At 39.9% G+C, this 109,429-nt stretch overlaps 2 protein-coding genes across 7 annotated transcripts; both read right to left on the bottom strand.

Moving 5' to 3' along the window:
* Window positions 1-11,574: 11,574 nt before the first annotated feature.
* On the bottom strand, window positions 11,575-48,923 carry BMAL2 (basic helix-loop-helix ARNT like 2). 6 transcript variants are annotated; one of them, XM_056339661.1, is made up of 17 exons: window positions 48,750-48,923; window positions 40,418-40,565; window positions 39,093-39,128; window positions 36,025-36,063; window positions 33,263-33,420; window positions 30,922-31,001; window positions 30,067-30,159; window positions 27,965-28,082; window positions 27,005-27,148; window positions 25,155-25,395; window positions 24,069-24,175; window positions 23,350-23,500; window positions 21,962-22,017; window positions 21,012-21,120; window positions 16,968-17,055; window positions 15,162-15,270; window positions 11,575-13,848 (listed from the first exon to the last, which is right to left on the bottom strand). In XM_056339661.1, the coding sequence occupies exons 1-17, from the start codon at window positions 48,808-48,810 to the stop codon at window positions 13,712-13,714; spliced, it is 1,875 nt and encodes a 624-aa protein (XP_056195636.1). In that variant the 5' UTR covers window positions 48,811-48,923; the 3' UTR covers window positions 11,575-13,711. The 6 variants fall into 6 exon arrangements, with proteins under 6 accessions (XP_056195636.1, XP_056195639.1, XP_056195638.1 ...); XM_056339664.1 differs by lacking the exon at window positions 48,750-48,923 and adding an exon at window positions 48,666-48,684; XM_056339663.1 differs by lacking the exon at window positions 48,750-48,923 and adding an exon at window positions 42,268-42,286.
* An 8,926-nt stretch (window positions 48,924-57,849) lies between these two features.
* Window positions 57,850-108,520, bottom strand: STK38L (serine/threonine kinase 38 like). Its single transcript, XM_056340483.1, has 14 exons — window positions 108,369-108,520; window positions 79,290-79,434; window positions 77,474-77,525; window positions 76,096-76,218; window positions 75,433-75,516; window positions 72,669-72,792; window positions 71,945-72,099; window positions 71,025-71,127; window positions 70,168-70,229; window positions 68,447-68,564; window positions 67,913-68,036; window positions 65,053-65,148; window positions 63,309-63,400; window positions 57,850-61,756 (listed from the first exon to the last, which is right to left on the bottom strand). Exons 2-14 carry the CDS (start codon window positions 79,421-79,423, stop codon window positions 61,629-61,631), a joined length of 1,395 nt encoding a protein of 464 aa, XP_056196458.1. The 5' UTR covers window positions 79,424-79,434; window positions 108,369-108,520; the 3' UTR covers window positions 57,850-61,628.
* Between the last annotated feature and the right edge of the window lie 909 nt (window positions 108,521-109,429).

The raw sequence follows: 109,429 nt of genomic DNA, 5'->3' as shown, positions 1-109,429 counted from the left end.
GCAATCTCCAGTTGTATTACCCTTGTCTTTCTCCTCCATCCCTTGCTGTAACCTGCTGTAGACACTTGCTTTCTGTGTGAAACTACATAAGGAGCTTCCAGAGGCAGAAACCTATAATACAACTGTAGGACACCACAGAGCTGTGCCTCCATCTTCATGAGGTATATACTCTGATGGCGCAGGAGGAGCAAGTGCATCATCTTTGACAGTTAAAATTTGCATCTGCACTATGTTCAGCGAGGGCCGCTATCATTTATTTTTTGGTGCCCCACAGCAGATCTGCCTATCTGCTTGAATAGATAGGCCCTTCCAGCTTTTTAGACGAGCTCTGTAGCTTGCAGAAGGGGGAAACGTCAAAGCAGCACAGAATGATATTTAAAGCAAAGCATTACCAGCCACAGTAGGCAGACCTGGAGTAGATGTTTCTGAACCTAGGTTAGCACAAATTTTACTTGGAATAACATTCTGCTGCACACGTGCTGCACATGTACCAGTGCACTCACTGGGGGCTTACCTGGCTCTGTGGCCATCCATATCTGTCCGTTAAATCAAACATTCCCCATGGTGATGTATTAGGCCAGATGCGGAGAAAGACAATGCTATTGCCGCAGTTTTGCGTGGTTAAGCATTCATAACAACGTCGCTTTTTGATCCTTCAGTGTCGGCTCTTCCTCTCATTGTGAAGCAGAATTCATCAAGCGTTGAATTGTTCACCCATTAATAGGGAACGTGAGCAGGGTTTAGACCATCGTGAGACAGACTAGTTTTACCCTACTGATGATGTGTTGTTGCAATAGTAGAGAGCAAAATACTGTTGCAAAAGCTGGGGAGCAGGTGTGGTACCCAGGGAGGATCCCCCCTTGAGACATTGGGGTTGCTTGCACATTCCCAGCTTCTGCTATGCACACAAGATGGTGAATCCTCCGTTCCCATCTGCTTTCTAGTAATCGGGACCAACATTTTGCAGAGTTTCAGAGAAACCCAAATGCTTTTTCTCGCCTCATCTAAGTGCTGTCTCTGTGATGGGAATGTTCCAGGTGACTCTTTCAGTGACAGCACTGCTCAGCTCAGTAACTGGCAGTAAACAGGGCACTGCGAGTCCTGACTCTGGGAACCTCATTTAACTAAAGGTGGAATCCCGTAATCCTAGATACATCTCAAAATAGCTGATTTGGCAGTAATATCTGATGATGAAGAATGGATCATCAAGGTCAGGTGCAAAATAGAGGTTAGCTATGTCCAACAGAGAGAAGCGTGTAGATTCAGGTACTTCACACAGCCTTCTCTTTGATATTTCAAATCCTTCTCAGTCTTGGGGAATAACATCAGTTTACACTCTGCACACTGCAGGGCACATGTGCTAAAATCACTTAAGGGAACAATTATGCGTACCATCCCAGCAGTCCCCCAGGTAGATCTGAAATTCCCAAGCAGCACATTTTGGCCACGCAATTCTTTTCAGTGAGACACTAAAGCTTCTGCAGTCTGTATTAACGTGGGGGATAGCAAATCTACAGCTGCCATTGGCACTGTGCTGCACTGCAGAATTACGTCTTCTGTGCATCATTACTTAGGGTTGAATATTCAGCTATAGAGAAGACAGCTGGGTTGGCTATTGTGAGACAGGAAATACTATAGATAGCAGCACAGCACCAGATTCACTTTTAGCACAAAGCTCATCTTTGCATGCCATTTTCTCCAAAACCTTAAAAAGTCAAGTCACGGTAAGAACTCAGACTTACTGTCAATCTGGTAAGATTTAAATATAAACAGCAATTGCTCTAACAGAAGCGTAGGGCTAATGTGCGCACAAGTTCTCATTTTCTTCAGACAATCACAGATCAGCTCCATATGCTGGTTTTCTAGTCAACAGCTGTGTCCCAGCTATTGATTAAATTTTAATTAATCAAGCTGAAAAATGGTGTCACCGCTTGCAAGTGCAGCTTCTCATATGCAACTCAAGTTTGGTTTGTCATGCTTATTCTGCCTGCCAAGAGCAGCTCCCAGCAAAACTGTTACTTTAAGGCTGCAGCAGCATTTCTGACCGGGCAAGGAGAGCCAACAGCAGGAGACAACAGACTTCACAGGTCTTGAAGGCCAGTCGCTGCAGCATTCTTTGCTATTCCTCTTCTTGGTTTTAACCTAATGGTACACTAATTCATTAACAAATTGGCAAGAACTTTTCAGCCCATACCTGAGGTGCAACACTGATTTCCTTACAATGGTACGGCATTAGCTTCTGCTCTATATGCTGTTCAGAAATGCAGCCTTAGCTTGACAATAATTACATTTGGCAATTATTAACTCTCCATATGCACTGCCTTCCCAGATACGCCAGCATCACTAATGTGTTGTGTTCCTCTGCCTTGTGCACTTTATAATTGTTCTTACTGTAGCAGTAAAGCAATTATCCTCAAAAAAAGGCCTTTGAAGCGTGCAGTACTTTGAACCTTGTTTTCACAGGCAGAAAACAGACACAACGGTATTCAGTGAAGTCCAAAGGTCACACAGGTTACCTGCAGCAAAGCAGCAGAACTGGACACAGACACTCCAAGTACCAGGATAGTTTAAAATGCACAATTGTTGAACTCTGTATCCTTGTATATGTGATGTAAGGTAGAATAAAAATAGCAATGGAAGAGCTCCCTCCTATTTTCCTTCTCTTTTATGGGTTTACAAAAACATCTGCACCAGCACACATCTTTGAAGGCAAAGTATGTCTAAAGAGGTTGAGGAAAAACTCTCGGTAGCCATCATGAGGGCAAATGGAAGTTGCAGGCACTGATGTTAAAGCACTGGAGCCCATCCATCTCCCCCGCCATTGCCAAGAAGCAAAGCTACTGCAGTCAGGATGGTTCACTCATCCCTTTACCCAAAAAGCATGGGATTTTATGAGCAATATAGTTTCACACGGCTGATGGGCTCAGCCTTATCATGCCAATGAAAATAGCAAGTATGTTTTCGACTTTGGCTGTAGGATCCTGACTGGTTTTGAAATAAAAAGCGGAAGAATCATGAGGAGTCTTCCTAGCTTGTTTTGTCTCAGCTCAGCATTTTCTCTTTCTTGCCTGCTCCCACAAGCCCCAGCTGCAGGGATCACCCTTCACCTGGAAGTTCTCAGAACCGAGATTTACAAACATCTCTCATCTGCATAGCACCCTTTGACTACAAACCTACTAAATTAACAAGGACCAAAACCTGTGAGTAGGGCTACCCCAGTATCAGAGGCATAAGCACTTACACACCACAAAACAAACACGATCACAATTGGTGCTGCACTACAACCCGGGTTTGCAAACTTGGCAAAGCAGGCAAGAAAACTGAAGGTGAATTTGATGCATCCTCTCAGCTGAGGAGGTATCTCTGCATCCATGTTGAGCTGTGTCAAGACACAGCAAAGCACGCAACATTCCACGGACCAGGTTCTCTCAGCACAGCCCTGGGACAAAGGCATTTGACGCCCATATCCAAGTTTCTACTTCTGTAAAAAGACTAACACATAGGTTCAGGGGGTGATTTGAAGTTGCACTGTGTACAAACATACACAAACCTACACCTATCAATACTTACACTAAGTATTATTTTTAGTCCCCACAGTAATAGGATTTGGTGAGGTCTAAACAGCAGTAACACCCATGATATCCTAGCAGGGCTTCAGATTTAATGGTCTAATTCCTCTTCTCAGCATTAAACTCATTTAAGCAATGTAATTCTGCCATAAATGAAATCCCAGATAATGAGGGTTTGTTGATTAAGTTAGTCTCACTCCAGGCTTCTCATTAGGAACACTAGGTAAAAACCTATTTGAATCCTCCTTACATCATCAGAAAGCAGATGAGGTGAGACACCGCTCTGAGTTACCTCTGTTAGAACATACGGTGAGATGGGGAGGGTGCACTCAGTCATGAAAAGTGTCAGTATTGTTGAGTATGCCTGGTTTAGTTTGCACTTGCCTTTGCACCAAGACATATTATATATGGGAAAACATGGGTATGCACAAGTGACTGAAGACAGGATATTTTTGAAGAAGCGTGAGAGGGTTAGGCCTTCACTGCTTATGGAAGTGCAGCCAGAGACAGCACCTCACTCCATTACACACCTTGGAAATCCAAGCGAGAGCACTAAACTCACTCATTTTCCACAGACGGGCTCGAGGAGAGGAGCATACGTAGTGAGACCAGCTGGGCGACTCAAATCCCAACCAACAATGAGTCTTAATTTTCCTTACGATTCCAGTGTATGTAAAGATCTCAACTATTTGGGGAGAAAAAACCCAACTTCAGCAGCGAATGATCAGTTTTCATCTTAAGCTAGATTACAAGTAACGCGGTCATTTCTCCAGGAGAGATTCATTCATCCTTGTGACCAGAAGCATGCTCCTTTCCTCAGCCTCCTGCTGGCCCCATGAATCTTCCCCTTATTCCTGTACAGTGGCGTGAATTCCAACAGGCAGGACCGGAAAACATTTTCATTTCTGTTTATAGGCTTTAGGAAAGTAAGTTACTTGCTAAAAATACACAGCAATTTGTAACAGCGGCTGTAACATTGGGAATTGATAGGCAAAGTTAAAAATCAGGATGTGGTATCCCAGGTTTAGGAAGGGGAAGTCACATCTGCTTAGTAAAGTTTGCAGCTATTTCAGTATGGCTGGCTTTGCTTAAGCTAAATGATGGCTGAATTCACATGTTTATCCTGGCTTTGCTCTTCAGCCAAGATTCCTATTTCCACAGCAGAAGCTCTGCTCAGCCCGTCCTTCACGTTTGTTCTGAAGCTTCAGCAAACAGCCCAAATGTTATCTCTGATGCAGAAAGAACTCCGTGATTTCTTAGTTTTTATTGAAAAATATTCTCAAGAGAATGCTATTAATACTTTTTTCTAATGTCAATGATCTTACGGGTTTCTTTAAGAAAAGATTTTTGACTAAAATCGGTGCACAAAAAGTCATATTAGGTTTAAATTTGAGGTGCAGGTCACTTCTATTTAATTTTTAACTACAGTTTTCCAAGTATCTCAATATAATTTTGATGCTGTCAAACTTTGCCAAAAGATGGTATTTTTTTTTCCCTGTGGCTCCACCTGTTTTTTCTTATTTTCTTATTTTTTTTAATTTTTTTTACTTCCAGTGCAGAATTACTGTGCTGCCACAAGCTTTCACTTGACCGCCAATCAAAGAAGCAATTTAATCTGCGGAGTTTAATTCTACCTTGTGCACTCTGAGTGCAAATATTCATTTAAACATGTGGCTAATTCTAAACGGAGCTTGGACTGTGAATAAAGCTACTCACATTCAAACATCTGCAAAATTAAGCTTTCAGGCTATGTTTACACCACAGTGAGTAGTGCCGTGTAGAGATACCCAAGTTGTATCTGGAGCTAGATGGTGGAAGACAAGCCAGTTAGGTTAGTCCTACAGGCTTTACTATCATAACTAGGTAATTTCTAGGATTCACTGGTGTGATGATTGTGCTGTACTGTGCTATGTACAAAACAGCCTGTTCAGAACTTGCCCTGGACCTTCTCAAGACAGTACTGCACAGTGTTATCCCATCATTAGTGGTATCAGTAAAGCAGGGATCCTTCTGCAGGAAAATGCTACCTAATTTAAAAAAAGCAACATCACCCTTTTATACACAGCAGATACCTTTGAAGCACTTGTTTAAAACCAGTTACTGGTTATACTGTTTCCACCTTGAAATCAAACACGTATAATCAATGTTAGGCCACTATTTCAAAACTACAGCTCTAAAATTGAACATCTTATTATGCAGAACTCCTCCTGAACAGCTACCAAGGACTGTCTTTTTTTAACCAAAGATTAAATTTAGCCATCATGAAAGGAAGCAATGATAATAAACATCATTAAAACTCTTACAATAATTTATGCCTTTTGCAAAACCTTTTATATTTATTTCAAAATGTGGACACCTGCATATCTGAGCTAGAATACAACTTGGTTTTCCACCAAGATGCTGAAACACAATTTAAACACTATTCAAAGACATAACTCCCAGATATCGCAGAAACGTACTGCATCCTCAGTAGAAATACTGAAAAACCTTTTTGCTGTTATTTTTACCTCTGAAATAGTTGTGAACTAATTTCATTGTTTTGACAAAAACATCTTGCCAAAATGCTGTTTTTGAATATAACTCGTACTGCACTCCAGGTTAGTGCCACAGTTAACGGAGAACATGAACATTGCTGCATGTTTGGTTTTTTCTTGTTGTTTTTGTTTTGTTTTGTTGCTTTTTTTTCTTCTTAGATATCAACAGCTATATATGACAAATTTATCAGTTCCTGAAAAGCTACAACATTTAGAAAGTTTAGTCTTATTAAAAGATGCATTACTGTATCTATAAGCGACAAAATAAGTTGTGCTATGATGATCTCCTCTGCAGCCGATGGGAATTGAATATATACCAGTTTGTGTATCTAAATGTCCATACATCTATCCTAGGTTAACTGCAGAGAAAGAAATACAGCCTAAATGTAGAGAGGATTTATACCCAGCCCATTTTTCTACTTTGAACTTCAGTTTTAACAGTGACCTTGCAATAATTCTTAGTATTGATCTTGGCCATGCTGAAGCCAGAGGCAAATAATCTTACAGATTGTTGTGGAGTCAAGTTTGCACTCAGTTTTTGCTAGTATAAATCAATTGCAATGTTAAAAGTTCACTTGGGACTTACCCTATACATTCTGGTCAGCATTCTCAGTGAAACAACTTTCAGAAGAAACAAAATTGCAAAGAGCTAAAAGCTCATTCTCCCTTACCGCTATTTAAAGAGCTGGAAGAAGTTTTCCAAGCTGTTCAAGGGCACGGAAGGGCTTAATCATCCACTGGCATATACAACATTAACTGGGCATTGCACTGAATTACAAATAAAAGTGCCAACACATTTCCTTGCACAAGTGACTCAAAATACCTATGAAGGTCTGATTGCTTAGAAGGAAAAGACAGTCTGGTCATCCCATACAGTATGTGCCCGGTTCCCAGATCAGTAACCAGTTATTTCTCAACATACAACCAACTGAATCAGGACTATCGGAACAAGGTAGAAGTTCTGTGTGTCCTACAAAAAGCTTCCTGCCATAAAAATGTAAATTACTGGACTCTAAGTTACATCTTCCAAATTTCTCATTCCAAAAAATACCTGAACAACTTTGACTCTGTATTTGAACTACAAAGACTGCAAATGTCTTAAATCCAGATTTTGAAAGTCTTATTCTCTATTACCCTCTCTTAATGCCTTCGCTTGATTAAAGCAAGGTACCAAAACCAGACTGAAAGCAGCGAGATGAGGAGTTAGAAATGGTAACTTGCAGCCCTTCTAAAGAGCATCATATTTACTAACACAAACAAGCCGTTCCAGCAGCGCAAGCTCCGCTCAGCACTGTGCCCAACTGCTTCCAGATTGATAAAGTGACGTTTCAAATTCTGCTTAGATAATCCACAGAACCCCAAATCAACAATTTTGAAATGGGTTTGATTATTCAGTACCTGCCTGAAAAGGCAGCAGTTGCACACTAGCCTGAGCAGGAAAATAATCCACTTGAAAATATTTTCCCCTCAGACTGCTACCAGTGATCCTCACCACCATTTTTAAAGTTACTAACCCTTATGCTTATCACCAAATCTGAAACACCATTACAGTAATGGTGATAGGAACACTTACCAGAATCGGTAAATAATTGGTTTAAATACAGCAAAGATGGAGATAAACAAACCACCCAGCCCCCTTTGCTTTATCACAAAGGAACTGACGGAGCACCACGCCACAGCCCCTCTCACAGGAGCAACTTTCTTGTAGCATGGCATAGAATTGCATTTTAGATTATTTATATAACACTTGTCCAACTTTTTTTTTTTTTTTTTTTTTTTTTAAATGTGTATTTTTCCTGCAACTGTATCTGGAGTTTCACTCCATTTGATCTTTCTGTTTATCTGCGAACTCCCACAACACTGGAGCATTTCCCATGGCTTCCCACCAAAGCGACTGTAAGAACTCTGCAGTGCTGACCTCTGAATCCCGAGACACACAGCACATGTTTTCGTGCTGGCAACACAGAGTTCCTTACAGAACTTGGACACAAAATACCCCCAAGAGTTAAAAGATACCACAGGAAACTTAAATACATAGTTCATTTTTGAAAAGACAATCTAGGAGCAGGCTGTAAGTTACCGTAATAAGCCACAAGCAAGACAGCTCTGAAAAACCGTACGATTTAAAAGTTTTAAAGCCGGGGGTTCATAAAGGGGGAACTGTCATAAAAACCTAAGTCGTCATGAGAGACAGAAGATAAGAAACAACTGTTTGCTGTCTGTCCCAGTACCAGAAGCAACAACCCACGAAGGAAGCGGTACTCTGCAAACGGAGCAGAGGCACGCGGGAAGGAAGACCCTGTCAGGATCCCTGGATACCAGCGCTTTCCGAGGGGTGCTCACACGCACTTGGGTTCCACATCTCTCAGGGTTTACCAAATGGACAAACCAGCCCAAGCTCAGGAAATCCCCCGAGCTGAAAGCAGCTGAACCAGCTCTGTGCTTCGACGCTGAACTTTTTTCTTCAGGAGCCGGCTCGTGCCCCTCGCTGCCCGCCGCGGAACGGGCAGCCTTGAACAGCCCAGCCGCCCTCATGCTCGGCGCAGAACGAAGCCCAGGGCTCTTCAGAAGAAGTGTTTAGCAGCTGATTGGATCTTGCTGAAACAACACCAAGATCACCTGGCTGTTGGTTTGTTTTGTTTTGTTTTGCACTGGTGGTGTTTTGTTTTGGTTTTGGTTTTTGTTTGTTTGTTTTGATTGTGTTTTTTTTAAAGAGCTCTACCATCTCTTCAGTGATAACAAAACCAGTATCTGGTATTACCACTATATTTGCGGGGCCAGGGGGGAAGGAGGTATTCTTAAAGACCTGGAAAATCAAACGTGCATGAAGAATTAAGAAATCAATTTGCTTATCCTGTTTTCACAAGATTAAGTCTAGGAACAGAACCACTCCTGTCAAAGAATTTTTAAACTCAAATTATTTTGTCTAAATACTAAAGCCCCAGTAGTATTGTCTTCTCCATAATATAGCCCTAGCTGTAAAAGAAAGTCTTTAAAGTCTGATTTATGGCTTAAAAGCATTGCACGTTACCTGAGATACTATATAGTTCAACGTTCTGCTGCTGACTATACAGTCCCTTCCAGAAACACACTGATGTGCTTCATTGTTACAGAACAGCCCATTAATTATGTTCCTTTCTCTAAGTTGTGCCAAAGTTCCCCGAGTTTTGCAGGAGATCCCTGATGTCAGGCCATGTAGGCTTAGGTTCTGCCCCAGCATCTGCAGATAAGCTACCACCCAGACAGGGCCAGAACCATGAGAGCACCAGCCAAGGAAGATCTTCCCCACAGAACTTTTTACGACTTCCAAAGATTGTGTGTTTATTTCTAGAGGTCTTGACATGAAACCAAATGGTGAATAAAAAGTTACGTGTAGCAACTGCCCACATACGTGAACTTACCCTTTAATAAATCAGCATGCTGAGGTACTTTATCCCCTTTTCTCTCCCATTTGACCTAAGGTAAAAGCACTTCACAGAAGCTGACACATAATACACACAGCTCTCGGGAGCCTTAATTGGGTTTTTTGTGTTTGTTTGTTGGGGTTTTTTGAATTCCCAAATGTAGTAGTCCAGTATAGCTCGGCAGCAGCTCCACAGGTCCCCAGGAGCTGCACCAGGATAACTAGCTACTTCCAAAGGACGTGAGAATTTTTGACATGTCTCAACGTCTGTCTTTTCCTCACTAGGAAGATATGAATTTTCCAAAAGCACATAAGCCAGGAACAACCCAGAAAATTTAGTCATGGCAGCCATCTGTCACAGTAAAGGGGAGCTATCGAGAACAATTTTCTAGAAGTGAGGTACACGCAGAATGTGCTACAGCAGCTGCGTTTCACCAGCTCACACATCGCTCCCCTTTTTTCCTGGATCCTCTAATTCTGCTGCTCTGAAACATGCCTTTCTATTTTTTAGCCTGCAAGAACCTAAAACCCCAGGTAGCTTCTTGACCTCCATATTTGCAAGAGCAAAGTAATTGTCCCCAGGAACGGCGAAAAAAAAATTAATAATCTTCAGAGAAGTCCTAAGCGGCACAAAGCTGTCCAGCTGACAATTCCTTCCTGGAATTCCAGGACATTTTATGAATTTACATTCTATGTGCCAACCCACAGAAAAGAAGAAAAAGACTAAGTGAGAAAGGACAGAAGTCAGGGTCTGCGGAGATGCAGCATCACTTAGGCAGCAATAAATTCTTCCTTTGGATCATGTTCAGGCATGGATCATGTTTAAATTCATGGATCATGAATAAATTCTTCAGTTTGGATCATGAACAGGAACAAACTGCTGTGACCAACCCTTCAGAGCACCAATAGCACTGCACTCAGCTGAACACTACAAGGGAATCCCAAGAAGCAGTTACACCCAACAGCACAGAAAGGACACACACCATCACCCCCCCGCTACCAACTGCCAAACATTGTTTACAGGAAATGCAAAAAAGTTAAGGTTTAATATATTGGCATCTTCATGATTCATCGCTGTGAGACATGATGCTGTTCTGAAGCGCTGTTTTAATCCTGTGTGCCACCCGGCAGCCCAGGCCACCTGGCAGTCTAGCTCCGATTAACCCAGGCTGGTGACAGCTAACTATTACCCTCCACCCAGCCAGATCACCTTCTCATTCCAGCAGTACCCGGATGGTATTTGTCTCTACCACACTCCCATTCCCTGCTCCTAATTCTGAGAAGAATTCCCATGTTTTCCTGTACACACAGGAAGCGGTTTCCCAAATAAGCTCCTGCTTGTAACAGAACTTCTCTCCCATCCAGATTTTGTCTTTAATTCTGTATGTGCCCTCTCTAACAAATCAGTTGACACATCTCCAAGTACAACCCTGATAACTAATCAGGCTTTTAAGAGCCTGTTGACACCTGCTTTATCACCCACCATACCTACCCACACAGGACTCTAAGAATCGTACCCATGTACACCGTTTAAAAAGCTTCTTCCAGGTACAGCCCCATTAAGCTGCAACAGCACCTGTTTTCAGAACGTAGAAAATGCGTGTTGGTTTAGATTACAAAGTTACCCTGGCTAGCAAATATCATCTTGAGCTACCAAAATCCACATTAATTCAATTCCCCCATTGATATTTTTAGGGAACAAGCCTGGGATCTGAAAGCTTGAGTACTTCCCTATTTAAATTCAGTATTAGATAGAATTGTCAGCAGACTCACAGCAGTGCACCAAAGTAGCATTTTATTGACCTGATTTAACCACATCCTTCCATACCCTGCACCATGCCAAGAAAAAAAATGTCCATATCTTACTAGAATTTTATTGTTATATGAACAGAAATAAGCACATACTATCTCAACTTTATTCAAAAATATGTATTAATTTCATTGTAAATATTTGCAAGTGACACGTCTTGTTGTAAAACTGCTTTAAGCCAGAAAAATTAACAAATAAGTAAAAGGAGACTAATAAATGAATTAAAAGTCACAATATTGATCATTGACTGCAAAAGACTCAAAGTTACATTTTTGTTTTTATTTTTTAGGGAAACCCAAGAAGAATCCAAAAATAGTGATTTGACTCTAGACAGTTATATAAATCTTGTAAAGAATTAATATTCTCCTTCAATAACAACATCCGCACCATTTTGAAACTAATCCAGTTAAAGAAGCTATGTTGAAGAAAGCCTGTATAATTTTAAGGTATTTATTTACTAATTTATCAATGTTAGCTACAGTACTTTTTGTTTTATTTAGAATTTATTTCTAGAATAAAATGGAAAAAATAAACTGCATTTTACAGTGGAAGAAATTGAAATTATCAGATTTCATTTATACAAATAGAATTCTATCAATTCTTAGAAAGCGCCTGTTTTTCTCACTTTGCTCCATGATATAGCCCAAAATTAATTTTCTGCAAAGAAACATAAAAGTTTATTCTAATAAAGCTAGAGAACAGATAATTTTGGCCCCATATCTGTAAAAAAAACCAAATCAAAACAAAAAAACTAAAAGCTGAATGCAGGAAGTCACATGCAAGCTGAATGCAAAAAATCTATAGACTTAAAAATCTTAACTCAATAAGCTGTTCTAGAAAATCTGGACAAGATGTCACCAAAAAATTCATCATTTGCAAAACGATTCATATCTATAAGATATAAAGCTGCTCTGTCAAAGCATAGGAAGCCAGTGCATGACACAGTGATGAATTTATTCAGGAAACAGTAGTTATCCAACAGTAAAGCATGACATCTAGTGGCTACCACATCTATTTGGTCACACACTTGGGCCTCCGTAAAAATATTTGAAGCACGCTGCCCATTGCTCACCTTTAGTGTTAAAGCGAACACCACCACGCTTACGCTAGTACCTATGTTTAAGTGTCTGTATTAAAAATATGCACATGTATCAAATATCTTCAAATGCTTTCCTTGCATTACCTGAATAAAAAAAACACAACAGAAAAACTATGCTTTTGTAATACATCAGCAATGCAAAAATTTGTCTGAACTTTTAATACCAGAGATTGAGATCCACTTTGTATATTAATGCTATATTCTTTTAATACAACCTATTAAGTGCCATGTTCTTGAGTAATTTGCTGTAACTGGGACAATTCTTGCAAAAGCTGTCCTCCAAAAGATCATCCTATATAGCATTTATTTACAGACAGCACTATATTACACAAATATTTTAAAAAGTCACAGACTCAAGCAATAGAAAAGTCACCCTAATCTCTCCAAAAACACAGAAACTATAAAATACTATAGAATTTTAACATTTTTTTCACTAGTAGACAGTACTAGCCTCATTCTGGAACCAAGACAATCTATCCAGACTTCTCTAGTTAGTAATTAACCTGTGATGAGATCGAAGTGCTTTGCAATAGGTATAGCATTATTTTTCTTAGGTTCTATGCACTGCCCCTCTAATAGCACATTACAAATAATTCAAGATAGTAATTAAGATTTTGTTGCATTTTTCTTACACTCGTTATGTTTGCAAACTGGGGAAATTACTATACATCTCCAGACACTCTCTTCTGATTGTTACGGTGATCCAATTCAAATTCTTGCTCCCAGAACTGCATGCTTTATTTACACTTTTGACTACAAAAAATCGCACTTCTGAAAAGGGCAAGGAACCACAAACTGCATCATTTGAGAATTACAGTCAGTTATTTTACAACTGTAGTGTGTGCAAATCATTTCACTGAGATTTCATAGTTACAAATATTCTTAAAACTGTGTGAAACAGTAGGTTCTACAGAAAGTAACATGGATGATCAATATTCTACCGTTTGAAAAAAAAACAATAAATAAAAGTAAGTATTAAAACTAAGAAAAAAAAATCCTGTACATTGTACAGTACCTTTTGGTTAAAGCTTTCTAGCAAAAATATAGTAATGTGTTTTAAGCATTCCAGTTATAGATGGTTCAGTATTAAAATTTCAATATTTCCCCTCATGAAAAAAATAGTGCATCTTTCCATAGGTGCAGCAGAAACTGTCTCTCTCTGAACAAGGCTTCAGTCTTTAAAAATATATAGACAGCAATTCAAATGAAACATTAAAAAACTATAATACAGTACTGAGGATGTACGGTTTTGTGCATTACAAATTTTACATTCCTTCTTATTTTGAAAAAGCAAAACTAGAGAGCCCATTGTATATCACTGAGTTCAGCTGGATCCCCAAGTCCTCCATCAGCCTCCAAGTAATTCATAAGAGCCGTCATAGCAGTGTCATCATTTTCACATATTGCATCAAAGTCCAGCTGAGAATTACCACCTATAGAATTATTAAAATATTAACGTAAGCAGTACAAAACATGAAGAACATGGTAACTTTCAAAACTTACTTGTTTGTAACCGGCACCTTTCTTTGAAGTCGAGGCAAACATTTACACATAAATGTTAAAAAAAAAGGTAAGTCAAGTAATAGAAATGATGGCTGTTTGCAGACAGTTACAAGGACATACATAACTTGATTTAAGACGATGACTTAAGTCTCGCCAAGCCATTGGACTTCCTCCAACTGCTAGCTAATAAAACTTGTATCCATGCAGTCAGGTTTGTCACTGAAGTAGAAAACTGCTTTCTACTTTATGTCACTTTATGGGAAAACACAATCATCTACCTGAATTCTCATCTTATGTACTATGCCAGATGAACTCCTGAAACCTTCCAAGTTACTATGTGTTACCTCTAGAAATCAACGCTATACCCTTGCCTTCAACAACAGGAAGGTAAAACGCTTTAGCTCACGTATCAATGAAAAACACTTCCTTGCCTATCTTGGATAAATGTTGTTGGCTTCCCTGCCCCCCCCGCCCCAAACCCTTATTCAAGGATTAGGTTTTAACTTTTTTTTCCCTTTGCCTGTTTTTACAGGAAGGGCTTATAGCTACACTGGAAGAAAGCTATAGGTTATAAACACATCAATAAATAAATAAATTTGTAGTAACTGAAATAAACAAGGGAGATGGAAAAGTTTTTAAGACCTGAAATATAGGATAAGCATAAACATTGCTTTTATATCACTTTGCCTTTTATGTTAAAAATAATACAGTGGTGTTCTCCTCTTATAGGGTCAGGGAATCCTATATCCAGCCAAACTGTTGCCTTGGTGCATGCTTGAATGAGGGGAAAGAAAAAAAAGAAAAACACGTGTTTTCCTTCTGAAACATTTTGACTAGCCCTTTGTATTGACTATTCACAGTTTGCAGTTCAGAAAGAGATACAGTGCTAAATTACAACTAGTTCCCTTACATTGCACTGAAATACTTTTTCTTACCAATCTCTCTTTTCTGAAGAGAGTGCGAGTAAGTACCTAACTAAAACTGTGGCATGCAAGAATGTAATGGTAAAGTTCTGTTACATGATGTTATTTTTGTCATAAGATTCAATCACTGATCAAATTTTGCTGTTTGTCTTCCAGTGATAATACATCTGGTTTAAGAGTCCTCTCATCTTCAGGCAGACAGACAAATCTCTCTACAATTTATACATGGTTGGTAAGTGCTGCACTGAAAATCTACACCATTTCTCAGAAATGTCTCCCCCTGCAATCCCCAAAATACCCACAAGAGAAATAAATCTTACTGAGGAGAGGTTCATTATTGGGAAACGGAATAGCACCCTGGTTTTGTTCTGAAGTCTCTAGAACTTCTGTTTCCGAAGGACATAACTGAATCGCCTCTTTATTTGGCACCTGAAAGAACAGAAGTAGTAAAAGGGACAGAACTAAATCTTAAATTTAGTCACAATTATTACATTACAGTAATATTATTTAGTTCTTAATACTTTGACAGCGATTTCTAGAGTAAATGAAAAATATGCACCAACAGGCAGATCTACTGCATTTTAAAACATTTTTTTTTAAAGAAACATACCACTGGACTTGGCTTAAATAAAAGGTGTTACACGAAGTCAGAGGTACTTCACAGGGATGGTGTCTGCTTTATTGAGGGTCTAATTCAATATTCAGCAAATAAATCCAGCACAAATTGTACTAGTATATACTTCCCATGTCTAGTACCATAAACTAGAAATCATGTTTGTTGATGTTGACACATTCTAGCTAAGAGATTAAGAAAAATGTTCTGCCATATGCATTAAAGTATATGAATTCTAAACTATAAATTCTATCTTTTCTATTATTTTTGCATCTTGTTACCATCATAATAAAAATCTAAGTAGTTTTAAATTAATTTTTGCACTTCAGAAAAATGAGGCTAGCAACAACAGAGATGGAAGTCATCCCCACCCAAACACACCAGGAAAAAACCTCTCCCCGCCCCTGCCTTTTGTTTCATGTAACACATACATGCAACTTAGCAGGATAGATTTCTTGGGTTGCCTGACTTGTGCATTTTCCACTATGAAATTATATAAAGTTGAAATGCTTTACAAAAGCATTTTATGAACAAATGTGATACCAAAGCACAGAATATTAAGAAAAACCCTTCAATGAACACAACGAAGTTATGCTTATGATGACATGCTGCATGATTTAGAAAGGTCAGTATACACAAGTCCACTAACTCTTAGGAAGAAAGACTTGCAGTAAGGCAAGGCACAGCTGATCATGAAAAGGGAGGAAGCCAAAACAATCTCTAGTCTGGAATAGTATTGTTGGGAAATAAAAATTGCAACAGGAAGATAAACTGTCTAAATGGAAGGAATTTACACCCAAAGAAGTACTGATGAAGTAGTAAATTTTTTGTTCGTACAGTGCACAATATACAACATACAATATACTTCGGTAAAAAAATATGTAATTATTCCATATTTATGGTCAATAACTATGATAGTTTGTGGTATTACCAGCACTACTAGATTATTAAAAAAGCATATTCTATCAAGTTTTAGACTACTGAAATACCTTCAAAGTAAAAATTTTAGACATTTCAAAACTGAGAACATACAACAAATTCTTAAAAGGATCTTTAAGAACATTAAGATTAAAAGGACAAGTGAGAGAAAACAAGAACTCGTATTTTATTGAGATTGTCAAACTGAACAGGTGGCAACACTTCTATTCTCTGACGAGTTACTTAGCAGAAGTTTTAAGGCAATTCCAAATCCAGAAGAGTCCTCATCACGTGAATCGCACTCATATTTAGCATATTTGTAGAGCTTTGGCAGAGATCATGATACCTGAGTGGGGACTGCAGTCCTCTTGGCCTCAGGAATAGCCCCTTAAGACTTGAACTAATGCCCCCATGAATGAGGTTGGAACAACTGCTGCTGTCACACCTCCCAGAAGAATTTCATAGCTGGCAGGCAGTTGGCAACACCTTACACATTCTCTCACAAACACACAAGTCAGGGTAATTTGGGTGAAACATAGGCTTTGAGCTGTTTGACATTAACCTTTTAGATTTTTACAGGCAGAGACATACTCACATTGCTGCAGTTTACAGTTAGAGCTGGAGAAGGCGCCTTTCTCAAGCGATGTGATGGACTTAACTCCCCAGATGGTGAAGAATGCAACCTAAAATTGTATATGTTTAGTTCATTTGCCAAGTCACATTAATCATAAACTGAAAAATAACCTGCAGACCTCCCCAGTCATGAAGCATGAGCCACCTAATCTGAGACAACATTCTTAAATTCTCCTGAAGATTCTAAATTCTTCTGCTCCAAGTTTTGATATCACAAAAAGCAGAAGAGATTAATAAAGGCCACGGGTCATAATTACTAGAGTACACTTATTTTTCTGTTTAATCACCAGCACTGACAGACCAAAGAGTAACAGATTTCAGAATTACGCACAGTGGGACAAACAGGTACATTTCAAATACATACAGAATACAGACAACATAAGGAAGTTCTGCTAAATGGTGGAGGGAAAACAACACATCATTCTAATACTCCCTCTACTATTATTTTGTTATACCCGTCTTTCCATATTTTCATAAAATTCCAACTAAAAAGAAAAAGCACTTGTTTGGTACCAGAATTATTTGAGATACTGCTCATCCTTCCTCACCAAACATGCCAGATACGAAACTAAGAGTGAAAATGTTGTACCAGCACCCTTTGGACAGCTTGCTCCCACCTCCCCTGCTCTTCCTGACTCCCAAAGGACAAGGCTATAGAAGAACTGGGGCACCCTGGATGCTTCCATTTTCATCACCTCCTCAGATCCGAAATGTGATAAGGGATTGGAAGAAAGACAGAAAATGGGTGGATAAACAGCCTATCTTAAGTAAGTTGAGTTATTTGTGTGGAATATTTGTTAGTTCCCTACATTCCAATATGCAATGCCACATTTCATAAGCAGTACTGCCATCTCCCTAAGCTGGGACAGAAACTCTAGGTTGAATAGCTGTATAGCATTGCTGTAACTGAAACGATCATTCATCACATGCTAATTCAGTTCAGGTATGCTTGTAAATAGAGCTGTAGGCATAGTCCTGAAATTTAAAAAAAAAAATGAACTTGGTGATGTCTGATGCACAGCTTGAGAACCATCTGTGTCTTACTGATATAAAAAAATAATGCAGAGAGCAGATTCAGATAGTAAATACAGTCATGCTATTTGATTATGTTTGTAGTCACAAAGGTATCTGATGAAAATCAGCTGGTGTTAGCCTCTGTTGATCACTCTTTTCTCTAGTTTTGATTGCCTCAGTGTGTGCAAGATAGTAACTTGATTTCATACAAAAGAAAAATGAAGAAATAGCACAAAGTTCTACTCTTCTTCTGCTGGAATGAAATACAGCATTGTTTTCAGCAACAATTCTGGAAAACTGAGCTACATCTGGATGCAAGCAGCTACTTCCAGACATCTCTAGAAACATTCAGTTCTTACTGATGAGGCCTTCAATGGCCAACTGCATTTGTGAACACCTTTAGCTTATTTTCCCCCCAAGATACAGGACTGTATGATGAATATCATGCCAGACGTCCCAGTTACACAGTGCAACTGCTCCCTTCCATACACAGCTGGCTTCTTTTCAGAACTGCCCTTCCTTTGGACACAGTTTACCTTATCCTGCATGACTTTGCTCTTAACCTTTTTTCTTTCACCTGCATAGCAACTTCTTGGGCTATTAATTTCAGCACCAGTTTATTTCTCAATTTCCAGTGTCCACAGACAACTAAGATCACTGAAACAAACATACCTGCACAAGACTAAAATGGCTCAGATCACTGGCCAACGAAGCTGGTAAGCAAAACATTTTTCTTTTCAAGAGCTTGTGACATTCAGTTATTAGTTGAGAAATAAGATGACTGTTCCCAAAGAAAGCAATGTAATGTTTCATTTACTAACCAGTGTTCAAGATGTGAACATAACCAGGCAAAACACCAAGTCCAATCAATGACTTGAAGAGCAAGAGTACCTGGTGCAGCTTATTGAGGCACGTGCTCATCACTGCCAGCACTTTCACAAGTATTTGTGTTGGAAAGTAGTTCTTTGAACTCCTAACTTGCAGGGGTTTTAATTTCTCTTAGCAGCCTCACTTTTTAAATTAGAAGCAAGTATAAACTATCACTGTGATCTTCCTGAAAAGATGTTCTGGTTAATCAGACAAACTATGGTAAACATCCTGCTGCCTTAAACTGCTGTTCCACAAAGGAGTGCAGCCCTGCAGAAAGAGATCTGGGGGGTTTGGTTGACAGTAAGCTCCAATGCAAGTCAACAATGTGCCCTGGTGGCCAAGCAAGACAATGGTATCCTGAGGTACATTAAGTACAGTACAGCTAACGAGTCAAAAGCAGCAACTGTCCCCCTAGACTCAGCATTGGTGTGGCCTCACCTCAAGTACCGTGCACAGCTTTGGGCTCCACAATATAAGAAGGATATAAAAATAATAGAACATGTCCAAAGAAGAGCAACAAAGATGGTGAAAGGACTGAAGGGCATGACTTATGAAGAACAGCTGAGGATACTAGGTTTGTTCAGCTTGGAGGAGAATAAGAGGTAACCTCATTGCTGTCTACAACCTCCTTGAAGGAGAGCTGAGAGGCAGGTGCTGATGTCTTCTCGCCGGCGTCCAAGGATAGGATGTGAGGAACAGCTTAAAGCTGTATCAGGGGAAGGTATTAGCAAAAAGATCTTTGCCGAGAGGATGGTCAAGCACTGGAACAAGCTCCCCAGGAAGTGATCATGATGCAAGCCTGTTGCTGTTCAAGAAGTGTTTGGAAAACACTCTTAGATATATGGTTTAACTTTTAGGTTACCCCATGTAGAGTCAGGAGTTGGACTTGGTGATCCTCACGGGTCCCTTTCAACTCAGGATATTCTATGATAGGAAACTATTCCTTATACCTTTACCATTGTTGCCAAAACTAATGCACTTTTTCCTGGAAGGTTTAATATTACTATTCTTTCAGGTCCGGGTTAAAAGCGTCAGTGGGAAAAACTACATGGAACCTCGCAACACGCTGTTCTGCAGACACAGAAGATTTCTGTCATTCATTTACCTGGAACTGGAAGTATAAGATCTGAAGTCTGAGGGATGGCTTCATTATCCAAAGCTAACACTTAGATAACTTGTCCCATGCCGATGAGATGATAGTACCATTATCCTAATTTTAACCTTAACAAAAGTGATTGGACCTTCTGATGAAGCCTTAATTCCTGAAATAGTTGAGACTCAAAACAGACATTTCTATGCATGTGCATCCCAAAGTCCTGGAACAAGGGGGCTCAGAGACTTTTTTTAAAAAAATGTTCTTAGACAACAAATGCTGATACAGTGCAAACTGACAGCGTAATAACCTCTCTCTATATATAAGTCAGGCAACACTGCGGGCACAACACAAAAACAATATATAAGGTTATCTTCACATTAAAATTGTGTTTCTTCCTTTTGAATTCCTTGGCTATACTAGGTATGTGGTAAAACTAGTTAGTTTTAAAAGGGTCAATCTTCAACAATTTTAATCTTGTACAGATTTGCATTTGGAATGACGCAGTGAGGGGTTTTTTTAATCTATGGCAGTACTGAGAGGGAATTGTGCTAGCACTTTAGTCTACATTCAGGATAATCAGGAAGGGCAATACAGGCTATGAAAGTGCTCCACTGGGGACTGTTTCAAGAAAAGTTTTCTTAGCAGAGCGATGCTATCAGAAAAATATAAATGCTACTCACAGACAACTGATTTTCTGTTCCCGAATAGCTTATCTACCCATTTCAACATCATGTGAAGAAGCTGCATCACAGTAACACTTTCAAAGTCACAGTTAAATAATACTTTCATTAACAAAGGGAACTGTATGCCCAGAACAAAACTGTTTCTCACCACCAGTAAAGTGTTCTGCCATGCATGAGACTAACATTAGGTTGTAATTGGTATCTCATAATGCCACTGCTCCATCTAAAAATACTTTATATGCATAACAATAAAAATTAAACTTGAACAACCCCCACATAAACACATATACCTCTCCTCTCTCTCAACTTCAAAGCCTAACGTATGATGTTAAGTGTTTGTTACCTTTGCAATTCTAGTATTTCATTTGCAATTTCGGTTCCTATACTTCCAGCACCAAGAACTGTTCCAGAGGACATTCCAGGTACACTTACTAAAGTCTGTTTTACAGCATCTACAGTTAAAAAACCAAAATAAAACCTTAAGTCTGTAGCAGTTTCATTACACAGCAAGGAACAACCACCTCAAGGATTAATTTTAAAGCAGGTTTTGTCCTGTATCTCTTATTTTCAGAAATTAAATTCCTTTAAACACTAACTCATGGGGGAGAGTGTTGTCACATTTGTAATATAACAGTAAGTAAACAACATATTTGTGAAAATTGCTGATCTCCAGTAGTGAAACTAGCTTTAATCATTACCACTTCCAGTCTCTCTGACAGACAATGAAACACACATGAGAAAAAGCCCTTGGACTTTTCACAAACTGAAATGAGTTATTAAAAAGAACAATTTAAAAAGAAAAAATAATAAACCTTAAAGCAAGATAAAATAGCACATAGAAATCAGAATCTATGCACAGCAGAAAAATATTACCAGAGTATTTATCAATACCAGTATCACTCCATATTCTATTGGTAAACTCAGATAGTACAAAATTGCATTTCTTCAGAAAACCAGGCAAAATATGAAAAACATCTGACAGAAGCATAATATCCTATCAACCAAAATCCTAGCTATAATAGAAGTTCCTAGAAGATACGCTTACAGCCCTTCTGATGGCAGTTATGTTGGACTACCTTGAGTCTTTTCCAGCCTAAATGATTCTATGTGAATGATATGAATTAGGATGCCCTGACTAATGTGAAATTGTCACCACAATTAGCTTTAAAAAACAAAATTAATCTTTCCTTGCACAACAACCTAGAATAAAAAAATGCCTGGATTGAATAAATCTAAAACTGTAAAGATTGACCAAGAGATGCACCTATGATAATTGTAAGAAGTGACACTTGCCTTCTGCAGGCTGGGAACCATAGAGGACCTGTTCTTCAGCTGACTCGTTATGACCTCTGAGATTTAAATAAAAAAAACCCAAAACACACACAAAGACAAAAAAAAAAATAAAAAAATCAGCAAATGTTTCAAATGCAAACCCCAGCATATTTATGTTTGATTTCAACAATACTTTACACAGAGTAAAAACAAATGTCCTCGAACTAGTAAAAAAATAAGATATTCCTCATGTTTCAGTGTTCAATCCTTTGTACTGTTTCTGAAGCACTGGGTGAGATATTCATTTCCACTTACTCTCCAAATAAAGAAGAAAAGCCAATGTAGTTGTCTGTGTTCCATGACAAGGGAAGGTGGCTGCCACCTTTACTACTAGGAGGGAGACCACTTAACCAGAAACAACTGCTACAAGGACAGGTCAGTGGCTACCTTCTGCCAGCAGCTACTGCCTACCTTCCCTCCTCTAGACAGCTGCAGACACCCACACCTCCAGGGCAGGCAAAAGTGCCCTTTGGCTGTTGGGCAGCACAGACTGTCTTAACTGCTCTTCTCTGTCTTCTTGAGGAAAAAGGACATGCATAAAACAGGAGGGTGATCTTGACTTAAGACACCAACCAGCTACAGAATGGTTAAAAGGCCCACTTGACAACTTCATTTAATGGAAATAAAATCCCCTCTGTCTCGCTCCCCAACCCCCTGACTTTGGCAAAGATTCTCAGTATCATCGGAACAATCCAAATTGTAGCTCCATTGCAAGGCACAGAAAATGAAAAAGAAGAATCAAACACACATTTACTGTCTGTCTCACAGGCTCCTCCCTTGCTATCAGTTTGTAGATCAGGTGTCCTCAAACTTTTGGGGGCTGGCGCACAGATGAAGTGGCAGGCAGTCACCTGCGGCTGCTTGGTTTACCCCGCAACCCCTGGCGGGGGGGGGGGGGGGGGGGGGGGGGGCGGGGGGTTCTGTAAATACCGGGCCACAGGCCATAGTTTGAGGACCCCTGTTGTAGAGTATCTTTTTGTCCTGCCTTGCATTTCTACAATCTACAAATTATGCTTCTCCACATTCTGACACATGGTAGGTAGGGCAGCACTTAAAATTAGGTCAACTGACCCATGCAGCCTTGTAAAGTTCAGAAGGAAAATCAGAAGTTCACATTTCCATTTATTCATCTAGTTTTCTTAAAAGACCCTTCCTTTCTTCCTTTAGTAAGAAACTCTTCCACTTCATATTTTCTACTGGGAAACAACACAGTTCCAGGCTACTCAACCACTTTTTGTGCAGTGTTGATATTTTCTAGTCTTGGTCTGCTTTTTAAGCAGGTTGCTTTCTGCTAATGCTAACTGTAATTAAGACAAAAAATAACATGGGGATGCACGTAAATTACTTACAATACCACAGTGTTGTTTGATACAATGTACTCCAGTTCTTTGGTCCATGGATTCATGAAACTAAACCACTGACTCTTTAAAGTAATAAAAGTCCCGTTTTTCGCTCTAAATTTGTAGGAATTTGTAAATACTTTTTCTTTATTCTGCAACACTAGATAAGAAAGGAAAGTTGTAATCACCATATTTATACTTAGAAAGAGAAAGTTAAGAAAATTAATCTGATTTATAGCATCATAAACCCAAAATGTTTTTGATGGCCAGAAATACAAATTAAATGCCAGAACAACTGACAAGACCCCTACTAAAATCCAACAATCTTTTCAGCAATATTATTAATCTTAAATTAAACACCAAGTACTGTGTTTCTGCAAACCACTAGTAGGGAGACTCCTGACTTGGTGAACATAATTGGTGTCTTTAATTACATGATTAGGTTCTTCAGCATTCCTTCTTCATTCTTATGAAGAACTGAAGCAGAGGGTTGAAAGAAGCATTAATATTATTCCCTTGCGACTGAAGCACTGCACCAAGATTCAAGACAACAGAAGCTTCTCCCTGCTTTTATTACAGGCTTTATGCAGGCATGTCTTAATGCAGATGCAGAAAGGGACAATGCTAAGATTGTTTAGTTTTATTAATTCTCAGCTGCTGCTTTTTTGATATTCATACAGCAGTTACATGCAGTTGTAAGTAGTCTGGGAGGACCAATTATTTTGTACCTTCTTTGTGTTTTTCAGCTAGATGATTGTGATCATCTTGATGGCAGTACTCATAACAAGAAGTTCCTAGAAGCTCTTGTGGCAGATACCCTAAAATTGCTGTTGCACTGTTAGAAATAAAAACCATGAACTACAGCGGATTCAAACAATTGCAAAGCTGTTCTCTTCAGTATCAGATAAAGCAGAAAATTAATATTCAAAGAAACAGATGCTTGTGTTCATGTTTGGGAAAAAGATATAGTATTAGTTTAGCTCTAAAACAACAGGAAATATCATTCACTGCAAATCACCCACTTGCAACGAATGGCAATTCAAAGACAAAGTAACAGTGTTTAAACATGCAAACCACATGTACACACAAAATACTTATGATCATTAGGTCTTCCCATTAGCCAGTCAGGGTACTGGTCACACATAAAGGAGTCATTAAAAAAAAAAATAAAAATCCAGTAGTTGAATTTTGCTCTGCCACTTAAAGGAATAGGTTTAAACTGACACTTGTAGATTCTTTAATATACATACAAGATGACTGAAAGCAATAAAAAGCTTCCAGTGACAATAATGAAATTCAAAATGCAAAGCAGTAACTCAGTCTCTACAACAAATTAGTCTGTTTTAGAAAGTTCAGAAAATAGGGACTTAGCTTTCAGGCCTAATAATTTGGTACCTAATTTAGATATAATGTATTTGTTCCAAATAGTAAGATCTTAAGAATTAATAATTTCTGTTTAAGTGATTATTACTTAAGTCATATGCATAGCTATGAAGCTCTAAGTTGAATTTTTTCTTTATTAATAAGTAAGTATGAGTGCATTTTGACATATTTTAATCTTGCTAGCTCACCTTTTCCTGTAGGACATTACAGGAATACATTTATATTACTTTTATACATTATATACATGACTTTTATGTCTGCCAAAAAACCCAAAGCCCAAGTATTCATAGATTCAGAATGAACTGCTTCCTGTGTATAGCACCTATAAATTCTATCCTGCTTGAGATATTACAGTTCTGACAAAAAGTATTAGACAATCTAACTAGCGGTGTCACTTTCATTTTCTCTTCATTAAAGAACGAAACGCTTACCGCTGATCTACATAAACAAATTTTCCATCCATGGCAAATCGTGTAACAAATTCTGTTGCTTTGACTTTTATCTCTCCACTCTTTTGTGGAACAACATAAGGGTGTAACCTCCCAATTGCAACAAGACAGTTAAAGTTACTACTGCCTTTTTCTACATCATTTTCCTCTTCTACTCCCACCTCATTAGGAGGCCAGTTCTTCATATACCCAGTACAGTGAATGGTACAGTATTTTCTGTGATCTAATAAAAAGAAATGAAATAAGAGGCAGTTATGGTTCAAAAAGTAAATTGAATTACTTTTTTCATTCCGTTCACTGTGAGACCAGCAACTATATTTTATGCTTACCTACAACAACTGTACAAGGCTACAGAAAATATTAGAGTATATTTTACTATATTGTACTAAAGTTTTGGCTTACCTGTAGACAGCACTTCTAACTCTATGTAAGATTTAGAAAGATAAAGTTATAGGTGCTGGCAGTTCAAACACTTTCACAGAGAAAGTAAACCAACAGTCTGGTAACTCACAGATCACTTTAATTTACAATACATATGAAACCATATTAAGAGAAAATGAACTGAAGAGGCTCTCTGCAGCTTCCATATCAATTACCTATTGTGAACATGATCTTATGCTTATTGCAATTGCTAAAAGAATCAGTAGAGAAAACAACCCAGCTTATTTTCTATTTATCTTAGGCTTCTTAATTCCTCAGTTTTTAGAAGCCTTAAACTACAGCATATGCTGTTTATTCACTCCTATGGCTGGTAGACTTTGCTGCCTATATAACATGCAAACACCCCCACATGCATCGAGGCAGAGAGATGACATTAAGTGTCCTAGAGTAACTAACCTTCAAAAAATTGCCAACATATTCTTGATACCTGTATTATGAACAAATTACACTTTGCGTAGATTTATTTCCTGTCTGTTACAGAAAACATACATCAACTCTGTAAAATGAAAAACTGAGTTATTCTACTGTGACTCTGTCGGTCTCTCAGATTGTCGAGGTGCCTTCCCTTAATACTGCTTTCCCGAGAAACATTTATACAAGTTAAGCTCTTATCTCACCAAGTTAGTTGGCACATCAAGGGCGACTGAATTCCATTTACTTACAATTACAGACCTATTTCAAAATCTTCTATTGTATGGTATATCTCAACAATAACAGGTTACATTGAAAAACAGAAATAGAAGGATTTCAGGGCCAAGCAACTTCACCACAGCTTTGCAAAAAACAATACTAAGGTATTAAAAGCTGGAAATTACATTTTAAAAAGATCCATTCACTGAAAGCTTGAAAAGGGTATACTGCTGTACAGGCATGGCAAAATATGAATTAAATCTAAATGACTGGAAAAATGAATGGAATGACACTGATAAATTAACTACTAAAAGAAAAAGGAAAAATCATACTTTAAAGTACACACAACACAAAGTAAATCAGAAAAAAAGTCTGTTTACTTGCTTTTTTTTTTCTTCAGAACAGTAGATTTTGCGGGCCTTATTCACAGTTAACTTCAAGACATATGTTATTTAGTCTCATTCTTCTCATCTGCTCCAGTGCTTTCAAAAATTTCCCTGAGACTTCTAAAATTTGACTACAACAGACCTAAACAACCACTGTACCTCTGGTTCCTCTCTCCCTCTTTTCCAGGAATGAACAGGGAGGACAAAGAGTACAATTAGACTGTTTTTCAAAACATGTCTCCAGTACATATTTACACCTCTCTACGGCTACTTTGTGAAGTCAGTGGTAACTACAAGGGTCACACTAATGACTCAGACTTAAATATACCAAGTTTCAGACAGAAAGCCCCCACTTCATCTACACTCTTTGAATACCTTTCTTCTTTGGGTTGGGCAAGCACTCCTTTTCTTCTTTGACTGTGGTCCTATTACATTTTATCCGACAGAAGAAGGAACGTCGAGCACCAGAATTTAGTCGAGCTGGTCCAGCTTGAAAATCTGTGTGTACTTGCAAGCCAGCTTACAAAAATTCAGTAAAGCAGTTAAAAATTCAACAATAAAACTTCAGAATACAGGCCTTTTCTTAATTTTAGCTTCTCGTACATTCTCTTACTATCTAGCTGCCTAAATTTTGTCTTTACAATTAAAAATGGAAGAAGTCTAGTAACTTAAATAGGGCTAAGAAAATATGACTGTGTCACAGATTCCAAAATTAAGAACTAACAACCTATTTTTAAACCCTTCTTGATATTCTGAATGGTATTTTGATAAATTAAATATGCTTTATAAACCTTCAATGTCTATTTGGTACAAGGAAGAACTGCAAAGATGCTTACAAAAGCCAGCTATAAAATAGTCATTAGCTGCACAGTACATAATGCTTTCCATATTAGAAATAACTGTAAACAAAATAAGATCTGTTTAAATTAGGTTTGACACTTAGCATTTTCAGAGAAGACAGTGACTCTTGATATTGCAGTATTTTATCCCATGTTCGACTACATCAGGTCTTTTTGTATTGACAAGACCTATCAAATACAAGAAAAGAAAGTAGTATGCCTGGTAGGAAGAATGTCAGACCACATCTTGGTAAATGTTTAACAATGCAAATTTACTGAACACTTATTAAGTAAAATAAATTCTTTTCTGGGCTAGCTTTTAAATTCTAAGTGCATTCTAAGCAGCAGAAAAGCATTCAAATATGTTTGGTTCATAGAAACTATCCTGCAAGGTTGTAAATCCATGTGCATATGAACACATGAATACATCCTGCATAATAATTAATTTATTAACATCTCTTTTAAAAAAATCTGAGCACATTTGAATATGACTTACTTTTCCCATCTATGAGCTTCTCCCTAGGAGAGATATCCGAAGAAGAAAGTTGTTCCTTAACTTTCGCAACATCTTTTGGATGCAAGTAATCAAACAAACTTTGTCCAATTAGACTGGCCTATTAAAAAAAACCAAACAAAAAGCAAAAAACCAAAAGAAATAAGAAATTTTAGAACAGGACCCCACACATTACTTGTCTCAGAAAAACAATTTTCTACACCATTAAAGAAGTCAAATACCGCAGTTACTCTAAACAACAACATTTTGCTCCACATTTAAATTGCCATTGTTTAATATTTTAATAAAAACAGGGCAGTAAAACCATAATTTGTTACTTACCCTTTGAAAACCAGCAGACTTAGCTGGATATTAAAAACAGTTCTGTAAAACCAAACGTTTAATTTATGTACATAATATGATTCCTCATCCTACCAAAGAAGGTTATGCACAAACAACTCCACTCCCAGATATGGCAGGGTAAGGAAACCGGAAAAAACATTCATGCTGCCTAATGACTCTCAGCTCTAATGTGGCTGGACAAAATGGTACCCTTGAGCCAGGTGCCACCTGGAAGCTGGGGTCAGCTCACTTCAGCACTCCTCAGTAGGGAATATTTACAGGACTCTTTCCAGCTGGGATCCATTCAACCTGATGACTTTGCTGACGCAAAGTAACTGGTCTGCTGCACTACTGTAGGCAGCACTGATTTCTGTGAGAATTTGTTTCAAAAGAATTTGGCTGCTTTTGGTTTTTCCCTTGCTTACCTTCACCACAGCAGATCAAATCAATGGGTAGAAAGGAGCTCTGTTGACAAGCAGTATTCTAGATTCAAATTGCAACTCATTTTGGACCCACGACACTTGCTATGTGATCACTGCATACATAAAGGGGAGCACTTTTCCAATAAGCCAGTCAGAAATGGGTTTAATGAAAAGCTTCTAAGAAAGCAAGATGAACGTACAGCCTCTTTCATTTGTCCAGTCCCCATCTAACCCTAATGAAAAGGGAAAATAGCCACTGGGAAAGGCTAGCTACTACTAAGTAGCCTTGTCAAAATATATAGGTCTAACAAACAGATTAGGCTGCAGGATGGATCCATAACCTAGAATGATTCCCAAATAAGCTAATAAATTCATGGGTTGTCAGTCATGTTCTCTGAAGCTCTTTGGCTGGAACAGCAAAGGTTTCATGGGTTTGGAAGTAGGTATGTCTGATGTGAGAGACTCCAAAAGGTACTTTTTAGCCCCTGAGTAAATTCAGTGTAGGAAAAAAAAAAGTTTCATGCTTGTTCCCATAAAATTATTCATTTCACTTTAAAAAGATATATTTAAAAAAAAATAAATAAAATAAAAAAATTATAAAGCAGTCCAGATTGGTTACCCTTCCGTTTATGAAGAAAACGAACAGAACACAAATGGTTTCAAAGTTATAGAAGTAGACAGATGGAAGCACTAACTGTTTTGGCCTCTGTTTTTAGAACAGAAGTCATAGATACATGAATAAGTTGTTATGCCTTGATTATTTATGGTAATTGTCCATGATGTTAAATGTCAACTAATAGAAGGTGCTTATACTTTTTCTATTTCTCTTATTCTATGGGTTAAGCTAACTCGCTAACTCACACTATCTCAGTTTCCTTCAAGTTAAGAGTATATAACACAGATAGTTATTGTGGATGAGGTGTTACATAGTGCATCTGAGCATAAAGGCATTACCATGGAAAGCTTTTATTAACTTTCACTGCTGAACTACCAGTTTTCCCTGGCCCAACAAAAAAACCCAAACTCAAATCATTTCACTATTTAGAAGAAAATCTCTTGGAGATAGAAATTAGGATATCTTCAAATTACCCCTTCCTCTCAGACTAGCAGTTTTGTTAAGGATGATCAATTGACATCCAGGGCTATTACTCAGATCAGGAACACTGACTGTACTTGCAAATATTTTGTTCCACAATATTAAGCCTTACCTGAAAGGGATTAAATCAAAGAAGTTCCAAGAAATGATACACAAGGACTGTTTTTCAGTAACATTCAATAAAGTTTAAAATTTTCTAAGAAAATGCACATTGAAAGCAAACCAAGAAACTCAATTATAACCACCTGATCATAATTAAGTATTTTGCAAACTGATTCTGAGACAAACAGAATTTTTCCTCTGTTGCATCCAACCACAAATAGGAATCCATCTGCAGCCTGAAAATATAAAGATACTGTCTTTAAAACCATATAATATAGCATTTATATTGATGACTACAAGGAAGCACACTTTTTAACTTGTATTTTTTAAATTAAGTAAGTTATAAATCACACCAAAAAGCAATTAATACTGCAAGGACCAAATCAGACCTTCAGCTACAGACAGCTAAAATTTCTTAAACACAGCTTTGGGAAAAAAAAGAGATGGCTGGCTGAAAAAGAACTTAACTTGGGAGTCATCTTACAGACCTTAGCAAAATCTGTTATTACAACAAAAGAAAAAAAATAGTTGCAAATAAGAAAGGGTAAAGGGGTGTGGGTATATGATGAAGTGTGAAAACAAGACAAATTTTCTTTCAGGTATTATTTCTGCATCTTTTTCAAAGCACATCTTTAAAAGTTTAAAGTGAAAGAGAACAAACAACTGCAAGTTTATTGATGCATAATTAAAGGCATTCTCTATACTTGCATGTAGGCTTCAATATCAACGTAAGAAATTTTATGTATTAAATACACAGATTGTATAAAGATTTATTATCCCTTCAAGGGCTGCTCTCTGCCATGTTCACAAATCATTTTTGGTACCCCTTTATGAAAAAGCCTATATAGTGTACAGAATTTATAAACCAGTACTTACCAAGTACGTCAAAGCATGTGCTTGACAGAAAAGATGGGGAAGAAAGCACTCTCCAACAGAAAACCCAAGATAATGGCAAGCTTTAATAAGGACATCATTTACCTGAGTTTCCGTCCACTTACCCTAAGGATTAACTGTCGGAGCTCATCATCCTTTAAAAATGAAGGTTTATACCGGACTTCTGTATAAGAGCTAGTGGAACCTGGAAAATAGATTATTTGTACATGTCATGTCAGAAGTTATATTTTAAATTCACTTTTAACAAAGTTGTATTTTTGTATTTTATAACTTTTCTTTACAACCACAACAGCTGACTAAAAAAATATTTAAAATTCTAAATGTATTTTAAAAGCCCTCATAAACATATGCAGGCACACAACCAGTTTTTTCTTGCCTTTTACTTAGCATAAAACAAGGAAACTTCTGTCCAGATATCTTTAATGTACTGCTAGATAAATGGTATTATGAGAACTGAATTTTCTAGAAATGTTTCATAGGCCTATTTCAGAATCCTTAACATTTGCTGAATGTGAGTAATTCCAATGTTATCGTCTTTGGCATGAATAATGCTTCATTAACACTATTCATCCAACAATCCAAAAAATACTCTATTGCAGTTAAATTGAATGTCTCACTAAATGTAGTGAGACTGACTACTTTTACTGTCCTAGCACCTGTGGCAAGTACTCTAAAATAATTATTAGCCATTAAAACATTTCCTCAAAAAATACCTAGAAAAGTTGTGGTAGACAGCAGTTGAACTTTCCAGCAAATTTCAACATTCAATGTAATTCCACATAGTATCTTGTATTTTCTTAAAGCATTTGTTTTGAAGATACATATAACAACTGTGCTGCATGGAGTCCAGTTTTCACATCCCACTTAAAATATAAATATTTGAGCTGCAGATTTCTTGTAGATGCCTGTTCAAAGTGCAAGTGCAATTACTGCCCTGCTAACTTGTCATGTTATTTCTTTACACAAAATTCTCAGCCTGCTTGGGCCAGCAGGCCTCTAGAAAATCCTTCCAACCTAAATTGTTCTAGGATTCTATTATTGTCAAGTTAGTAGCGTAATTAGTTTCCTACGCTCCTTTGACTCAAGGCTAACTCAGTTCTTATTACATATGTTTACTCATAACCAATTTTTTTTGCAGTGCAGACAAGTCTTTGATCTTTGCTTTCAGTTTACCAAATTATTACTCTGAAACAGTGCTGCCAAAAAATCTGAAATCTTGTGCGCTGCTGATAGACTATGTGATACACAACTTGTATTTGGATATAATTTTCTTAAGGAAGGAAAAACAAAAAAATCCCCAAACCTAGCAATAGCAAAAGGAGAAGAAATAATATATCCTGGTTTGGGCCAGACACTAAACCATTCACTGAGATCCATGATTACTTTCACTTTGCTAGCTGACTAATAAAAACTTTTGATAACTTTTTCTTGGTAGTCTCTAACATTTCACGTGTTTAAGACTTTGATTACATTAAAGTCATCAACCATTCTGTTTAAGTATGTTTTGTCTTACAAAATTCCTTGACTACTGTTCTTGCAGGCACAAAAATAAGTTTGAAAGATGATTATGTCCAAACATATTTTTTTCTTTAGTGTTACACAACTGGGTTTGATTTTATGAAGTTATACTGTAAAAGACTTAAGCTATCACTGAAGTGAATTCTCCATGCTCCCTACCAGTGCAACTACTTAAATCAGTTTCTTTAGGTAAGCACTAGCATAGTTTCCCATTGTTGAGGATACTTTTTTCCTAATCTCACAATGGACAAAAAACTCATTGGAAGTATGTGGTATGTTATAAATGCCTTGGCCTTCAACTTAAAGCCTTCCCAAAATTTAGTTGGTGCTTTGTTTGGCTTTTTTGTCTGTTTTGGGGTTGTTTTTTTCTTTTTAATGGTCTTCTTCCACTATGCTGTAAATTTCAAGGTCAACAGATAAACATTAAATTCCAACACAAAGGTTGACGCAATCACAAATATGGGAAAAAACCAGGACTACGAAGACCATTTGCTTCTCTATTAGCAGTATAACTGCTGGCATCAGTACAGCACCACAGTTATTACTGTTACAGAAAGAATGATGTAATGTGGAGAGATCACAGAACATGTTTCATTTGAGAGTCTGAAAATAATGAAGACAGACTTGCTTGATCATTTTAATTTTTCAAAAGAAGCAAGGAGCCACTTGATTGCAAGGCATACCCTTATCAGACAGAAAATAATCAAGACACTGAAGGGTGGCTTGTTTTCTGCTATACTAAGCAAAAAGAAGAAATCAAGTTCTGGAAGCCACAAACAGCTAAATCTAAATGAAATATAGACTTGGAACTGAATTTAGCAAGGAAATGTAGAATAAATGACCCCTGATTTATTTAACATCAAAGAAAATACACAGTATAACTCCCAACAGAACAAGGACTTTCAGGATTAGTTTCCTAAAACCCACCTTTTAAAGATTTTAAGTGTTGCACAGCCATCCGTAACACTGTAAGCTTGTCTAGCTTTCGCGCCATGGGATTGCACTGAGGTATCATAGCAGACAATTCCTCTATCAAATTATTCATTTTGTCTCTTCTTCGTTTTTCTGTTTGACTGTGAGCCTCCCTAAGAAGAAAAAAATATTAAGATGTAGAACATATGATTTTCCCCATAATATTAATCAATACAATTTTGGGAATGGAACATACCTGAAGAAGTATTACTGTACTGAAATACTACTTGTATTTGACAACTGAATTGGATTAATTTGAACAAAGCAGGAATGGTCACAACAATGATGTGAAATATTGAGGAGGAAAATATCTCAGGCAACAACTTGATTATATGTGGCAGGAAGAACAGGCTATGAAGACTTAGAGAAATTAAATTCTTCTTGTGACGCTTGACGTCCAAGTGAACAACTTGACACCTTACTGTATACCAGAGAAATTTTAATGTCATTAGGAATCACTGGAAGGTATTTCTGCTCCCTGGCCCTATCTCTGCTTGGCCTGTGTAACTAGCACAGGGGTATTCAATCTGCTACCTTTTTTTTTTTTTTTTTTTTTTTTTTTTAAGAACAGAATGCTCCCTGCACTCACTATAGCATCTCTGAACTGTTTTATGCAAACACACAACAATCTGAGATGAGCAGTGTCTTCTTACTTCATTACCTCAGACTGAAGACAGACACAAACATAAGCACTTACTGATAGCACAGTAGAAGCAACATACAGTATGTGCCCATAAGAGATGTAGTGGAAACCAAAAGAAAAAGCTATGCCTCACATGTACATTCACCACAGGTATTCCAGAAAGCTTGCCCCTTCATTCACCTGATGCAATGGTAGAAAGGGTTTCATCCTCAGTGCATACCTTGTGTCTCAGGTTTCATCTCTTGGTAAGCCTCTGTCCCAGAGCACAACCACTGAATGAGAGCTTCTCTTCTTGGGGGTTTTCATCAGAAAACCCCTTCTAAGGCACATAACAGTGCACATCGCAAATATATTTGTATTTCCAGTCACCTTTTGCTTTAATTTTTTTGTGGAATATGTTAGCTTTTCTAGTTGATCTCCTCCCCTCTAACATCCTCCAGCAGATTGAGAAAAGTTTAATTTATTCTATTCCTTCCTTACCTAGAAGACAAGCTAGCCACTCAATTAAAACAAATATTTTCCTTTCTGATTGAGACCAAACACAGTGGTAGTTAACCAAACTGAGGGACAACAGGTTTTGGTTAACTGATCTCCAACACTCTTCCACTTCAGCGTACTGTAACAGATGGTGTTAAAGGTAATAAAGGTGTAATAAAGTACACCTGGCCTGTTGAGAAAGAATAAAGTTGAGTTTTAAATAGTAGTTTATTATTTCCCCCCAAAATAAATCCCTTCTCCACACAAATAATTATGGGTCATTCATCCAAGCAATTAGCTTTTTTTCTCTCTAAAGCCTTTTTAAAAATTTAATTTTATCAGTTATTCTCAGCTCTACAGGTTCACCTTTCCTTCAAGTCAGGCAGAAACAATCAATTAATATCTTGTGTATGCTCCTTGAACTGTGAACCTCATGAAGGCAGATACAAACATTTGGGAAAACAGAACAATCTTCCACATCTCTAAAAGTCAGTAAGAAATTATAGAAACCTGAACACATGGATGCAGAAGTTCAGGTGATGACTGGATAAATCAGAAGCCTTCTGTTACATTACCCAGCTACAAAGGGGAAGGAAGAAAAGCAAGTTCCCCAGTAAGTGTGAGAAAAGAACCACTGGAGGGAGATTAACTGTCAAGCAAACCTTCAAATAGTCATCTAATTATTCTTTTCCTCCAACTAATGAACCAAAACTTAAGGAAGAAAATTAACAATACAATATGAAAGTTAAAGCAATGTACAAAATAGAATCTTGATAGCAATCTGAGATAGTAAAGTAGAATCAATTTTGGAGTAAAACCTGTAAATATGCTTTGGAACACTTTCTTCAGTTTTATTTAAATTACAGGAACACTTGATAATGATCAGTTAGCATGCTGTATAAATAATGCTTTTAACAACAAAGTGGCTTATGTATTTCTGCTTTGACATCTCTGCTCCCATGACAAATGAAAGACACATTTTTAAAACAATACAAAACAAGTCTATTTTTACTAAGTGGCTTGTCTATAGTTTAAAATACTTGTTTGGATGAATCATGACTGCAATCATTCACACAGTATTTAAATTCTTACAAGTGCTTTATTTGAATTTCAATTTGGATTCAGGAAAGTTGTGAATTCAAAGTGCAATGGCAAACCTTGAATAATTCCCTATACAAAGCTTCTTCCAGAACAAGAATTCTTTGTCATGGTTTAGCTGAACCCATTTTCATGTGGGATAAATTTTTAGTACCTCCAAGTGTAGACAAATCTAGAAAAAACAATTCTGAAATTCATACAGATTGAGGATCAGCTCCTCCCTTCACATATGACTTGAGCATACTGCATTTAATTCTCACCTTGAAAATTTTAACCTCAGGGTTTTGCTAAACCATCTGAAATATTCTGCAACACAACTTTCATTAAAATCAGTAGAAAATAAAATCCTCAATGAGGCTCTAAAAATTCCTATACATTCGGGAGGGAAAGAAAAAAAATTACTGTTAAATATTTGACAGTTTTAATGAATGTTACTCACTTTTACTATTGTAAATCCCAGCATTTACTAGCAAGATGTACTTTTATTGTAAATTAGTACCTGAAATCTTTTATTTTAACGTGTTCTTCATCTTCACTCCTAGAGAAAACAAGATATAAAATTTTACATTGCATATTTAATACTAGGCACTTCTATTCCTCCCATGAATTCAAGAAGATATAGAAAATGCTACAAACTTACCATGGCTTTAACAAAAGCAACCGATAAAAATTCATGAAACAAAACCTACCTAGCAAGTGATACATAATAGAAAGAGACCAAAACATAGGTTCCAATATTCACAGTTATGCAAACATATTAAGGGGATATTTCAAAATTACAGGGCTATTTTTATTCTGGAGAAAACAACATTAATGGAACATTCAAGTAACTTAAGTATAGGCTTGATTTTATCTAGAATTTTGCAAGAGATCATCTATTCATGTTTTTATTTCCAAAATATTATTGTCAAATGATGAAAAAAGCAACCCTAGCCTAGACTGGGCCTAAAATACAAGACAATTATAGGGCTTATATCACAGTAATACTTTGCAGCAGGAAAATATGAAGGATTATTCAAACAAGAGAAGATAAAAAATCATTGCCCCAAGATCACTGTATTCTTCACCACCAGCTATTAAGAATTTCAGAATGTGGCCTAATAGTTATCTAATCAATCCAGTATGAGCGATTTGGTACTCGCAGAGAGGCAGTTCCCATACAAATACTGGCTATTATTTTCTTCAAAAGAAAAACTGATACAAATATTTTTAATCTTTCTACAACAGTTCTTCAACTTTTAATTCAGCAGTGGAAACATCCTAAGCTTTGTCTAACTCTGAATTCCATTCCAGAGGAGAGACCTGCTAGCCTATGAGCATTTTAGAAGAAGCAGATGTTGAATCAGAATCAGTCAGCAGTTGTCTCCTGTGAGGAAACAGAAGTAGGAAGTAGAAGGACAGTTGAAGATTACGGCTTTAGGAAAGACTGCAAAAGCTGCTTCCACCTATAACTAAGTGCTGACCCCAGCAAGGATCCAGCAGCCAGAGCAAAGTTAACACACAGATCAGAGATCCAGCTCTTCAACCTGGGATTTCACTGGAACACAAGAATTTTCTAGGCAGTCTGATAAACCCAAAGACAGGAGGTAGGCTGGGCTCACAAGACCCTAGGGCTTTTCTTCAGTGAAACTGTTTTAGATTTAGATGAGCTGGCAATAACTAATATTTTTCCTTTATTTTAAAATAAACTTTTATCAGGAATGTGCATATACTTTGAACTCCAACAGAAGTTACACTGTCTGACCCTAAGAGCAGTAGCAGTAAGGAGAAGCCAGACCAACTGCAATGCAGCACACAGCCTGTTAACTAATTCTCCTTCTCCCTCAGAAGCCCTACTTGGGGAAGAAACTAGAACAAATTTGCTGCCCAGGCAATCAGTCACAGCCTTCAAAGGACTTATATAGCCTCTGTCCTAACAGCTGTGTTGTTACTGATATAAATAGCTAGATTAAAACTACCTTGACTATGTGAATATAAGATGAAATTCTGCTTCATGGCTATAACGTAATATAATATATACTTAAAATAATATAATACTTAATTGGTATTAGAAAGAACAGAACCTGTATTAATCAGGGGAAAAAAAAGGAATACCAGCTTTTCTTCTATTTTCCTCAATTAATATATTATACATAGTTCCCCATTTCTTCTAAAATGGAAGCAGAGGTTTTAAAGACAGAGGAGAATTATTTTTAGTTACACTTTTCCATCATGAGCACCATGGAAAAAAATCCACAAAGAAACAATTTTTCCCCAAAGATTTTCACACAATCCCACAAGCCATGTACCAAACACTGACTACCCTGCAGAAAGGGATCTGGGGGTCCTGGCTGTCAGCAGGCTCAGCATGACTCAGCAGCATGTCCTGGCAGCCAAGGTGGTAAACCACATCTGGAGCGCAAAGACAGCATAACCAGCTGGTCAGAGGTGATTACCCCGCTGTATTCAGTGTTGGTGCAGCCTCTCCTTGAATACCGCATGCAATTCTAGGCCCCACTATTTAAGCAGGATGTGAAGGTCCTTGAATGCATCCAGAAGAGAGCAGCAAAGCTGGTGAAAGGGCTGGAAAGATTGTCCTATGTGGAGCGGCTAAGGACTCTAGGTTTGTCTAGGCTGGAGAAAAGGATGCTGAGGTGACCTCATTGCTCTACAGCTTCCTGGGGAAGCGAAGCAGAGAGGGAGGTGCTGATCTCTTCTCCCTGGTAATCCAGTGAGACAGGACATATGGGAATGGTTCAAAGCTGCGGCGGGGGAGGACATTAGGAAGCATCACTTTATCGAGAAGGTGGTCTAACACTGGAACAGGATTCATAGAGAGGTGGCCAAAGCCGCAAGACTGTCAGTGCTTGGATAACGCCCTTAGCGACACGCTTTAAGTTTTGGTCAGCCCTGAAGTGGTCAGGCAGTTGGACTAGATGATTACTCTAGGTGCCTTCCAACTGAAATATTCTATTTTATATAAAAAGAACACTGCACAGCTACATATAAACAAATACGTTGTCCAGGTAAGGTATCCTGGTGCAGAAAAGAAATCACATTAAAGTGATCATCCAATTAATAACTATGCCATCACATCTATACAAAACAGGTTTACTTATGCTGCACAGCCAATCTTAACTCTGGTTTGCCACCTTGTAATAGCATTCTTTTAACATAGTTGTGGTAGCTCTATTTTAAAAAGCACCTGGCAACATTAAAAACAAAAAATGTTTACAGGTACCAGTCAGAGAAAAGTAGGAGACCTTCACTGCCCTAGTCTTCTCATTTAACTGTTGCTCTTCATTCACTCCCATTCTTACCTTAAATTCAGTACTAACGAGTCTGGTAAAGTCGTAAGCAAAGGGGAGTGTATTCTTAGAAAGCAGTATCAGAAAACCTTAACATTGGATAACATTGGATTTGCCTATCCATCCTGTTAAATTAGCTACGTTTATCACCTTGTGCTGTACAAAGACCGGCACTTAAAGCATTCCTTAAGGCAAACCACACAGCTCATCTAGCCAAACAGGAAAATGCAACATACTGATAGCACCGAAAACAGAAATGGATTCATTTATAAATAAATACCTTTTCTGAGCATCACCATCAGCTTCAACTGCATCCCTGCAGAAACAGGTAACAAAGTAAGCAAAGTATAGTTTGAAGCACAAAAAGATGACTTGATATACCCAATGAAAAAAAGTCACCAAACAATTTTAGCGGAAGCCCCACTTGGTTCGTTATTTTCAGCAAGATCATTAGGTTTTAGAAACTAAGGACTAGTTCTTATAGAACAATACTTTTGCAATTAGTGTTTCAACTTGGACATAATTTTTTTTAAAAAACAAAAGTTTCACGAAATCAGAGAAAGATCCAAACTTCATGGAAACATTATTCATGAACCAGCACTTTTACTGAACAGATAAAAATCAACAAGTGCTACTGAAAAAGACTGGAGAATTTATTTTTTCAGAAGTGAATGTATTTCTGGAGTTTTCTGTGATCTACAAGATAACACTTGAATCTCCAAGTTGACAATTATATCAACATCCACAGTGTAGCTACATTCTGTACATCAATGGACTATATATGGAAGAAGCAGTGATTACAGAGAATTGCTTTAATAATCACAAATACATGCAAATTTCCTACCTCCTCCTCCTCTTTGAAACATAGATTTACCATGCTAGTTCGGAGATATTTGTAATGCACTAGATGTGCACGCTGAGTTGTGTCCCTTACTTCTGGATGATTAATAGAGGTTTGAATAGATCACTTTTAACAAATCTTTTTTTCTATGTAAATGATTATTTGGTTAACTGGCATCTGTTTAGCAGTTATAAAACAGGAGAAAACAGTTAACAGTGTGATCTCAGTAGTCAAGTATGACCCACTTAAAAAGACTGAGCGCTACTGTAGGACAGTCCTCATTTTTAGGTCACAGGTCTGTCTGGACATTTAGTGAATGGCTACCCTGGTCACTGAAGAAGCAGTTCTGATTCCACAGTTCTAGATCAAAGGGCTTAACTAGTAATCTTGTTTCACACTTTAGGTGATATTCTAGTGTGTACTTGTGAGATTCCAAACAACTCATCATCTTGCTGCAAAGAGAACTTGCCTTTACTAGCAGACAAAGAAGGAAAAAAAAATAGGACTGAAATCTCAGCATTAGAGACACATTATCCAGACACTTCAGGCCAGGAAATGGCATTATAGAATCCTACCTGTATCCCTTGGATTTAAGGATTATTTTTCTATTTTTAATAACTCAGGACTGTCAAAGAATGCATTTGGAAGAAATTGTAATAAATAAAGGAAAGATAATTAGACAGTTTATGCAATCAGATACTGCATAAAAAATAGATGAATGTCTCAAATTTATGTTGAGATACATACAGAATTGATTTACTTACTGGTTATCAGAATCACTTCCTTTGCGCTTCCTTGGAATCTCAGCTGCAGAAGCATTGAAAGAAGCAATGGCAGCAGGCTTAGTTATCGGATTCATGAGGCTGGGGACTCCAGAAGCAACGCACGTCTTTCCATCTACTGTGAAATTATCTATGAATGATGAAAAAGCAGCTCAGTGCCCAATAAGAGCTATACCATCATCTATGCACTCTGATTTTCATTTGAAAAAAAAAAAAAAAATTGCCCATGGGTGGCTTCTACGCCTCTGACACAAAAAACATAAAGGTTGTACTGCTGCAACCTAAATACGGAAAAGAGTACATTGTCTTCCCACCGTTCTGCAACAATCTTATCAACCCAATCAACACACCAATGCAATATAAAATACATTTATTCTCCTCCTTACACAACCTTAGCGAACTATACTTAAAACCCCCAGCACCTCAAACATCCTGTTGCAAAATCACAAGATGTGGCATTAGTTAGCAGATCAAAACACTATGACTAACATGAGATTAAACTTAAATATATAGCGAACTATGCTTTTTAAACAAGCTGGACATCCAAACCCCAAAAGTTTGCCATAACTATGTTTCTGACATAAAAATATACCATTATACATAACATCAGTCATGTAAGTCAGATGAGTCTTGAAAGCTTGTCACGTTCTACCTCAAAGTTCCCTTCACAATTCTCTCAATAAAAACTGCTTTGTTTCTGGAGGGACAGAAAAGAAGTCACAAGCCAAAATAATCCTAGCAACCTACCAGGAAAAGAAAACAGTCTCAAGGAATCTAAGCACTATTACACTTTTATTCTACCTCCATGCAAAGTTATCACAAAGAATCATCCAGCTGACATTTAGGTAAAGAATCAGAATTAACTGTTTCAGCAAATGTGCAGGCACTCCTTTAGGCTTAATGTATTAATGAGGAAAGTATCCTATGTGATACATCTAGAAACAATAAAGAATTAACTCCACCAAGGGACAGATGGGGGATTGAGAGAGGTCATTTCAAGAAGCGCACATCTACTTTCAGCAGGAGGCAAAACCCAAGATGAGTACTTTCAAAATCTGTAGGAAGAAAAACTGGATACTTTATCGTGAGCTTGCTTTTTTTTTTTAGCATCTATGCTGTCTGTAAATGACAGGTAAAAATGTGTAAAAAGAACGATACACAGTGTATGTTTTTTTCCTCTTAAGTGTAAGCACATCTAACACCAGAAAAATTCCTTCTAGGTTCTCATTTTCTGCTAGAATACGAATCTGGAGTGTTAAACAAAAATAGGCTAATACTTGAACAACAGCTTGTCTGGCCTTCCACTAATCCTCTCCCTACCAAGTCAGACTACACAGTCAGCCCCTGTTTTATTTTAGAAAGCTCTTTAACTCATTAAGTCGTGCAGGAAGTTAAAAAAAAAAAAAAAAGGAAACTCAATCAATAAATACTTGATAAGTAAATAACAGCCTTTGGGTATCTACAACAGAAAGAAAATTTGGTTACCTCAAATACATAACATATTCAAGTTAGGGATATTAAAAAAAACACATTAAAAGAAATGACATCACTATAACTACAAAGGCACAAATGGTAGATAATTTGAAATATTTTTATGATTAATCGTCACTTCATAATAGTCTCATTTTATATTTCTACTATAAATTCAGGCAATTATATATTAAAAAAAATGTAACTACCCACCTCAACAATTCCAAGGGAACTCTTTCTTTATAAAGAGTAGTTTTAATTCACTTAGGTCATAGCAGCCTACAGTTACTAGATTCAACTATTGAAGTATAATCACGCTTCATGAATAAGCATGAAAAAGTACTTACTAAACAGAAACCTACATGTATAAAAGACAAGAATGCCTTCAGCACAACAGATCCCTTCGTCCTGGAACAAAGCAGGACAGAACAGACCCACTGACCTAAATACTCCATTGCACACAGATGGCCAGCCTGCTTTCTAAACTACTTTGCTTTAAAGAAACAAAATGAAATGCATCATTTACAGCTTTTCAAATTTATACTTCATATTATCAAAGTAACTACTATTTTTTCTTCACACTCAAGGCAAATTCTAAATACTTTATTGTCATCCTCTACATTTCCCAACAACACCCTCTTCTTTCCTTAACTGAGAAAACCAGAACTGTTTAGACTACCAGCAACAATGACCTATTAAGAACTTCTACACTAAAATTCTTAGGTGATAAACTGAATCCCAAATACTACCACTGTGACAAACTAAATGCCATGTTATATACCATCTAACTAAATGCCAATAAAATAGCGAACTGATCCTAGACAAAAATATAAAGAAACTGTATTGATCCCTGACATGTACAGCATGCAGTCTATATTGATTCTCAAAACCCCCCAAACCAAAACCCAAAAACAACGTCAAAGAAAACAAATTGAGAAATTAATTTAAAGCTTCAGAACTACCAAATATAGTAGAAAAGTAATTATCTGGAATTTAACAGAGAAGACCTACCACTCACTGAACAAGAAGCAGACAGAAACAGCTCATAAAGCAAAGTCAGCTTTGAGAAGTCAGTAAGTGTGGTTTAAAATTATCCCTTAAGGTTTTATAATAGCTATCAATATGATAGCAGGTGATTCCAAGGTGCTTACTCTCTCCCCCAAGAGAGTCTTAACCTCATGTAGTCTGTGATGAAAGACTTCTTTACTTCTTCAGCTATGCCACTTCAGAAGAGCTGAATAAAGGATTTAAAAATCTTTGGGTTCACACAGAGAATGAGCTAGAATGCACCCCAATAACCAGGGTGTGCTTCTATGATAGGAAAAAAGCTGGATTCTTACCTTCCATTTGTGCACCTCGCTGAATTTCTTATATTTTTAATTTCTGTGAACAGTTTCAAACCATTAACATCAAAACCAAACACCCCTAAGAAGCCAAACTAAACGTTTACCAATTTCACAGCATTCTTGCTTCATGAAAAATACTATCCAGAAAGACCATTCTGTATTACAAGTTTATTTTCCTGGAAAACTGAAATCATCAGTCAAATTTTAAACTACTAGAAACATTTTAATTCAACCAGAGATATTTTTGTTTACCACCCCAAAGGCTATTACTTACACTAGTCTGATTTGCAAGTCAAAAAACCTGCCATTTCTCAGTTGGAACTTAAAAAGAAAATATTCCTGTTCATTTCAAAATTTTGCTAATACCCTGGCACACTGATAACCAAATTTTAATGATAAGTGAATGGTTCTTCATATATATATATGTCTATTTATGATCTATGTTTGGCTCTCAGTGTAAAGCACATATGCTTACCTATATTACAAGTCTGAAGTATTTTAAAAGCATTTTACACACATCAGGACAGATGAAAGTAACACTGCAAAAAACTCCATGTAATCATTCTTTCTGCAAAAAAGCCAAGACCATCCAAACATTGGAAGCACACTGTACGAAAAACGCCCTGGTAAGTGTATCAGAAATAACAAAAAAAAAAATAATTAAGACTAACTTTAGTGTATTTCATAATCAGGCAAACAAAGCATTTAAGGGATGGTTATCAATATATACAGTTCTTATCACATCAACATACAAAATCATACCCTACTGAACTACAACCTCTCTTGTTTTTCTACAAGAAAAGAGCAAAATTAAAAAATTACAATCCCCAAGGGAGTTGGCGAGGAAGTGAAGAACTGCAAATAAGCCACATGAAACCACAGTTTAGGAGTGGGATATGAAGTAAAGACATATGAAATCAACCACATTCCTGTGTTCAGCAAAGGTTCTACATAAATCACATGCAATGCATTGAGAAGCAAGGCTTGGGAGGCAACATTTTTCCAGTTACTGACAATAATATTTTCTAAACACATGCCACATTCCTGAGCTGTTTTTTCCACTAACAGTTTTAAGGTCTTCAGTGCCTAAACAAACAAGATATATTAGAAAAGGCGTATGGCCAAACTCCACCAGCCATAAAAGGTGAGACTCATCTGAACAAATAAAGATGTCCACATCTGAACTAGCCATTCTAGTCCATCTTGGAGGGAAGAAGACATTTCTAGGGTGATTCATCTCTACCTAAAATAGATTTCTACAGTTGGCTAGATGAAATACAACATTTCTAGGGTGATTCATCTCAATCTAAAATAGATTCCTACAGTTGGTTAGATGAAATACAGTCCAAGAGTGCCTACCTCTATTCAGTAATTACACAGAGACCAAAGTAACTAGCTCAGACTTGGGTATCTACTCTGTAAATATCTAGAGATAATTGAGATGAATCCCACCCATGGTGGCTATAGAACTATCAAGAAATTCTTAAAATACAACAGCCACAGAGAGCACCTGTTTGTGTCATTTGCAACAAGTTTAAGCTCAAGACAGTCTCTCAAAATTATTGCCTTAATTATGCATTACAACCTCATGATCCACTCACCCCACTATGAAAGGTTAGCTTTTCTGGCTAGGTTTACCCCTCACAGACTTTGCTAAAATATTACTTTAATATTAAAAGTTAATTTGACTTTTCAGAATCATCAAATCATGCAAGATACACATAAGCACTCCAAAAAATCAGCAGAAAAGTACAAGTCATGTAAGCATTAATAAGTTAATAAAAAAGCTGTCTGTCAGCCCCTCAGTTTAGCCAGCTTAAACAAGAACATCTAAATCCATCTATCAGGATATTACAGTAAAATACACTTGAAATAAAATGTCGATGAATAAGTACATTTACAAAACTTATGGGTAGCACTTTTCAAAGTCCGTGAATAAATGTACAAACCAGGCTTGGAGAAATGTCACAGCTCTGCAGCTGCTTAAGTTAACAAGGTAGTAACACTGGCACAACCCTTCTAAGAATAAGGTGGCACTTTCAATCCAGCTTCCCATTTTGAAACACTTTCTGGCAGAAGGAAAGGTGAAGAAAGAAGCTGCTTTGAATTGAAATTTTTAAGACCACAGACTATATTACAAATGTGTATTTTCCAAATTTATGTTCCTGGCATGCAAAAAAATTCAAGCTTTGACAAGTTTAAAGAAGTCAATGTTAGATTACAAGTGACAGTGGTTAAAGTGGCACACAAGGGTTCTTTAGTCTAACTCGATGAGTTATTAAAATTGAAATCTACTCACATAAGCTATTAGGCTATGTCTAGTAAATACGTATGTAGTAAATACAATGGCATAACAGCAACAGGTCGGTAGAGAGAAGCAGCTGGTGCAAAAGTCCCTGCATCTAATTTGTAAGTGTGTTCAGGGAGCTTACGTTAAATCACATTTAGCTTGGTTCACTGGGCCAAAAATCCTTACAATGCATGTATTTTAAAGCTGTCTGAGAACAAACCACTTGTTCAGTCCCTTATGTTTAGAGCTGAGTATGTTTGCTATGTGCCTGCAGTAGCGCTAACCCTGCTACAACAAAACTTGAGTGTGGTTTCTTCTGAAGGGAGTCCAGTGAATTTATACCAAGCAGTAAGTGAGGATGATGGGATGCAATTCAAACCAGTATTACTGCTCTGAACTAAAACACTAACGGGCACACAGCCTGAGTATTTACTTGATTTCAGGGTCTCAGTCTAAAGTACTTAGGAGCACAGTCATACAAAGAAGCAGAGATATACACACATACACAAGTCTAGGCACACAAGCAACCTAAATTCTCTAAACTGAAGTACTCAAGATGTCAAGTTGGAGCCTTAAGTTTTGTGACAATTGACATGGTATTTTTTTTCCAAAGATAGATTTCTCTGATTACCTAAGCAGTTACAGATATATCTATCTGTATGTGTAGCACACACAGAGGATACCTATTGAGTAAAATAATTTCAAATAAGTCTGTATCATGTAAATTGCTTTATTTTATTATGGAGTTATTTTTCTAAAATTATTAATTCTTACTGCTGATTTTCATTAAAGAGTGAGAAAGCTATAATTATATCTGACAGTACTATATGAGGAAGAAAGTTACAGGTGCTGTGATACGCATCACTTTACAGGTCCTGCAGATCTGAACATCTATAAAACAAAGAACCATATTTTCTAAACAGAGGTGAGACTTGTATTGTTGTCTTTATTTATTTTAGAGCTTTGAAATAGGCCACAACAAGCATCTTCAGACTAGTTACAGCAAGTCTGGCATCCAGATCTCTCATTGAAAGCTGGGCAACAATTTTCATTGGAGTTGTGAAAATGGCGGAAATCTACTGTCTAAAACAAGGAATTTTTTCCCCCCAAAAAATTTATAAGCATGTGTAATGCAGCAGCAAGATACAGAAACTTCAGTAATAAAACCATCTTATGAACAACTTTCTATAGAGAGAATAAACTCTTACAGGTTAACTTAAGAACTATGGATTTGCTTTTAATATCACAAAACTATGAAAGGAAAAATTACAATATCCTGAATTACAGAATTTTAAATCAAACATTAATACAGGCAACTGATTACTGTCTGCATCTATTTTTACTTATTTTCACCGCTCAGAAGACAGCGACAGCCAGACCTGCTACAGTATTAAAAAGTATGACTGTAACTAGCTATGGAAAAGATACTATACAAGCCTTGAAAGGCTACCCTGCTTTCCCAGTCACTTTCAGGCTCAAACCAGGTTGCTGACAGAAACCAAGTCTCATAGATCATAGTTCATTACTGGAAAAGAAAAAAGGAACTCTCCAATTATATACTGCTAAAGGAATGGAGGGTAGCTATTTTCTTTTAAGTTTTTGATTCATATTATTGGAAAATGCTGATTCCCATCAAGTCAGCTGCAGAACTTCCATGGGTTTAGCCAGCCCTAGAGCCCAAACAGGGGATTTTCAACAATTCACAAGGATTCATTTCCCACAGTCACCCACCAAATTATTTCTTCTTACAATGAATTTGAATCTTAGTTAATGTGAACTGTCCAGTTTAGTTTGTTTTTCATAATGTGCAAGTATACCAACAATAACATGTACACCCAAGTGAAAAAAAACCCTCAAACTATTAAGCAGCTAACCTTAGTGTAGACCTATTCCACAAAAATTAAGATACTTTTATTAAAAAAAAAAAAAAAAGAGAAAACCTGTTTCTTCAAAATCCATTAGAAGAACAGGTACAAACACGGGTAGCAAATGAAAACAGGGAGGCGGGTTCCTTTCACAACAAAACATGAACGCCTATGTTTCATTGCTTTCCTGAATCTATTTGTATGTCTGCCTATTTGGAGTTTTCTTTATTTCTATATTATTAATTATTTCCTTTCTTTACAGTGTGTGCATGGCATAGAAACAATAAATCCTTGTTTTAAGCACAATTTAACAGACTGCAAAAATTCTACAAAAAACCCACCAAAACCTCCGCTTTGTTTTCAAACACTAGACTACTTGCTACAAAGTTATTCCAGAATTTAAACAATCAAGCAGCAGAGACAGAAAAATGCCAATTACTCTAGACAATCAGGATCCCCACATATATGAAAGCACACATAACAGGCGTTTAGAAAACAACTACTACACCTAGAAGAACTGGTGCTAGCTAAACAGAACTGCAACGGCGACTTAGGAGAGATTCATTCACTTCTGGTTTTCCAAACCCTGTGCAAAACACTTCTTTCTCCTCGGAGAAGCAACACTCCTTTCAAAGCAGGAGGAGTGCAAACAGCTGCCGGTGGTTTACAACCAACCTTGCCGTAGGAATCAGAAACTTCTGATTAAGAACAAGGAAGGAACATCAAACCTTGGTCACTATGGAGGCATGGGCATGCACACACACACAACCCAAAATCACTACACCCAAACCAATAAATGATGCTTACCTACTAAAAAATTATATGAGCATATTGAAAACACATAGAACGGGTAGGTGTAGATCAGAAACTACATACCGAGTTAAAAAAAAACGAAACAAAACAAATAATTTTTATCGCATATCACATCAGTATGATGACACACCTGAACTGTAATAGCAGGGGCTGAGAGCGAAGGGGCAGAGAGCGAACCCTCTACCCGGGACCCCCCTGCAAGCGCCCCCCCAGCGCGCCCCACTGACCGCGGGCAGAACGGGGCCGGCAGCGCCCGGGCCCGGCTGGCTGACATACCGCACCGCCGCAGCGCGACACCGGCACCGGGCCCGGGCCCGAGTGCCCTCACAGGAAGGCCACCGCCACGGGCGGCCGCGCACAGCCCGGCGACATGCACCCCTGCCCCTGTACGGCGGGCACCGGCCCCATCACGGCGGCGGGCAGGCACACCCCGGCCCTCACCGTACCGTCACAGCTGGGCAGGGGGAGCAGCTGCCTTCAGCCGCCCCCTTCCCCCCCCCCCCCCTTCCCCCCCCCCCCCCCCCCCACACCTTCAGTGGCCCGCCGCTCCTCCTCGGCCCCCTCGGTGCTTCCCGCTCCTGCCTCGGCCATGGCGGGCGGCCCGAGCCCCGCTCCACAGCGCCCCCGGCCCCGGCGGCATGCAGGAGGTGAACTGAGGTGACGGGAGCGAGCCCGTCCCGTCAGCCCCCCACACCCTGGCGCCGCCTCAGCCGCGCCGCCGCCACCGCCCTCCTCCCGCCCCCGCCCCGCCCCGCGGCACAACTTCTCGCGAGATTCCGGGCTGGCGCGGGCGGAGGGGGTCTTGGTTCCTGCTGTGCCGTCCCTCGGGCTGGTGCCGTTCTCTCAGCCCTCCACAGCGCAGGGCTGCAAGTGAGCAGTGGGTGAGGGTCGGGGCCACCCGCATGGCCCTCCCCTAGAGCTCTGAGACCCGCGAGGGTCGTCGTGGCGGCAGTGGGACAGGCCAGGCCACGCCACGCCACACCAGGTGTGTTGAGTGTAATGGGGGTGCCCCCGCACCCTTCTGGCATGTTGGAAGAGCCAGGGTAGGTGTGGGCCGCTTCTGACCTTTGCAGTATGAGGGGAAATCTCCAAATGGCTTTGCCTTGGCCTGTGTACCTGTTACATTTTCAGGGTGCTGTACAGAGGACACCTTGTCTGAGGAAGAATCAACATCTTGCCATCGTTCTGGTGGGGAGAGGCCTCTCTGGGTTATTGGGTCCAGTGTGTGGTCAGAGCAGGGCAGAGAACAGGCACACATAATCAGTAAAAAGCATAAAAATAGGTTAACTTTTACCAGTATATTATATTGTGGTAATAGACCTGGATTACACTAGATGCTGAGGCTGTAGCTATGTATTTTGCCAATAGCAGGAGTGCAGTTTTGAAATGAACCTACCTATCATCCGCATTGGGCCTTGGTTTGCATCCTGGAGTAGTCTTGGTATGTGCAAAGTGTATTCCTTTGCCACAAAGAGCTCAAGATGCGATTGTAAGAGGTTAATGTATTCCAGCAAACCTCACTAGAGCTAGTCTGAAATGAAAACTTCATCACATGCAGTGTGTGCACCCAGGCCCGTTCAACTTGGCAGAACCTCTCTTACTGTCCTGCCCTGCTTGCTAATACTGATGTAGCCGGGGCTTGCTCAGTTCCAGTTGTAGGTGTGGCAGAATAGGCTATTGCCTAGACTCACGCACCCTTACCTGTGCCATCTTCATGGGCTGCATGTGTGTCACCTTCTATCTGTCGCACTTGGGTATGAGGGAGCTTAAATGTACAGTGCAGCTGGTATTGCTCACCAGTAAGGCTGGATCTAGGTGATCGGTGATATGTGTGAAGAAAGCTACTTCTGCAGGTGTACTGTTCAGTGGGCTTTCAGAGCATCTGTCTGTTATTAGTAATGGGGGGTCCTTCGGAACTAATAAAAGTAGGTGTAGTATTTTGGAAGGTATATTACATTCCTTCATCATCTGTTCTAGTGGTTAATATCTCAGTTGTCAAAACTTACATCTTTGATATGCAGACAAGTGATTGGGTTTTTTGAGCTATGGACATAATAAAATTACTCAAGATAAAAATAAAACCATCCTTTGCTAAAAGTTAGTAAGGTAGTGTGACTAAATACACAAAGATCCATGTGGTTTTAATGAAAGCAGGAATATTATTTACAGAAGTGTTTCCATCATTGACTACGTTATGCTGAGGGGAAATATATGTATGGGAATGCCAGTTATGTGTCCAGGTCAAAGGAAGTTGCAAGCTTGCAATGGCTTAAACCAAACATGTGGGTTACAAAATTGCTCTGGCAGAAATAAATTGCTTGAAAGATAGTTTTCTGACAGGCTGTTTTCTCCAAGAGGATAGTCACATGCAACAGAAAAATGGGTCTGGAGCTGTAGAAACAGTGCAGAGGAACCTTTGCAGTAATGTTTATAAGCATGTTACCACTGATGGTAAGACTAGAAGTGATCATGGTTATTTATAAAATTACAAGAGACTGTTTACTGTTGACTCTCTCTAAAAAAAGAAAGCTTTTTTCCTCCTTCAAAATTAAGGAAACTTTGAAGTCCTACTAAAGATTCTTACTATAGTTTGATCTACCTGGACAGAAACCTCCTATGTGTAAAACAGCTGTTTCTATGTCTGTTTTCTCTGTGTAGGAAAGTTAAGTGTTTTATCTTGGGAAAGCTAGTACCTTGGAACCCAAGTCTCATCAAACCTTTGCTTCTCTGCTTCCATCATTCCATCTAAGACAGCAGTTCAGTACTGGTTTTACTTTAATTATGTATAAACATCTATGTCTGCCAAAACACTCTCTACAACTACTTGTAAGGAGGTTGTAGCAAGGTAGGTGTCAGTCTCTTTTCCCAAGTAACAAGCGATAGGACAATAGGAAATGGCCTACCATTGCACCAGGTGAGGTTTAGATTGGATAATAAGGAAAAATTTCTTCACCGAAAGGGTTGTCAGGCATTGGAACAGGCTGCTCCGGGAGGTGGTTGAGTCACCATCCCTGGAGGTATTTAAAAGACGTGTAGATGTGGTGCTTAGGGACGTGGTTTAGTGGTGGACTTGGCAGTGCTGGGTTAACGGTTGGACTCAATGATCTTAAAGGTCTTATGCAACTTAAATGATTCTGTGATTCAATGATTCTAAGAACCTGAGAAAGTAAATCCTCACAAAATTACATGGCCAAATGCATTTGAACACCTATGAGTTTAATGTATTGTGGTGGAAGATCAGTAACTTGCCTACTCAATGACAGAGCTGGGAAACAAATCCAGAAAACAAGGATGTGTTTCCTTCATAGCTTTCTGAGATTTAGGCAGAATTTACTTGCCTGAACTCCAGACTATAATCCTGAGAATGATTACTCTTATGCAGTCCCAAACTCCATTTGTGCCATCTTTTATACTTCAAGCTCCCAGCACATTTCACACTCAGCTGGGAAGCACCCCCTCTGTATGGGAGTGGGCAGCTCAGGGTTCAGCCAGGCATATGGAAGGGCCAAGTGGGTGAACTGCTCTTACAGAATATGCTTACCTGGCCAGGGAATTGTGGGTTCCAGTTGGGGATGTTGCTGAAATATAAATAAGCTACTGCAACAGTCTCAACGCACACTTCTTCATAAGGTACTTTCCTCCCCTTGCAAATTCAACTTTTCATCTCAGAATTTCAAGTTATGTGTAATCCTGCAGTTACCATTGCAGTGCTATATGTATTCCACCATGCTGGGTTCAGTTAGTCTTACAGAATTTGTATCGGACAAAATCAATTACAAACCATTTCTGCCCAAAATGAAATAAAAAGCAGCAGGAAGAGCTAAAACCCAGAAGTTAGACAGTGTTGCCATCTTTGAGAAAATCATTGTCATTAATGCATATTTGTTTTATTCATATACTACAAATTATATTGAAAAAAATTTCCAATAATTTGTTAACAGGAAGCTTAAATGTCATGTTTGGCCCTGCTAAAGTACTCTTTTGGCCCAGTTTTGAAGCTAGGAGCTCCCTCCTCCAGGTTTGCATCATCAGTGGACACTGAAATGTTAAGGAGATTTCAGCAGAGTGAGTCAGCCACATCGACTAAAAATGTTTCAGAGACTCAGTAACCACAGAAAGTTGCAGATGGCCATTGTTACAAAGCTCAATGAGTTAAAGATTTAAATAGCTCCAGAAAACTGTTCTAACAACCTTAATAGCTATTAAATACAAACCCTCTCCGTATGGGAACATTCAATGAGGATATTCGAAATGCAATAGTTTTGGGGTTTTTTAATCTGACTCACTAGAAACAGAGCTAATGCACCTTATTCACATTTTATCTCATATTTTTTAGTGTAACAATAGAAGTACTTGTAATTCAATGAAGAATTTTTTGGCACTTTATGATATGTCTAAGTCAGGAAATCAGATCAATCTCAGCAATATTTCTGCCTGTCATGCGAAAGCATGTGTACTTCTCATCCATGGTCAATGTCACATATCCTGGCACTTAGAAAGTTCTTATAAACATAATGCACTGCCACTTCATTAACACAGGTTTTAAACACCATTTATTATACCGGTTTCTTATTCCAAGGCGATGATTGGTCTCTTCACTGATAATTTCATACATTTCATGTAAGTCATTAGCCTTAAACCTTGGCAGAGCAAGATCCCAGTTTATGTAAGGCACTGATTTTGAGTAGGCCACACCTGATATTTTTGCCCCATTTTTAGGTGAGCACTTTCTCTTGAGTAGCTTTTAGCTATAAAATAGAGAACAGAATGCTTTATGTAAGCAACAGATAGCCTCTTTTTTCCAAACAACTTATACAACAACTTGCTAAAGGGGTAAAAATAACGACGAGACCTCAGAGCAGTTAAATAATAGCCTGAGACAGCAGTGAAAGAAAGGTGTCTGTATTATTACTCCTTTTTCTTTTCAGTAAATGATTAATGACATCAAAAGCATGTCTTAGCTGTTACAAAGGACATGAAGAGCATCCAGCCAGCATTTCTCTGAGATACCATCCTGAAGAGGATGCGGATTTCTGTGTATTTGCTGGTGCCAAGCTAGGTTCACGCACGCCACGCTTAAGAGACCTGTTTCAGAACTGAGAGCAGCTGGACAGAAGTACTTTCCTCCTCTGAGGGAACACTGAGAGTCACTATGTTATTAGAGTGACTTGTATTGCTTCACGCTTAGGTGACTGCTTAGGGTGAGCTAGCTAACTTTTTCCTACTGAAACTTAATAGCAGTAAACTGAAGTTACTTAGCGTACTTGTAAATACAAATACAATTTTTTCACAGACTTCTCTTCCAGAACGCAAGTTATTTATGGTTTCCTCTCAGGCCACAGCATTACATGGCTCAAAGTAACGTGAAGAACAATACCTGTATCCTGAATCACTTGTGTTTTTATAGATTACCTGTGAACAGGCTAGCTAGTTCGAAGAATGAATAAAATGAATAAAAAAGTCTGGTTTAGTCTGTGGTTTGTGCTTGAAAGTCACTGGATTATTTTTAAGGGCACCACAAGCAATTGGTTGACTTTGCTATAAATTCTGTGTCTGTGCATCAAAAACTTGCTACCCTTTTAAAGCAAAAGTTCCTCTCCCAATCACAGAGTCTTTTGCTTCAAAAGTTATATAAATAGCATAATTACACTGTAATCAGCCAATAATAAAAATAAACTCCTTAAAGTTATTTCTACTCATTAATTGGCGCAGAAGCCCTTTGAAGAAGAAAAAAAACCCAACAAAAAAAACCCCAAACCAAAACAAAAAAAACCCCAGCACAAAATAATTCAGGCTTTGCCAGCAGTGAGCTGTGCTATACTGACACAATACAGTGAGTGAAGTTGTATGGATTATGATATGCAGTATGTCAGACTGGATTGTGATAGTGATATAGTCTGGCCTTAAAGGTCTGTGAGTCATGGACAAATTCCTTGCATGATGAAACAAGTTTAGTTTGAGAAAGAGCTTCCAAATCCTACTTGCTTTCCCTCTCTAATCTCAGTATTGGAACCAGTACGATGACCAATTTACTGTGTGGTTTTCTAACAAAACTAAAACCAGTGAAAAAGATCAGCATTTTCCGAAGTGCCTGCTTTATTTTGGAGTCCTGGCTGATGAGATTTGTGCCCACAAAGTAATATGCTTGCTTGTAAATCTCTTACCTAAAACTCTCTGTGCTTGATGATGCGTGCCACTTTTGATTTGAAAACAAAGTAATTTTCTGTTTTTAAATAGCCATTTCATTCTTGGCAGAAACTGGTATTTCCTGAATGCCTAACAAGAGCCTAATGTCTTTGAAAAACAGTATTGCTGTTACAAATCTCTACACAAGGATAAATAAAGCTGTTTAAGGGGCCTGTTGAAATGAAAAGCAATTGAAATGTGCCCATGGTGCACAAGGGGCAGCCCCCAAGCTGAGCCCTACCTCTCCAGGATCAGTGAGACCCCACCCAATGCCTTTTCTGCTCTGGCTAAAAGAGAACAAATCCAGCTGCAAGGGCAGCATATCTCCAAGGCCAAAACAGCTTTTCTTGGGTTTGCACAGAACCACTCTGTGAACCTCCTTCGCTGCAGCTGTCTCACCCATCTTGCCTGCAAAGGTCCTGACAGTGCCTTACATCACTGCCTGAAAGCCTTCGCCTTGGTTAAAGCAGACTTGTCGCCCCCAGTACAGATTACTGGTCTTTTCAAATGTTAACAGCCTCATATGAAACAACTGGTACAGGAACAATGCAAAGATACAGAAATGTAAGGCACCTTCAGTCTGTGCCACTACTCGAGGCAGAATTAACTGAAAAGAGAAACCAACAACTGTTGCACAGAGTGGGCCCACAAGATGTGTAACGTTACTCAGCAGAACCGTGCCAATTGCAGGGTCGCATTCATTGTTCACTACCTGTGAACTTCACAAATCAAGAAGTCATGCCAATCTGGTTCATAGAATATGAAAAATCCATACTGGGGCCCAGTAACGTACTATGCTACTTCAGAAAAAGGTATTTAAGTAAATTGTATATTTTGCAAAGTTTCCTTGAAGTATTAGTTTGTTTATAAAAAACCAGGTAATACCTTCTTCTTTAATAGCGTAAGTACCATGCAAGTTTCTCACCACTGTATTTGAAGCCAAAAGGCATCCTCTTCACGTACTGCTTTTCAACCAATTGAATTGTACAGACAGTAAAATCTTTTTGTCTCATTTGTAAAGACCACAGAAGCATGGCATCAGCAAACAGCTTGCTTTTGAGACCATGCTTGTTCACTGGTTTCTTTGGGCTTTAGATAGGGATCTTCCGCTGACGTCAGTGGGAGCTGGATGAGACCTCAAAGGCAGTCTGCTGGATTGAAAATCTTGACACGTGTCTGGTTTTACCAGTGATTCACTCAGTCATGACCAAAAAGTCACTGAAGTTCTCATCTGATAATTCGTTATTATTAATTAGATATATTGAAGTCAGAAGCAGACTTAGTATGGGAATTGTCAAAGACTAGCAGAGCTATTGCTGTTTCTGAGTAAGCCCTAACACTAGGGAGATGCCCGTTCAAATCGGCACTCCCATTTCATGTCACGAAGCTTTGTAGATGGCTGCACGTGCTTAGACGTAGCTGAGGGGAACGTCTTGGCACCTGCTTCCTCTTGGAGCTCCATTACCTTCATATTCCAGGCTGCACACCCACACTGAGGGGCAGATTCGGCCTGCATCCCTGGAAGGAAACAAGGTGTTACATAGACTTGGTGTTATAACACTTGCTATCTGTAGCTGCCGTCTCTTTTTCAAAATGTGGAGCAGGGGCTGTGGTTACGCCTTTACACAACAGCTTTAAGGTCACAGCACTTAATCTGCTGATAAGCTGCCCTCTCCACATCATTTAGTTTCGCGGGCTGGAAACGTACAGGCAAGGGCAAAGATTTTGTCTTTGGAGGGGGGAGGATGGGCAGAGACATCTGGAGGGGAAGGAACCGCTACCAGCTGAAGGTGCACTGCCGGGGGACAGCACGCATAGAGAGCACGTATTCCTGGAAGAGAGAGAAGCAGCAGCAGATGGTGGCTCACTAGGAACAGATTAAAGCAGCTGGTATGGGAACAAGATGCGGCATCAAGGGTCGGTTCAAACCAGAAACAAACTGTTCCTAGCAGTACTCTGACTTGATTGAGAAATTTCTCTCCTCGGCACGGAGAGGTTCAAACCCACATGCCCCATTTCCCCAGAGAACAGTAACCTCCATGCTACCAAATAACCTGGCCAGAGGTGGTGGGAGGAGGTGGCGGCAGTGAGATCAGTTCTCTCTGCACGTATAAAGATTCATTTCCCCTTACACCAATTGTAGAAGTGCTCCTTGGTGCCATTACTATTGGCAGTAAATTCATTGTATTATATAGACATTAACTTGCCCTTCAGCTGTCCCAGTAGGGCCACTTCAGGTGGCAGCTTCTTTTAGGCAGAAAGGCATTCTGCGGCAGAACCCAGCACGGCTGACAGGTTACAGCCTGCTGGCACCCGTATTTAAAACCTGCTTTCATCTTTGAAATTCAGCTATGGGACAGGAATTTTAGAACCTCTGTGATATTTAAAATTTACATGCATGATAAATAAAATTACCTTAAAGAAGTACATTACACACTTCCTGAACTGCAAATACATCTTTGTCTAGTCCACAGCTGGGAACCGCTATTGTCATGACTCCCAACAGCAAGACAGACTGTTTCAAATACTCCTCCCTTCTCTTTCCATAGGACGATTGTCAGAAGACCTTTTATCATCCAAAGCATAATTGTTTTGCTTACGTACAAGGCACACTGTGCAAGAATAAATAAATGAAAAATGCACAACAAATATTTGCAGTTTTACAAACACTAAACTGTAAAATATTATTTAAGTGGTTGATTTAAAAATATTCTGCACATGGTGAAGGCATAGCCTTTATATTTGCCGTTAAAGTGCCGTGGTTTTGAGGAACAGCTAATTTGGTAATGCAAGGAGATAAGGAACTAAGCCCCCATTTCCTTATGATATGTAGCTCTGAGATATAATATATATGGTTACTGGAAGACAAGTGTAATCCCATTAAATAAAAATTGTAAAACTCTGTTAAAATTGTATCATTCACTGAGCTCAGCAATTCCCAAGTGGAGGGAGGGCTGTTGTTCACTGGAGGGCTCCAGAGAAAGCCAGTCGCCAGCTGCTAGCTCCCCTTTGCTTTCAGCTGCTCAACTCTGTAATAATTTTTTTATGTGACTATTTCACAACTGCGTCTGCTGCCACTACTCTGAACTCAGCAAGGAACAGGGAAGAGTAGGACAAAATTGTTTCTATTCACTATATAGTGAATTGAAGGACACAACTGGCTGTGGAAGCTTTTCTTGAATAAATTATGGTCTGCAGGGAAGGCGGCAAGTCTCTTGTGAACAGCAATAACCATTTTAGAAGTAGCTTCACATGACGGCAGTTGGTACAAGTTAAGCAATTTTTGCGCTCTCCTTGGATTAGAGTAGCAACACCGGGGTTTTCACTGTCTGTGGAATTCAAGATGAGAATACACAAAATATTGTCTCAATTCCTTAGACGTCTCCCATACCAGAAGATAAAGAGATCCAGTACACTGGTGTGAAAAAAAATCAAACTGGCAACTTTAAAAAAAAATGCTACTTTTATTTTCAAATGCTGTAAAAAGCCTCATATAAATTTTTATAATGCTTCTATGTAACTTTCCCAACCACAACTAATGAAACAGTCTAGGAAAAATATAGCAGTTGCCATTTTGACTCCAAGAACGAGCTGCTGTAATATATCAACATTAAAAGGACAAAGTACAGTATGTTACAATGCTTGTAATTGCTCGTATTATTGAAAAAGTGAGAGCACTTCCTAAGCATTAGAGTATAACCGGGCTAAACTGCAGTATTCCCTACTTGCTGTTGCAGAGGAGGAAAATCACCTCTTTAGAAAGAGCCGACACAACACCCTTTGTACTGCTTATGCCCATTTATCTTGGTAGTGTGGAGAGCTTTCAGCAAGCCCCTTTGCACTTAGGTGAATTCACCCACGTCAGATGCTATTATTCCATACTGTATCCAACGGCTCAGGTGTTTAACAATTGACCTATAAAAATAACACTTATATAACTCTCCAGCAAGGCAAATTTAACAGTGCAAATGCAGTATCAACAATATTTGATTTCTGAATGCTGGCAATTTTAACTCCTTTTGCACATGGAACAACCTCTGCTGATGTCCTGTACCTAAGGCCACTCACTCATGCTGATTGGAGATGGAACAAAGTGCAAAAGCTCAGCTGCATTTCCCAATCCAAGCTTCCTCCCCAGTTTCAGGGTATTCAGGTCCAGAATTTGGATTCAGGCTTACCACTTCCATCGATGCACTCAAGTTTTACCTGCTGGAATAGGTTAACTTCCCAGCAAACCTCTGGTAACAATTTGCATACACAATTCCACATTTTAACAAAAGTTAACAAAACATACTTCCAGAAAATAAATTTTCACATGGTTGCAATCATCAAGCCATTTCAGGATCTTTGGTACTCCAAGAATAAGAAAAATAAATGGCACAGTGACAAACATTGCCAAAGGAAAAACCACAAGCATCCAAAGGTATGAGGCAAAAATAACAAAACAAAAGATATGCTGCACTTCCATTTTTTGAAAGCCAGTGTAGATTAACCTTCTGTTCTCTTTAATTCATTACAGTGTCACAGTTTCACCTTTAAAAAAAATTCTATCATCCTAAAAGCAGTAGTTAATACTTTGTTTAACTTGACTTACCGATTAAAATAATGCTATGTTTAAAAAAAATTAAAAAATCAACTACTACCACAATACAGGAGTTTATGCTAAATAGGCTGCAGGCTGTTTCCCTATGGATATAACTCCTATGTGAGCACTGATATGATTAATCATCCGCAATTTTAAATGAGTATTATCTTTAGTGTTACAGATATAGGGTTGAGCTTTTTCCCCAAGTTTGTAAACCAGTGAGTATGTACAGACATAGTTGTTTAATAGATAGCTTTAAATTAAGTGTGTATTTATCTCCCCTCCCGCCAACCCCACAGGAAAAAAAAAAAAAATAAAATCAGCAGTATTACTGAGCATTTGCAGTTTCCATGAAACTTATCTTGTCTTGGCAAGTTCAAGCAAAGACTTAATACTACACCAATAGGGTTACTGTAGTCTTTTGAAATGTGCTGTTCGCAGGAATTCCACTTCTGGTGTACACAGTGCCCCATGAGTGAGACTGGAAAGCAAAACTAATAAAAATTCTCTTTTCCATAGTGATGTCCTTTGAGGCCAAGTTTGCATCTCAGATGTTTTCTGCCCAGGCTCCTCTGTCTTGGTAGAATGGATTGAAGCCCTTAGAAAAGGAACTTCCTTTCCTGAGAAGCCTCCAAAACTGCCAGGGTACTGGCAGAACAAAGTATGAAAGTGTAAAGGTGGATTTAAGTGAGTGACTGCTTTGGGACAGTCTTTGGATGAACACAGGTTGAGCTTTGCTACATTGACAAGGTAAAGAACAACACCAGAGAATTTCTGAGGGATCTTGCCTCAACAGCAGTAAAGGGGTGCTAATTAGTGTAAGGTCTGGGAAATAAAACTGGGAGATCAATAAGCTGTTCCCATGTAAAGTTCAGCATAGCCAACGTTCTGATATAACTGTATAAATTGGATGGGCCCTGAGGCACTGGCTACTCCTCTTTGGTGAGCTGAATACTCAATTTTTTTGTAGAAATGCAGAATAAGTAACAGATATCAGGTGCTTGGAGAAAGACAAAATATTGGAGGAAAGACATCACTGAAGTCCTTGAGGAAACTAATAGCTGTTGGATCAGGGAAGACTACATGCACATATGCAGCAGATGAACATCCCAGTGTGTTCTTCAAGCATAAAAATAATTCAAAACAGCTGATACCGTGGTGCCCAACAGCAATAAATATTTCTGTAATGGCTTCATAAACAGTCACTTCCATTTTGCTGCAAAAGCCAGTCTAACGGCATCTTCCCTACTACATGCCAAAACATTCTCTGCTTCACTCCAACGGGTGCTGCAGAGGCTTTAGAGCGCTTTTCACATGCATTCAGAGGAGGAAGACTGCAACAGTGACTCTGCTTGTTCAATTACTGGGCAATTGGTCATTGCTGTAAATCTATTTTGTAACCAGAAAATGATGTCAAAGATCTCTACTGTATTGTGATAGATTCAAAGTACTGCAGATAATATGCTAGATGCTAGTACAGGCAGAAATATACACAAATTTTCGTGACCAGATAACTGTAAACTGTTCGAGAAGTGCAATTCAATCCTGAACTGCTGCTGGGCTGAGAAGCCAAACCATACTCTGCGTACAGAGGGATTTGTGCTTCAGTTTCCTCGACCTAGGAGAAGGAGACCTGTCTGCTGTCAGTTTGTCACCATCCTGCAGACTGGGGAGAATAGCATTTAGATGCCCTGCACAATTCAGTCGTGGTTCCTGGAAACTGGGCTGCAGACTCAGCTGTTCCTTTGTAATCCCATGGTCCATGTTAGATGGAGATTCTAGAAGAAGACAGAGCCAAGAAGAAGACAGGAGAGTGGATCTAGCTGGGCACTCTGTTTCTTCCAGCTTGGCAGAGGCTGCTTTGGGATATTCTGGAAAGAAAAGGCTAGAGCAGGACCGCTTCTGCCTGGAACTTCTTAGGGAGACAAAAAAGAAAAAGCAGCAACTATCATTTAAAGCAGAAATGCTACTGAAAAGATCACAGGGACTGTCTCACCACCACACACAGTGGAAAAAGGAAAAAAGAGAAGGGATGATGAGCTGATAAAGCCCTCCAGTGGGGAGAAGTGAGGGTAGGCAGGGTACAAGTAGACCCCACAGGACACTGCTGTTGAAAATAATTCAGTGTTGACACACTCATGGGATATCTGCCGACCACAACTGGAATACCCTTGAGCAACTGCTCAGAGAATTTTGCAAATGTGGGCAATGTATTTTTTATACTGCGTATCTAAAACCCACCAGGTAAGCAGTATAATAACAATGCTGCATAAAATGATATGTTTTACTCCTGGGTGGATTAGATGGTTTACAGTACAAACAAAGCCACAGTACAGAGAGGCATCATTAACTGTTATACACACATAGGCAGTGCAGTTAAAGGGATGTACGTTCCTTTTATTCCAGTACCTTCGTATAATAAAGTTAACAAAAATATTCAAATATTTTAAAAAAAAAAAAGCGAGCTGGCACTGCCAACTAATTCCTGTAGTAGTCTTAGAAATCCTAATCCTGTAGAATTTCCTTGTGAAATTGATGCGCACCAGAGTCAATGTATTGATAACTAACGCCAAGCGGGTCTGGTGATGCAGCTACCTGAGGTTTGTATTTTTATTTCTTTTGTGGGTTTGTGTTTGTTTCACAACTTCCCGGCTTTCATGTATGAGGGGATTGAGCCACGCTGTGTGAGCCCTTCAAATCTCTTGTAGGTATAATTGAGGAAAACCCAGTCTTTGGATTTGTAGTCAGGTTCTGTTGTGTTTGGCACTAGAATTCAGAAAAAAAAAGGAAAAAACAAAACAAAACAATTAAAACCAGAGCTGCTTCTCACAGGACTTTTAACACTGCATTGACATACGCAGCCCTGAACTCTTACTTCCCTAGTCAGCAAAAATTCCTGTTTCTAATCAGGTCAGTCACCTTTTGTCAATGGTCTGAGAAGAATTATAATTTCAGCTTGTACCTCTGAAGTGGAAAAAGGGGGTTTTTGTTTGTTTGGGTTTTGGGGTGTGGATTTTTTTTTTTTTTTTTTTTTTTTTTTTTTTTTTTTTTACACACACCATAACAGGCTCCCATACCTTGACAGGAACTTCTAACACACCCACAGGGGATATACCATTACAAAAATCATAAAGTTTGGGATGTTCCATGCACAACAAACGCATGTACACGTACTATGTTATCCTCACCACAAACAGAAGAAAAACATATATCCAAGTTTTCCTGTGAGAACTACACATATCATGCACACATTACTCTTCTAGGACTTCCTCTTCACTTCTGGCTTCAGCAAGGCTCGTACAGCCTCCTTTTATATTATGAACAGCCCACATGACCGGTGTGCTGCACATGGACACTCACTGCAGTGGGCTTCTATATTTAGCTCTCTGGTTGCTGCTTTTAGAGTTCTAAGCAATATTTTCAACTCAAGATGCCAAACACACAGACAGAAAAGTTTGTATTTAGGTATCTAGATGTACAATAATATTTTCATTGGGTCTGAAATGCCAAAACCAATACAAATGTACTTGGCATTATCCAAATATAGAGTTATACAGCTTAACTTAGGCACTGGAAATTGATTGCTTTTGCATTAAAAGGACAAATTTCTTTGCCATTAAACAAAAGCCATTTCAGAAAACAAACCACCCAGCTTTTTGATAATTCTTACGGTAGTTCGTGCATCTACACTTATCTGTCATCAATTAATCATTTTTAAATATCTGCCTATCTTTAAGCCATTAATAATTAAATGAAACAGTGGAAGCTGGGAGAATCCGGCATGTCAGAGAATCAAGGCTTTTATGTATAAAAAATTCCTACTACTTGCCAATAAAAATGAACAACTAAAAAAACCTTAAATGACTTGCAGAGCCACTGAGGTTCACAAATCATTATGTTAAATAATCATCTGTCTGAAAATTTTTGCCCACAAATATGTGAACATTTATGTTTGGCATGAAACTCAAAAGTCACTAAAGATCAAAAGCAAACCAGTGCCTAACGTTTTACTACAATTGGGGTAGACAGAGTGTGTGATAGAAAACTATATATGCTGACTACATAGGCAAACCATTTTTACCAATAGATTTAATTGTTAAAATCAGTGGGCTTCTTTTCCCTCTAAAATTCTAAGGAAGCAGAAGTTATGAGAGATCATAGGTTTACATTTCTATTTGAAAAAGTCTCTAGAGCAAGTCTGTATATTACCTTGATTAGGGTATCAGAAAAACTAATATAAACAACAACAACAAAAGCATCTGTGGAGTATTCTAGCATGTCACAGACAGAAATTTAGAATTTATAATGGCAGTCTCACCTGGCTGTAAAATATCAGATTCGGGAAATTCATCAAAGTTAGAAGTATCATCAATACTTTTGATTTCTATAGGGATTGCAGCTGGTCTTTCCCTGTGAATAGAAATAAATGCCAGCCTAGTGAATACTAGGAAAACATCCATTTAAGTTCCAGTTTTGTTTAACTTAGTTTTTCAAAGTTACAACATCCCTTTAATTTAAAGCACAAAGTTTCCACTGAGTCCATCAGAGATGTATCTGACTCGCCTGTTTGCTGACGCCACGAGGAGATTTTTTGGTTCCCTATCTAGCATTAGTATCTTCTTGGCAAACTTGAGGAAAACATAATTTTCTCATTAACTGAAACAGCATTCCACACTTAGCTGCCATACAGCTATCACTACAATCTTGGCTGTCACCAAGAACTGCTGTGGTTACCTTCCTTTCATAAACCCAGCCTACCCAGCTGAGCAGGATTCTACTCGCATTTGGAGCCATCAGATGTGTTGCTTTACAATTCCAGCACTCAACAGCCTGGACCTCATCCAAATACCTTTTGACTATAGCTCCTATTTCTGACACTCAGTCACCAGCATCTCTTGTCCAAAATAGGCTGGCTCTGACATGCTACTGCTTTATCAGCTCAAGAATTAGGCAGCCCTTTAAGAAGTTTTAAGGTGGCTTTCAAAGTTTCTTATGTGATCTGTCCCATGAAAGCATTCAAACTGGAACATGGCACTGTGGGAAAGTCATTAATTAGCACCTGTAAACTTAATACTGTTGTAATTATTACAATTAAATGTACTTATGGGCGGAACAGGGAAACCATTTTGCCAGGTTGCCAGATGCAGCATGAATAGATATGTTACTGCTCTTGCTGCTTATTACTGTCTCCCACACTGATAAGTTAAATGAGGCTTTCTGCACCAGAGGAAATGAGAAGTACAAGAGCTGGACAATCACACGCCCACAGTATGGATGTTCATGTAGAAAACTGCAGTATTGCTGAAGAAGCAGATCACCTCAGACCTTAAAGACAGCTGAACAGTAGCCATCATTTCAACTGAAAGTATCTGTAGGGCCATCAAAGTCTGCTCTAAAGGTGTTACCATTTTGGATACATGCAGATGTTTCTCAGCATCTGCAGGCACAAGTTCAGGTTGGAACTGGTACAGCTGCCTTGGCCAGGCCCTCTACCCAGGCCTGACCCAGCAGAATTTGGCCACAGAGGCTACGACTCTGAGGTGAGTCAGTGCCTCTGCCCAGCACTCTGTAGACATACCGGTTCACTCAGGTGTAGTATCTGCACCGCGCAGTAAAGACATGCCCTGTGTTTTCCTCCTACTTGCTGCCTCTCCTCTTCATTCATCTATTTCCCCTGCATTTTTGGAATAGAGTTTGCTTTTCTTGTGCTCCTATTATAAAAAAAGTCAATTATAGCAATAGCTGCAGAGCCCACTGCTACTGGAAGAGGAGCTCTCCGATGATATCAAAGCATACATCAGGAATAACACAGCCATCCTACCACCATTTCTTTCCATCCTGGGCACTCTGGGGCAATCTGAGGCATCTCAAGGCAGTTAAACTCTGATCACATCTATGAATGTCAGCAAGGCCTGAAAACCTTTGCTGTCACGCACCTACTGCCAGTAGCTGCCTTTCAAAATAAAAAATGAATGGAAATAATTATCCTTGACTCCATAGTACATGAAATTCTTGCTTTTATTCTCTCTATAAAATGTGTATATCTATATACACACACATACCTGATATGTCCCCAGTCCACACCTTCAAAAAATGGATGACTTTTTATCTCCTCTACTCCATTACTACCAATTCTATTTTCTGAGTCAATACAAAACCTGAAAAAGTGAAAAAGGTAAGGGGAACGTTACAATAAATGTAGACAGAAGCAACAGCAAATAAAACTGTCACGGTATCCTACATCAGGAATTTGAGGAAGTTCTTTCAAATTGTTCCATTACTCTGGGTAACGTAAGAGCAGCCCATTGCATGTAGAAGAAAAGGGAAATGGAACCAGAATATTGCTGGAGTCCCAGAACAAAAAGCTATGATGACAAGAACTTGTAACTTCTTACAGGTTTGTGAAAAGCTGCTGCAAGTTCTAGCCCTGCAAGATTAGCCTGGAATTGAGGCTTAAGTCCCTACCACTGAAAACTCCTCTGCATGTTCTCAACTAACAGACACACCCAGTGAAACAGGACCACTCTCTGATGTCACATTTTGGAGCTACAATGAGCCAGACACATTCAAAACATAGCACATCCCTATTCTGCCAGCCACTCCCTCTCCCCACTCCTTAGAGGCCCAGGTGCTGGTGGTACCGAGACCCAAGGCCTATTTCTGATATGGCCCAGCTGCATAACCTCAGCTCATACTCCAGAAGAAATTGCCAATTTATGAGAAGCAGCTGTGGGAAAGCCCGTAGAGTCAAGTAAGAAGAAAAAGGTGAAACTGGAGACAGATGGAATTGTTCAGATGGAGACAGTTACCTGCTCCAGTAGGCAGGAGGAAAAACACCAACCAGGGAAAGTATAAAATCCGAATGAAGAAAAATAGGGAGGTGGAAGCTCTCTGACAGCAACTCGGGGACATCAGGGATTTGTTCCAGCGAGCAGCAGAGGCTGACCCTTCTTCTCTGGAATGATGCCTGCCAGGGCCAATGCCTAGCTGGCTGCAAAAGACTCTGAAGTATCTCACCAAGGAGACGATGAGCATACCCCAATGCTTAGCCTAGAAGTTCATTAAATCCTAGCCATCCTTTCTATGTGTTAGCAGAGACGTAACTGCTTTGTATTTTTCGCTGTCCTTGCAATCTCTTTGAGGATGGCAAAAGATGTCAACGGTGACACGAAGAGGGAGTTTACAGAAACAGGAAACAATGCCCATGCCAAAAAACCCGCTTGGTCTTGCCAAGTGTGGAGTCACCCAATGACCTCCTGGCAATGGGGGGTACCTGGTAGCATGGGGATGTGGGCCTCCTGTTGCTCTAAAAGTCAGCTGACCTTTGTTAAATGAAATCCTGTTTGCCTAGATGAGCAAAGCCTCTGGTTGTTGATTCAGTTATCCTGAACTCATAATCTCTCCACACAATCACGTCATCTAGATTTGAAGGCACTCTCCACATCAATGCATTGCAATACAAAAAAAGGTCCCCTTCTTGATAGTTCAGTGAAATTTTCAGCAGGTAATTTAGTAACATAGCAAGTTAGGCTATAAACTGTCTCCAATTAGACTGTAATGTTCTTTTACTTGTAGCTGAGTGTGACTTGGGGAAAAAAAACAACCTGCTTATATTTCTGTTGCAGCCCAGCCAGTTGGTTGATCCCAAGTACTAATAATAGACCTCAAACCTTGTAACAACAGTTAGACAGACTAGGTCTCAGGATTTCTCAAGGCTATGTCTGAACTTGAGCTCATTTTAGTTAAAGAAACTTTAGCATTGTCTGCAACTTCCTTTAACTGAAATATATTTTAACTCGTCCAAGCTGCAACAGACAAAGGACCCAATGGCCAGGTGTTTGTTGCCTAACCTGCTGTTTTGACCTCATTTTAGTAAACTGTAACTAAACATGTTTTACCCTAATGTAAATCCTTCCATATAGGGAGAAAATCGAATAAATTCACATAGTCATTGTCTAACTAAATTCATGAGCAAGAAATGTTAACAAATAAACTGCCTGGAATATCTAAAAATGCCCCAAACTCAGCCAAGACTGAGGAGGAAGAAATCCTCAGCAGCAACACTTCCCAAGACTTTCCAGCTACTCTTTCCAACAAAGAACGCAGGATACTGACAACACACAGGAGAGGTTAAGCATAATGCTAGTGAAATAGATACTGAAAACACAATAAAACTGTTATACACTAACTTATTAATGAGGATTAGCAATAATCAAATAATTTGAACTGTTAGTATCACTGGATTAAGAATAACAGTTTGTTCTATTTCTTACGTTTGTTGTATGCTACTGGAGCACTGCTTGAAATAATAATAAAGTTTACTACTTGGCTCTGACTACAAAGTACATTCCCCTTTTTGCCTTTAATGAATTTGTGTAAGCTTGTAATTTTTTTTTTTGGGGGGGGGGTGTGTCAAAGCTGAAAACCACATCCTCCCCCAAACCTCCCAGGTCAAGAGAGCATTTCTGCCTGATCTTGATCCCTAAACCCCTCACAAAAACTTCAGTGCAAACTGAATGGACTAAAACCTACCATTTTGGAAAAAAGTGAGTAAATCCAAAACATCCAAAGATTTCTGTTCAGTGCATTAAATGCTGGCGAGCAGTTATTTTCTAGTTCCCTCTGAGAAGAGGCAAATTGTGTGTTAATAATTTTTTCCTTCTTTTTTTCCCAGTCTGCTCTGTTTCTCCTAACACTGTGGTACAAATCAAGATCATTACAGCTTATTCCTTCACGTTAAACAAATGGCAAAGGGAAAAAGACTTTTTTTTTTTTCTTAAAAAAAAAATCCATGAAGGGTTGTGGCACAGAAGAAAACAACCTTCCCTCCAATCTAAAACTTCTTTCATGTGGAACAAAATTAACCTAATGGAAGATAAGACTGTCTGGGTGAGTGGCCAGAAGTGAGCTTTTGTTACTGACCTTAGAATTAAATCCTTTGCTTTCTCTGAAATGGGCACCTCTGGAGGAAATACCAATGTTTCTTTCCAGTTCATAACTTTCCTATAAGTTTCTTGTGGTGTTTCTGAGCAGAAAGGTGGATACCCTGCACAAACAAACAGAAAAATCAACAAGCTTTTCCCAGAAAAGGAATGTGACCTGGGCCTCTGCTTTTGCCAGCATGGCACCCAAATCTAACAAGGAGTACTAGCCAAAAGTTTTCTTTTGTAATGTAACATTAAATGGTATTCCGTTACTTCCAGGTAATAAGACTGACCCTCAAAAACATTTAATAGTGAACAATTATTCACTGAAACAACTAACTGAGGCATCATCTCTTGCTGTCTTCTTGGAAAGGTGGAACATTTCAAAGCTTTCTGGAAGCTGAATTTACAGCTTACTTCAGGTGGAACTGAATGAAATTCTGGTACCTCCACTAGGCAGGGAATCAGACTCAGTGAACTAATGGACCCTGTTACCTTTGAAGTGATTCTTAAGTCAGGGTCTTTAACATACCTATTAGCATTTCATACATAATCACTCCCAAAGACCACCAGTCACACAGTTTGTTGTACCCGGTCTGCATAAATACTTCTGGTGCAATATAGTCTGGGGTTCCAACAGTAGAATATGCCTGGAAAAAAAGAATAAACTCTTTAAAAATAGTATGATTTTACACTTTGGAAAACCTTTTCCTGGGGATTCACATATAGGGTACCTTGTTATTTAAGAACGCTTAATTTGAAAATTCACAATATCTAAAATCCCAAGAACATTATTATTCTACATGGGTAAGCACAGAGAACCTTGAAAGTAAATGGAAATCACCCTCCCTAAATGTAATGAAATCATAGATTATTCCCACTGCAATATCAGAAGGTCATCTTAGCTAAAGTTTCAGGTAGCCGCATTACTAAGATATGCAAGATCTGCTGGTTTAGTTTTGGTTTAGGTTTGTTTTGTTGTTGGTTTGGTTTTTTAAAAAGGGATAACCAGTGGTGATCCCTTGATTTGTGCTCTTAATTAATTTGAGCTCTTACTGGACCCAAGCTCCATGCTTTTAACTTTTACAACATGCAGCCCAGATGGTTGTGGCTAATAACTAAATCTTGAGCTATTTCTCTTTACTGATGGAAAATTTGCAGGGCCGGAGGGGATGACCGAAAACCAACAAAAACACTCACAAAAGTCCACCAAGACCAGTTTGGCTAGGAAAAAAAAATAAAATATTTCACCTGTGTTTGTCTGATCAGAAACAAAACACTTCACTTGATTGAACGAGGCCAAGACATTTAGTTTTAAGCCAATAGAAAACCAAGAATATGGCTCCTTCTCATTTTGGCCTCTTATTCTCTGTTGGACTGTTTATTGATTCACCTAGCTTCACCACACAGTTCTGCTACGTCAGTCTTTATGGACCTGGAGATGTAGACTTTTCAGGGATTTGACTCCAAGCAGAAGTAGTAAGGGTGTGAAATACAGCACCTATGAGGCACCATGACTGCAATGTAATCTCATTATATCTCACAAGGAAAGAAAAAAACCCACCCAAAAGCTTTTTGGGAATACTGCAGCATATCACTTCTTAAACAGGGCGTGTAAAACAAAAAGTTCAAAATTTGAAAACTGAGGGGTTTGCAACTGCTGTTTGGTAAAGATCAAGAGCAGGGCTGAAATTCTGAAAACTCATGAATGACCAGATACTTCGCCTTGAGTTAATGCCAGAGCTCCCTTTATTACTTGATTATTCTTCATTGCAAACCCAAGCTGCAGCACTCCAGTCCCAACACCCTCCACTGCCTTTCCATCATATTCCTGTTCACCAAAAGGGCACAGAAGTTTTGCCCACAGTTCTCTGAAAAAGAACTACACAGCTATGCATCTTCTTGTGCCACTGAACCGCAGGAGTTAAACCCAGGAGTTCACACAGGGTGCCAATACCAGATCAGTCTAGAGACAAACACAAGAAGGCACAGAGAAGAGCAGGGTCTTGATAGTCACAGCTCTGGAAACAGACCAGACAAAGCAACCCTGGTCTCTGAGCTATTCCACAACTGGAGTCACTAGACCACCTGCTTTTGAGTTATGTGCAGTTTGGGGAGCTTGAAGAGAGCGACATCTGTAAAGAATGATGGTCTTCCAGTTTTTTAAAACAGCAGCATTAATGCCATGCTTATATTTAACTTTTCTTGCAAATAGTTTAAAAGCAAAAAAAAATTATAGTTTTATTAACTTACCAGCTGTCGCCTGTTCTTCTTCCACGTTTCTGCTTTTCTCTTTGAGTTCATATTCTGAAATGCTAATTTACAAAATAGTTATTAGATAATAAATACATTTTTAAGAATTAAAGGAAAAGGTTGACAGCATTCTGTTTTCAAAGAATAACTATTTTATATCCTTAGAATGCTTTAGTCTAGAAACAATTACAACTGGAGAGGGGAAAAAAAACAGTAATGAGTAACTACTGTCCAATTTGCAGCTGAAACTCATGTAAGTAGGACACATAATCTGCAATTTTAAATTAAAACTTGATATAAGTTTTACAGATCGATTTGAGATCAGCAGCACTTGTTGTTGCAGCCGGCAACATATATTCAGATACGGGTGATGTTTTTTCAAGCAACAAATGAAGAATCCAAGAAGAACTGCAGAGAAGTTTTACATTTGTGGAGTAAGACAAACGTGGTGTGTCACTAAGGCATGTTGATCAACAACTTTACTTTTACAAAAAGGTTCATGAGATTGCCCCTGACTTCAGTTGGCACATGAAACCCATGTTCCTTCTGAAAGAGCATTTCTTTAACTTCACTAACATTGTTATGAAAAGTACATTAAAGTACATTAAAACATAGATACATTACATTATGTGGATTTTTATATGTGTATGAATGTGCAAAAATACATTAACATTGCAGAAATCATAATTTCTTTCCTGTGAAAAGCTTCCATGTCCCAGGGAACATGCATTTCCAGTTTTCCAATTACATGCAATCAGCCTGACCAATCTTGCTTATCCCAGCAGAACTAAATTACGATGTGGCATAGCTGCAGTTCAGAACTGTAGAATTGTTTAACTAGGACACCTTATACTTACAGAAGTCACTTGGTGGGTTGTGTGTAAGGTTCCTGTAGAACTCAGTTCTGTGAGCTTTCTTTAAACCTGTGCATAGCCCAAAATCGGAGAGTTTTACATGACCCTAAAAAAAAATAAAAATCAGAAGATGAAAATGTAATTTAGAAAGGTAGTGCTTGAAAAGGGAAGTTTTAATACTGCACGTGCCTCCTCAGGCCATGATGGACTTGCACAGGACTACCTAATCCAGGGCAAGTAGGCAAATAATGTCTGAACCGTGTACTGCGGGAGCGTGTTTTCTCTCAAACAGGTTATTGCCCCTGGGAATGGTCTACAATTCTGCAAAAGCTGAGGGCAGCTAGTTTGCCTGGTTTTGTTTTGAACTGGATACCACTGAGACTGAGTAAGCCTCCAGGATAACATTCCTTTGTTTTGATGGTAACCTCACTTTAACCAGGTTTCCAGCCATCAATACCAGATAGTCCACAGACTTGTGTACAATACTTACTGAGTGTGAGACTCACTGTAGTCAGTCTAACAGACAGAGTGTTTCTGCTGGTGACTGGACAGTAACACAAATGAGATAACTGTAGGAACTGAACTGATTATTTAGCATTGCTCGAATGTTTTGTGCTTTCATTTGTCTTGAAGTAACTGAGTGTATCAGTTTTTAATATGCATGAATATGAGCATTTGGATACCCTAAGTGGGTCAGGCTTGACTTAAAAGGGTTAAAAGCTTTTCCAACAAAAAACAAGGGCAGTTTTGCTTTAAGTATATTGGTACAAGGAAAAGATAGTTAACACCACTTTCTGTCTTTACTCCAGCTAGTTTAAATCACTGGTGTGGCACTACTGGTTCCCACCAATTAGCACCACTCTAATGGCATCATCTGCAGACAGATATTTAAAGCATAGGCAATTTACATGCACATGACATGCCTTAGCATCCAGCAGAAGGTTATCTGGTTTAATATCTCTGTGGATGAATCCCAGTTGGTGAATAGCATCTATGGCCAACACAGTTTCAGAAATGTAAAACTGTGTCTCCTCTTCTGATAAGGTATCTTTCTTCATTAGTAAGGTCATCATGTCACCTAATCAAAGAGAAGAAAACACAGCTTAGAAATCAGAACATTTTAATCACAAGACTAATTCTACATGAAACCCCAGTAGAATCCAAATTTAACCTTGTAACTGGCCTTATAGCTACTAATTATAGAACTATTACTGTAAGGACCTACAAACCCAACATACTTTTTCAGTAAACTGGATGTAAAACTGTTGAAAATTCTAAATAGGAATTTTAATTGGACAGCCCAAGAAGATAATAGTGAATTGTAACACATAATACATGAATTGCACAAATAAACTGTTTAAACAAGAGGTTTTATTTTGATTTTACTGTTAATAGCTTCAGCAGTATAAAGCAGAACATTGGATTACAGTAATTATTTAATCCAAGTCTATTTTAACACCCCTTCATAACCTTTCTCTTCCCCTAAAAATCAGGAATGGTTACATTACTGTGACATCTTTTCAACAGCATTAAATTGTTTATTATCACAAATCACACAGCATCCTTGTTTCTAAGATTTTATGAAGCTGACAACAAAAACTAAGGAAGAGGTACTTTTATCACCTGACACCACAGCATACAGCTTACCTCCAGGTAAGAACTCCATGATCAGGTAAAGGTTTCTTTTATCCTGAAAGCTGTAAAACATTTTCACTACCCAGGCTCCATCTGCTTCAACCAAAATATCTCTTTCTGCTCGGATATGGGCCACCTAGATTTTTTTTAGAATTACCGTTATTAAAGGACAATTTAAGTATTTCAGCAACAAACACCACATTATATTCCTAGTCCTACGATCTATTTTAACGATCTTTACTAACAAGGCTATTTTTCATGCTCTTTTCATATTCATATTTTTCATAATTTTTAACTAGATCCTACAAAGTCCTCAGAAAATACCCACCAGAAATCAACTTAATGTTGAAAATAACCATTCACACAACTCTGCTGAAGCAATCTCTAGAAACACAAAGCACAGACTGCTAAGCAGGGTTTGGTTTTTTTGTTGGAAAGAACTCATAAAGCTGGTGGAAAAGTGCAATTCCCTTCTTTACTACACCCTAACATGAAATAGGAACATCCAAAAAAATTATAAAGCTGACCATCACAGAGCTTTATATGGTAGTGTCCCTACTGCAAGCTGAGACAAAAATTTAACATGCCATTCAGTGTGCAAATACTGACAAAAACATTGGAAAAGGCCAGAGCTGGTCTTAAAGAATGCAAGAACCAAGAGGTAAAATGGTAGATGCATTATGATTACTGTCAGAAGTTACTAGATTTCTCATATAAGTATACAAAGAAACAGAAAGCTAATAACCACTTCTATATAGATAGTTTAAACTGAGTTAAAACTCACAGTTTAAACTTGGCAAGATAAGCCTGGGGAATCTTCTCTAGCAAAAGTGACACTGTCTAAACTAATTTCTTCCTGCAAAACCCAATTCCTTCATTGCTGTGAAGAAGAAATGCCTGACTTACAGGGAACTGCTGTCTGGTTCCCAAAGCCACATTGTGCACGCCACCGATGGTGCGTGAACCCCTTCCAGATGGTACACGTATGTATGCACATACAGGGCATACCTTACTTGAACTGCACGGTAAGTGCCTTGGCCAAGTGGGAAAAGGACTGGGATGCATTTCAGGCCTTAGAGATGATGGCAGGTAGCAATGAGCTCAGCGGCCAGTATTAAAGCAGTGCAAAAATGGTAAGGGTCTTGGGTTATTTAAGGGTGGGGGGTGCAGGGAGAAGATGGAGCCATTCCTCCAAATGATGTGCATGAAGCTGACCCAGAACTAATACAGCCATGGCTGCTGCTGATGTTGGTCCTGGGCAAGTGAGTTTGGGAATGTCTGACCTTGCCCAGGATACTGCAGTCCCAGCTGAGGCTTTGAAAAATATACAGAGAGCTGCTACCCCATGAATTCACTGGAAAATAAGAATAATAGAGATTGGAGGAGGGGTGTATGTTTCACTAGAACGTACCCTCATCCTGAAGAAAAATGAAAGACATATGCATGGAAAAAATATTTCTTGACAGCTCTAAGAGTTTCATTATTCATACACTAGAAGGCAACTTCTGGAGAGAAAATATGTACACTATTCCAGCTTTGAGGGCTATTACCAATTAACAGCAGTCTTCTGCATCTCTTCACCAATTCTACTGGCCAGGAACATCTTCACATGTGTATGTTCTTTTCACAGGGCCATGGGTTCTCTCTCTGCAGTAGGCACTCCAGCTTTGATTTATCTAGCTCTGTCTATTGTTATTTCTTTCTACCCTCTGCTCCTCAATGTAGCTATAAAACACAATGTTAAAACCTTGCTTAAAGAACAGCCAGGTTATCTCCCAGTGCTATCAGGCTTGAAAAAAAAAAAAAAATCTCAATTTTCTTGTATTTGTGCCCTGTGTTGCTTTCCATTGAACAAACCAGGCAATGAAAATTACAGCAGATAAACACTCTCCAAGGAAGATTACTGTCCCGAACTAAATGGAGAGTGTGAGCTAAGCCTCCTTGCCACATCAGGTTCTGAAATGGGGGCAAGGCTTCAGAGGGCCACACACATCCTGGCTGCTGTGCAGCACATGCTGCTCCTCTGGTTCCCTATATTCAGGGCATGGGCTTGAGAAGACAAAAAGTCTGTGCCAGGGGGAAAAAAAAAAAAAAAGTATGAGTACCAATGCAAAGAAATGTAATATAAGATCAAATGATGGGTAAGGTTTGCACTGGTAAGAAGTCTTCTTTCATCTGCCCTTTCCCTTGAGACATTCATACTTGATTTCTTTGCTTTGTGGTGCTACAGTACTTGCTGTGTCTTACGGGGAATTTGCAGTGAATTACTAACTAAAAAGTGAAAGCAAACCCCAAACCAAACTAATAAAAACAAAGTAAAGCAGAACAAGACAAGAGCTGATTAAAAAGCAAAATAAAGGAAAACAAAGCCAATGAACAATGTGACATCTGTCAGTATCTAACCACCAAAAGAAAACATCAAATAATCTCAGTTTTCACTATGGCACAGTATCACTTTGCAAGAAGCATCTCCTTGAAATGCAGTTTTACAGATTAAGTACCATAAGGTCTGCATTGATAAAGGAAGGGAGAAAAAAAAATACTTGTCACTATTCCAAATAAAACATTTTTCAAAATGCTATTACATGACCTTCTTTCCTAACTTCTGCTTATTCTTTTGTACTACGGTAGCAACTCCATAAATGCTTTGGGCTGCTATATCATCATTAGGGCTTTCGAAGTGGAAAAAATGGCCAAACAGTATCTGCCACAAAGAACTGTGGGAATTTTCTAGACAGTATAAACTTGAAATCTAGGGGACTTATCCAACACAAACCTGCTCTTTCTCCAGCATATCTGCTTTTCTTAGTATCTTCATTGCATAAATGTGACCAGTATCCTTCTTCTGAACAAGGCGTACCTATAATGAGAAATATAACCCAAACAATTCTCTACCTCAGAAACTAGACCCCAGCATGGAATCTACTGGAAGGCTCTACTGGGCATGGAACAGTTCCTTTGTTAAACGTTCAAAAACACACGGAAAACAGAAATGTTTCTACACAATGTACAACACTAGTACTAGTGATGAAGTTTGAAGTAGTTATTTTTTTAGAAAAGTTAGCAGCCACTAACTAAATTCCAGGTAGCCGTGAGATTGTGTACACTAAAATTCAGGAGCAGATACAACTGTGATGTGACACCAGGCAGGCAGGACATTTACAGAGAGGAGCTCTGCAACTGCAAATCCATCATTTCAGAGGGCCAAATGGACAACAACAGTTTGGGAAGCTGTGGGAAACTAAGGGCCTTCCCAGAGGCCTTGAGAAATCAAGGCACATAATTCATTACTGGACTTACCATACTTGCACAATTACTCAAATAGCTATTCTTCTGCAATAATATTCCCCAACTGGAACTTTTTATTCCATACTTAAAATGTTTCATTTTAATATTAAATCCAATTTTAATATCCTATTCAAGCAAGAATGTCACAAACCTCCCCAAATGCTCCTCTTCCTATAACTTTCAAAGATTCAAAGTCATCCAAGCCAAGTCTAGTCCTCTTCAGTCGCAGAAACTCTGTTTCTTTGCGAGCATGTTGTGACCTGCGCAATTTTTTCTAAGGAGACACATACGCATACATTTCTGCGTTATTGGACAGTAGGAAATCAAGATATACAATCTACCTTCCTGTGAAGCATTCTCTCTCCCATTAGGATTACAGAGAAAATGTAGAAGAAGTCTTTCTGAATATCTCAAAGTATGATCCATGAGCACAGTCTTTTATATAGAGGCCTCAGGCCCAGTTTCACTTGGGCAGGGGATGTTGGTGTTGGGGTTTTTTTATTACTTAAATAAATAGTTATTAAAAAAATGAAAAGGAAAAAAAAAATCATACTGGTTCCAACAAAGTACGTCAGTCCTAAGGACAAAGTCACTAGCTGAGGCAGTTTTTGGGTAGGGTGAAGGATCAATAAAAATTGAAAATTGCATCCCACTGAAAAGCGTGATGACAAGGAGACTCACAGGCAGCAGCAGAGACCCACCTTAAACCAAATGGATTTTGCTATAAATAGTGTATGGCAGGCAAACACTCTTATTTGGAAGAAAAATCTGTCCAAATCCTGTCATGTCTTTTGTTCTATAAAAATGTCAACGGGATTCACCCTGAGAGAAGGCACGTGCCGACCTATGCTCCCAAAGATGCTGAGAAGATCTCAGACACTGCTAACGAGTGCCATCGCTCAGGCACCTGCCAGGTTTTGTAGTAGCATGACAGCGTCATTTAAAACCACAAGATGGCATTAGGCACCCACACTCACTTCTCCCTCTTCTCAGAAGTTACCAAGCGCTGCTCCTACTTCCCTGCCTATCCTGAAGGCAGTACAGGCAGCCATGGTGTGACAGACCTCAGACAGGCAATTTACTGAGCAAAGTTCTGAGAGATGCCAACCGGACAGAGATCCCTTTTCATCTGTATCCGAATGGAGAAAACGTGTGCCCAATTTGTTGTTTAAATCAAGAAAAAATGGTTCAGCATTTTGCTTTCTACCCACATCTAAAAGCATTTCACATTTTTTTCCTGCCAAACATAATGGCAAACTACTTTAATCTTTGAAAAGCATGTCATATACCTGCTGCAGCCATATGTGTCATAAGGACTAAGGGTGGCTTGAAAAGCCTTAGCTATTACAAGTATCATTCAAGCATACTCACAGCTTCCCTAATAAGTTATTTACATTGGCAATGTTCATTTACAAAGTAAAACTTAATGTCATGCTAGCTAATGTTTCTGTAAGCTCCTCAAATGCCAATTTGAAGTAGTGGAACAAAAGCAAAACAACCCCTTCAAAGGTTACTTAAGCAGTATTTACCTCCTCATCTGCGAGGCCTTCCTCTTCCATAGCCACTTCTAGCTTCTTCTGCCTGTGAAGGGGAGAAACAGGAGATTGCTTTTATTTATTAATCATATATTCCATATACCAAAGAATATGCCTTAAATGGAAATCTGAAGACGTAACTGCACACTCCACCCATTCACTCATTTGTGACCAAAGCTGTTGAAAATGCATACGCAAATGTAAGACCATACTTATGTATTTGCAGAATTAGGCATTAAATGTCCAAAGGTATAACCACTCTCGTGGCTTATATTTCTTCATCTAATCTTGTTGAAGTAAGGCTGTTTTTATCAATTAGGATTACAAATCAGAATAAACATGTTTTTTTCCACCATTTCTATCCCAGCTCTACCTTCAGCCAGCTCCAGCTTTCACCGCCAGCCCCAGCCTTGTTGACCTCTCTCTCCCTGGTCACACTCCTGGTCCTGCTCCCCTTGCTCTCATGCCAACTAACTCTACCCACCCTAGACCCATCATCATTTCCTCCCAGTGTCCTACCTAGGCCAGGGCTCACTGTCCCAGGACTCCTCCAGCTGGTGCCGTGCCAGGCTGGGAGGGTCTGAGCAGGGACTGAAGCCTGGAAGTACCCCACAGATGGCGGGGGCTCAGCATGTGGCAATGTGTCTACTGGGCCCTTCTTTTTCCACCCATGGGATGCTTCTTTATGACCATCAGGGTGCAGCTTTTAGAAAGCCAGCTACCCACTAGCAGTGGGCCAGGAGTTTGAAGGCTGGGTGCCAAGCTGTGGGTGTCTTTCTGCACTTTGGGAAGTACAGCAGGATCCCCTAAATTAAAGCAGACAGTCTATTCTCCTAACTAGAAGCAACTCAATTACACGGGATAATGACTAAATATGACGAAGAGAGAAACCTCGCTGCTTGGCTGAAAACTCCTCAATTAAAAACATATTACCAGGGGAATGACAATTTCACATGCTGATGACAATCTGAAACACAACATTCATTATAATCAAATGCTTGGTGCGTTGACAATTCAAGTAGCACTTCACCACTTTGCAAGCAGAATTGGGCACTGATGAGTGAAGTTGAAGTGGAGATGACCAATGCATACTCCTATGCAAGGACTACCACTCAAAACCACCCAAGAAGAATTTAAGGGTGGGTATTACATTATCCCCAAAATTCTTCCTGTCCACCCAGGAGCCTCTCAAACCACCCATCACCAACCCTATGCTCTTTGCTGCCCCTTATTTCCACTCCAGGCCACCCCCAGCTTTCTGCCTCCTTTTCTTACCCCATATCCTGTCAAACACCTCTCCATTGAGTTCCCTACCTCCTATACACCCCCTTCTGCAGGGTTTGAGTCTTGGCATGAGCTCCATTCTGCAGAGCACAAATAGACACCACAAGCCAGTGCCTTACACAACACCAAGTTACCACCCATCAGCAGCTCTGCTGCATCTACCTCTGTAGTTTATTCCCTCAGGCACACGTGGAGGAACCTGAGGTCACCAACCCCACACATGCTGTACAGTAAGACCCTGCACAGAGTGGTTTCTGCAAAGTAGAAATAACCTGATGAGGAGGTAAATTGTACAAGAACATCAGAAGTGGAGGTCCTCAGTTTCTCAGTGACTGCTTGGTGCAGTAGCAGGGGATGTTCCCAGGCCTCACAGCAGAGCCAGCAGCTGAAAGGTAGCCTGCGCCCTTTGGGGATTAGCTCCTTACAACCAGAATGCTCTGTGCATGTGGATCAAAGTGCCCTTAAACACACACTGCCAAAAGCCAACAAAGAGCTCAAGAGGGGTGAGAGGAGGCAGAGCCAGTACCTGGTTTCTCTCTCTTCATGCTGTATGATTAGGTTGCTGTAGAAGTTCTCCAGTGTAAGTTTGGCAACCGTCACTCTCTCCCGGGTGTGGTTACTCATGGGAAAGGATGTTGTAGTCCCTGCAGTCATCGCCATGGTAACATGTACTGAAACAGCATGTCAAATGGTTACTCACTTGAAAAAAAATATCTATTTAAAAAAAAATACTCCTCTTTCCCACTCCCCATCTCAAATTCTTAGACACTACAGAATTCACAGGAAAGGTACTGTGGATACATGATATAAGAAACTCCATTAAAAAAACCTGTACTATAAAATTATCCCAAGATAGCAGGAGGACTTACTACCCACTCTCTAAAAAAAATAACGACATGTTGGCAAAACAAAGGGTGAATAATAGCAAAGAATGATGCAGGCTACAGGCAGCTCACTCAGCACGCTCGTCCACGAATGAGGAAAACATACCTCTGGCGGACCTGAGCCCAGCCCGGGGGAGGGAAGAGGCAGCAAAACATGGAAAGGAAAAGGGGGAAGTAAGAGAAGGACCAGACAGCTCCCACAGCTGGACACGTCACAACTCTACGACAATTTCGGACTGCAGAAATCTTAGATGGTACCAAAAGGACAGGTTAAAATGAAAAACTAAACGGGCAAAAACCCTAATCCCATTCAGAGGAGAAGCTATTTCACTCACGGCTGGAAGATAGCCATCAAGTATTTTCAGATTTTAAAGCTGCTCAACAAAATTACATGTGGACAGCTGTGGGGTATTTCTAGAAATTATCACATGAAAATGAAAAATGGAATTGCTATATCTTAATTGGAAAACTGCTGTTTCTGGGTTTTTGTTTAGTTGGGTTTTTTTAAAGCAGCAACCAACCACCAAAAATAGAAAACCCTTCCCCACCACAAGACCATTAGGCAACCAGTCTTTCTGTTTGTTTCCTTTGCAACCATCTCTGTGCCATGCCACTGATGAATGAAATGAGCATTTTCTGGAGTGGCTGTTCATTACAGAGCTCCCTGTGTCTGGATTCTAAAATTTGCAAGGGGAGTAGTCTTACACTGCTGTAAATAACGTTACCCTTGTAGGTGAAGTACTTAGAGGTCAGGGCACGTGGTCACTGAGCAGTTGAAAACTTGGAAGAGGAAAGGAAGGTTACTCTCTTTGATAGCTTTCATCTTCAACCCAAAGAACTTAGATGTACTAGAACACCACTTTTGATGCTGGGAAAAGCCATCTTAGGACAGTCCTGAGTCCCTTGCAGCTGGTCTAGGGAAGACAGGGGAGATAAAAACCCAACCCAACTGAACCCACCAACCAACCAAAAAATAAAAATAATAATAATAAAAAAAAAAAATCACAGTTTGCGCAAGGACTCATGCCCTACCTGGAGGCGCTTTAGTAGAGCCTCACAGAGGGGAGCCATGAACAGCAGCATCTCAGCCCCATGCTCATTTGTTCAGGTTGTTTAGGGGTTGTTTTTGGAAAATGACACAGAAGTACATGCAGTCCCTTTGATTATTTACGTAACCTTCTATATCACCAGGGGATTTTGAGGAAGACAAATCCCAAATTATGATCTTCCAGCAGATCCTAATACTTCTTAAGGTGAACCGATTAAAAGTTTCATACAGAAGGAAATCTGCACGTCCACATCAGGACAGGAAGATTGCTTAACCCTGCTCTGGATTTTTTGTTTCAGATTTGTCTGCTGCCCTCCGGGAGGATGGTATTTTATCTTGTGGATTTGTAATTGGATTTGTTGCAACAATAAGATATTTGTTGCCAGAAACACAGCTGCTGTGTCACAAATAAAGGCTTTTTATAACATTATGTAGGTATTATTTTAGCTGTGTATTTTGCAATGCACAAGACGCCAGAATTCTGAGAACAAAAATGTATCTTTCTCTACATATACAAAGAGGTTTTAATTACAATACAGCTGCTTTAAGATGATGTCAATATTTCTATTTTTTAATGAGTCTTTTATCCTCTTCAGTTTTCTACTATAGGAATATGAGAGCTGTCAATCTTAACAGTCTTTACTAAAAATTAAGGGGTTCTATTCTTCACACAAAGACATACCCCACACTGGACACTGCTCCAAAAGTTGGCAGAACTTAGCACTGCTCTCCCTATCAAGTCTGTTGTACAATACCGCACTCTTTCTCTCCCTTGATAGGTGGGAAAAGATAAATTAACAGGCATCTGAGAGCAAAACCAACAGCATGTTGACACACGCAAATCAAACAGAGCAACTACTGACCACACACTGGTATCTGTGATTAAGTTATTTCAAGAAATGACCTAATAGAGTAAAAACCTGCCTTCTGATCATTCTGAAGTGCCAGGATAACGTAGCATTAACCCAGGCTTGAAATGGATTAACCTTTACTTAAGGTATAATGAGTACACTCTAGCACTAGCAAACAACAGGGTATTCGTCTTTTCCACGTCTTGTATTCCTGGTAGGGGAAAGTAAGACTGCAATTTTATTTCCTGTTAATTTGTTTTTCCATGCTTCTATACTCACAAACTCACAGACGTTACCAAATAGCAAATCTAAAGTCACCTGATTTTATTAAGCCTGTAAAAAGGAGATAACTATTCTGGCAGCACAGCACACTATAAATAGCAGGGCTGACCCTCACGATGGTTCTACAGTAGGAGAATGCAGACAAGAACCCAATCTGTAAATTAGTAAGCTCAGAGAAAGCTGTTTACCAGAGAAGAAACTTGTACCGACTTTACCATCACACCATGACATAACCTCACCAAAGCAGGAGGGCTACATCACTAGAAGCAATTGCTTCCAGCATCCCATTTATCCTACACACACCCCACCAGCCCTGCCTCCAGACCATGCTGCACCACAGCACATTATTTCCTTGAGAGAGAATTTACCTTACATTTGCTCAGACTGCAACCAGTGTCCCCAGCAAGCTCTGTCACCATGGGGAAAATAAACAACTTTGTAAAACCAAGTGGTGCCCTAAGCTCTCCAGGTTCCCCAATGTAAGTGGAAAAGAGCACAGACCCATGTCAACTCACAGCCGAGAAAATCTCTTCATCCTTTTTCCTCCTGCCTCTCTGCTTCCACTAGAAAACCCTCAAACAAAGCACAAATCCACATCTCAAACAAAATATTCAGTTGGGAGTAACCAAGTAAAGTCCTTGAGCATGACCTTTATAAACAAATGATACCGGAGGGGATGCGGGTGGAAAGGAAGAAGCTTCAAAATGGGGGCTTTTATTGACAGCACAGGCTATTTCTACTGACCTCACCACATTAACGGGCATGTTTTGAAAAGGTGCCACCCATAGTTTCTTGGAAATGCCCTCAAAAACCTACTAATTCACCCAAATTCATTCCATTTGCATAATGGAACCATTCTATTCCTGCTGCATCACCAGCCCTGCACTAGGCTCCCTGGACCACAGAGAAGGTCATGTTAAACCAGCCAGAGGCATTTGGCCAAAACTCCTCTGGCTGCTGAGGACCAAAGATCTTTCTTTCTGAAGGGCCTGTTAATTCGGAAAAAATGATATACCACTGGCTGTGAATGAGAGAGACATCAAACCCATCTAATCGACAGAAGACACTGAGCAGCGCACAGCCTGCAGGACATCACCTCAGAGCTGCCAGAAGCAGAGATGCCATATGTGCTGCTTGGCCCAGAAATCACGCCTGTGCCTCCTGGATGGATGGCTGAACTCACAGCATGAGCCTTTCTCCTGATGCCTGCTCAGCTCAGCAGCAAGCACCTACTCCATGGGGATGAGGAGCTACAGATGTGCAAATCTTGCCCGCAGAGGCAAGTGGGACAGCAGTGTAGCAGGGAGGAGTTGAAGGACGTTCCTGAAGGATGAGAGCAAGGTACAACAGCAGAAAGGGGACAGCAGGCCCAGTGCTAATAAACTGGAATTTTCAAATGTTTCCTCTAAGCAAGTCTCTCCAAACTCAGCACACGCTATTTCAGTTGGAAGGGACCTCTCCTTTCTGCTAGAAAAATGCTGCCTGGTCAAAGCATACGTTTGATCTTTTTATTCCCAGATCTTTCCTGACTGGGAAGCGGAGAAAGGCCAAGAAGTTTACTACAACTTTAATCCTACCTACCTACCACAACAGCTCTAGTCAAACCCTTGATTGATTTTCCTGACAGGAGCTTCCAGCTTCTGCTACACAACTGGTAACTCAACACTCATGTCCTCTCTGGGGCACTTCTTGGCAGCTCCCACAGCCCATCATTAATGTTTTTATATTAGACTATCAGATTAAGACTCCAGTTAATGAGAACAAAAATCATTGAGGCAGGCATCCAATCCCACCTGCTACAACTCAGAGGAGGAGAGATGGAAGAAATCAAGGCACCTGGAGAACCGTTCTCCCCCGAAAGAAACACTTGGCACTTTGTGGGATCACTTTCTAATCAGGAAGGGATGAGAACACAAAATTGAAGCCTCTTGCACATTGTCTCCAGCTTTCACAGCTCCAGCTCAGGGCATCCAGGATGTGTGAAGGTGAGGGAGAGCACAGAGCTGTTGTTTGGCAGGAAGGAAGGATGGAGGTTTGACACCCTCAGGAATTTTAGAGCCTGTTTCTACATCTCCAGGTAGCTCTCGCCTTTAAAGACACAAGCATAATAAGGGATGAAAGAGGATCCTGCAACAGATGTGCAACAAGACCTCAAGAAACTGGCTTTATTACCCCATGGCATACTTTCCAGCCTGTAAAATGAAGGAACAGGACATGGATGTGGAGTAGAAAGCACAATCATAACACTTCACATCATCAAACATTTGAACTGTAGTGATGATGAAGATTCAAACACTTGGATAGGAAAAAAAACACCACCACAAAATCAAAACAAAACCAAAAAACCCAACAAAACACACTAAAAAACAAACTCCCAATGCGGGTAAGTTCATAATTTCAGATCCTTCTAACATATTCTTCCAACTGTTCACATTTACTTTTTCAATGATTTCTCATTTCAGTGAGAATTAAAGTATGTGACAGTATGCCACACGCAGTGAAAACTGAAACCAACCTTTCCAGCTATCTTCCTTATTAAAGAGTTTCACATTTCTCAGGATACTACAGTAATCTATTTGATCAATTCTTGCTTTCTCTTACACAGATTGCCAGCAAAAGAGCAAGTCTGTGCCAGTTAAACAGTGGTATCACGACTGGGCTTCTGTAAGAACGGGTTTGAAGGTGTCAGTCTCTTTATGCACAAATCTTCTGCACAACTGTGTTGTATCATACAGCTTGTTCTTACTATTAAATAAGGCTGGATCTATACTACCAAATTAATTTGGACCTAAGTCACACAATGGAAATATCATCCTCATTTTTGAAACCGTGAGTGTAGTATAATTACACAGCAGCCCTAGAATAAATTTACTCTGGACTCATTACTTAGTGCATATTTAAGTTAGGGAGCAAACACCACATATAACTCTCAGAAAGAAAAGCACAGTTTTTTCCACATGACAGAACGATGCTACTTACATCAATCATGCCACTGGGTCTCTCATTTGGATTTAAAATGTAAAGGTACATACACATTCAACAGGACAGGGAACACCAATCCTTCCTCCCAAAACAGCTACGTCATTTCATAGAAAGGCTGATAATAATTTTCATTTATACACGCAAGCATGCCCCTAAAGCCCAGCAATTAGGAAGGCTGTTACAGTAAAAAGGGTAAAACTGCAAAGTTTATAAAGTTTCCTTTTACATTCCAAGGAAATCTGTCTCTTGAATGAAAGCCTCTGGGTAAGGCAGATACTGAAACATATTTCTGCCTTTCAAAGTTCCCATTTTCTCAGCATAACACATTTTGTCATTCAATTTGCTTATGAAGTATACAAATGGTATTTTTCAAGAATTAGAAGGTAAAAGAGAAAGGAGAGAGAGGCTTTTAGTGCCAGACCTGTTCCAAAGTAAACGCATACGGCTCAATGAGTACCTTCAGAAACGCCAGCTATCACCACCGTGCGTAGTGCGGGAGGGAGCTCTTCTGGGTGAGAAGCTAGAGTGGACTTAGTAACGTTGCTTGGCTCCTTACAGACAACACAGCAAAGCAACTTGCAAAACCAGGCACTAAAAACTACTGCTGACAAGGATTATATTTAAAAAAACGAAGTGCCACCTAGAAAAGCAGCATGGATACAGCAAGGCTTCAAGTATGAGCGCCAGCCCTGCTGTCTCTATAAATTGTTTGGATTCTCTTAAAGAGAGACAGGATATATATACACACACATAAAAAAACCTACCCACCATACACAAATAACAGTATGATTCACACCAAAAGGCAGTGGGCAGGGACAGATGAAGTAAGCAACCAAAGGCTCAGCAGGACAAGGTGGTGTGACATACCAGCAAGAGCGAGGGGAGGAGCAGCAGCTGGAGCAGCAACCACCCAGGCACCCTGAGCAACTTCTGAGACATGCAACTGTACATGGTATGAACTGCAAAATGGCAGAACTGAATGGCAGAAAGCAAAAATAAAAATGCTATACAAGAGCTGATAGTTCCAGTGATGAAACAGAAGGAGAAAGTGGTCATACTGTGGTATCAGCCTGGAGGGAAATTGCTTTCTGCACTACAGTTCTGCTAGCACAAGTGTGGCAACTGCACCGTGCATATTTTCACCATCCAGTTGATTATACTGAACCTCCTCGTGGAGAGGTTCCCTGCCTTCTTTTTCTATAACCCACTTTCAACTTAATTCCAAAGCTTTTGAAAAACCAGAAACAAACAAAACACTACAGGATCCTGAAGTCTTGGAGCAACAAACAAACAAGAAAACTCTGCTACTCCAATCTACATCAATTTATGGACCAGTATTTTTTAACTCTTGCAGCCTGATCTTAATACTTGTGTTATCACTAAAGAGAGCTTTCCATATTAAGAACAGAGCCTTGTTCATTTGTCCATAAACACCCCCCCCCCCCTCAGCTCAATAGGTTTTGACCTAATATTCCTGTGCCGGCATCTAGATGATGTTAGCTGCCCTACTGCTGTTACTGAAGTTCATAGTTATTAGATCAGCATGTTTGCCAAGCACTGCTCTGGGGTGTGTTTCAGAAAAATAAATATTATGTTCCTACATAATTCATGTTTTCAGTAGTATCACCATTCATAAGCCCCTATTTTATTTAATATGCTACCTGAGGGAAGCAACATTCCCTGCCAAATAAAACAAATCAGATACTTCAATGCAGATTCCTCCTCTTTGACATTATTGCCAAGACCAGATCTTTCCGACACCCTCCAGTTTTTACAAGAGTTCCCACCTGAGAAGGGAAAATGAAACAAGACTGCAATAACACATCACTGACACTTTAGCATTTCATTTACCTCATTTATAGACTTCATTTCCTTTAGCTTGTTATTCATTCCCCAATGTGTGTTATGTTCTACTAAGTTTTGCTAAAGTTACAGAATGAATTACATTTGTTCTATTTAAAGGAGCACTAAGAAACTGAGTAAAATTAGCCCTGTCAGAACAGGCTTTGCTATTTAAAAGCAAAAGATGTTCAAATGTTTTAGCCATTTTAAGTCATTCTTGCTTTCCCCATGGAGCGTCTGGGTGAGCTGCCCATTATAGTCACAGCTAAAAGCAGAGAACACTCCATGACTCGCCTGGCCCTAGCTCATAAACCAAAAAGGGTGGACACTCCCAGTGCTCGACCCCCACAACCATGAGAAAACCTTGAGGAGACATTCACAGACACACAAGACTTGGGCATGGAAACGCTGCATGGGTCCTGCAGCCTTAGCGGCTGCTGCACTTCTAGGACCGACACCAGGGAAACCCAGGGGACAGCAAGGTCCAGAGAGCAACTCGGAGCATCAGTGGCTGGCTCCAACATACCCCCTAAACTCCAGAAGAGCTTTTCACCCAATGCACCCAAGTAAAAGATGCTTTTAAAAATGGAGAAAGTTACTTTCCTACCTTGAGGTAGACTCCTAAACCTCTACGTACCCAAAAATGTCAAGGAGGGGCTCTGAGTGGACCAGGCAAAAAACCTCTCAAAAAACACCACCTGGTTCCTCCCTCAGCAAAGGCCAGGGCTGTGCGCACACTGCAGGCTGGCATGAGCCGGTACTGTTTCTGAAAGAAGCCGTCCCACTTTCCATCAAACCATCTGTTTGTTTCTCTCCTGCTGCCACTCGACGCTTTGTGCCAGCATGAGAAGCTGCGTAACCCAGACTGAGGAACCACACCAGGCTGAACCAATTTCTTTTAAAATAGTTTTGGTGACGCTGGTTTCACTTGTATCAACTGAAAAGGGCTGCCCTTCCCCAGGCTGAGCCTGTTCATGCCTTCCCATGGAGTCTGTCCGAAAGCGAGAAGTGACAGGGCCCCGTCTTTTAATTTGGCTCACAGAAATTAATCTCACAAATCATTCCAACACACCCGCAGTAATGATAAGGAAATATTTCCTAATATGGAATAAAACCTGAATATTGGAGTTGTGCTGCACTCCAGGATTTCCTGCTATTCAACGAAGCTGAGCAGCAGAAGTCTCCCATGAACAGCAGCTGTGATTCAGTTCTCTGCTACTTTCAGCCAGCAGCAAGCACAGCTGGCAACACAAATTCATTTCCCTGACGGGAAAAGATACGTGCTGGGTGACACTGTGTAAGTATATACAACAACTTGTATGTATGTGGGTATAAATATAAACTGTGTAAATCTACACCTATATAAAACACATGCCTTTGTTTTCTTCCTTTTAATCTTTTGTCCACTTCAAGTAGCAAAGAAACTTTTGATCCAAACATCATAACCTTTGCTGCCACTAGCACAAGGAGACTGGTTACCTAAAGTTTAGAAACAGAAATGACCACTAATAAGGTCACTTCCATCTCAGCTCCACTTCCCTCAATCTCTGGCAATACAATTACATTCTTTATGCTTTACTATCAATAGCTCTGTCCCAAAGTTAAGAGTCCATTTTGAGACATTCTGTACTTGGAACACTCACACAGCGTTGAATGACTTGCAATGACATACCAAAATCTTCATGAGCTCAGTCCTTTCAAATAACTAATTTTATTTTCTTTACAGTGGGCTTTTTAAGACAATCCAGTCATTTGGGGTTTAGCAGTACCCACTCAAATTGCTTTACTGTCCATGTGTGTGGCTGGAAGATAGGACTCACCCACCCACTCCACGAACCTCACGTAGCGGGAGAGAGAGAGGAGAAAGTAAGAGAGGTTGTACTTCTGCTCCATCAGCAAGGATACAGGGCCAAAACCTGGAACAGGAAGGTAATAGAGATGCTGGTGTATCCACACACTGTTCTGTCTTCCAAGGAGTGCTCTAAATGGGAGGTCAGCTGAGGACAGCACTCTGGGCAACTAAATGAAGCACAAGACGTGATGCAGAAACTAGACTTACGGTCCCATGCAGCCACCCCTCTCTTCCAGGTTTTACCACAGCATCTGAATTGATGCATTTTAATTTACTGGCGATGAGAAATCAGTAGCTTGCTGAAAAGCTAACAATGTTGTGCAGTGAAATGGCATTTCATAGCTTGCTTTAGCTCATTTGTATCTTCCCTTTCTCCTGACTCTCCCCAAGTTTCATAGAGCTGCAAATCTTTGCCTTCTTAGAACTGTCTAAAAACAGGAAGCTTTTCCATCTACTGAAGTAATTGCATTCCTGCACACTTCAGCATTTTCTCAGCTTTTAGCAGGTACTTGCATCAAGGCATATTCAAGACAACAGTGTTTTAAGATCTTCTAAATTAACTGGCATAAAAAAAGCCCAAGCTAACTATTTCCCTGCAATGTTTTGGATCATGAAACAATTACGAACAGAGCAAGGTCAATGACAAAAGTCTGCTTTGTCCTTAGTTACTGAAAGATATGCCTCATTCCAAAAAACATACAGCTGTCCAAAAGTAAGATTCAGATGCAGGGGATTTCTCTACACCTGGCTTTTTCACGGCCAAGAGACACCACTTAGGACAGATGAGTAAGAGGAGGAGCTTCTTATGTGGCACCTGCATAAAGTTTCCTTGAACTAGCAGCTTTGATCCAAGAATCTCTACTAAAATTTTAGGCATGCTGTAAAGCCTGTTTTCTAAGGAGCCCAGGGAAGCAGGAGCCAAGTGGGGCTTCACCTTCGGGAACTAGGAGGGACTTTTGCATTGGAGAATGCTGGAGGAGAAGAGGGCATTAAGTTTGTTTTTCTTTTTACTGATATTATGTTCAAATCCCTGACTCTTGCTAGGCTCTTTTTAGATCACACCAATCAAATTAAATATTGTAATTACACACGGTAAGTCCATGGCAGCAAAGGAGCTGACTGCTAAATCAGATGCAGAACATCAATGACTGGCTATGGTCTGTGCAATGCCTCTGGTCAGGGTTAATGAACACAACAGATCCCTCTGGCCTCAAAAAGCTGCAAATGCAGGTAGTACATCTTGTTAGTACATGCAATGCTGCAGAACAGGTGTCTACCCATTAAAATCCCACTACAACAATTAATTTCTTTAACTGATTTTTGCAGAAAACAGCTGTTGGCACATAAAACAGACTACCTTGATAAGGTCAAGGATACAGAGATATGAAAAGATGTCTGCAGTCTCTTGATGTAAGAGAGGAATACATGGTACCACTTTCCTAGTGCCTGAAGCTGGGAAGCAGATTTGGAACACTACGGATGGAACTGTGCCATACTCTTACCACCAAGCCATCAGGAGTTCTGGCCATCATTACCAAAGGTGGAGAAAGAAATATCACCTCATGAAGAATGTAATGGCAATATCTGATCCCTACAGCGATAACAACGACAACTGCAAAGAGAAAGCATTACCATTCTGCCTTATTATCAGACTGTTTTTAGGGCAGAACAGTCAATACAAATGTGGTTTGGCATTTCAACACTTATATCACTTTGAGAACATACATATCACTGTATCCATACGTATATAACTTTGAGAACAAAAATATACTGCAAGTGGGTAGCTGGGGCTTATCCTTCTGAGATTTACAGGTTTGGGTATAGAGCAAAACAGCCTTGCCTTCATGAAATCCAAGAATCTTCCTGCAGCCTATTGCTTAAGATCCCAACTGCTCATCTCCTCTAGGGCTAAGAGTGACCAGAGGAGTGCTTTGTAATGGCTATGCGTATATATACATGATCCCTCCTACACAATCACATATCCACTCTTCTAGGAAGATAAGAGAAGGGTAAGAAAGAAATAAAAAAATTTGCCCTAGGTGAAAGATTATTATGTTTGTGATGGGCATTCGTTTCCCATGAAACATCGGTCTCCCATCTTGGCCTGGGAAAGCTCACTCAGAATGGGTGGTGTTTTCCTTTACATTAATCTCAGAGATTTGATTCTATTATCAGGTTTCCTAGTTAAAGGACAAGACAGGCAAAAGCAGGGTGTGGGTAAAAGCTCTGGCTATATCCAGCTGCAAGATAAAGCGAGAGGGAAAGGAACAGAAGATATCTGCTAAAGTTTCTGTAAGATACTAAGGCTGTACATAGCTGCTATACTATAGTTAATCATGCAATAATAGGCAAATTTCCAGATTTAAAAAAACGTATCTTAAAAAGCCCAGTTTCATGCACTTTCGAGATAAATTGTATGAAAGAAGAAGAGAACAAGATGACACCTTCTCTAGGAGAAAACCTTTCCCACCAAGAAAGCCTTCAGAACAGTCTTGCAGCATGCCCTGAGGGCTACGCATGCTCTTGCCCGAGAAAAGGAGCAAGACTCATCAGCAGAAGGACTCTGCATGAAACACAGATCAGCTCATACAAAGGTATGGGCTTTACAGGAAAGCAGAAGGAAAAGCAACACTTGTGTTCCTGCAGAATGGCTCTCACTGTCCCTTTTCAAGGCCTAAGTTTCTATTGCCCTGTAAGGTGACTGTCACTATGCTTCCACTTCTTTATCTGCCAAGTGGAGACAAAGATGAGTGGAGTTACCAGCAGGAAATCTGAATGGAAATACCAGTTTAGTGCAAACATTGTGTAAAGATGGAGACTGGTGGAGCGGCAAATAAAGAAGTCTTTCAGGCAGTGACCTGAATTGCTTGACAAGCTGGATACAACCAGCTATTTCCCGTAAACAGTAACCAGAGAAAAACCCAAATAAGCCGTAGGAAGCATGAGATAATTTCCACTCTTGAAATATTATTTAACATTAATGTTTCCTTGTGAGGATGGGCCCCATGCACAAGGCCCTTACACAAAAAGGGATAGACATTGCTGCCAAGTTCTGTTTCAAAGAGTGTCAATGCAGGTCTCTCTCTTCTTAGAGAGAGGGGTCCCTCCCTCTCGCTTGCACTGATCCCTCCAGTCCTGGCCATGTAGTCCTACAGTTTTCCCAACAATGCAGCTGCAGGCACAGGTGTGTTAGGTGAACTCAGCAGCTTGACAAAACTAGAGCTACCAACCAGCCCCATGCTCTTGTCAAAAAGAGCACCACTCTTCCATAAGATCGGCAAGTTGGTTTGTCCCACCCTCCAACTACACAACTGCTAAATCCAGTGAAAGTGGAGTAATGAAACGTGGATGGGTACAGAGGACAAGGGGGAGAAAAGCACTGGCCCTTTTGCCAGCACCAGAATTTGAACTACATCCAAGAGGGCCTGGATACGCTGGTAGCAGTGGGAGGACAGGACTCTTCACAGTGGCCAGTTTTATCAGATTGGGTACAACATACAACCCAGAGTCTAATGGTAAGAACTGTTAAACAAATGTTAACTCTTACTAATAAGTCACATTCTTCTTGCACTAACTTTTGCTGGCTCCATTTGGAAGTTGGCTGATGGAGTAGACAGCTTTGCCAAGCTTTCAAAAGACAGGCTATAACTAGATAACTAGTTTCTCACATCTCCTTTACTTCAGGCTGCAACAATACCGAACATAATTAATTTGATTTTGATGAAAGTCGTTATGGTGAGGCTAATTGTGATGAACAGGTATCTCCTAGACAGTGTACCATATGCTGCACTCTTCATGAATAATCCTAGCTATATTTACAGAGACCAGGAAGGGTTCCTACTACATACTGCTTTCGCTTGCTTCAGAAGCCACACCAAGTGGTCCTCCTGGAACGCTGCTTGGTTCCTGTACATTGAACAAAGACCAACACTGACAAGCAAGCTCGAACAGCAACGCTGACATGGAGCAGAAGTCTATGCTATGCAGTAGACAGACATAATTTGTACTTGAATTTGAATAATTTTATGCTCACCCAAAGAATGCCAAGAGCATGGACTCAGAGCAAAGTCTGGTACCTGATCTACAGTAACACACCAAGAACATCCGCCTAAAGGCCCACTGATTTCTCACTCATTCCTTAACATGTCTCCTCTCATTCTACTCAATGACTCTACCAGAATAGCTACCAGCGAAGGTATCCTTAACACAACCTCTAATGGTGACTTGAGGTGAACAAATCTTTCTGCAGAACAAAACCACATTAAATTCCTGGTATTTGCCAATGATGCAAGCACTGACATCGTGAATATTTTGAGTTTTCTTTTTCTAATTGCAGACTACGTATGTACAAAGGAAGGATACTCTTGTGGGTACAACACAGGAAACTGCATTAAGTAACAGAGGATCTGGATTCTATTTTATTTCCCATGCGCAAAAACAAACCCTACAGAAAAAAAGAAAGAAAAAAAAACATACTTAGGGTGTGCCTCAGTTACCCTACATGAAAACAAACATATCATTTCTGTACCTAGCAGGTCATGTTAGGAGGCTTAATGAGTTCACATGCACTGAACCTGGGCTCTTAAGAGGAAAGATGCTAAAGAAGTATTTAAAAATTATTTATTAACTCATTCTGAAAACTCATTATTTAACCTGGTCCCAAAACTCAGGAGACATGTGGCCCCTGCCTTGTCATTGCACTTCTCTGTGCTGCCCATTCGATCAGACTGGATGAGATAACCACTACAGTCGACTGCAGAAGAGGCATTAATCTGCATCTTGTGGTTTGAAAGGGTGTGTGGCAAGATAAGCAACCGAAATTTTTTCACTGTTCCAAGGACAGGGTTGAAGTCTAATTCTGATTTCAGAAGCTGGAGGAAAATATATGGCAAAAGGCAATAGAAAAGACAAGTAGATGTTAATGTACTGCAAGTGGCCAAGTTTGGTGATAACTTTTCCAAGTTGAGCTACACTCAGCCTTGGTGAAACGTTGCTATTGTGAATCCAGCTGAAAGCATTCATTTGAATGACTCCCCAGTCAATGTTTACACATTCTGTTGCTCATATGCAAATAACATTAATCAGCTGTCTTTTAAAACACTGATAAATAGACATTTGGAAAGTTTTACCAGTTCCCGGGTAAAGCCACACAATGTCAGGAATGTAGGCTGTCACACTGATAAAACACAGGGTAAGAGAGAATACGTCTCAATTTCACCAATCACTAGGAAGCTCTGCTACATTCTCTTCACCTCTGAAAATATGAAGGGTATTAGAAAAATAAAGAGAAAGGAGGTAATGTAGTATTAGTACAGAATAAAAGACATTTACATCTATAATCCCTCCGATGATTAATTATTGCTTTAATTGAGTCTTAAAAATACATTTCAACTTGTACTCATTTACAGAAAGCAAACCAAGTGAAATCCCTTATTTTAGAATATCCCTTGCAGTCAGAAAAGGTCTGTGCAAAAACTAGCTCTTTTTATTCCACAGATTATGCCTCAATTGATACCTCCCTAGCCTAGAAGCATAATAAAAATTTCATTACTCTCCCCAGCTCGAAGATGGTAACACAGCAATGGAAGCAAGATCTGGAGGCTAGTCTATTTTTTTTTCCGTCCCCTTGAGTAAAATCTTGCAAAGTAAATCAGTAATAAAGTAAATTATGGAAATTTCAGCAAATCCTGGAGGCACAGGGAAGCTGCTCTGCTGGCAGTCGCTGGGAGGGAAGGTGTGCCCTCCCCCTTCCCAGCATGCCCAAAGCTGCAAAGGGTCTCTTGAGGCTGTTCCTCAGCCTCAAGCTGCTCTCCTCCTGTTAATGCCAGAAAGCATCTTCATCTTCCAACGAACTGGAGCTGCAAGCTTCATTCTGCTTCCCTATGTGATGTACCTTCCTTCCAGCCTTGAAGAAAATTATGTTTTGCCATTTTAAAGTATTTTCCACCCAGACCTTGAGGTACTTGCAAAACTGAAACTTAACACGTTATCTTGGTACGGAGAAAGTCAGCAACTGCATCACTATTGACTATGAAGGAAAATAAATGAACCCAGGCTTAATCCTGGGAAGACTTTGAAGGTGAATGACCAAGGGAAGAACTTGACCGGAGAACCCTGCCTTATAGCAAGTATCTACAGTGGCCTGGGGAACAGACCCCTTCCAGGTCCACATACTTAGTAGCAGAAATAGATCCAAGATAACACAGAGGCTTACATAGCATCCTCCACATAGTTCTCAAAATATGAGGGCAATTTCAATCTCATTTTAGAAGTGGGGAAAATGACGCACAACAAAATTAATCAGAGCCACCAAAATAAAAAATAATTAAAACCAAGTCAACTACGCAGCACCTTACCAGCATCTGAAGCATAAAGTGTAATTTGCAAAAGCTGCCAGAAACCTGAAGGAAGAGCAGAGACATGGAATTGCTGCATTAATGTCAACTCTTACCTTGAGTTTAGTATTACAGTCAGATCAGGTCAGCACTGGGGAAAGACAAGCTGTTTCTCTGGCAAGCCTTCATACAGATACACATTTGAAAATTAAAATGTGCACTTAAGGAACATAAAAATGTTTTATGGAATCTTATTTTTAACACTAAATGGCACAATGAAGCATGGGAAAAAACTAGAATTACAGCAGGGAACAGAAAAAAAATCTTAGTTGACCTGAGCCCAGGGTTTTTCAGAAGTGCAACTGCAGAGGAGCTCTACCTACTTACACTGTCGTTTACATGGGGCCCTGGGGCTTTCACAGCTGCTATTGAGGAAGCACATTCTTCACACTCTTCTGGAGAAAAACAAATGGATTCTGACTAGCTGTTGGCAAAACAAAAGGAATCTGTGAACTCACAAGTTTTTGGATGCACCTGAAGGGATATTTTACTAAGGTGAAGTTAGCAGATTTCATTGTCGAAATTTCAGCTGCCATAGGAAACAACTCAGAAGTCACACAGCAGTTCCAGAGTGTTTACGTGCATTCGAGGCTGCACAACTGGAAGTCAACCAGGGCCTTGTTTGTACCCATCTTTTTCTCCTGAAAAAGATGTTAACCTCTGTTCTACCAGCCGTGGTGGCAGAGTCCTAAAATTGTCACCCTTGCAGAAGGTAGAAGCAAATATCTCCTACTGCTTTTTCCATCTCCATTGACTACAAAGGATGGTTAAGATGACTGGCTTGGATGGGCAATTTTCAGCACCCAAGGCTAGGTAGATGAACCCTGCCTGGCAGCTAATAGCATGCCAAGTCTCATTATGGTACAGGTACCTAGAATTAACCTTTGGATTTAGCAGTCTGCTTTTACTGATCATCTCAAAAGCACGTAACTGTTGGCCATGTCTATAACAGGCTTCTCAAGCTGTTTTAGAAAGCCAGCCTCATCAAATAGTAGTCCTACAGCAAACGGACTTGTCTTACAGTTAAAATACGATCCAAGGGCCAAATGAAGCAAACAAAATAGGTGGCATCCGTCCTCCAACCCCATCTGCACCACAGAGCAACTCCAGCACAGGAAGACCAGGCAACTGTCTAATGTGGATAGACCCAGCTCCCACCAAACTTAAGACAATTTGAACCCAACTGTGGTTTGAGCATCTTGTAATTTTTTTACATCCTTTACTTCTGGGCACTTCACAGTAAAAAATATTCTCCACAAAGAAAAAAGATGAAGATCTGAAGCTCTCTATATAGTGTTTGCTAAAAATACCTCTTTGGAGACATCCTTTGCCAAGTAAGTGCCAAAACTTCACAGGCTGTATTATAACATTGAAATATTTGTAATGTGAGTTTGTTGTGCTTCTTGTGAAGCATGGCTGGCAGTTAGAGATGGCATCTTTCAGCTGAAAGGCCTGGTCCAGGCAATAACTGGAAATAGCTTGTTGATGGCTTACATGAAATGAGTCAATGGATCTCAGTCCAGCTCTCAATAAATTAGGAACCACATCACAAAAGCATCTGTAAGAGTCACTTCCTTTGTTGATACCATTCTAAAGGCCAAGGACTGAACAAATAAGACTAGGCAAAATGAATTATCCTCCCTAAAAATAGCAGGTTCCTTCAAAACATTAATTGCTTTTACCTAGCATCTTTGGTGAAAGTATCCCAGTGTGCTTTTACAAAATATGAACTAATCTATGTATATCTTTAAGGAATACATGTAACCCCACACTTTCTCAGTAGGAAAACCCAAGACCTACTGACTCCCAACAAGCCAGAGCCATGCAAAAGAAAAGCAGCCAACAGGAATATTCCTGTCCCACATGCTCACTGCACTTCTGCTTTCCAGAGCCAACAAAAGTTTAACACCTCCCAAGTATTCTTCTTTAAGAAAATTTAGCATACAAACATAGGCTGACCTTGAATAAGCCACTCAATTTCCTAATAATCACGTCATTAGGAATATTTGCCTTGTCTCTTGCCAATAAAAGGGCATGAAGGAAGTAACGCAAACTCAGAAAATTAAGAAAAAAGTAACAGTACTTTAGACTCTGCTTTAAGAACACAGAGTAATTTGAAGAGGACACAGATAGTATGTCAACAAAATCTTTGATCACAAACATAAATCTTAATTTCTCATAATAAATCCCCACACTCACAGAAAACATCATATAGATCCCAGTGAATCAAGTTTGCTAGAAAGCAAAAGCATACATGTCACAAATACAATTCAGAGCAATAGTTTTGGAAAAAACCCCAATCAATTACATTCATTATTGTGAACTTTGTTGCATTTGGATGGCACAGGGTAACTGAATATAAACACAATATTAGGGGACTGGTACTGCTTAGTAAATTTAGAGATGCAAAGTTGACAGAAAATAATGTTTTTCATTCAAAGATGATGAAAGCCTTCTGGATTTTGGTGGTTTGTAAACAGCTGCTAAAGTGACTAAACCATGGCTCTGAAGTATGCAAAGTCAAATATGGTTGGTACCTCAAAGAGCACCAGATCTTTCAATATTGAAAAAGGCACTTATAAAAGGATCTTGGTACATTCATATATTCTCTCTGCCTATCGCTTAAAAAAAAAAAAAAAAAAAGAAGTCCTAGGTATCCACAAATGGAGGCTGGATTATGCTTTATCAGTCCCCTCTCCCTCAAATTGGTGAGCATTTTACACCAAATTCAATATGAGTAGATTTATCTTTGTATCAACAAAAGAGGCTTCTTGCCTAGAAGCAGCATTGGCTGAGGTACCAAAGGAAGCCAAGAATTTAAAAAAATATTATTTTATCTATACATTAGTTATCAGCAAATATTAATTTAGATCCTATTAATCTGGAAAGCCATGAGAATTCATTCAGTGCGGCTTTCCTTGTAAAAAGTAAGGTTTGCCAAATTTTATTTCTGTTACAAACCCTACTCTCTTGGTCAAGCACAAACTACATGCCCAATCTACCTAGAGGGGAGAAAGTAGGAGGAAAAAGCGTAAGCAGGTGTAGCAGTTGTTATACTACAAGGAAAAAAGTCCTTATTTCCCTCCCTAGATGAGCATGTATGATGAGAGCTTACTTCTGTAAGTGACTTCATCTTGTAAACCAGATGCTTTGTTGACAAGATGATCACCACTCCTGAACAGAAGGAAGCTGCACCCAAAGCACCGATTCAGATGTTCCAGACAGAAGTCTGGCCTTCCATCCAAGACAAATATGGAGCTTAATCTGCACTGCTCTTACTGTGGTTTATTAGTCTGCAGTATCTGGAGAGGATTTACTTTATGATTCAAAGAGAAGGGGTTGGGGGGGTGGACCTTACTTAACCAACATCTTTCTGGTGAAGTCCAGCCTTGCCTTGGCAGGCAAGAGAGGGAGGAGAAGGGCTTTAAGATTCCACAATGACAGAAGAAAATCTCATCATGCAACTGCATTCTTCAGCTGCAGAGGCAGATGCAGATTCACTATCACTCTCTAAGGTCCTAAGTAAGAATACAGAGCTTTACTCCTCTTAGTCTGTATGGCAGCATTCCTTAAAGATGACTTGACTGCTTCAGAGCACTTAGGCAGAAGAACCAAGAAAATACATTTACGTTCTGTTTCTCAGACTGAGAAAATTACAGTAAAATAGAAATAAGATACTGTCAGGACTAGTTTCAGAAGCAAGCTTCTACATGGAAAAAAATACAAAGAACACTTAACAGGTTTCATTTGTGGGTTTTTGCCCTTTTTTTTAAAAAAAAAAATAAATAAAGGAGAGAAATAGTATAACCAAAGTCATCATCACAGTTCTCTTGCAGCCTTTTCTCCCTAAACACCACCAGCTCATCCCACACCTGGGGGTCAAAATCTGAAACTGACACTGGACTGCAAACAAAACCGAAATTTGTTTTCTAGATATTACTGCATTTAATAAAGAGGGCAGAGGGAAGATTAGCTAAAATTAGTTATCTTTACTACAATATAACAATTTTCCCCAGTTACCTCATAATGACTTCCTTTTTGATTTTTTACTTTCCACTAGTCTTTCAATCCTTTTAAATGCAGTGATCAAAAGTACGCATGAAAAAAATGGATGTATCTATTAATGTTTTTTCTCTAAATGTTGCTTTTGATTGTAAACATTCTTTTACAAAGCAGAATGTCATTTTGCTTATTTAAACAGATAATGGGCAAGTACCTTTTTTCCCTGCACCCTCACCACAGCCAGAGTTTTGCATCTTGGTGACAAGCTACGGTGAAGGCAACGGCACTTTGGCTGGCTCCAAGGAACCTCTTTGCTGATCTCCAGCAAAGGTGTTCAGCAAAGTTATTCTGTCAGCCAGGCTGCAGCACGAGCCGTAAGCAGCAATTGAAATCAGTAGTGTAGGTCAGGTTGTATTCAGAGACATGAAATTCTCTCAGGTTCGGGCGATACAACGTTCATCTATGGTTTTGAACACTGAAAGGAATTTGTTCTTCTTTTTTCATTTACCACTACACAATTGGTTTACATGTCTGTAAGCAAAAGCAGTTAGCATCAATCAGGTGCCCTTTGGGATTAAATAGGGCTTAAACATATCCAAGTGCAAGCCTAAGACTTTGGAGTTCTGAATGAACCACAGCTGTGAGAGACAACGCTTTCAGTATCAACTTAGAGCAAGTGGCACTGTGATAGCAGGGAACACGGCAGGTTGTATTCAGATGCCTCCTGAAGAACCGAGTGGAAAGTTCCTTTAGGTCACCCTACAATAATATCAGCACCACTGATGTTGGATAAAGGAGTTGGGATTAGAGCTGCAATATATTGTCAACTTGAACATCCACATATTGGTTAGCCCACTAACACATCCACAGTCTGAGATTCACAGCACCATCGGGGGGGCCTGATTGTATGAGTATAGCATCCATTTCACACACCTCATCATGACAAAGCCCAGAGCAGTAAGTCTTGGAAGACAAGAGGCCACACCACCATTCCTGTCACAAGAAACTCTGATACAAGTTTATTTGCATCTAAATTACACCCCAGGTGTAACCAACCCTCTGGAAATGCCAAGATTTACATGCTCAAACTGATTAGATGGTAAACATACTATGATCCTCACCTGGACAGCTCCATCCTTCCACATATTACTACCATGCCAGCACAGCTGAAATCCAAGTTTTCACCTGATGCATTTGTTCTGAAACACTACCTTAGCTACATGGCCTCAACTCTTTGGAGACAACTTCGCATTTCCTTGTGCACCTGGGGCTCACAGTGACTTCAGTGTGTTCCTTCATGTTGAAGGAATGGATGAACGCTGCCTGTAAACACTGCTTATTACTGAGAACTAGAGCTGGTCAAGAAGTGGGGGCATGCTGCAACGTAACGAAGCAGCTAAAAAAATTTCCAATTTTATTGAAGGTTTGCCAGGAAAGTTTGAAAATCTAAAGCATTCCACTTTGTTCTTTTCCCTTTATCACTGGCTCATGAGAAAAAGGCTGGGAGAGAAAAGGAGAAGAAAAAGATTTAACAGAGGGAAGAAGGAATCCCCTTTCTCTACTCCTTTCATCTTCCAAACCAAAATAACTAGTTTTGTTTTTCCAGATCTTTATCTCCCTTCATTTAAAAGCTGTCCTTCTCAAAATCATATAATAAATTACCTGCAATTAATTTTCTTACCTAGAACTATTTCTGGAGATTATTGTTCCTAATACCACAGCTCATTGTAACTTAATGATTTCCAACCCGTGGTCCACAGACGCTGTCAGCAGCCTGTGGCTGGTCAATGGGACAGAAGTGTTTTTTAATCAAAAGTGCATGGTTGTCTGGGAGTGTTGTGGCTTGACAGTAGCCTGTGGTTCACTGGACTTGAGAACCACAGCCTCAACTTCTGTTGCTGTCTAACCCCTCCATGGCTTGTATAACTTAACCTCAGAGACAGCTGTAACACTCAGATTCAGCTGAATATCAGGGGGAGCTTTATTTGACTTCAGTTCCACATGTATCTCTTTAAGCAGATACTAAAGGTCAATTATATTCATGTTTTATACTACACACACATTTTTATTTTCCCCATGAGGATCCCCCTGATTTAATGTCTGTATTCTGCACTTCAGGCTTTTCAAATACTTCAAAACAGTCTCTGCTCTACAGGTTTTTATTCACCTTATTGTCATTTTGCCTGACAATAAAGTTCACTCAGTTTCTAGTTGGAAAAAATTCAAAGCATAATCAATTTACAAAAGATTTATTCCAGGTGCTCTTAACATACAATTACTTTTTTTAATAAAGGAGAAAAAAAAAACCCAAACACAACAAAACCAGCCACAAAAAGGTTTCTAATTGCTACTTACGCAACTGAGCAGTGAGGCCACCATACCAGAGCACCAGTGGGCTAAGATGCTCCCATAATATGTATTTTATATGAACTCTCTTACTCTGTTCAATGAAACTCCTTGAGAAAGTGAACAGTACAGAGTTGGGAAAGAGTCTCCATACAATAATTAACCAGAAGAGAACCTGTTCCCAATACATTTCAATAGAAAATGGTCATGTATATACTTTGCTCACAAGAGATTTGAGAGCTGAATTTATGGAGAACTCCTGTTTTAACAAACCTTGCTTATCTGCCCTTAGTCATTACTTTGTAAGATGCTACCTATACCTGTTAAAATTGTGAAAGGACTGAAAAATCGTAGTTATAATATAATCAGGGTTGGGTTTTTTGCGCTCCCCCCCAACTTTAATGTGAATAATTCCTTTACTACAGCATTTCAGCAACCAAGATTCATGCTGTAACTAATTTCACAAAGTGAAGGAAATAAGTTTTAAACTGTAAGCAGGAAGCTTAATTTAGTAAGAGAAATTTTCTTTAGGCACACAAAATTTTTGATGCACCAAAGTGAAATATGGCAAGTCAGTCACAAAGCGTATCAACTCGCCTGCTCAACCAGAGCTCTTCTCACTTTAGTGGACTAACCAAGTACAAACAAACCCAACAAAACCCAGTGACAAAGATGCATGTTAATGACACCAGAAGCGACAAAATTGCTTTCTTTCACTCATCTTGACAGTTGGAAATCACTGTGATATACTCAACTGCTTTCCAAGACACTCCACTATTATGATCTGTACCATAGGATGACCTTACTTGACAAGTAAAGTCTCAAAGTGTACTTGCTACAAATACCTGTTGACCAAAAGCCATTACTCCACTAAATAGGAATGTGTTTTAACAGTTTTTAACAACTGTTACAAACATGTAACAGCCATGTCTTCCATTGCTGTATGATTGCCTAGCGTCCCACAGAGCTCATGCACAGAACACAAATTCCCTTATAGTTCCAGATGTTAGAGCTTGTTAAATTATGCTTTTAATTATTGTTAAGCTGACTTCATTCTTCATATTCAGTTTCTACAGTTTGTAAAAACAGGTACTCCCATTAAATCCTTATCCTGTGATTGAATTTGTTCTCCTTTCCTGCTCTGCCAAACACCAAGTACCACAAAACAGAATAATCCAGTTATCTTTAACTTCAAGAAACAACTGCCTTTAAATAATGCGGTACAACACTTTTGTCTGTGGAGCTACTAATACAAGCTTTCTTCTTTGTACAGGACTCAGCATGCTAAAAATGAGTGACGTTTTAAGTGGAACAATTCTTTCATCAGGCTGATATTTGGCTGGCGTCCTGGCTACCTCCCTTATAAGGCACCAGTGAGAGGGAAGGGCTGGAAACACATCATGCAACTATTTATTGCAAAAACATATTTAAAATAAATTTTAAGAAATATCTGTGGTAAACACTTTCCCACCATACAAAGCAAGACAAAAGCAGCCTGATGCCACTGGACTAAGGTCTGCTATTTCTACCTGGTTGATCTGGAAAAAGGGAATTTTTCCTGAAAGGAAAGGGTTTTTTCAGTTTTTATGGGAAGGAGTAGAACACTTAAGCCTGCGAGCTGCTCCTGCCTTCTCCACATCTTGGTTCAGACCTAGCTAACCAGCCAAAGAGGTAGTTCTGCACTGAGAAATAAAGGGGAGATACCAGACCACACCTATGTCCTGTCACCCTCTACTGTGTGCTCAGTTGTGACACATGGAAAACTAAGATGGCTAATCTTAAATTCAGCTTCAAAGAATGGTAAGCGGGTTCTGTGGCTAGGTAATCCACATATTGGCTGGTTTGTACAGAACAGCTCTCCTGAAGACAACGAAATATTACTTGGAATTTAACTATCCATTCTTCTTTTACTAGTGCACTCATAATAACACTGAGGCTTTCTACCAAGTGAAGCTATAGCTGTGCTGATGTTACATGGCAGCTTTGTCAGGCCTCTCCATATTAGATTCAGTTCTACTCATTCTGGAAAACACGTAGCAGAAGACAGTGATCTGCGGGAACAGTCCACTTTCAAGTGGACCCCCACAAGTGACTGAGCTCACGCTGGTAACAGTGCCAGCAAATTCAAGGTTTGCGTACATGGCAGAAGCAAATCTACCTTGGAAATGAACACTGTCCCTAGAAAACCCTTTTCCCACAGAGCACACTCAAAAGTCCCCAAACTGGCACTGGTCTGGCAGGAAGAGGACATCTGTCCTCTGTGCAGGTTCCTAGTGACACTGACAGAAGTTCATGGTAGAGCACAAGCTGTGCTAGGTAAGTTGTCTCACTCTCTCTTGCATCAGGGACAGGGAGATGGAGCCTAACCTTGGACAACCAGAAGAGCCCCCCTAAGCACACACAACTCCCCACCTGTAGCAAGCTGCTTTCGCCAAGCAGCTTACATTTGCTGTTTGCATCCTTCTTAGCAGTAGCTTCAGGGTAGTCATGTGTCTCGCCACAGTTACGGTTAATTCCACTCCCCCCTCAGTTTAAACTCCTGCATATGGAGACTGACTATTTGTAACTCCTATGGCTTGGTGTGACCCAGTATCTTCACTTTAATTGCACCCAACTTAAGCAACACTGTATTTCTCATAAGCATTATTCTACTATAGCACCTCATTAAAAGGGCCCTAAACAAAGTACTTATTTCCAGTAAGGTAGCCACTTGACTAAAGTTTTCTAATCATCTGGGGCATGGTTTGCTTGGTTTTGTTTTACTACAAGGAGATTTACCTGCTAAAACATCTTGGCACATTTTATATATGCACTAGCATTGCCCTACTTGATGGGACATTACACACTGTACTCTCAAAGAACTGTAAAGTGCTATCTTTATTACACACGGTGAGACCTTTTGCTATTGCCTTTCACCTGTCCAAAGATAACAAAAAGGTTTTTGTTCCCGCTTCTGTGGAAGGAAATTTGACAAGTTCCAGTATGCCAAGATCTTTGCTAAGTCTGCAGTTCCTCTACAGCTTGTCAGCGATCACAGGCTCAAGCTCTGGAACATAAAAGACATAGCTAATCTAAGTTGCAATACAATAAACTCTCTTCCTTTAAACACAATTCCTCTCCCCATACTGACCTGATTTATCCATTTACTTCCTCCCTCCCATTCATTCTGCCATCTATAATAAACTCAACTTGTTTGCGCACCTGCTCACACCAAGCTATTACTTAATATTGTCTGCTCCTTGTTACTAAAAGGTGAATGGTTGTGTCTCTTTCTACTGCTTCAGGAGATTCTCACTCTTGTGCAATCCCATAAACCCAGAATACCATGTTCATCAACCACTGTTCCCTTCACTAGTAAAAGTAAGGAAGTCAACTGTTCCTTTGACAAACAAAATCTCATGTAAGTAGTCTTCTGAAGCAAGTTTATTACATAAAAATTCTAGATATCTGCTTTCCTCATATTCTATTCAGTTGCAACTCCCATAAAACCATATGTCAGCTAACAAATTGCAAGTCTGTAGATAAAAAGACATACATCACAAACTAAGTTCCAAATCTACAGTTCAAACCAGAATGTAAAATCTGATGCCAAAATTACTAAGAAATCAGAAAACAAGGTATTTTAAGCATAAAGATTAATACACTTTCCCAATCTGTTGTTTGCCTTTGGCTTTCTAAGTCTCTACAAAGTGTTGAGATATTAATGCAAGCTTCAGAAAATCACCTGATTTCACAAGTAAAAGACAGTATTAACTGTGACAACTGCCCATTTTAATGCTTCCCATACTGATCAAATAATTTATGACAATGAAAATAATTTTTTTCCAATAAATTAATTCCCGCCTCCAGGTCCTGTTTTGGTTTTATTGTTGTCAAACAAAAACATTGTTGTTTTCTCATGCAGATGCAGGAGCAGTGGGACTGCCAAAATTTATTCTGCAGTTTTAGACTGCAGAGCTGTGGAACTTTTGGTACCAATCAAGTAGTGAGTTCTACTCTTCTGTGTTTAGCAACAACTAACTTCTGATCCTTCATGGAAAGATCTCCCACCTTAAATACAGTTCACCACATAAATTCACACCATGCACTAAATAACTCTTCCTTGAATTCATACCCTGTAACATTAGATTGGGTTACCCTCACTGTTACTTCTTTTTGCATAACAAAAGACATTATTTAGTCACCAGACTTTGAAAAATCCTGCATTGACCCATCTTGAAGAATTAGACTTCAGTCATTTATCAAACCCAGATTTGCATGCTACAGTAATGCAATTACTACTGGTGACAGGTACGCTCTAAGTGCAGCTATATGTTGAAATGAACTGTGAATAAGAGGAAGATTAAGTGATTTTGTAGACAATAATATGTTTGATTTATGTTAACTGTCATTACCGTAAGATACATAATGCCTCTTTCTCGGGGACTAAAAGCAAACCATTTACCATATAATATCAGCTTAGCAGTCTTTGTGCTGATGAATACTGTATTCAGAGAAGTAATTCTTTCACTTGTAACTTACATGTATACCCTGCATCCCCTAGAACACGAAGTTTTATCAGTTGGCTTTGCATTTTTAAGTAACTCTCAGCTTTAACTTGGTGGGAAGAAGAACATTTTTACTAGAATAAACATGGACTGAGTGAAAACCTAATTTATAGGGAGAAGATAAGATTTAAAACCAAGACAAACCCATTGCCTAGACAGTTACAGTGGACAAAACCAGTGCTTCTAAAACTATGAATAAGCCCCTTGTGGTCACTAAAGGATTCAAGAGATCCCAAACTACAGCATGTAACTCAAATGATAAAAACTTCTACCCACCATTCAAGCTTCAGGGGCACACAGACAGATGAGCCAAAAGGAGGCTACACAGAAGTCCTGAAAAACAATAGCTACGCAAACCCCACCCAAGCGTGTGAGAAGCTATACAGCATACTATCCCCTATCAGTCCAATCCATGACAGGCCCACAGCAACTCCACCAAGAACAGGATCAGACCCTCAGAGGTCAGTTCCCGAAGGCTTGCTTGCACAAGCAAGCCCACAATGGATCATCTGACAGAAATCCAAAACTTCTGTTCTCCAAGGAACACTCCCTCACTGCACATCAAGAGCATAGGGACCTGGTCCAAGTCCACCAGAAGTTAATGACAGGGTATGGGGTTTCTTTTTTGTTTGGTTTGGGTTTTGGTTTTTTTATTTATTTATTTTAAAGAGTAACTTCAGGGGTGGGGGCAGTTTCCTACCCACTGTAAATATTTGCTTCTGAATTCTGTTTAGCTAGTGGTTTGGGGGTTTCTTTTCCCCTGAAGTATTTGAGAAATAAAATGTTTATAATATCAGAAAATTTTAAGCTCTGTTAGAATACAATATTTAAATTGAACTTATACGTCCAACAAAACAGCTGAGTTCCATTTCACAGAGCTACACAAATTTGACTCTTCCTAATCCTAGACATCTTTCAACAAAAGCAGGAAAACATGCCTACATATAGCACAGAAGGTAAAACTGCATCAGTTCTATTAGATACAGGAAGAAATTTCTCAAATGCAATGAGCATGGCCACTGCTCATCACCTCTCAGGTTAGTAGCCTATAGGCTAGCATTTCAGTTAACTGCTCAGAGTAAAATCAACACTGATACTCTTTCATCCCTAAGTTCCTAAAGGATAAGGAATGAAAGCAGGTTTTAACATTTCTGTGTATATTCAGACATCTTTTATGGAACACGCACAACAATTGAGCGAGATTTTTTAGCATTACATATGCTCACAAACAAGATCCCTCTACTTCAAACCGTAATCAAAATACTGAACCAGCGTACACGACAAAATCCAACGTCTGTGGTCTCCAAAATAAATTTCACTGCTCTTCAGCAAAGAGCAAGTAAAAGCAAAATAACAGGAGTATATCCCACCACACATCCTGGAAGATTTTTTTAAGTCAAACTTCAGTATTACTTTTTATTCAGAGGCTACATCAAGGCTCATTTATTCCTATTCTGGATTTTGCAACAGGAAATCGGGTGCGCGCAGTGGCAGCCTTTTAGCACGCATGTGAACTCTGTCGTTCTAAGCGGAGACGTTTCAAACGAATTAAAACCAAACAAAACCAGGAGACATGTCACAGTTCTTCAGTTTAACTTTTCTCTTCGTCACCGTGAATCGCCTAAAGACGCAGAGCACGGGCCGGGCTGTCAGACCGCGGGCCCGATCCAGACCCCCTCTGGCTCGGGGAAACGGTACAAAAGCCGGTTGTGGATTTGTTCGTCCCCGAGTGGAAACTTGTGAGGTTTTGTTTGCTTTTAAAGCGCGCATTACTGAGGTAACGTCGTCCCTTTGTTCGTTTATTTTTAAAGAGGGCAGGAGAGCCCGAAAGCCACGTTATCACCGCGGGTACACCCCACACCGCCTCACGATCGCCGGCCGCGCCTGAGCCTGACCCACGGCACGGCACCCACACCCCCCACCCTCGCCTGCCGCCCCGCTAAGCGCCGAACCCGCCCGCCAAGCGCAGCCCCTGCCCCCGCCACCCCGCGGGGCGCCCCCGGCTCTCCGCCAGCCCACCCGCCACGCCAGCCCCGCAGCCCACGGCGCCCTGCCGCCCGCTGGCTCGGCCGCCGGCCCTGCCGGGGGATGGAGCGGCGGGCGGTCGCGGCAGGGCACCCCCAGCGCCGCCCTCGGGGAGACCGGCGAACTCGGGCAACTTGTGCCGCTGGCGGGAGGCGGCAGCCCCGGCTCGCCCGCTGGGGGCAGGGGGAGAAGTCACCTGAGGGGCAGCGCGCCGGCGGCAGGCGGGCAAACTGCCCCGGCGGCTCCGGAGCCGAGAGCCACCCCCGATGCTCCCGCCTCCTCCCCGCGCTGAGCAGCAGCCGGGCGAGGGCTGTCCTCCCTCACACTCTACGGCTATGGCTGCTCCTGCTGCCTCACGGTGGGGGGGAGGAAGGCGGAGGGGGAAGCAGAGGGAGATTTCCAGTCTCCAATGACGGGGTCCACTCTCCCTCCGCACCACGCCTGGGGAACGCCGCTCCCCCCCCTCCGGCCGCCGCCAGGGAGAGGGCCGGGATGGGCCGAGGGGCGCCCCCGGGGCGGAGAGCAGCGGCGGCTCCCCACGGCACTCACCTCTCCGCGCCGCCCTCCCGCCGGCTCCCCACTCGCTGCCTGCGCCCGGCGCCTCTGCGAGCACTGCCCCCTCCCCCGCGCTAATGGCAGGAGGAGGAGGGCGGCGGGAGGGCCTCGGCCCAGGGATGTTTACTCGGCGGCTCTCGCGAGAGGCCGGCGCCGCCGAACCGGGCCGCCATTGGCTGCTGCCGCCGCCCGCCCGCCCGCCGCGGCGCGGCCCGGCCCGGCCCTGCCCGCCCCGCAGGCAGGTGCCTCGGGAGCCGCAGCGCGACCCGCGTCCGCCGTGCGCCCGGCCTGCCCCTGCGCCCCCCTCGGAGCAGCCGAAAGTGCCCCAGGAGCGGTGGCCGGGAGCGAGCGGCCTCGCCTGCGGCTTCTCCCGGAGCGCAGCCGCTGCCCCGGCTCCCCGCGCGCCGAAGGGAGTGCCTGTCGCCTGGGTCCGCGCAGCCGGCGTCACCCTAGGCTCCCTGCAGGCCGTGGTGCCGAGGTTCACTGAGGAGACCCTGCGGTCAGGAGGGCACTGTCACTGTGAAACTTGCCTTAAGTAGACATGGGCACCCCGGTGCTCAAGCTGAAGGCAGCAGAATTAACTGGAGGTCGTGCATTGTCAGGCCTTTTGCTTTTGTATCTGTCTGTCCCACTACCCAGGTAGGATGGTGAGGATGTTAACACAGGCAGAAGATCAGTGAAACCCCATTTTGGTTTTAGTGCTACCTGGTCACAAACCAAAGCGGCAGCGCTTAACGGGGGAAGCTGTTACCCCAGGGGTGCAGGGATACAGATGTCTTTCAAAGGCAGCTATGTAGAAGGCAAATCTCTAGATCAGGGGTCCTCAAACTACAGCCCATGGGCTGGATACAGCCCCCCAGGGTCCTCAATCCGGCCCCCGGTATTTACAGAACCCCCCGCCGGCAGTTGGGGAGGAAACCAAGCAGCCGCAGATGACTGCCTGCCACTTCATCCATGCGCCGGCCCCCTGGTTAAAAAGTTTGAGGACCCCTGCTCTAGCGCTCAGATTGGGAGAGTGACAAAGTACAACCATCTTACACTTCTGTCACCACATG

This window comes from Falco biarmicus, chromosome 5, assembly GCF_023638135.1.
Source record: "Falco biarmicus isolate bFalBia1 chromosome 5, bFalBia1.pri, whole genome shotgun sequence".
NCBI classification, from domain to species: Eukaryota; Metazoa; Chordata; class Aves; order Falconiformes; family Falconidae; genus Falco; species Falco biarmicus.
This window is presented reverse-complemented; position numbering and strand designations above follow the sequence as displayed.

Bases quoted from the DNA above. Each gene is read 5' to 3' on its own strand.
- BMAL2 (XM_056339661.1), bottom strand. From the start codon at position 48,810: ATGGCCGAGGCAGGAGCGGGAAGCACCGAGGGGGCCGAGGAGGAGCGG. The intron at 30,160-30,921 runs GTAAGTGGACGG...TTATATTTTCAG, and splicing joins TCCGACAGTTAATCCTTAGG to GCTGCAGATGGATTCCTATT. The intron at 17,056-21,011 runs GTAACAAACACT...ATACAATTTTAG, and splicing joins GAAATACTAGAATTGCAAAG to GTTGCATTCTTCACCATCTG.
- STK38L (XM_056340483.1), bottom strand. From the start codon at position 79,423: ATGGCGATGACTGCAGGGACTACAACATCCTTTCCCATGAGTAACCAC. The intron at 72,793-75,432 runs GTTTGTGTTGGA...AAAAAAATCTAG, and splicing joins ATATGCTGGAGAAAGAGCAG to GTGGCCCATATCCGAGCAGA. The intron at 63,401-65,052 runs GTATGTGTGTGT...TTCTATTCACAG, and splicing joins GTGGACTGGGGACATATCAG to GGAAAGACCAGCTGCAATCC.